General features: G+C 42.6%; 3 protein-coding genes across 5 annotated transcripts; all 3 read right to left on the reverse strand.

Annotated features, from left to right (window-relative positions):
* Positions 1-18645: 18645 nt before the first annotated feature.
* Positions 18646-35721, reverse strand: man1b1a (mannosidase, alpha, class 1B, member 1a). 3 transcript variants are annotated; one of them, XM_076284799.1, is made up of 14 exons: positions 35369-35721; positions 34644-34752; positions 33662-33770; positions 33119-33300; positions 32487-32659; positions 31245-31360; positions 30570-30761; positions 30255-30403; positions 29625-29813; positions 28694-28884; positions 23530-23650; positions 22623-22817; positions 22059-22190; positions 18646-21195 (listed from the first exon to the last, which is right to left on the reverse strand). In XM_076284799.1, exons 2-14 carry the CDS (start codon positions 34746-34748, stop codon positions 20989-20991), a joined length of 2061 nt encoding a protein of 686 aa, XP_076140914.1. In that variant the 5' UTR covers positions 34749-34752; positions 35369-35721; the 3' UTR covers positions 18646-20988. The 3 variants fall into 3 exon arrangements, with proteins under 3 accessions (XP_076140914.1, XP_076140913.1, XP_076140915.1); XM_076284798.1 differs by having other exon boundaries at positions 30570-30764; XM_076284800.1 differs by lacking the exons at positions 33119-33300; positions 33662-33770; positions 34644-34752; positions 35369-35721 and adding an exon at positions 32851-33093 and having other exon boundaries at positions 30570-30764.
* A 19336-nt stretch (positions 35722-55057) lies between these two features.
* On the reverse strand, positions 55058-79527 carry LOC143123410 (uncharacterized). Its single transcript, XM_076284802.1, has 45 exons — positions 79431-79527; positions 79063-79116; positions 78804-78911; positions 78611-78664; positions 78471-78524; positions 78013-78057; positions 76292-76337; positions 73015-73059; positions 71958-72011; positions 71031-71084; positions 70723-70776; positions 70549-70602; positions 69456-69509; positions 68769-68813; positions 68236-68280; positions 67885-67992; positions 67621-67674; positions 67462-67515; positions 67111-67164; positions 66689-66796; positions 66474-66527; positions 66187-66294; positions 65824-65877; positions 65589-65642; positions 65324-65377; positions 65108-65161; positions 64837-64944; positions 64546-64599; positions 64288-64341; positions 63662-63715; positions 63394-63447; positions 63253-63306; positions 62775-62828; positions 62469-62522; positions 62328-62381; positions 61892-61945; positions 61646-61699; positions 60681-60698; positions 60514-60567; positions 60123-60185; positions 59717-59882; positions 58956-59065; positions 58266-58343; positions 57595-57777; positions 55058-57271 (listed from the first exon to the last, which is right to left on the reverse strand). Exons 2-45 carry the CDS (start codon positions 79098-79100, stop codon positions 57116-57118), a joined length of 2982 nt encoding a protein of 993 aa, XP_076140917.1. The 5' UTR covers positions 79101-79116; positions 79431-79527; the 3' UTR covers positions 55058-57115.
* Positions 79528-79992: 465 nt separating this feature from the next.
* LOC143122664 (uncharacterized) lies at positions 79993-106807 on the reverse strand. Its single transcript, XM_076283445.1, has 18 exons — positions 106586-106807; positions 101835-102458; positions 99286-99330; positions 92395-92514; positions 90078-90116; positions 89106-89159; positions 88910-88963; positions 86034-86141; positions 85662-85715; positions 85015-85068; positions 84646-84690; positions 84327-84380; positions 83533-83577; positions 82988-83041; positions 81025-81069; positions 80873-80926; positions 80333-80386; positions 79993-80085 (listed from the first exon to the last, which is right to left on the reverse strand). The coding sequence occupies exons 1-18, from the start codon at positions 106673-106675 to the stop codon at positions 79993-79995; spliced, it is 1686 nt and encodes a 561-aa protein (XP_076139560.1). The 5' UTR covers positions 106676-106807.
* Between the last annotated feature and the right edge of the window lie 37372 nt (positions 106808-144179).

Genomic DNA, 144179 nt, shown 5'->3' on the forward strand with positions numbered 1-144179 from the left:
TTTTATTCCTTTGAGACACCAAGTTGCAACCGTGAACAGACGCCCCATGTCGGTTGTCTCTCCGTTGGCTTTCCACTACTATCAACTGAACAGCGCTTCGAAGTCTAGATCTAAACCTTGGCTGCGCAGGAAATGACGTAACGACATGTCGCTCTTGAGTTGCCTAGTAACCAACAACATGTTCACGTACAGCGTGGACTCACTCAGGCTTCATTCAATGGCTATTTTTGGGTTGACTTACTACATGTAGGTAGCGCAGTACAGGCATTCCTTAAAATATTTTTGAAAGGGCACACACTCCAGCCAGTCAGTGTCTCGTTCAGGCTACAATGCTGCCCAGAGCAAGTGCATTCATGCTCTTAAAACAGAATGACCTTTATCAGAAATTGTTGCAAAATATTTTATGCATTCCAGGCCACATATGGGTATTGAAAAAGATTTATCTGTTGTTCAACATTTCATCACTATTATTTATTGATGAAGAATCCATTTCTATCTTTTGCCATCTTGAAATTATGCAATGGTCCATTTTGCAATCCTTTGGCTTTACCTTATTAAATCATAACCGGAAATGTAGTTAGAATTGGACCTGCTATAAAATGTGGTTGCCTGATGGTATAGGCCTATATGTAAGTAAGCAAATTAAATGAAAGTGATTAAGAAATTCAAATCAGTTTGCATATTCAAGTCAACTTGCATGTATGCATGTAAGTGGTCAATTGTCACCATTGAAAGTTTGTTCTTCACATTTAGGTGGCAGGGTACACAATGAAAATGTTTTCCTTTGGGTAGGGGTGTGGGTTATTTGTAATGCATGTTTTTCTGCTTACATTAGATATCAGCAGTCACATTCAGACTAGACACAGCAGTGGCTTATAATCAAGCTTGGATTAGGTCCTTCTGAAAATGCTCCATCTCTGCTGAGTTTGACTGGCAGCACCTGAAATAATGAGCATAGGGCTCTGCCACCGGCCAACCAGCCATTCAGGGGTCCAGGTTATCGCTCGCGAATCTGCAGGATTCCCAAGGTGTCTGATGGATCACAGTCTACCAAAAGCTCATTTGAAAGGAGATAATGAGGAATTTAGTCATTTTGTCTGAGCTGTCAGGATGCTGGCGATTGTGTGTGTGTGTGTGTGTGTGTGTGTGTGTGTGTGTGTGTGTGTGTGTGTGTGTGTGTGTGTGTGTGTGTGTGTGTGTGTGTGTGTGTTTGTAAAGGGGAGGGAGCAGGTGGGGAAGTGTGTGTGTGTGTGGGGGGGGGGGGGGTGGCTGGTGATGATTGATGTTGGTAATTAAGAGACGGAGGATTTGATGGCAGATAGCAAAAGCAAACAAAAATAGGCCATACAACTAAAAGATAAACACACACACACACACACACACACACAAGGAGCAGAGGTAATTAACACTTCTGCTATCAGCACAGCTAATAGTTGTGGCTATCTGTCTAGTTTTAGCTTCCGCCACATAGAGCTGCACATTGCCGTGAGTGTGGTGCATGTCAAATAGCCTACAGAGTGCAACCTTCCCGGATGCTCAGCCAATTTGACAAGAAAATGGGTTTTACGGTGCTCTATGTTCATGAGTGACAGAGGTATGGAGGTAAGTAATGAGTCTGTGTGAGAGAGTGTATGTGTGTGTGTTTGTGTGGACAGAGAGAGCGAGAAAGCACACACACAGACACACACAGACACACACACACACATACACACACACACACTTGGATGGATAAGCTGGGACTGAGATAGACTTGGGAAATGAGGGAAGATATGCTGCAGCCCAGACACATGAGAATAATCTTGACCACCGCCGTCTCATTATTCTAATCACCCAGTGCTGAGAAAAAGAGACTAAAGTCAAGTGCTTTATGTAATAGGCTTAGCCAATGATGACTCACCTGGAATCATCAGTTTTGCACAGTTGCAAAGTGTCCTCTCTCTCTCACACACACACACACACACACACACACACACACACACACACACACAAATGACTGAGTAATATAAGTAGCAGTAGAGTGAAATAGGGACACCCTATACACAATCACAGGTCAGAGGCCATGGTTTTAGCCTTTGAATCTTTCATTCGATCACATTAGATGGTTACAAACTAGATGTACCGCAGAGCGGTACAAAATATGACCGCCTCCCAGTCCAGCACATTTTTTCCAGAAAAATAAATCACGCTGAAAGGCCTATATGATTCGAACTGTCTCACTAAATTGCATTATCCACACTCAGTTCTCACTGGTATCTGCTAGACAACAAGTACCAAAACATGATTAGTTCATAGATTTCACATGTAAAATTAATTTTATACAACCCAACCCCCATCTTGCATGTTTATAATTCTGAGAAATTCTTGAATTGTGTGCATGTGTGCGTGTACACGTTTATGTTTATGTGTGTGGGTGTGTGTGTGTGTGCGTGCATGCATGCGTACATATGTGTACTGTGTGGGTATGTGTCATACGTATGATTACTGTGAATGTATGTGTGTGCGTGTGTATCTGTTTATGCACATGTGTGCACATGGAATGGGTTAACATGACCCCTGGAGGCAAACATACGGAAAAAATTGGTCATCCTAGGCCCTACGGTTCTCAAGATATTCACAGAAAGCTGTGTCTGCCCTACCCTCCTTTCGGGGGGTCCAGTACAGCTGGGGGGCTACAGATCAAGATACAGATATTGTAAGGCCCCCCATGAACGAAAGTTCACAAAACTTGGCATGCATTCGGAGGGTGTCATAATGATCCTACACTTTCAATTTCGTGCAGTTTTGAACATGTCAGCCAGAGATATTGTGATGAAAACACCTAATTTTTTGCTTTTTAATTTTTAACTAGGTGGCGCTATACATGAAATAAGTGGTAATGGGATGGGTTGACATGCCCCCTTAAGACCAACATACAAAAAAAAGGTGGACCTCCTAGGCCCTACGGTTCTCGAGATATTCACAGAAAACTGTCTCCGGCCACCTACAGGCCAGTTACATAAATTAATTTATTGTGTGGCCCCCCATGAACGGAATTCCACGAAACTTGGCGTGCATTCAGAGGGTATCATAATGATCCTACACTTCCAATTTCGTGCAGTTTTGACTATGTTAGGTCACAGATACCTGCGATTTCAACACCTCATTTTTACTTTTTTGTGTTTAACTAGGTGGCGCTATACATGAAATGAGTGGTTATGGAATGGGTTGACATGGCCCCTTGAGATCAACATACAGTACAAAAAAAATGGTCCTCCTAAACCTTACGGTTCTCGAGATATTCACAGAAAACTGTGTCTGCCCTACCCTCCTTTCGGGGGGTGCAGTCCAGCAGGGGGCTACAGATCAAAACGAAAAACGATGGTTCCATGCTATCCATATGGGGTTACATGCCCACCAAGTTTCGTCTACCGCGGTCTTTCAGTGTCCCGGGAATCCTTGACGGAAATTTGGACATGCGAAAAAAAAAAAAAAAAATCTGACTAAGCCTATATGACCGCCGCTTCGCTGCGCGGCGGTCATAATTACATAATAGAACAGAATAGAAGAAAGCCTACATAAAGTACATTGGTTGCATTGTTTCCTTATTCCAAGTATTAGTCTAAAATGATGAAACTATTGAATTTTTACACATCAACACATTCCTGGCACCAATATAAATGAGCTATCTTCCCCCCAGTATCTATTCTAAGGAGTAATTTTATGTATTAGTCAGGCATGTTGTTATGGTCATTTAAAACAGACCATTACATTTGGATTATGAAGGAAGCTACTATGCACCTGCATGAATATGTGTGGTTTAGGACACAATATGAGCAGTCGTGCATAATCAGCAAACTACACATACTGCCGGGAGAACAAACACTGAGGAGCTTTTAAAAGTTGAGCGAAATCAGGTGGTGACCTCAAATCAGGATTGAACGGTCAAAAACTTGGTTTCCTACATTCAGTGGTATTAATGCTGAACATCCACCTGAGGAATTCTGAACACTCAACACGGAAGTTGTCACTGCTAAAAGTTTCATGACGCCTACCTGAAGGTTCAGTCTGAGTGAACATCTTCTGGTCTTCTGGTACTGCAGAAATTCTACAGCTATTCTAACTGGTCCTGTGGCAGGAATCCACTTTATGTTGCATTTGGCTGAGGGGAGAGAGAGAGAGAGAGAGAGAGACAGAGAGAGAGAGAGAACATGTCGTCAAATGAGTTGACTGCGTCCCATGGCACCTCACTTCCCTTCCCCACTCGAGCCCTGGCTCGGATGCCAATTACCATCTTCGTCATCAAGTCCCACAAAAGCACTACCTTAAACTCGTCGCCCTGTCCTCAGACAACCCCAGCCTAACTCCACATCTCCCTGTCCTAATTCTGCCAGATAATGGAGCAGGTCTGTGGTTAAATGTCACTCTGCCCCCCCATCCCCCGAATCATCTCTGGGGATGGAGGTCCAGCCAGGGTGATATCCATCAGCTTGTTTTAATTCATGCTCTGGGACATACTTAATGAGGTGCTCACAAAAGCCAACATTAATCATACGTTTTGCTACACGACGAGGTAATATTGCGCACAAATATTCATTAAAAGCCCAAGTACATGCACTGCAGCATGATGGGAAATTTCATAAAGGCTATCTAATAGATGGAGGAGTTACACTGCACAGTGTATGTCAATTAGACATACAGTATACACAATGTAAGCATAGCTTACCTGTAAATCAATGATAAAGTTTACCATAAGAAAGATTATGTCCTTTCATAGCCGTAAGGTAAAAACATGGAAAACAACCAGGTGTTTCAACAGTTTGTACTTCATCAAGCAGGGTCTATTTTGTGGTTTGCTGATTTCACTGCACAAAATAAACATAGCCATTTTACTCTGTCATGAGTTCCAGGATCTTGTTAGAGGGCAAATAAACAGCTTGAAAGTTTGCAGTGACTGCACCGAATTCTCTTCAGGCCCAAACAAAAACTCCCTCTCTCCCATCTTGCTCTTGCCTGCTGTCACAGATTGTGAACCAGGAGGGGAGTGGGATTAGACTCCTCGCAGGTTGAGGCTGGCTCATACCAAGTAGTGTCAGCTGGAAAAGAGAGTCGCAAAAAAGGCAACATTCCCAGTTCCCAAATCCACTCCAATCAAAGCTAGAATCAAAGCTACAACATTCAAAACGTCACCTCCATGTTCAGGCCCTCGATTTTACAGTACGCTCTGCTTCCTTATGACAATTATTCAGCTGCACCCACGGATGGAGGGGGCAAATTTAAACAAGCCAATGAATAGGATCTGAGGACTGTGACTAAACATATTATGCTCCCTCTTGATGGGTTTAAAAACCATGTCCACTAAGCCATGTTGAGTGAGGCTTTGACTGAGTTGAGCTCACTCCGAGGCAACCTAATGGTTTAGAAAACAGAGGGACTGACAGGTGTCCCCTTAGAGGCAAATATACTTCCACATTTAGTCAAAGAGATCTTTGAAACACAGCCAACAGGTTGAGAGACCCCACCACACTGGAGCAACTCATAAGCCTCCATGTAAATGCCTGTAAGTGACTTGACATCACATTTTGACGGAAAACAGGATATACAGTCTGTCCAACCAGCCAGTGGCTACACTAGACAAATCTCGCATGACCGACAGGATTTGAGCAGAGCTTTGACCTGCATTCCGAGCTGCCCGTACCTACAGAGGATTGATGTGTGTCCAATTGATTAGAAAGCAGCAGGTCAAGAAGTTAGGACAATTCTCAATAGTCTTGTCATCCTGTCATAGCAGCTGGACAAAAACTGACCCAACTGATCTCAGTGGCGGGACAAATCTGTTGGTTCCAACAGCAGTGGTGTTTTGGGAGACTGCGGCCCTCCTGCTCTGTGAGGGACTGGGCATGTGTGCCGCTGTTTCAGGGCTGGTCAGAGGGAGATTAGACAAGGGGAACAGCAGCGGAGCTGGCCCACTCCGGCACCTTCAGATCTCTGCCAACAGCAAAGCTCTACAAACCCTCAATCGCCTGACTCCTGAGTCTCATCACACCATGTGAGAGAAAAAGGGGACAAAAACAAATTGGAGCAGTGATGCTTTGACCATTTCTCATGATGAAGCATGCGAGATGATAACCGTTTAAATATGTATGCCTCCATCCTCCAAAGGAGTTATCACATAAACACAATGGCTTCGTGTTTGAATGAAAAGACTTTTTGAATTTTGGGTGTTTTTACTTGTAGATGTGGTCATAACAAAATGTCAGCTTACACCTGAGACTTTGCAAGACAGACCAATCAGAGGACCAAAACCTACAAAGGTTTGTGTTATGTTTCAACAGTCAAAATGCTGGGGTTCATCATCTTGGATGGGCTTGTTATAATTTGACAAATAGCCAAGGATTAAAGTAGGAAACAATCGTGCAGGTTTCATTTCAATTCCAACGTCGGGGGAGCTGGTGCGTTGTCATAGATCACAGTCATGCAGAAAATTGCCTGTGTTGGAGGCACAGATGCGTGGACAGTGAGCAGATTCACCCCCCAGCCCCGACAGCCCGATCTCCTGACACGACGCTCCCCACTTACACTGTGACAGCCCACTCACCCATCTCTACTTTCGGTACCGCAGCAAGGCTGTCAAAGACGTCTCTGCTCTATCAAACACACATTATTCTCTTGTGCAATCCATTCCTTTCTCCAAAAACGATGAAATCACAAGAGGTTAGCAATAAAACCAAATGAAATAGCAGAATGTCTCCAAAGAGAATTCATGTCGTTGACTACCAGAACAGATCAGAATGATCTGGCCTTCGTCATTTGCCCAAAATTATAAAAGTATAATTTGTTCATTAATAAATAGATAGATAGATAGATAGATAGATAGATAGATAGATAGATAGATAGATAAATAAATAATAAAAAATACATATTTTGTTCATAAGTAGGTTTTTGATGCTCCTAAAGCAGGACCTAGATGTAATGAAGGACTGACCTCTTCCACATAAGGATTTTTCCTCACAGCGCATTGCAGTATTGAGCTACAATACTGTACATCCCTCTCAGTCAATGAATCACTTTGTCTTGCATGCTGTCATTGATCTTTAAAAATGTTGGTAAGAAAAAACAGCAGATTGATGGACCACTCACAAGCCTCTGTCGCTCTTCTCATACCTCAAAGCACCACTTAGATGACAACTGCATTTTTCTCCTCAAAATGTATAGTCCACACTAATTAAATTTAAATTTCTGTCATCTTCTCATTCTCATGCCTGTGTATGAAACCTGATTATATTTATCTGGGGGAAAAGGAGACTTGGAAGGCAGTGACACAGTAGCTCTTTCTTTAATGCATTAATTAAGTGGAAAAAGAGCAACATTCTTCTGGGTCTCTGACATTCTGCTGAATTCCAAATTTTGTGCAGAACTGACAAGCAAATTTTAAATGGCGAGAGCTCCTCTGGGGGAGAGCTGCAGTAGATAATGGGAGAATATGATTTTTAAGAGGTCAACCATCACTTAAAAAACAGCTGCTGACTCATTATCCGTGCAATGGAAATGCTCCCCTCAATGGAGAGGGTGGAAGCTTGTTTGAGTTCCACTATGTCATTATAGCACAGTAGCTCTAAGTGTCCTATGTAGGCTTGATTCTTGGGGAGAACATGAAATGATAAAAGGTGGAGATCACTTTGACTACAGTACTTCAGAGAGAGATTGAATTTCTCTCTGGGATGTTATACAGTGCAGTAATACCACACCCTCCTAGGAGGAACCTGACAGTGGCTTAGCTGTAATGACATGTACCAGCTCAAGCTTCTGGTGCCTCCCTGTGGCCACTCAATCTTACCAGGCTTGGCTAGAATGCAGCCTACAGTATATCTCACAATGTAATTTAACTTAACATGTGTGTTATTCATCAGATTTTAACATATAAATCTTTGGTTTAGGGTTAAGGGTCACCTTCTACTGATTGACATTTTTTCCTGCATTACTACCACATTAGAGTCAGTCTTGCATTAAATAAGCAATGCGAATTCCTTTATCGCTGCAAATGAATGCCTACACAAATTGAATTAATGACTTCACTATCTCGTAAATAGTAAAACTAGGTATTTTTTATCCTCAAGTGAACACATTAATCTTCTGTATTTCATGACAGTCTAATATCATGTTAAAGCAAACCTGAACTATGGTAAAAGCTAGAAGCCTTTGTCAGAAGGTTATATCAAAAGGGGGAAAACATGTCCACCACAACTCTCACAAGCCATATTTCACCACCTCCATCCCAGGTTATTTGGCAGACGGTATAAGAGCACCCTTGCCAGCTGATATAAGGACATCTGTCCACAAGCCATACTGAACACACACAAACACAAACACAATATTCACATTCTAAATTATTGAAAACCTACAACCACCTACCTACAGTACCCAACACAACAGCTGTCTCTTACTGTTTACAGGTTCAGGCTGCACTGTCATATCCCACTACCTACTCTCCTTACAGAAAATAACTGCAACAGCTTACCTCAAGTGCTTGCCGGTTTCTGAGAATCAAAACTGCAGTTTTGGAGGAATAATTTGTCGCTTATATGCAAGATATGCAATATTTCAGACATGAAAAAACTACATTGCACTGCGAAGTACTGGACTTATCTGCAGATATGCAACTATTTGGAAATGAAAATGTTATTGTGCTGCTTTGTAGGCTACTTCGTAAAAAAACTGCAATCGGCTAGAAAAGCAGGCTTTGTTCCATACATGCAGTTATTTTCTGTAAGGACTGTAGTTTAGATTTCTTTAGATATAACATATTTGTATTCCAGACTTTAAACAACTTTTTTGTAATATTAGCCTAATATTTAAATATTCCTACCTACAGGAATTGGCTCTGTAGGCTAAAGTAGAGATACCTCTAAGAATGTCACGTTCCTCTAAAAGTGGAAAGTCTAGTGGAGGATGTGCAGGTTCCTTGAGATCTACAGTAGCATCGTTTACTGCTTCGTCTTAGTCAGCGTCTTCAAAGCAAAAAATCATCAACAAGAAGAAATCAAAAACAGACATTATTCTCTTCCGCTCTCTCACCCTCACCACAAAGGAGTTTTGTGGTCCCTGTGACAAGGCCTGATGCCCAAAAGATGGGAGGCTGTTCCTCCAGTTCCGAAGAACGGACAGGAGCTGTCCAGCCCATTGGTGCTGAAGGGGTTTGGGAATAAGGTATGGCATGTGGAATTGCTAGATGGTTAGAGATATGTAAAAGTTATGGTCAAATTAAATAAGTTCAGGGGGTGCCCAGAGAAGACACCAATCCACTGTGCCAATCAATACATTAAATATATCAAATCAAGGGTTGCAGTTTTGTAAGTTTGCTGCTGACCATTCAATGATTTCTGGTACATTCCAAGAGAAACTAGCAGTACCATCTAGCTGAAGCCTAAACAGGTTTTGCTCAGATATTTAATAAAATATTTGGACAGTAACTTCACTTAGTTTTGTCAGTCCATGTGCAACACACAGATAGCCTACAAACACACAGGTAGAAGCATACTGTACACACACACAGGGCCGGCGGGCTATTTGGGTGCCCCGAGCAGAATTGCTTTGCGGTTAATAAAGATGAGACTAAAATTTCGTTAAGCTATTGGAAATTATGTTGCATCTTTATCCAGTAGCCATATTTCAAACTTGAACACTACAGTGAATACTTCTAATGAAAAGGGGATAATGGTATTCCAGATACCTGAGCCTTTGATGCAAAAAAAGGTCCAGAGTAGACTTTTACAAAAAGTAGGCTTCAGGTGCGACTCAACACACCTAGAAATAGTTTTCAATAGCCTAGCACTGTCGTGTGCTGGCTGCTAGTAAGCTACATGACGACCGAAACCGCCCTAATAGATTGGATTTAATGTTTACGTACATGTTATAAGATAGAATGCGTAACTGGTATACATTTGAATCACATAATTCCAACACCAATTAAAAAGTGTTTTCCGGCATGTCTCAGGCCAAAATGACTTCCGAAATAGCTAACCTAGGAGATATGACGTCAGCTTGAATTGCCATGGAGATTTCTACGTATTACAATGAGGCATTCTAGAACTGACAAAGTAGAACGTTCAATAAGTTCAGTAAAACGCCGTCTTTCATTTGTATTCACTTTGATTTCAGACTGCGATCGTTACTGCATGGTGAGAGCCCTACTCAACACGAATAATATTTTCCACCCATTGTTCTGGATGAAATTCAATTTGTAGCTACATCAACATTTAGAGTATGTTTTTCAACAAAGTCATTATAGAATTCAGGCTTTTATGAACTGCCTCGTTAGGAAGATAAATAACTCTGCGTTTTCTGCGTCTAAAGTGTGATGCTAGCCTATGTAATGTAATGTAATGTAATGTGTAATGTAACTAAGTAGGCTTCTATCTTCTAGCTACCATTTTCACAAAGCTATGGATCATCAAACTGCGTTCTACATAGAGAACATTCAACATGACAATATTGTCAACCGTGGACCAAACACTGGGATTTTTGGGTAAGGCCTACCCAGCAGCCTTACCAATGATTCCTCAGCAAATTCTTAGTTGTGTTATCCACTAAAGTATAACCATGTTTATTGTAAATGTGTCCATTATGCATTAACACTATCATGATATCTTTCCTTACAGGGACTCACCTGTATCTTTAAAGATGCAGGTTAAGACTGGTCAGTCTCCAGTCTTCATTCACAGTGGTTTCATTGAGATCAGTCATCATGCCCCTCAGGTACGATAACCGCATTACTGAGTCAACATCCTGACAAATTTTAGCTCTCATACTTAGCCAAAGACAACCATGCTAGTAGGCCTATCAATTTCAGTGGGAAAACAAAACATGAAAGCGACTTATGTGACATCGTGAAAGACATATTTGGAATGGAGTGCATTTTTTATGTACAGTAATGCCAGATTAGACACGGTGTATGTGCATCTGAGCCTTTCAGCATAGTCAATCAGTATTCATATTTTCATTGTATCTGTTACAACAGACTGGATCTGAGGCAGACTTGGTTTCTCCACATATGGACGAAGCCAGTCTTCAGTCCTCTGGTGAATCAGGTAATTGCAGTGACATTCGCATAAACTACAGTATGAATTTCCAAATGTAAAGTCAGAGTACAAGCTTTCAAGTAACATTACTCTAGCCCAGTGTGGACTGGAGAGCATCGTGTTAATGACCTACATCAGTTTAATCTCTCTAATAATGATCACAATTTAGCACTCTTCAGGGAGGGTGAATTGTTTAACTCTTATTCCATATCGCAATAATGTTCCCTTAGGCACAAACATGCCAGAATTCATCCACGACCAGTCCAGAAGGGATCAGTTCATCCAGGGAACTGAGAGTCCCATTCAGGTGTACTCTGTCAACCCAAAGGTCAACTCCTCCCCCATGGACAGTGAGTCATTTGCTGCGGTCCAAAACCTGGCGAATGAGTAAGTGTCCATTCTCATGCAAATATTCAGCTTGTCAAATTTCTCCCATCCTCACATGTACTTACCTACCTGTGTGTCCTAATCTGACAAAATGTAATACAAGACATACCTGTTTGTTTTTTTTTGTACAGCAACTTTTTCAGCAGCCTCACTGGTTCCATCAAGAGGCTTGCTGTAGTGCAGCATTTCTTCATGGCTTGTCAGCGCTTGAGGAACCTCGGTAATGGATGTGCAAGTTTGAGAGTCCCCATCATCAGCCGTCAGCTTGCCAGGGCTGCAGTCTCCACCGGCATTCAAAGTTGTGGCCACATCAAGCAGACAGGCACCTCAGGATGTGCTGACCTGACCACAGCCATTGATGCCATGGAGACTGTCATGGAACGGATGGTCCTGAATCTAGATGATGCTGCCACCATCAGGGTGAAGATGGAGCAACTGCTGGCCAGTGGAGCTTTGAGGCCACTGACAGAGATGTTTGTGAATCGCCTTCGGCACATCCTTTCACAGTATGACTCAGCTGAGTCTGCTCAAAAGCCTTGCACGCCAATGTTGGGATCCACTTTCCTTCAAGAGAAGTATGTTTATGCCATAGTTGAGAGGACTTTGAAGCCTCTCCTTGGCCAGCTAATGGATGGCATCCTGGCACAGTTAAATGAAGCTTCTGAGGAGGGCACACCTTCTTCAACACCCAGATCTCATGCTGACCTTCATGGGGGTGACTTTAGTCTTTTGACCACTATGATGACTCAAGAGATCATGAACAAATTGTCTGGCACGCCCAGGGACTGCTCGGGCTACAGTCCATCCACCATAGACCATTCCTCCATGATGATCAGTGCATCTGTGGAGAACTGCAAAGCCACTGCCTGCACAGAGGGAGAAGACACACCCACTGTGAGTGCTGAGGGAACCCATTACCATTCCCTGGTCAGTACAGTGTTGGTCCAGGTAATGAGAAGGATTGAACCCACCAGCGAGGACATGGCTGACTTCACAGCCTTCCACAGCGACCTCACTGAAAGGATCCTCTCAGGGTTTTGCTCTGCATCAGGCCTTTCGGGATACGAGGCTTATCCAGCTGTCAGGATTCAGAAGCTGTGCAATAATGTCTACATGGAACTTCTAAAGAACTTTCGCACCAAAGCCATGCTTCATGGGCTTCTGGTTTATCGGCAGCCTGTGCTGGGCACAGTCCTGACCAAGTCCTTGGTGAGGGAGCTTCTCCAGATGAGCCAGGAGGAAATGGATATTGAGGGGCCACAAGGAAGCCAGAGCTTCAGCTTCCTCCACAGACTTAAACCCAGTGGAACACTTCTGGAAGCCTTCAAGTCCCTCATCATCAAGGTAGGCTACAAAAGCTTTTATAGTTCTTAACAAGTGCCAGTATGTACATACTAGAATATTCTGTCTACATGTCATTCAAGTTTCGTATTGGTCACTAATTATGTCATCAAATTCCCATTAGGATGCCCGGTGTGCAAGCAAAGTTCACCCCATGTCATCAGAAGTCACGGATGCTGTCACCTCCTGTTGTAAAAATTAGGGTAATTGTCTAGAAGATTGTCTGGTTAAAGATTTTAAGATCTCTATGGTTTAAATTATATCTTGATTCATAATCGAATGACTGAAAATTTGATATGAAATGCCCTGTTCCTCCTATGTACTACAGGTCAGACTTCCTCAGAGACACCAGAGGAAAATCCCACTGCATCCTCCGCATATGAGGGAGAATCCCAGAACCCAAATGTTTTCTTAAAGATGCTGAAGACCATCACAGTCTTGAACAAGTCCCGTGGGACTCTCACTTCAGCATAGAAACTCTTACATCAAGATTTTGACAGGAGTCACCTATCATCATTGGGCTATGGACATGTTTATTATGTATATTACTATTATATATATTATGTATCAATAAATATTTTTGTAAATATTTTCATGCTGTGTGTTGATCCAGTGTGTCACATCATACACTCACTCACTATAGTAAGTACAGTACAGAGTATGTTTACATGAGTCATTAGATGAATAGACAACAGACCAATGATTAATCAATGCGACATCTCCATGTATAATTGTATTAAGGATACAAGGATACAAGGTCTCCAAGTTACTATGATATTTCAAATGCGGTCAATGTAAAGGGGTGGTCTGTATATATTTAAATTTTTCAATTTTATTGTGCTTATAGAGCGGCAAAACATTACACAGAAGGCCCATGGGTAACAGGGGCGAGGAAAAACTCCCTAGAATTGGAGATACATATAGGAGGAAACCTCGAGCATATCCACGACTCAAGGGCCTGACCCATCTGCCTAGGGTCAAATACAGGACAGTAGTTCTGTATACATCACAAATGCATATGATAGTCAGGTGTAGAGAATAGGACATGGTGTTTAAAGCACCTGAGGTGAAAGTTACAAGAGGTGGGATGATTACGTATCCGGTATGATAATGGATTAATCCTGATTTAGTGACAGAAAGTTCAAATAGTCCAGCGTTGGAATTGTCCAAGGGAAAGGAGTTGTCAAGGGGCATGTGGTGGGTCGGCAGACGGGCCAGGAATCCAGGCAGAGTTGTCATAGGCAGGGGATGGGTCGCTAGGCTGTACGGGCCAGGAATCCAGATAGGGGGACAGTAATAGGGCAGTCAAGGATGGGACTTCAGATGAGATGGGTGAGAGGAGGGACAAGCACACGGATGGCTGATGACTGGTGATGATATACCTCACAAGTGAGGTACAGTAAGGGGGAAGAAAGAGAGATGTAGAGTGGGTTAGTATTACTGAAAATCAAAATGGTTAATGTCAATAAGTAATCAGTAGTACTATATATTGTTACAGTATACCATAGTGAGAATAGGCAAGAGAGGGAGAGTTGAGAGAGAGAGAGAAGGGGAGAGAGGAGAGGGGGGGGGTTTATGGCGTGGCACATGAAAAGTCCATGACAGCACTATGCTATAGCAGCATAACTAAGGCATGGTGAGGGGTAGTCGACACCAGCGCAGGTATGGTCAGTGACCACCATCGCACGCACGACTGGGGTGCCAGTCACACGAGGACTCAGCAGGGTGGTCCATTCCAAAAATCCCTGAGGTGGGTGAAGTTCCACATCGGTATATGTATTTCTGAAGATGTATTGTAGCGTAATGAGACAAGCAGAAGAGATGGATGTTCAACCTGAGAGTGTGTGTTTATTACCCACAGAGTGCACACACACAAATGTGGGTGGTTAGGGTGGGGGGTGGGGGGGTTGTTCCTCTGAAGGTGAAAAGTCTGGTGAAGGATGTGCAGGTTTCCTTGAGATCTAGCATCGTTTACTGCTTCATCTTAGTCAGCGTCTTCAAAGCAAAAAAACATCAACAAGAAGAAATCAAAAACAGACATTATTCTCTTCCGCTCTCTCACCCTCACCACAAAGGAGTTTTGTGGTCCCTGTGACAAGGCCTGATGCCCAAAAGATGGGAGGCTGTTCCTCCAGTTCCGAAGAATGGACAGGAGCTGTCCAGCCCATTGGTGCTGAAGTGGTTTGGGAATAAGGTATGGCATGTGGAATTGCTAGATGGTTAGAGATATGTAACATTTGATTGTAGTATCAATTACTACCACTGCATTGTAGCTTGAATGTTATTACATTTTTGTAAGTCACTTTGAATAAAAGCATCTACCTGAGCCTTTGATGCAAAAAAAGGTCCAGAGTAGACTTTTACAAAAACCATGATCACTACTTTGATATGGAGATTTGTTGTTCATGAAGTTTTCATGGCCAGGGGGGAAAAAAGTCTCTCTATCTTTGCTTTGATGGAACAGAGACGCTTGCCAGTTGGTAACAACTGAAATAGTTCATCACAAGGGTGGTAAACATCTTTTGTAATTCCATTGACCCTAGTTTTGCACCATCTTGTTTAGGTGTTCTGTAATGTTGGTAATGTTGTCATGGTGTTAGCGCTCCCCCTCACTCTGTGTAGGGCCATTCTGTCTAGGAAGTTGCTGTTTCCATACCAGGTCGTGTTGTTTCCAATTGTGTGTTGAACATCTTTTTGCAGATCAGCGGAGATCTTTCATTTCCTCAGCTTTCTCAGGTTGTTTAAGCGCTGTCTTGCCTTCTTTAGGGTGGAGATATGAGCGGTCCAAGACAGACCCTCAGAGATCTGAACTCCCAGGTATTTATAGTTGCTCACTCTCTCAACTGGGCTCCCAGTATAAAGTAGCAAGCCTACAATGTATTCTTTTAGGAATGAAAAACTCAGAATGCAGTGCCTATTTTAGAGATCGGTTTTATTGTAGGTCTAAATCAACACCTGAACTAGGCTTTGTTTATTGATTAGCAAACTGTATAACCGATTGGCCTGAGCTATTAATACTTGGGAAAATATCCTTTGAACAGACATCAGGAACCACGATCAGTGAGGAACAGGAGTTACCTCCACTTACTTTACTCCTAATTTGCTGTGCTGTGCAAACAGTCATTTCAGGGTCTCCGATGATGCTTCCGTAATGCGCGATGGCTGCATTTTGATGGGTGCAAGACGGCGGGGCTTGGATTTAAACATGGAAACAATTTCATCATAGATTGCTTTCAGGAGCTTCTGGGAAATTAAGTTGCCTTAATTTATTTAGAGAGTGAATAAACGTATGAAACAGAGAAGTATCGTCATGTAATCCATTGATTTCAACAATGTAATTATTCTAAATACCAACTATTTAAATTGTAACTGTAACGGGCTAGTTGAATGGCCTACTCCAGAACTAGCTGTTGTGAAATTGTTGGGAATTTAATTGATTAACACATCACATAAACTGTTATTGAGTGTTGTTGATACACTGAACTTGTGCCCTCGGAACCAAATCTGACAGCTTTGGAGTTTTGGAAGTAGGCTGCAGGCAGGCAGCTGGTGGATACATAACTGACATGCGTAAGGTAATGGTTAGGTAAAAGCAACGACCGAAATGCAATGTTGAAACACGTGTATGAAACGTATTAAATATGCAAACACAGATCCGGTATAAACACTGACCCCCCCCCCCCCCCCCCCCCCCCCAAAAAAAAAAATCTCCCGTTTTTGGAAAGCTAAATGTTGACAGGTATGAATGCCGGTACATGTATTCCGTTACTCCCCAACACTGGCACATTTGCATGTAATTCATCAGTATTCAATTGTGGAGTCGGCCTAAATACAATAGTCAGGATAGTAAATACATACATTTTATGGACAAGTTAACGTCATTTAACCTTACAAGGACTTCAGTTTTTAGAGGTCAAGTTAAATTATGCAAGGACAGTTCTGATAATGCAAGTTTGTTAAGGGTGGCAGTAAATTTGCAGGGCTTCCATCTATTGAAATTCAGGTAGGCTTTTATTCTGCAGATAGAAGAGCATGGCTGATTGCATCAGCATGGAACACTGTTGTATAAAGGATGGATGTAGATGTGGTTCAGTACATCAAACAAATACAAAACGACCTCGAATAGGGCTTACATGTCCTGTACAGAGATTAAAGTGTCTCTGGCCCCTCATCTACCATTCCATACAGCACGCACTCACATATACACCTGTCAGTCTATCAGCAGGCAGTCTGCAGACGGGAGCTGCTGCACATGAGGAATCATAATCTAACTTGTTGCTATGGGTACCTCACATTTTCACACCCTCTGAAGTGTAAAAAAACAGGTATAGAGAGCAGAGTAACTAGACACTGCGGTGTAAACTTTTACTAGGACTACAAGGCCTCCAGGTCACCTTGGTATTCCTTCACTCTCAGTACATCTGCATAAAGGCTGCTTATATCTAGGATGCTACATTTGATCAGCGCTTGTGTGTTGGCAGTTCTGAAGCGGTCATTTGCACGGAAATCGAATATCAGTAAGTGGCAGGTTTCTATACGTTTTTCCATTATCCATCACTAGACTATGGCTAGACTGCCAGAGATTTGTCAAAAGAATATTGCTGCTAAAAAGTTTGTCAAATGCATGAGTAAGTAAAATTAACAAGGGAAAAATCAGTGGAGGAGACAAAGATGAGACCAATCATTAAAGTGCGGCAATTAGAGTAACTTGTTGTAAACATAAACACTGATAAAACATTACGATCTACATTAGTCATGGAACAAAGGGATGCAGTTCTGAAAATGTGCCACTAACCTCAGTAGACAGATCCAATAAATTATATCTGGTTCATTGTATGAGAAACTGCAATGCCATCTCACTGAAGATGTTTCATCAAATACTTTTGACAGTACATAAACTTTCCACTCAATTTTTGTCAGTGTGCAACACACACACACACACACACAGTATAGGCAGCTTGATGAATGATCTTTATGTAGTGCAGGAAGCCAGAACAGAACACTCCCATCTAAAGGAGTCTGACACATCTGCTCTTTAAGGCTCTGGCTCACAGTTTGACATCTCACTCAGCAATTGAATCACCACTGAAAAAAATGTTGAAAAAAAAATGTTGAAACTAGGCATAGCCTGTCAATCACACAACTATTGTGTGGATTCAGGCTTTTGGTGTGGCAAAACACAAAGTCAACAAATGAAGACAAAACCAGCTGAGCGAAGAGCTATGAAGAGGCAATCAGTTCCAGACAGTAGCAGCAGACTTCAGATCAGATCCAGCTCCAACCTCACGCCCCACCAACAGAAGAAAAGTATACTCATTACCACTGGCAGTGCTACCCAGACATGACCATTCTCAGACTGGCAAAGCGGGCACGGTCCACCGGAGTCCTTTACTCACCAAGACAAAACCAACAGATGAATTATTGATGATTCAATTATATATGAATACATAAAATCGGTATATTGGCAGTAATGCAGGCCTCATTCTGTACATCATTATTGGAGATCATTGTCCAAATGATATGTGGAGCATTTCCACCAAACAGTGTGGGAGAGAGACTCTCATAATGTCATACCGTAAAACTGACTGATAGTGTGATGCCTTTGACTGATTACATGATTTGGCACCGAGCGGTTGGTCTCTAAATGACAACACGTAAACAAGCTGATTCACAAACATAGTGCTTTGTAACAGCCTTCAGACTCCCAAATCATGTCACACTACGGCTGGAAAAAAACAAACATTTGGAAATTAAAGGTTTGATTTTTAAAGTTGGGTTTGTATCAAAAAAGGGTGCCTTTCCAAAACGTCTGTAAGACATAACTGTAACAGCAATTCCTAAAACATAAGACAAATCATCAATAATTATTTAACATTTTTTATTAAATATTTTCTTAAGTTCACTTTGTTCTCTGTTTGCAGTCTTGTTTCACCCTGGCGGTGGTCTTGGAAAACAAAAAAGTGGCCGAAAGGCATAAAGTAATCAGCTGAAACGGTGGTTGTCTGCGTGAGAAGATCAACATGTCAATGCAGTAAATCTTTGAAACCACATGACTTCAGCACTTTAAAGCCAAAGCCTTATGCTTGCTGTGGGGGAAAAAAAGACAAAAAAAAGCATATTTAGAGGACATCTGTGGGTGAAGCAAGCATGCAAGATTGATCTAAATGAAGAGCTCCGGCAAGAGGAGGCATACAAAAGACTGTGTGTCAGTCTGATCCCACTATATTCACAACGACTCCCCATGAATTATTTACATCACATAAACATTTCCAGATAACAGTTTCCTGTTAAGAATTCAAGCAAAGAAATAAATCAATACCTAAAAAGTGCAAAAGGGCAACATGGCTGTGGGAAGTGTTTTGAACAAGATCCACACTGTGTACATACATTTTTTACAGCATCAAGTAACATGTTATGGACTTCCATTTGCCGTAAGGACGAGTGGCATTGGCAGGTAAATCACTGTGTGTGCGAGTTGCCAGCTGGCATAAACTAAGGCTGCACTGTGCCAACCTGTGTCCCTTTGCCACACCCAGCCTAAAACGAGAGGTTAACGCCACAAAGAAGGGCTCTAGAAATATACGCACACAAGAAGTGCATCAGTTGAGACAATGCCTTCGCTTTAAAAGGCAGCAAATCCGCAAGGTATGATTCTTTAAACCACATTGTGCAATGTGTTTGGTTGTTTTTCCTGTAGTTAAGAGGTGGGCTGGTGGCTTTGAAAATTTGGTCTGTAATTGGAGCTGCTGAGGCAGAAAAAGAGTTTCTTTACAGAGAGTATTTTTCCACTTCAGCAAATCAAATGGAGTCAAATTGCTGAATAGCAGGAATCGAAAACAAATTTGACCTGCACGCCTTGAGACAAGTGCATGGTGCAAAACTTTGTCTGCGCCTGTGAGCGGCATAGAGACATAAATCCATTGGGCTTCAGAGCCCATCGTGCATTACATCTGACAGAACACAGATTCAATGTTTCTCTGTGTTACAGCAGAGCAGCTGAATGTCAACAAAGTGCAAGTCATAAATAAACACAAACAAAAACAAAACGACACTAAAGCATAACAGCAGGGAGAGAGTGCATGTGACATTCACTGTACAAGATTTTGATATATTAAAAAATAATAAAAACTTTATCAAAATAAATAGATGTTTGTTTAGCATGGCCCCACTCGAATCAGGATATAACTCAAATGGACACATTAGTGTTAGAAACAATCTGGATGCTCCGCATCTAGAACACACAGTAACTGTGATCCATTTTTATGAAATATTTGTCCTTGCACAGTTATGTTTGTGCTTTTCCCTTCAAACACAAAAACAATTCAGTTTTTCAGAGAAAAAAAACATTCCATTCATTTTCTTAAATGTACATTTGTCCTTCCTCTGGACCCAATTTGAGGTCATTTAGAAGGATGTGTTTTTTGATGGTCATGGACATCCTCTTGGATAAGACACATTGTATACAAAAAATGACAAATGATGGTAGTGCCAAGCACCTAATCACAGTGTATGAATACACAATCCCTCCCTAGCCACTCCACTCAGGTGTCACTGACTCAACAGATGTTTTATCTGTTAGGGGAATCACAGATGTCTGTGAAAATAACAATGTTTCACGTGACTAGTGTCCTCAAAGGATGCTTCTTATCAGGTTGGCAGATTATCCATAGTCTGGGGTTCTGTCTTCCAACATGGAAGAAACGTTGACTAAAGCACGCTGTTGGTTTGGTATTCCTCCGACATGGCAAACCGCAGAGAAATGAAAGAGAAGACTGTTTTTCGCTCCAGAGCACGAATTTTCCCGTTCTTGGTTCAAAGTGTTTGATCTGTATCTTACAGCTATAGGCTCAGAGTCTGGAATTTTCACTGACCTCCATCAACAAGAGTCAGAGAGTCAGAGAGTCAGAGAGTCAGATAGATAGATAGATAGATAGATAGATAGATAGATAGATAGAGAGAAATGAGAGAGAGAGATATATAATGTCCTCACGTGAACTTTCATCCCTTCACTGCATTTTCTCAGCAGCATCCTCCTCACCTAACTGACAAAAAGGCACACTCACTGATGGCAGTCAACTTCCACCAAGCTGGTCCTAGTGGAGTTTGACACTCGCAGTCAACATGAGCTGTGTCCAATGGGGGTTAGAAGAGGAGAGGAGGAGGAGGGCTGATCCTGTTGCGCTGCCCGACCTGGTTTCTGGTCCTTTCAGGAGGCTACGGGCCAGAGAGGCAGCGGGTGCGCCTCCGTGTTGAACACGTACTTGTCCAGGCTGACAAGCTGCTCATCGTCGGAGAAGAGCAGGAAGAGGTATTTCAGCGTCTCGCCCAGGAAGAAGCTCTCCATCTTGTCCCTGGGCCCTGGGCTCACCGGGTCGCGGACGTTCGAGATGGAGCTGTAGCCCCCTGTGGGCACCTGTCAGAGAGAGAGAGACGGGGGAGACAGAGTAAGGGTGGGGGTCAAAAAAGACTGGGTGAGTATCTCCATCTAGGCCAAATTAAGAGTGGCAGTGAGGAAAAACATTGTGTGTGCACAAATGTATGTGTATAAATGACGCGCACGCGCACACGCACACGCACACGCACACACACACACACACGAATATGATACAGAATGCAGACAGATGAACAGAGCCAGAGACATCAGACCATCTCCAAAGGGAGATTAAGAATAAAGGCACAAAGGCGTAGAGCTGAACGTTTTAAATAGCCTTAAAAGGCCTTCCCCAATTTCATTTTAGTTGCTGGACAATTAGAACTTGATTATCTTTTTCACCACGCTGCGATGACTCAACTATTTCACATTAAATTGCTAAATTGAACAGCGGCAGCCCGTACGAGAGCAGCAGGACAGTAACTGCTGCTTAAATGGCCCTCTCTACGGGTGGCTGTGAAAGCTCATGTATACTTAATTACTGGACCAGAGTAATTTCACTCCCATCTACCTACATACACTATGGCTATGTCTCAAACCGCCTACTTGCACACTTATATTTAGTTTAGTATATATCGGTAATGCAGATATTGGGACAATACTAACCATTCGAAAAGTGGGCATAATGCAAGTAAGCGCTCAGTGCACACTAGCAGTGTGTTGACGGAAGTATGCGGTTTGAGACACAGCCCATCACTTGGAAGGACACTTACATAGTTGGGCTGTATCTGCATAGTGCGTACTTTATTGCCAACTTGCATACTTTCCTTCCTCTAGCACTTAACTGAGTGCTCATCCTGCAGCACTGGTATACGAGAGTGTTGCGTAACCGGTTGTGTACTCACTCTGGTGTACTTGTTGAAGCTCTGCAGGATCTCCCAGCCCCAGTCCCTGTACTTGGAGTCGTGGGTGTACCTGTACAGGTAGAAGAGGCTCTCGACCGTCTCTGGCCGCAGGAGATTGTGTCTGTCCGCGGGCTAACACACAAAAGTGGGAGAGCAGAATAAGGCCCAGGAAAATCCTTTTACTCAAAATCACCTTGTATATTGAGGTTGATATGGATTTCCAGTTTGGTAGTCTGTAGTTGCTCACTGCTATTGGCATTGTGCACATAAAAGGGAGAACATTTTCTTAATCTTATCAGATGCAGACACAGAAGAAACAAACGGTTTCACTATTATTTGTCTTATCAGGCAACTGTTATCAGACGCTTGACTTTGCTGTGCTCAACTCCCTGGCCTGTGGGATCTTTTCTGGTCTTACATGCTCAGAAAGAATGGTTCTTTTTAGGATCCTTGTAAATTTGAGGACTATACACTGAACCTTTTCTTGAAGAACCCTTAAATCATAAGATCAGACCCTCCAGGGTTCCCTATACGGTTCTAAGATAGACCCTTGGCGGAGCGCACCTTGACGTCCACGTCGCGTCCGTTGCGGGGCTGCAGATTGAAGTGGGCGATCTCGGGGCTCAGGCCCGTCTCCATCTGGACGTACATCTGGTGGCAGGTGTCCATCAGCTCGAGGGCCAGCTCCATGTGCTCTGCGGGCAGGCCGTTGTGGGCGCCCAGCGCCAGCGTGCCCGGCAGGAAACACACCAGGTGGTCCTGGCCGAGGGGGACAGAGGAGAGGAGAGTCAGGTCAGGTTGGGTCAAGTAGTTTTTAAATCCACAGGAGTTACACCAAGGTGCTTTACAAGTTGAATAAAGCGCTTTAGAAAGTGCTTTACAAGTTGAATACATTTACAAGTGAACAAGAGGAAGATGAAACAGAAAGAAAACTAAGCAAAAATAAACGAAACACACAAATCCCTTACATTTTTAATGTTTTAAGAAGCGAGATAAATATACAGAACATTAATTAAAAGTGAGACTAAGAGGATGAAAGAGTTACTGTTTGCATTTTCAATGTGTGAGTCAGAATGAGGCAGACAATGCAAGACAAAGAAATAGGAATCCAATGAATATGAGGGAAGAGATTAGAGGAGGACCAGAAACAGTCCAGAACAGAGGGAATAAAACAAGACAGAAACATTGTGTGCGTGTGTGTATGTGTGTGTCTGTCTGTGGGAGGGAAGGGACGACCCTTTCAACTTCTCCACCTGTCACAATGACCTTTTCCCTGCTATTGTCCCCCAGCTCATCCACAGACTACCATCAGCACTGCCGCCCCACATCGGAGTCACCCTCCAAGACGTTTAATTGGTCGCTTACTTTTGACATGCCATCAGACAACACCGAAGCTGCTGGAGAAACCTCCGTAAGCTTTAAGTAAATGTCAATAAAAGACCAGTGGTTCTTTATTGGTAGTCCCTCATACCATTTTGGGGTTGAGGCGGCCGTGAGACAGCTCCCCCACAAATGTCAGCAGGCTGGGCTGAGTCTTCTTCAGTAGGTTCTTCCTCACGCCCTCAATCGCCTGAAGGTAGTCCTCCAACAGGCTGTAGAACACACACACACACACACACACACACACACACACACACACACACACACACACACACACACACACACACACACACACACACACACACACACACACACACACACACACACACACACACACACACACACACACACTTCAATATATATTTAAAATTGTGTTATATTTCATTCAATACAAAGCAACACTGTGGTCAATCTCTGATGTAGGCATTGGCTGGTGGCATTGGCTGTTCTGGGTGTCATGTTATTTTAGTCAAACACACATCCAAGAATAAATTAAAATCAATACAGCCAAGTTCATTATATTGTCATCATGAATCATGATCAGAAATATTGCATCTCTTTAGGAAACTCTGAGGAGTCTGGATCTACAGCAGTAATGTTTTTGAATTAAGTGCTGGGGCACACTGTATACTGTCACTGATAAATGTCATAGTAATGTAGGAATATGAGAGAATTAACACCCCCACAAGCCCTTCCTGGAAAGGCAACCCCATTAGCAGCACAGAGCACCACAGGGACCACACTTAGAGCGATTGTTGTTAGCCTTCACTGACACACACATAAATGTACTAAAGCGAATTCTCCTAATGTATGTGGCAGCCTGGGCATGCTGGAAGGGAGCGCTTCTGATGTAGAATAAAAATACAGTCAATGAGTGCCTGTTCTTTGTGCTCTCTCCGCCTATACGGCAAACAACCACTTTATGGAGCCTATACGTTGACTGCACGGTTGGATGATGGGAGGGTTTAAGTATGGTAGAACTCCACCACCTGGAGGTCAATACTGGCAAATGCAGCAGGGATCCACTGCAGCTGTGTTTCCTTCCACAAGAACTGGAGTTAAGGTCAACTTCAGAAATTCAGTACATACATAAATGAATCAATAAAGTCCATCTCACTCGACTCTCCACTCAAACCACTGGTCCAGTCCAGTGCTGTCCTGTCCCATCTTCTTCAGTGAGAGCGGTGGCAGCTGCACACGGCGTCTCTGAATTATTTAGGGCCCTGCCTCCTCCGCAGACAGTCAGGGGAACAGTCGACTGCCAGCCCCAGTCCAGCACAGACACAGTCTGGACAACACACACACGCTCGTCCATTTCCCTGACCTCATCATATGGTCAAAGATGAGGTTGCAGATTCTGTATCGATACAGGCAGAGCCAGTGTGTGCATCAGATGCAGTGAGACATGCAGCATATGCACGGTCATCATTTGTTGCCAGTCAGCTCGTAACATTACTGAAAGCAATAAACTGCTCGAGTTGTTACAGAGCATGTCATTGTTTTCAGAAATTAATTAGCATGGGGGCTTGATGTCAGCAGCACAAGTCTGGGGAATATTTTCAGAGCTTGAGTGTGAGGACAGCTCACATAAGTACAAAGTTGGATTTGACATCTTATAACCTTTGAGGCCTATAACCGTCTGCAGCCTCATGTATCTGTCTGCAAGACCTTAATGTCTGTTTGGCTGGCTGAACTGCTCTGCCGACAAAGGCCTGCAAAGAGTAAGTCTGGACTCAATCAATAAATCATCACAGCCTCTGTCTGCAGAGGACAGACCAACTTCAAACTGTTCTCTGACCTTATTTGTGCATGGCCACATGGCTTAAACGATTCACTCCTGGGTCGTCTTAACTATAATCCTCTGCTAATAGTAAGGCCGTCCTGTATCTGACTCGGTTAAAGCAGACATTTCATCACATTGGGGGGGGGGGGGGGGGATTAATCCGGGACGACGCCGCTGGATGAGGGCCAGTGCCGTTGGCAGACACACCTGCTTAAGGCCTGGTTAAGATTAGTCCCCCCGTGGGCAGACAGGTGGGGTATACTACGAATCTGGATTAGTTGGTTAGCGAGGTATGTTGCGCTCAAAGCCAGGGTTCATCGCTAGATCACCAAGGTATCTTATGCGGTCAACCAAACCTGGTCGGGAGGAGGTTATGTGCTTAAAGTGAAGTTATAGCTCAAACCGTGTAATCTACCGCCCACTGACCAATCAATTGTCTTAAAAACGAAGTTCTCTCACGTGTAGGATTCTGTCATATATCTTACAGGTGGAGCTCCGCCTCTACTAACATTTTGGATCTCGAATGCGCTTTAATAGTGCTATGCGTGCAAATATACCACTATGGACGTGCATACCATACAACAACTGATGACAATTGATTTATTTGATGTTATAGGTTAGACACAAAAAATGACCGCAGTGTAGATTAAGCTATCGCTCATGAATGCGGAAGTAATTGTTTTTAAATAGAGGCGGTCTTGTGCGTCTCCACGTTTCTCGATTGGCCAACGTCATCCCAACACCGAGAACGCGCACAGATCTGAGCTGAAAGCCTAGTTTGACAAATATATCACATAACTGCTGTCGTAGTATCACTTAACATATACCCCTGAGTCAAGGCTTTGTGAAGCCTTGATATGTCTACATAGCCTAGATATGTCTAACGTGCTTCGTAGTATACCCCAAGGGTCGAAGCTGGAGCAAAGACTCGACATGTAAACAGAGTCATTTGTGTAACACCTCCAACCTCCATGGTGTAGTCTAGTTAGCTGTAGTGGATATACTGTGATGTAGTAGTTAGCTGTAGTGGGTATACTGTGATGTGATACTCGCTAACATGGGAATCTCCGGTTCTGCTCTCTCCTGGTTTGAATCCTACCTCACAGGACGCTCGTTTAACGTATCATGGCTTGGTCAGCTATCTGCACCTCACCATCTCACCACAGGGGTCCCCCAGGGCTCAGTACTGGGCCCCCTTCTCTTTGCTATCTACACCACCTCCTTGGGACAGATTATCCGTTCGCATGGCTTCTCATACCACTGCTATGCAGACGACACACAGCTCTATCTGTCCTTTCCACCTGATGACCCCTTGGTTTCAGCACGGATCTCGGATTGCCTCTCAGACATAGCTACATGGATGAAGGCACACCACCTCCAGCTGAACCTCTCAAAGACTGAACTGCTGGTCCTCCCAGCTAAACCTACCATACACCACGACATCAACATCAAATTTGACTCTCTGTCTGTTTCACCTACCAGGACTGCAAGAAATCTAGGAGTTGTTCTCGACAACCAACTAAACTTCTCAGATCATGTTGCCTCAGTCGCCCGGTCATGCCGTTTCGCACTCTACAATATACGGAAAATCAGGACTTACTTAACTCAAGATGCCACCCAACTTCTGGTTCAGGCAATAGTCATCTCACGACTCGACTACTGCAACGCCCTCCTGACAGGTCTCCCAGCCTGCGCAGTGAAACCACTTCAGATGATCCAGAACGCGGCAGCGCGCCTGGTCTACAACCAACCCAAGAGGGCACATGTTACCCCGCTACTCATCCAGCTACACTGGCTACCTATGGCGGCCCGCATCAAATTCAAGGCTCTAACGCTTGCCTACAAAGTAGTCTCCGGTTCTGCTCCCACCTACTTGAATGCCTTCATACAGACATACGCTACCTCCAGACCGCTGCGCTCCTCAGACGAACGACGTCTAGCTCTACCTCCGGTACGCTCAGGCCAATCAAAACTTTTCTCATCTGTTGTTCCTCGCTGGTGGAACACACTGCCAGTTCCTACAAGGGCAGGGACATCCCTCTCCATTTTCAAAAAACTCCTGAAGACCCAGCTCTTTAGAGAACATCTCCTCTCATAGCAACACTTACAACAAGTCTTGCTGATCCTAGCACTCACCAGCCGTCTTAAACTGACACGTAACTGTTAAAAACAGCACTCACTGATGCACTTATTCTTACTGTACTCTAATGTTTTTTTAAATTGTCCTAATATTGTTGAGAATTGCTCTAAACTTAAACTGTTTACCATGTTGTTAGTCGCTTTGGCTAAAAATGCGTCAGCCAAATGTAATGTAATGTAATGTAATGTAATGTAGTAGTTAGCTGTATAGGGTATACTGTGATGTAGTAGTTAGCTGTAGTGGATATACTGTGATGTAGTAGTTAGCTCAAGTGGATATACTGTGATATAGTAGTTAGCTGTAGTAGTTAGCTGTGGTGGATATACTGTGATGTAGTAGTTAACTGTAGTGGATATACTGTGATGTAGTAGTTAGTTGTAGTGGGTATACTGTGATGTAGTAGTTAACTGTAGTGGATATACTGTGATGTAGTAGTTAGTTGTAGTGGGTATACTGTGATGTAGTAGTTAGTGGATATACTGTGATGTAGTAGTTAGCTGTAGTGGGTATACTGTGATGTACTAGTTAGCTGTAGTAGATATACTGTGATGTACTTGTTAGCTGTAGTGGGTATACTGTGATGTAGTAGTTAGTGGATATACTGTGATGTAGTAGTTAGCTGTAGTGGGTATACTGTGATGTACTAGTTAGCTGTAGTGGATATACTGTGATGTACTGTAGTAGTTAGCTGTAGTGAGTATACTGTGATCAACCTCAAATGTTAATATTAAGTGGGTATACTGCGTAGTCCTGCGTATCACATAGACTACACTGTTGCCTCCAACTGTGTCAGTCAGAGAGAGAGGGGAGAGAGAGAGAGAGGGGAGAGAGAGAGAGAGAGAGGAGAGAGAGAGAGAGAGGGGAGAGAGAGAAAGAGAGAGAGAAGAGAGAGAGAGAGAGAGGAGAGAGAGAAGAGAGAGAGAGAGAGAGAGAGAGGAGAGAGGAGAGAGAGAGAGAAGAGAGAGAGAGAGAGAGAGAGAGAGAGAGAGAGACTGAAATCTAGGACCGGTCACTGACTTCAAAACACCCCTGGAGACGCCACAAAGAACAATCCTGCTGAACGCAATTCAACTCAGAAACAAGCACACCTATAATCTTTTTCTACAGTTATTCAACAATTCATTTTGTTAAGCAGATCAATATTTCTTCTGCTATTATTCTAAGCTTTGTTTTTTGTAATGATTGCACATAATATACTGGCCCCTCTAGTCCACAGGAATACACACTGCTTTGCACCCTCTATGCCAATAAAATTACTCACACAAAAAAACAGAATCTCACAGCCATAGCAATGCCCCCCCCCTCTCCCCACACACACACACACACACTTACGCTGTCTCGGTCTTGCCTCCCTGCAGCCACTGCTTGAGCAGGTACTCGTAGTAGCTGTCGGCGCGGGCGCCCAGCGTGTAGACGCCGCGGTGGGTGAACTTTCCGCTGTTGGTGTTGATGAACATGGGCACCAGGCCGTCATGCTTGCCCTCCAGCCGGTGCACTCGGCTCATGACCTCGTCCACCACCGTCTGCCCGTCAGAAACAGAGAGGGCAGAGGCAAACTATGAGTCTGAACTTATACAGTAGTGAGTTTTTGGAGAGAAAACCAGTCTTGGATAACAGGGGATCGAAAGAACACAACTCTTTTAACATGGTTATATTATTTACTTTCTTATATATTTCCGAGAAATGTTCAAAGAAAGTCCCTGCTTTACGTACAAGAAACTTAACTAGATTCTCAGTTACAACTTCACGGCATAGGACATTTGAATGCCACAATTGTGTTCATCTAAATGCTTTTGCTGTTATCAGTACAGGGTGGGAAATAGATTGGATTCACCACAAGGGGTTGGAGATATGTCTGTGTGGGTGTGTGGTGCGGGAACACATTCACAATGCACCTTGACACTCAAATAATCTAATTTAAAATACAAAATTGGTTTTCAAGCCACTCCTTTGTATATGAAACCTATTAACTGCACTGCCAAACTCTAGAGACAGTGGAATGGTTCCACCGCTTTTTAACAGGTAATTGATTTTAGACTACATAGTGAGTAGTCTGGAGCCTGGCAAAGAGAGCAAGGCTGCTTTGGGGTTTTAACAAACAACATAACAGTATACTGACAATGATGTCTCTCACTTTACTGAGTAGCACAAATGGATTAGCAAATAGAGTCTGCAAAAAAATTAACTTGGAAAAGGAAAGGAAAGGAAAAAGCAAAAAAAAAAAAACGGAAGACAGAGGTGAGGGCACTCCTAGTGGGCATACCTGGTACTGTGGGTCGTTAGTGAGACGGCTGAGCTCGCGGAACTCCAGCTGGATGCTGGTTACCTCGGCAACGGTGCTGTCGGTGGTCCAGCGGGGTGGGCGGGCGGTGCCTTTGCCAATGTTTACATCCGAGAAGGGGATTTTAGATGGGGTTTTGAAGGCAGGCATAAGCCTGGCTCCGATGTCTTTCTGCAGAAGAGCAGAGGAGCAGCGTTAAGAAGGGAGGGATCTTTCCAGAACATTTACATCCACATGTAATCATGTGGCAGACACTCATCCACAGCAACTTCAAAACAGTGGAACAGCAGGAGCATGCTATCTCAAAGGGGTTCAAGGACAGCTTCTGATGAGACAGGTAAGGCAGAGTGAAATGAATGCACCCGACTTCACCCTGGGCCTGGCTGATAAGACTTAGAAACAAAAGATCGGGGATTTGGCAAAACATACCATTTCTACATAGGACAATACAGCACAACCTCAATATGAGGAAGAATAATTATGGGTCTGCTCATATAGAAGTACCTCTCTGCTTCTGGCTATACTTCACAATCTACTGTGTGTGTGTGTGTGTGTGTGTGTGTGTGTGTGTGTGTGTGTGTGTGTGTGTGTGTGCGCATGTGTCCAACTCACAGCCTTGTCCAGGAACAGCTCGTCTCCGGTCAAGTGGTAGGTGCTGAGCAGACCTCCCAGGATGCGGATGGTGGTCTCAAAGAGATTCACGTCCACGTTCTTGTTGAATGACAACTCATCTTTCACCCAGATCCTCGCCTCCTCAAACTCTGACCGTGAGATAAAAGAGATGATCATGGGAGAGACATTCATATAATAGTCATTATTTCTAGAAGAATCCCTGCACCAGCCTGTAAAGCATGCAACATTTCAGATCCCTTATATTGGATACCTATTCTACGACAATCAATGGTCAGGTCAGGTGAGGCTCCTTACCTTCTTTGAGCCCCAGGATCCACATAGTGTCCAGGGCGTCGATGATGCTGAGGCCCAGGCCGAACCACTCCCCGTAGGTCTTGGTGATGGGCTTCAGCTCATCGTGGCCCCAGGCAAACTCCTTATAGCCCTTCCACGCGTGCCTGAAGGCCTCCCGCACTGCCTCCACACGGTCCTCTGGAGAGACCGACGCTGCTGGTGCACGCACACGCAAACAGACACACACACACACACACACACACACAATACGATAACGATCATGGTTAGTGTTAGATCAATGCTACATGTCTCACAGGGATGATCAGCAAGCTAACATGCGGCAAGTACAGACATGAGGTAACACAGTCTGTTCAAACAGTCCACAGACTAAAAAAGTCAGATTATAAGAATAATGGAGCACAGGGTGACAAATTATCAGTGTAGCATTTTGTTATGCATATAGAGCATGGCATGTTCCCTCCATGAATGTACCAAATCTTATCTGGTTGAATAATAATATAACTACTACAATCAGTCTTTTTCACAAGAGGTCTGGGTGGGTTTTCTGGCGGGTGGGTGGGTTTTCTGGCGGGTCTGAATCTTCCATGGAAACAGATGAATTGGAACAGCCTTCAGCCTGTTGCTCTGTGTGTCTTGGTGTGTTGAGTGTGGTTGTTGTGGAGTGCTGGAGGTCACCTGGGGCCAGTGGTGCTGCTTCCCCAGGCTTGGCTGGCCCAGCTGCTCCTTCCTTTTCCTGCACTGAGGGTGGGGGGTCTGTGGACTGCTCGGCCTCGATCACGGTCCCTCTCCAGCTGACAACACACACACACACACACACACACACACACACACACACACACACACACACACGGCTCATATTTTACAAGATGTGATTTAACTAATGTGCACCCAATACACGTTCACTCTAACAGTTACACACTCACCCATGCACACACACCTCATTTGCAGCATTAGTGATAAACATTTAAGAGCAGGAGAAGAAACAACCGTAGCTCAGAAAAGAGAATTGCCAGGCAGAGCCAGCACCCATTTTAAAAGGAGAGTCATTTTGGCGGAGTTTCAACAGGTCCCGAGAGAAGTCCGAGTTCTTTAAGATCGATTTGGCTTTGTAGACACCCTTCTAACTGAAGCAGTCCATTACTCACTCTGTAATGGCTCCTAAAGCAGCTTTTACATGGCGAAATCGCCATAATTCCTAAGAATAAAACAGACACTGGCATATGCCTTTAACAATGTCATAATGGTTGAAAGATATGGCTGTGCACTTCAAGCAGACCATTAATGAAAATGGAAGTCTATCCATTCAATACATCAGATCTTAACATTGTTCAAGAAGACAGATTTCAGAATTCATCCTCATAAATTCTGTGATTCTTATTGGCCTGAGGAAATGGCCCCTTAAAGTGGTTTTTAAAATGAGCATTTTAGGCTTTCTTAATGTTATCTCTGGTTACCAAGCATTTGTAAAATGATTGTCCTTATACTCTATCTAGTTAGAAAAGATGCATCTAAATAAACACTTACATCAGATTACATCAACATGAGCAAGAAGAAATCATGATAAATTAACTCAAAATATGTGATACCACAAGCCTGTCTTCACACAACTGTTAAGACTAAAATAATTCTCTGAATGACACAGGGGAGAGGACCTCTTGCTAAGCTGTATCTACTGTAAGTGCAAATCCACGAGTTATAGTTTCATTTCTATTTCAAAACAAATAAACCAGGAACAAACCAGTGTAGTCACAAAATCTGATGTCAACCATGATATCACATCTTGCCTGACTGGTTGTTAAATAAACAACTGTCCAAAGGAATTCATTTGAACTATTACATCATACAGTTACTACTTGAGGATTGTGAGAATTACCAGTAATCCCTCTGGTAAGTGCTTGGTGAAAAGTCCCAACACACCTGATAAGAGCCTTCTCCCCTTTCTGTTCTTCCTCCTTCTCTCCTTTTTGTTCCTCCTCGCGTGCTCCCTCATTCTTCTCTGAGGGTTCTTGTTTCTCCTTCACCTGAGTGTCCGATGTATTGCCTCGCTTCTGGAGAACAGGTGGACCTCGTTTGTTTGGAGCAGGTTTCTTCTGTTAAGAGTGGAGGCCAAGGGGGTCAGTACATCACAAATAAATGCAGAATGATGGCATGTCCTACACACACATGGAAGCTAGACATGGCCAAGAACGGATTTCAGGTAAAGGTAACATTTCAAAGTGTAACTTTGAGTGTTGATAAAAGGGGCATCTATTTTGAGCAATGTTGCTAAGCACCACATTACCTGTTTCATGCATTGTGATTTGGATGATCATGATCTGCCTACTGATTTCCAGAAGAAAAAAAAATAAAGTTGCCCAATATCAATGGCAATATGCCTGAACAACAACAAAAAGCCCATTTGGTCAACCAAAATAAGAAGGCCCTCAATCAATCATTTGTTTAAATATCTGGATCAACTCTTCATTATGAATGTTTTCATAACATAATTAGCCCAATACCCATCACAAGCAAACTGAAAATAGAATTAGAAGAGAGAGAGTGATGCTGACCATTTCTGGTGGTTTAGGAAGGATGGGGAGGTTTGGCCTCTGCAGCTCGGGGATGATCTCCTGGGGCGCTGCCTCTGGGACATGGTCAGGGTTGACTTTTGGCATGGCCCCGGGCGGGATGGGCCGGACCCCTTTGATGTCCTCGGCATCCCAGTCGTCCTCTGCAGAGCGGTCAGACAGCCCTGCAGTCAAGAGAGGCCACAGATATAAACAAATCAGACAGAGACCTAGACGGTAGAGTACAGTCAGCAGGTCTAGTCTAGACACACTCTATTAGGTATCAGCTGGCCGGCTAAATTTGGAATGAACCAATCAGGTGACTCCAGGAAGTGGTTTGGATGATGACAAAGAGGACATAACCAACTAGAAGAGGTTGTTAGAGGACACATTTGTGAAAAACTCAAAAGAATGTTTTTGTAGGCCTTCATCATAGGATTAAAAAAAAAAATTTTGGGACATCTTCACAGGCTGCAGGATTTGGCAAATGTCCTGTCCCCTTGTTGGGAGATGATGTGTCCTGCTCTGTGTGTTTGGAGGCCTTACCTCTCCAGTGCTGACTCAGGCTGGGATACGAGATGATGCCACAGGCCAGCAACAGCGCCAGCAGGAAGAGAATCAGACTGCGCTGCATCCGGGAGAGTTGTTTCCATTTCTAAACACACACACACACACACACACACACACACACAGGGAGAAGAATTGTTAAAACGGTCACATTGCCTGTAAACCATTACATATTTGGATGTGCTGTACTAGATTATGTATACAACTGAACAAGCAAGGTTCAATTACACACAGGATATCTGTGTGCAGTTTGAGACGATAAATATGAACTGCTATATCAAGTTCAGAATGACAACACAAAAGCAGGGGCCCACTGCTGTACAATAGTATAGCTGAACCTTTATGTAACCTTCATAGTGTAAGGTGCATCTCAGATGTCCCTTATCCAAGAACTGTGTTTTACAACTGCATGCCATCACTACTGTACAACTCACCTCGCTAAGTGAAATGGCCAAGGCCTATAGTAACTAATTCAACTGAATGTCTCTTAGGTTAATATCTCCTAAGACTGGAGTATCATTGAAAGTGGGGCTTACTGAATCTTTTGGACAACAAAACAATCCTTCTGATCAGTTACTGAACAGTCAGCACATGCATGTAGGACTGATACAGCATTTAAACGGCTGACTTCTGAGAAAGAAAGATTTGCGCTTGAAATCTCTGCAAGCCTTGAGCTGTTTTTTAAAGCTCAGCTGTCAGCCAAACCTTCTTCCAACTAGGGTTTTGACCTCTCCAAGCTCACAAACAGCACAAAAGGTCGTCTGCCATTGGCCTATTGCTATTTCAAGCTAGAAGACGGCCCAAGAACAAATTAAAAACAAAGCACTCTTGGGAACAGAACTACTAATGCCACACAAATCCGAATGCTGCTAGTGCTTAACAAATCACCCACATTAGTCGTGATATTCGTTCCGTTCATAATATACTGTACTTCCACTTTGTATTCAACATCAACTCTTACCCTCCAGCAGGACTGCCTCCTCCATTGTTTCCCGTTGGTATAGTTATGGCTGTACTGGTCACGCAAGGTCAGCGCGACGTAGTCCTTTCGCATAGGAGAGTACATCACTCTGGCAAAGCATGGTTATTCAGAAGACAAACAAATAGCAATGAGCGGTGAAAATATAAGCATGCATTGTCTATTTAATGGTCGTTGCATATAACTGAGAAAAACATGAAGGAAACCGTGCTTCAGTAAAGTTCCTACATGTCCAGAAACTCTGAGCAGATAGATACAAAGTCACAGTCCCTCTGGGTGAGGACGACAAGAGAACGAAGTCACAGGGCAGGTTTTCAGTCAGGGTATGGGCACTCATTTTCAAAATTTGTTTTGAGAAGAGAAGTTGTACTAGGCAAGACAGGTAGTGTCAGTGAGCAACGACTAGCACAAACTGCTAGGTTGTAATGAAGTGCTCTCCATGCCTAATATTAGAATAAATGTGAACCCAGTACTGCCATTGAACTCAAATGAACACGCCAGCTGCGCATCATGAAATAAGCAATGACTAGTATGGAAGAATGGTACATCAAACAGTTACATTGTACCTACACAAATACACACAGAATCTCGATGCACATTACAAACTGGCAACACTGACTGTGAAATTAGGCAAACATATTTTGAAAGTGAGTGTTAGCTAGCTGTCTGCTATCATTAGCTTGTAAGCTAGCTACTCGTTGACCTACCTTTTTTTTTGTCCCAGTCAACACCTCAGGATCGCGGCAACATTATGGTATTTCAATGACAGCCTATTATCAACTGACCAGGGTTTTCCTGAAACTAGACCGGATTAGTGATAAACAACCTCCCAGGCTTGCTAGCTGCACACTCATCAACAACACACACCTCGTGTGATAGCTTGCTTTGCTGACGTTTAGCCTACGTTACTTTATCACAATAATCAAAATATCAGCTTTTGCAAGATTTCCTCTGGCTAATTTAAAGGCTGAACGTAGTGAAACAGCCCATATATGCCTAGAAAGTCATTAATTCAACAATCGAGCATTGCAGCTAGATGATGGGCTAAGCGAATGACAGATCTTTCCCAACCACATGACAATTTGGATCAGCTGATGTCACTAGTAATCTTGCGTCGCTACTTGAATGTACACGTGGGCGTGTTGGTACGAAACTGACACAGACAACCACTTGCCTATGCCTTTCGCACCCTAAAGCAATATCAGGAAACAGCACTATATTTAGGACCCGAGCACTTGGGTGCGAAGCCCGATATCGTTTCTGTAGATTTACAGTGCATTTATCCGGTGAGCTGGTGGCTTTTGCTACTTCTTTTTATTATTAGCCTATTGTTCAAGGACTGGACGTGAACAGCGTAACGTAGACACTTGGTTCAGTTTTTCTGCTATGTATTTTTCATTTTTGTACATTTGAATTTTTTTGAGAAATTAATTTAAAAACTAAGAAATGTCTCCCATAAACTTAAAATGGGCCATTGTGACATCATACTAGGCTCTGACTCTGCAACAACTTAAAGGTACACTTCGCAGGATTTTCACCTTAAAGCTGCAGTTGGCAAGTCTGAGTGTCTGACAGATTGAGGGGACTTAGCCAAAATGTTTAATGTTTACAACTCTCATGCCCCTCCAACTACTACCACCGAGCACCCTCTCATCGAGTTGGTGCGTACGGCCGGCTGTGAGTCGAGCAACTGCCCCTCCATTCCAGCCAATCACAGCACGAGTAGCTCCCACAAAGCAATCGCGAAGTGGCCAATGACAGTGCTGCTCGCTACCACGATATGCAACCGCAAAAGCAACAGCGAACGATGAGCCAATCAGAGAGACTTTACCATTGGCGACGTAATTTCCTCAGCCATTGTAGCGGGGTTTTTAATTCATTCAGCGCATCTCAGGTACGTTAAACCACAATTTACCTGACGGTCTATCTGTGGAAAATTGAGGACATCGACTGCTTTGGTAAGTGTTTTTTGTTTTCCATGTCAGTATTTGACGTTCACTAAGGTTTATGTTAGCGAAGGACTAATTTACTGAATAATCGCTAACCCCCTCATTTAGTTCAACGTTATCGACTGCAAGTACTAACATTAATGTTACCTTCCCCCACTTGGAAATGACCAGCTGATATCTGCTTTATTTCTAAAGCTTTTACTGAATGGAAAATTATAATTACGTTTTTGGCAATAATACTAACGTTAACATCAAAAGCCACATAGGCTGCAAGTTAGCTTTGAATGATTGTTACATTAGCTTGTAGTTATCCTAAGACGTAGGCTAAGTTAACGTTAACATTGTTATCTAACCTTATCGGTAGACTATATTTTATTTTTAATCGATGTAATTTTGTGTTGGACCTTTGTAACTATATTATAACATCAGGCTGTTGATATGTATGGGAGTCTCAGCACAGTGTCATTTTATTCTGACTCTGTAAAAGGTTATCCCTCCCTTCCCCAAATCCCAGGTAAAACCCCATCTAAACTTTAGCACAAATACATGTAGATTTATGTAGAGAATTAAAGCACAATTGACTAAAACAACTTTTTATGTCTTTAGGAACTATGGCCAGTGCCACATTCTTACAGGCCTATCTGGTGGATACATGGCCTTGCCAGGTGGAACAGGGGCATGGCTGCGGAGGGGAGAGTGGAGCCCCACTCCTACAGTGGCCTTCTACGGCATGCTGCCAACCATTTGTATCACCAGACTGGCAGTGCACTGGAGGACTACAAACACACACTGGCTGCATTGGAGACAGAGGAGGTGTCTGTGGCTGATGAGGGCTATTTTGAGCCTGAGGCAGAGGAGTTAGAGGACTTTACTGTCCCCATCCTGGAACCTCCCCCACTCGCTGGTTCCACTGGCACGGCTGCTTCACTTTGCACGGGTTCTGCGAATGTAGCACCTGCCGCACCACTCACCAGTGTGTCCCGGTGCCTGCCACACCACCATCCAGCTGCCTGAAGTGAACATGGCAACACTGGCACAATGGTGAGTAAATCAATAAATATCTGTACAACCTAGGTAGCAACAACAGCTTTATTTGTGGAATATATCTCTTTTTCAAAACTGCCCTTTTGTTGTTGTCATTTTTAGTACAACAAGAGAGAGTATAAGACATACTTATATTCAATTATCACTAATTAAAAAGTGACAGGTGGGCGGGACTTCCGGTTAATGAAGGTCAAAGGTCTTTGATTTCCGGTGAGGGCGGGACATCCGGTCTTTGAACTAGTCATCAATTGAGTCTGACAGGTTGTTTGAATGTGGCGGGTTGCTTTTGGTAGGAGTCATGTGTCTGGGGAGGGGGCTGTGTGTGTGTGTGTGTGTGTGTGCATGGGTGTATGTGTGTGTGTGTGTGTGTGTGTGTGTGTGTGTGTGTGGTGTGTTTGTGTGTGTGTGTGTGTGTGTGTGTGTGTGTGTGTGTGTGTGTGAGGGTGTGTGTGTGTGAGGGTGTGTGTGTGTGTGCAAGGGTGGGGACGGTACACGGATGTGCTGGTAATGGGGGAGCGTGTGTCCAGGGGCGGGGGGTGTACAGGGTGTACAGGGGTGTGTGTGTGTGTGTGTGTGTGTGTGGGTGTGTGTGTCCAGGGTGGGGGGCGGTACACGGATGTGTTGGTAATGGGTGAGCGTGTGTCCAGGGTGGGGGTGTACCGGGATGTGTGTGTGTCTGTGTGTGTGTGTCTGTGTGTGTGTGTGTGTGTGTGTGTGTGTGTGGGTGTGTGTGTCCAGGGGTGGGGGCGGTACACGGATGTGTTGGTAATGGGCGAGCGTGTGTCCAGGGTGGGGGTGTACACGAATGTGTTGGTCATGGCTGTGGGGTGTCCTGTAGGGGGATGTCATGGGAGTGTCATGCGCGAGCAATAGCGATAGCGCAACAGCGGCGCTGTTAGGGAGAATAAAAGCGGTGTAAAAGTATGGGTAAAGATAGCAAAGTAAAAATGGCTAGTTTATCAACTCCTGAAAATGCGGGTCCTAGTAGCGAGCGGCTAAGTGTGGCCCCTAAGAGAAAACATTAAGAGAAATCATTAAGAAAAGACACAAGAGAAAGCTATAGGCATCCGTATAGGCATCTGTTGAGTATGGATGCCTTTGAATTTGGCGGGGGTGCTTTTGGTAGGAGTCATGTGTCTGGGGGAGGGGGCTGTCTGTGTATGCGTGTGCATGTGTATGTGTGTCTGAGAGAGGGGGCGAGAGAGAGAGGAGGGGGTTTGTATGACTGTGTGTATGCTTAAAGTTTTAGTGATATGAACCTGAATAAAAGAATCAAGGAGGTGATGATGCCAAGAGCCTAAAAAGGTTTCAGCCATGTGTCTGTGAACTAAAATAAAACATAAATCCTACATTTAAGCTGAACTTTAAGGTTCAGGGTCATGCATGTCTAATGTCATGGCTCCAGGGCCCTGAGGGAGTAGGTTGTGTGTGTATGTGTGTGTGTGCTTGCATGCTTGAGAGTGAGAAAGAGAAAGGTTGGAATGTTTAGTTATGTTTATGTTTTTAGGATGATTAAACTGAATGTGAATGAACTGAATGATCTGATCATGTCCAGAACCTTCTTTCATATTTCTGTGAACTAGAATGAAAAATAAATCATAAATGTAATGTTCTGGGGTAAGCGTGTCTAACGTCATGGCTCCAGGGCCCTGAAGGGTAGGTCGCAAGTGTGTGTGTGTGTGTGTGCGTGTGTGTGTGTGTGTGAGAGAGAGAGGGGGAGAGAAAAGAGAGAGAGGGGCTATGTATAGGTACTTTATGCTGAAGGATGGGTGTCTGTGTGTGTGTTTATGAATGAAGATTGGGGAGGGGAGACTTGCTGTACTGTAGGAACGTGGTGGAGCTATTGATCAATCTAATTATCCATCCAATGATCTGTAGACCGGTCACTGGAATTCATTTAACACGCATATTGTAACTTCATGTGGACTTTGCACTCAGACCACCTCCTTTTTAAGTTTGTGAGGTTAATGAATATTTTTTTACTGTTTTATCATTAATAAATAAAGAGAGGGCGGGGTATACCAAATGAGAATGAATGAATGAATGAATGGCTATAACCCTATTACCTCAACCTGTTCTTGCACTGAAATAGTTTTTTATTTTACCTTGTCTACATTACACTTTACTCTCCTATTTGTCTATATTATTTATGCTTACTCTTGCACTGTTGCACTGTTGGACTAATGTTGGACTACTTTTTGCACCTTCACCATGACACTCACTCTCTTGAGCACCTTGCCAGGCACACATAACTAAGGACTATGGTTGGACTACTGTTTGCACCTTCACCATGACACTCACTCCCTTTAGCACCTCACCAGTCCTGGCCCTGTCACTACAAGCGTCTTATGCTTGATCACCCTCAAGCACATTGGACTTTCTTAATTTAACTTATATAGTGTATTTAGTATTTAGTTTTGTTAGTTTTCTTATCTGTCTTATCTTCTACTGTCTTTATTGTACAGTGGAGTTTAGTTATATGTTTATACTTATACTTATGTTTACCATTGTGCTGTAAGTGCATGTTGTGTGTTATGTCTGTATGCTACTGAGACCCTTGAATTTCCCCTTGAGGGTCAATAATGTATCTATCTATCTATCTAGAAATTCCATTATATCAACAAAAGAGGCACCAAAGGCAAGTAAGTTGAGGGTTTACCTGTACTGGGTCAGATTATATTAGTGTTATATGCAGATTTTGTCATAGTCAGATGGTGTCTCTAATAGGATATCATGAAATAAACTAAAAGTAAAATTTTATAATCAATAATAACATTTAGGAGTTGGGAATGAGTGAAATAATTAAGAATTTCCAGTTTCATCCGCACACTTCCTTCTGCTTCACACCCAATATATCCTTTTCAATATATCCTTTCCTTTTTCATGGCATGGAGGGTTTTTTTCCCCCACAGTAGGTATATCTAGCTATATCTATTGCATGAACACTAGCATCAAAAATATTCCACAGTTAGCGAAACCTTAAACTCAAGGAGCAAAACATCAGCACATATTTGCACTAGCCTACTATAACCACATTGTTAGCTTCGCTAAAAAATGGGATTTACTTCATTTTAAATCCCATGAAAATAAAGTTTATAGTATATAGGCCTACTGAGGATAGACATTCAGGCAAACAAAGTTGTAATAGGGAGTATTGTGCACTTAGCATAGAGGGCAGCGTCTCTCAGGCAGAAAACCAGTCTTGCTATTTGGCTGAAAAGTATAGAAAAGCCTTGAAAAGTATTTACTACGGCAAGGTAAAATATACGTTTTTCCGAGACAAAATAGACAAAGACAAAACTGTCTTGAAGCCTTGACAAACCACATGAATAGGTCAGGCCTCAGCATTCACCTATTCACTTCCATTATACTGTATGTCGTGGAACAAAACTTCTCAACAAACTTCTTCTCAAAGCATATAAGACACAATCCTGCATCAAATTCTACTGTTCTCTTAGCATAACTGTCTTTATAAAAACCTATGTATTCTGGCAAAAGGCTCATGGGAACACCATGAAACGGCAACACCAAAACTTGCCATATGATCAATTGCTTACCTGGTTCAGCACTTACACATGATTCTGTCAGATAAATTCATTGAGGAGGTAAAATATATCAGTTCAACGTAATACCATGGATCACTAACTGCGACAAACCCTGTTTTCCTTTTTTCACAGTAGTAAAAAACAATTAGGTAAATGGAATGCTCAATTGGAACGACTAGCTGAATGCCATACATTGGTGTTTCATTCCAAACTAGACTGTATTATGTAATGTTATATGACTTTTCCTTTTTTACAGCATTCACACTTTTTGCAAAACGCTACAAACATTGATTTACAAAACACTAAACATATCTCTCTACTCTGTGATGTAGAAATCACATATTTTCCAAAATTCTTCCAAAATACTACCACCAGAACCCAATTGATCAAACACAATGATAAGGTGAAAAGACTCCTAGCTGCATAACTGTCAACTCAACAATCAGGCCTAAACACAGGGCAACAGTGGAGCCCTAGTCAGCAACAGAAAATTAAGGCAATATAGCACTGAGGAAGAGATAACTGTAGGCACATGTGAAGAAAGACAAGGACCACATGTATTTATCAGATGAGATTTGAGCAACATTGCTTATGAAGATTGGGTCGAGCCACGTAACATATAGCTTTCTATCTTTTTTGTTTGACCCAACTACCAAACACTGCTCTTTTTACCAACATAGTATTTCCAGAATTTCTGAATTTCCAGATCAAATTTGGAACTGGATTGATGTATTTGGTGTACTTCACCATGTGAAGAGAAAAAAGTCTGCAATGTAGAGGCGGGGTCTTATGCGGCATGTTTGGGCAGTATATTCTCTATGTATACGTACTTTAAATTATCCTCTAATCCTTTGCAAAAATATTAGGTTACTATAGCATTAGTTATAGATTACTATTAGGTTACTATTAGGCATACTGCAGGGGTGTAAAATGGAGGACGCAAATGCAGACACCGAGATGGGAAATAGATATAAGGTTAGAATGTTAAGGTTAGTCTGCAGCACAAAGCGGTAGGTAAATCTCGGTAGTCAGGTTCAATACAGAGGAAACAGAGGCAAGACAAAAATAAGAATCAATAAGAATCCAAAAATTCAAGAGTTTTTGAAAAGAGACGTGACGCGGAACGACAGAAAATAAGTCAGAAAAGACCCAGAAACAAGACAGTGTGTGACAGAGATAGTCAGGGTGATTGAGTAACTTAGAACAGGGATGCAGGACTCAATCAACAGAACTCCAGGAAGTGCAGTAACAGGACACAACATGGCGTGGACAGAGGGGCCTAGCACACATGACCAACACGGCATGACAAGGAACAGGAAACATAGAAACTGGACCAGACTGTGACTCATACACTATATCCTAGGGGTAAACATTTTTACATAGGTACATTAGGGTGTAACTGGTTCAAACATTATCAGATCATATGATGGCTGGATGGATGGATGTGTTATGACAATGTGATATGTGATATGGTTTTAAAAGATCTGAGGTGTAGTGTTTTTTTTTTTTTTTATAGAAAAATAAAAAAATTAAAAATAAAAATTGAGGGAATTGCCAGCAATTGAATATGTTGCAACTATTGAGGTTTAAACTTGGAAAAGTACAGATTTTTGTAAAATGCTGCGACATTTAGAAATTCAATTAGGGGTAGGACACTTACCGGTAGTTACATTTCTAACCATCTGGTCCTGGATCTTATAAAGTCTCCTTTAGCCAAATCCCAATAAAAGTTCATCATCAAGTTTGTAAGCTGATATTTCCAACTTTTCTTCTTCACTCATCTCTTTTGTCGGCTCATTTATTGTCTTTAGTAGTTTCATCTCTAACTGTTTGTTTCTTCTCATTAGGCTATTGGTCATGGATATTGCATTGACATTATTGTTTATTACTTTTTTCCTTTACATAGTCTTAACCACATTTTAAAGTCATTTTCATCAGTAAGTCGCTTTGGACACAATCCATAATTGTTTTTTGGTGGCATTACAAGGGCAAAATATCTGGTCATATCCTTAACAAAAAACAACCTTTTTTTAAAAAGTAAAATGCATCGTTCAGCGGTCAAAGTGTATGAGTAGATGCTTACTTTATTCTGAGGAGGAGTTCAAGGGTGGCTAAAGTATAAAAAGAAAGGATCCCTCACCTTTTAATTAAAAAGGTCTGTTTCTAACTCCTCCTTCTCCTACTTTGCTCTGAAGAAATAAAATGCAGGAAAACCAATGTGATTCAGTAGGTATACTGTGTAAATATGATACAGAAGTACTGTACTGCCCGTGGCACGGAGGAAGGTGGTTCATGTCCCAATGCATATTAAATCCCTTTTAGAGGGCATTTAGAGGTCCCTTAATAGGTCAAAAAAGCTGACACACAATGTTGTGAGACACCGACTCATTTTTGGAGAAAAGTTGATCATTGTTCATCCTTAGTCATTAATGTTATACATCATAGATTTAGGGAGATATTAGACTCTCATCCGTCGAAATGGCTGATTTAGCGGGGGATTGTATGTCAGCGGAACTTGTACATAGAACATGGTGGGGTAATCAAGGATTCTTGTTATGCTTTTATGAAAAATGGATACAATTGGTAGCCTAATCTTTTCAAAACGTTGTGCGTTAAGCTCATAGGCTTAAATAACAATTATTATTAAAGTTTATTTAGGCAGGGACAGATACAGAAGTATGTAGATAGTTTAAAAATTTAACGCATGTATCAAAGTCCCACTATACAACCAACCGCTCCGCATTTTCATTTCATTCTTGAAAAGTCAGAATCTTTTGAAACAGGCGAGAACATGAACAGCTAGTCAAGAAGGGCATAATAATAGGTGAAACAACATAGTTTAGTTACCCCGAAATAGTAGTCTAAATAGCATGTTAGGCCTAACATAGACCTCTACAGGCAACATCTTTAGGTGGCAACTTCTTTAGTTGATTACTTATGTTGAGACAATTTTGTTTTGTATCACAAGTTTTCTGAAAATGTAAGTTCATACAAACACTATTCCAATAGCAATAAAACTATTTGTTTTGGGGTGTTTGGGGACTGTGTCTTACCTAGATGTGTAACTGTACCCGTTGTGTTTCATTGGACGATAACATTTTAGGGCGGGTGTGGTAACATAAGCATATATACTAGCTATATAAACTAGTTTGGCTATGTAGTTAATAGCTCTCAAAGACTTACCGACATGGCTGAAACACATGTACCTAGCCCACCCGTCTCCAAGAAAAGAGTTACGCTCATGCCGGTTAGCAACAGGATCGGAAACTTTCTGGGTAAACCGAGTGATGCAGTGGAATACCAATGGCTCCTGAGCGATGGTCGCAGAGGAGGCTATGTTTTTGACAAAGATGATTGCAGTGTGAAACTATATGCTATGGCATCGCAGGATTTGGTGTTTTCAGATGACATGCCACACATCTCATTTTGTGACACCGATTGGATAATGTTTAGGGACATTTGGAGCGATATTGAGCTACCTATGGACACCACCTACACAGCGGCATGGAATAGCGCGCTCTATACCCAGCGCTACCATATTTATGCTCACTGTCCAAAGAACTTCATTCACCTGTCTAGTGATGTTTACAGAAAACCATCATATGTTTCTGATGAAAATAAATTCGCAGATACACCTAAAGTGAGGTATCTATGGAAAGACCTGCATGTTCTAAGTAATGTTTTCAAAAAGGTTGATAGATTGTTCAAACGGAGTGCTGATTTGGAAAGGTACCGAGGTGCCCTGACGTGTCTATCCAAGACCTGTCAAGCTGATCTGGATCTGGCCAAACAATGTGAATTGGTACCTCTGGAATCAACGCCCCTAGCTCATGAAACTTAAAAAAGTGGTGTTCATCTTTTTTTTCATTTTTTTGTTCATCTTTTTTTTGCTGTAAAGACTCCGCCCTTTTTCTTGTTCTTTTATTATTAATAGTATTATCATGTCATTTTATTGCCTTTTTTCTCTGATTGCTTGTTTAATGGATTGAGTGTTTTATTGTTGTAAGGTGACCTTGAGTGTTGAGAAAGGTACCCGTAAATAAAATCCATTATTATTAATAATATTATATTAGTTTTCCATTTATAAGAAACAACTTAGCGATAGATCTTCATTCATCCCATTTGAGATTCAGGTGTTTAAGTAAAAAAAAATGCCTAGTATATATGCTTATGTTACCACACCCGCCCTAAAATGTTATCGTCCAATGAAACACAACGGGTACAGTTACACATCTAGGTAAGACACAGTCCCCAAACACCCCAAAACAAATAGTTTTATTGCTATTGTAATAGTGTTTGTATGAACTTACATTTTCAGAAAACTTGTGATACAAAACAAAATTGTCTCAACATAAGTAATCAACTAAAGAAGTTGCCACCTAAAGATGTTGCCTGTAGAGGTCTATGTTAGGCCTAACATGCTATTTAGACTACTATTTCGGGGTAACTAAACTATGTTGTTTCACCTATTATTATGCCCTTCTTGACTAGCTGTTCATGTTCTCGCCTGTTTCAAAAGATTCTGACTTTTCAAGAATGAAATGAAAATGCGGAGCGGTTGGTTGTATAGTGGGACTTTGATACATGCGTTAAATTTTTAAACTATCTACATACTTCTGTATCTGTCCCTGCCTAAATAAACTTTAATAATAATTGTTATTTAAGCCTATGAGCTTAACGCACAACGTTTTGAAAAGATTAGGCTACCAATTGTATCCATTTTTCATAAAAGCATAACAAGAATCCTTGATTACCCCACCATGTTCTATGTACAAGTTCCGCTGACATACAATCCCCCGCTAAATCAGCCATTTCGACGGATGAGAGTCTAATATCTCCCTAAATCTATGATGTATAACATTAATGACTAAGGATGAACAATGATCAACTTTTCTCCAAAAATGAGTCGGTGTCTCACAACATTGTGTGTCAGCTTTTTTGACCTATTAAGGGACCTCTAAATGCCCTCTAAAAGGGATTTAATATGCATTGGGACATGAACCACCTTCCTCCGTGCCACGGGCAGTACAGTACTTCTGTATCATATTTACACAGTATACCTACTGAATCACATTGGTTTTCCTGCATTTTATTTCTTCAGAGCAAAGTAGGAGAAGGAGGAGTTAGAAACAGACCTTTTTAATTAAAAGGTGAGGGATCCTTTCTTTTTATACTTTAGCCACCCTTGAACTCCTCCTCAGAATAAAGTAAGCATCTACTCATACACTTTGACCGCTGAACGATGCATTTTACTTTTTAAAAAAAGGTTGTTTTTTGTTAAGGATATGACCAGATATTTTGCCCTTGTAATGCCACCAAAAAACAATTATGGATTGTGTCCAAAGCGACTTACTGATGAAAATGACTTTAAAATGTGGTTAAGACTATGTAAAGGAAAAAAGTAATAAACAATAATGTCAATGCAATATCCATGACCAATAGCCTAATGAGAAGAAACAAACAGTTAGAGATGAAACTACTAAAGACAATAAATGAGCCGACAAAAGAGATGAGTGAAGAAGAAAAGTTGGAAATATCAGCTTACAAACTTGATGATGAACTTTTATTGGGATTTGGCTAAAGGAGACTTTATAAGATCCAGGACCAGATGGTTAGAAATGTAACTACCGGTAAGTGTCCTACCCCTAATTGAATTTCTAAATGTCGCAGCATTTTACAAAAATCTGTACTTTTCCAAGTTTAAACCTCAATAGTTGCAACATATTCAATTGCTGGCAATTCCCTCAATTTTTATTTTTAATTTTTTTATTTTTCTATAAAAAAAAAAAAAAACACTACACCTCAGATCTTTTAAAACCATATCACATATCACATTGTCATAACACATCCATCCATCCAGCCATCATATGATCTGATAATGTTTGAACCAGTTACACCCTAATGTACCTATGTAAAAATGTTTACCCCTAGGATATAGTGTATGAGTCACAGTCTGGTCCAGTTTCTATGTTTCCTGTTCCTTGTCATGCCGTGTTGGTCATGTGTGCTAGGCCCCTCTGTCCACGCCATGTTGTGTCCTGTTACTGCACTTCCTGGAGTTCTGTTGATTGAGTCCTGCATCCCTGTTCTAAGTTACTCAATCACCCTGACTATCTCTGTCACACACTGTCTTGTTTCTGGGTCTTTTCTGACTTATTTTCTGTCGTTCCGCGTCACGTCTCTTTTCAAAAACTCTTGAATTTTTGGATTCTTATTGATTCTTATTTTTGTCTTGCCTCTGTTTCCTCTGTATTGAACCTGACTACCGAGATTTACCTACCGCTTTGTGCTGCAGACTAACCTTAACATTCTAACCTTATATCTATTTCCCATCTCGGTGTCTGCATTTGCGTCCTCCATTTTACACCCCTGCAGTATGCCTAATAGTAACCTAATAGTAATCTATAACTAATGCTATAGTAACCTAATATTTTTGCAAAGGATTAGAGGATAATTTAAAGTACGTATACATAGAGAATATACTGCCCAAACATGCCGCATAAGACCCCGCCTCTACATTGCAGACTTTTTTCTCTTCACATGGTGAAGTACACCAAATACATCAATCCAGTTCCAAATTTGATCTGGAAATTCAGAAATTCTGGAAATACTATGTTGGTAAAAAGAGCAGTGTTTGGTAGTTGGGTCAAACAAAAAAGATAGAAAGCTATATGTTACGTGGCTCGACCCAATCTTCATAAGCAATGTTGCTCAAATCTCATCTGATAAATACATGTGGTCCTTGTCTTTCTTCACATGTGCCTACAGTTATCTCTTCCTCAGTGCTATATTGCCTTAATTTTCTGTTGCTGACTAGGGCTCCACTGTTGCCCTGTGTTTAGGCCTGATTGTTGAGTTGACAGTTATGCAGCTAGGAGTCTTTTCACCTTATCATTGTGTTTGATCAATTGGGTTCTGGTGGTAGTATTTTGGAAGAATTTTGGAAAATATGTGATTTCTACATCACAGAGTAGAGAGATATGTTTAGTGTTTTGTAAATCAATGTTTGTAGCGTTTTGCAAAAAGTGTGAATGCTGTAAAAAAGGAAAAGTCATATAACATTACATAATACAGTCTAGTTTGGAATGAAACACCAATGTATGGCATTCAGCTAGTCGTTCCAATTGAGCATTCCATTTACCTAATTGTTTTTTACTACTGTGAAAAAAGGAAAACAGGGTTTGTCGCAGTTAGTGATCCATGGTATTACGTTGAACTGATATATTTTACCTCCTCAATGAATTTATCTGACAGAATCATGTGTAAGTGCTGAACCAGGTAAGCAATTGATCATATGGCAAGTTTTGGTGTTGCCGTTTCATGGTGTTCCCATGAGCCTTTTGCCAGAATACATAGGTTTTTATAAAGACAGTTATGCTAAGAGAACAGTAGAATTTGATGCAGGATTGTGTCTTATATGCTTTGAGAAGAAGTTTGTTGAGAAGTTTTGTTCCACGACATACAGTATAATGGAAGTGAATAGGTGAATGCTGAGGCCTGACCTATTCATGTGGTTTGTCAAGGCTTCAAGACAGTTTTGTCTTTGTCTATTTTGTCTCGGAAAAACGTATATTTTACCTTGCCGTAGTAAATACTTTTCAAGGCTTTTCTATACTTTTCAGCCAAATAGCAAGACTGGTTTTCTGCCTGAGAGACGCTGCCCTCTATGCTAAGTGCACAATACTCCCTATTACAACTTTGTTTGCCTGAATGTCTATCCTCAGTAGGCCTATATACTATAAACTTTATTTTCATGGGATTTAAAATGAAGTAAATCCCATTTTTTAGCGAAGCTAACAATGTGGTTATAGTAGGCTAGTGCAAATATGTGCTGATGTTTTGCTCCTTGAGTTTAAGGTTTCGCTAACTGTGGAATATTTTTGATGCTAGTGTTCATGCAATAGATATAGCTAGATATACCTACTGTGGGGGAAAAAAACCCTCCATGCCATGAAAAAGGAAAGGATATATTGAAAAGGATATATTGGGTGTGAAGCAGAAGGAAGTGTGCGGATGAAACTGGAAATTCTTAATTATTTCACTCATTCCCAACTCCTAAATGTTATTATTGATTATAAAATTTTACTTTTAGTTTATTTCATGATATCCTATTAGAGACACCATCTGACTATGACAAAATCTGCATATAACACTAATATAATCTGACCCAGTACAGGTAAACCCTCAACTTACTTGCCTTTGGTGCCTCTTTTGTTGATATAATGGAATTTCTAGATAGATAGATAGATACATTATTGACCCTCAAGGGGAAATTCAAGGGTCTCAGTAGCATACAGACATAACACACAACATGCACTTACAGCACAATGGTAAACATAAGTATAAGTATAAACATATAACTAAACTCCACTGTACAATAAAGACAGTAGAAGATAAGACAGATAAGAAAACTAACAAAACTAAATACTAAATACACTATATAAGTTAAATTAAGAAAGTCCAATGTGCTTGAGGGTGATCAAGCATAAGACGCTTGTAGTGACAGGGCCAGGACTGGTGAGGTGCTAAAGGGAGTGAGTGTCATGGTGAAGGTGCAAACAGTAGTCCAACCATAGTCCTTAGTTATGTGTGCCTGGCAAGGTGCTCAAGAGAGTGAGTGTCATGGTGAAGGTGCAAAAAGTAGTCCAACATTAGTCCAACAGTGCAACAGTGCAAGAGTAAGCATAAATAATATAGACAAATAGGAGAGTAAAGTGTAATGTAGACAAGGTAAAATAAAAAACTATTTCAGTGCAAGAACAGGTTGAGGTAATAGGGTTATAGCCATTCATTCATTCATTCATTCTCATTTGGTATACCCCGCCCTCTCTTTATTTATTAATGATAAAACAGTAAAAAAATATTCATTAACCTCACAAACTTAAAAAGGAGGTGGTCTGAGTGCAAAGTCCACATGAAGTTACAATATGCGTGTTAAATGAATTCCAGTGACCGGTCTACAGATCATTGGATGGATAATTAGATTGATCAATAGCTCCACCACGTTCCTACAGTACAGCAAGTCTCCCCTCCCCAATCTTCATTCATAAACACACACACAGACACCCATCCTTCAGCATAAAGTACCTATACATAGCCCCTCTCTCTCTTTTCTCTCCCCCTCTCTCTCTCACACACACACACACACGCACACACACACACACACACTTGCGACCTACCCTTCAGGGCCCTGGAGCCATGACGTTAGACACGCTTACCCCAGAACATTACATTTATGATTTATTTTTCATTCTAGTTCACAGAAATATGAAAGAAGGTTCTGGACATGATCAGATCATTCAGTTCATTCACATTCAGTTTAATCATCCTAAAAACATAAACATAACTAAACATTCCAACCTTTCTCTTTCTCACTCTCAAGCATGCAAGCACACACACACATACACACACAACCTACTCCCTCAGGGCCCTGGAGCCATGACATTAGACATGCATGACCCTGAACCTTAAAGTTCAGCTTAAATGTAGGATTTATGTTTTATTTTAGTTCACAGACACATGGCTGAAACCTTTTTAGGCTCTTGGCATCATCACCTCCTTGATTCTTTTATTCAGGTTCATATCACTAAAACTTTAAGCATACACACAGTCATACAAACCCCCTCCTCTCTCTCTCGCCCCCTCTCTCAGACACACATACACATGCACACGCATACACAGACAGCCCCCTCCCCCAGACACATGACTCCTACCAAAAGCACCCCCGCCAAATTCAAAGGCATCCATACTCAACAGATGCCTATACGGATGCCTATAGCTTTCTCTTGTGTCTTTTCTTAATGATTTCTCTTAATGTTTTCTCTTAGGGGCCACACTTAGCCGCTCGCTACTAGGACCCGCATTTTCAGGAGTTGATAAACTAGCCATTTTTACTTTGCTATCTTTACCCATACTTTTACACCGCTTTTATTCTCCCTAACAGCGCCGCTCATAATTGCTCGCGCATGACACTCCCATGACATCCCCCTACAGGACACCCCACAGTCATGACCAACACATCCGTGTACCGCCCCCACCCTGGACACACGCTCGCCCATTACCAACACATCCGTGTACCGCCCCCACCCCTGGACACACACACCCACACACACACACACACACACACACACACACAGACACACACACACAGACACACACACATCCCGGTACACCCCCACCCTGGACACACGCTCACCCATTACCAACACATCCGTGTACCGCCCCCCACCCTGGACACACACACCCACACACACACACACACACACACACACCCCTGTACACCCTGTACACCCCCCGCCCCTGGACACACGCTCCCCCATTACCAGCACATCCGTGTACCGTCCCCACCCTTGCACACACACACACACCCTCACACACACACACCCTCACACACACACACACACACACACACACACACACACACACAAACACACCACACACACACACACACACACACACACACACACACACATACACCCATGCACACACACACACACACACACACAGCCCCCTCCCCAGACACATGACTCCTACCAAAAGCAACCCGCCACATTCAAACAACCTGTCAGACTCAATTGATGACTAGTTCAAAGACCGGATGTCCCGCCCTCACCGGAAATCAAAGACCTTTGACCTTCATTAACCGGAAGTCCCGCCCACCTGTCACTTTTTAATTAGTGATAATTGAATATAAGTATGTCTTATACTCTCTAACAAGCGTAGCCGAAGTCAGGAGACTGAGATGCTGCAACAAGCCTGTCCTGAGGCTCCAATCGCAGGACCTGTGCAGCAGCAGTCTACACCCCAGAAAGAGGCTCTGTCCATCGTGGTTGTGGTGGACAACCCACATGTCTTTCCTCTGCCAGCATGGCCAGGCTGAGAAGACGGCTGACATTTGGGGAGACAGACCAACCTGCCGCAACACCCTTTTGGCTACAGCGTCCTGTGAGCAGCACAACATTCACCTCCCTTCAGCGCCCTTCAGCCAGCGCAACATTCACCTCCCTGCAATGTCCTTCAGCCACCGCCATCCTCACCTCAGTGCAGCGCCCTTCAGCCACCGCCACCCTCACCTCAGTGCAGCGCCCTTCAGCCACCGCCACCCTCACCTCAGTGCAGCGCCCTTCAGCCACCGCCATGCTCACATCCCTGCAGTGCCCTTCAGCCACCACCTCGCGAGGTCCAAGCCAGAGGCTGATCCTGCCAGCCGGTCTTGTGCAAAGGGATGGGAGGGGGAAGAGGAGCAAAGTGAGAAATGATGCTTTTGCACTGTTGTATATAGTAATTTAAATAAATACATTATTTTGGTATGAAGGCCCCCCTCTATGTAATTCAATATTCAACTGTATTTTTCTCTGACATATGGTAAAGTAATTGATAAGGACTTCTGTCATAATTCACCACAAGTCTGGAGCCATTGGTGTACCATTTACTGTAGAAAAGGTAGGTATTTATGAAACTTCAAAGGCTAAATCATCTAACTGACCCTGCTTATATGTGGGACGGCGCTTTAGGGGGCGCTTTTGGACACTTTTTGGGGACAAACCTCGACACATGAGGGCTAGCTTTGGCGCTTGTCAGTGCGCATCAGACTGCACCAGACTGTGATTGACAGTCAGATCTCACACAGCCCTGCTCTGATTGGACCAGAAGAACCGGGAGCTGTGGATTTTTGCAAAACAAATAGCAGGCTCTAGGTTGAGGTAGAAGTGCGGGTTTTTTTCTAAAACCGGCTGATTTATGTTCTGTCGGAACATAGTGTCGATTTCAGTGAATATGATCAAAAAAATCTTGCCAACTGCAGCTTTAATATAAACTTTACAAAGCCAAATTGATGGTACACAAACTTATGATAGGGAAATCGTTCACCTAGCATAGCCATACAGCATAGACATAGCGAGTCGCTAAAGAGAGAACCAGCCATGCAACTTCAAGAACAGCAGCCGGAAAACATTTTGCAAGAATCATGAAACATTACCTTGTCAGTATAGCTCTTGGAGATATTTTTTGCCTTCACCTTCACAACAAAAGCATTTTCATTGTGTACAGGGGGAACAAGCCACGAGAAGTAGGCTATTGACAACGGGTTCTATAATGTGACTCTAGGGGAGCTTTACAGTCGCCTGTAAATACCTGAAAAAAATACCAGAACCTGCAAAGTTTACATTTAAAAGGAACTTAGGACTTAGACTTTTCTCTTCTCTTTCCATCCTTTCAACTGGATCTCTCGCTTTATCTGTCCCACTTTTTCTCACTTCTTCACTTTCTTTACTTCATCTCTCCTTTGCTCTCTGTCTCCAATTAAAATTTGTAATCTATTTTTAAAATAAAAATCCTTGCATATTGGGGAAATCCGGAGGTTTTTCACATAGATCTTCGTTTCTTGAGGTCACCAAGTACTGTCGGTACAGAAAAAACCCGAAAACAATAGGTTTTACCTAGCTCTAGCTTTTGGAGCCAGCAGCTAAAACAGCCAGGCAGCTTCAGCGCTACACTCGGGGGGCATGTTCCTTATCCCCCATGTTCATGCCCTCAGAGTGTAGCGCTGTAGCTGCCTTGCTACTTTGGCTACTGGCTGCAGCAACTCAAGCTAGGTAAAACCAATTATTTTTGGGACTTTTCTGTCTCTCTCCATTGGACCAGGAATATCAATACAAGGCACCTTCCATCCAACTTTCTCTCTTTCCATCCACGTCAAACCATTCATCCACCCATTAAACTATCTATCTATCAACATCCATTAAACTAGGCACATCCATGACAAAAAGTCTTGGAATTTGGCACACACATCAGTATCCCCAGTCACTACTCTGGCCCTGAGTGTGGTCCAGGGACTCTCTAGTGCCCCCTTATGTGACTGATCCAGTGGTTGGCATAGAGTTTCAGCTCTCCCCAAGACAAACAACCTTTGTATTTACACTGCATTAGCTATGCCCAACAGGGGAGGCAACAAGTGATGTAATTGTGATTTTGTGCGTTGTGACACCTGATCATTTTTTAAACATTTCTCCTAGACGATTGATCCCATGTCAAGATGATGTTGATTAACAGGAAATGTGTGAGAAATTTGCCATGCATTGCTTTATTGGGCCTATGTTAATTTGGGCCTATGTCAACTTGGGTATGCATTATTGCAGCCTACACATTTGTGGTGTAACGTATAAAACTTGAAAAATTTGTGCATTTGATACACACACACACACACCACAAGCGAGTGCATTGTTGGATTCAGAAATGTCACAGGTCGTGGAACCGTGGGTGCTTGGGCCCATCATCTAGATTACAGCTCAATTTATGTTTGGTATTCGGCAGACGCTTTTGTCCAAGCGAAATCACACTAGGTAATTACACAGTATGCTGTGGATTTTGGAGATCTCATGGAAAACACCTTTGGACCTGAATTTCATGTTTTTGCAGCATGTGTCACATAACATCTTGTTGAAAAAATAGTATCCCTTTGCAGTTTTGTATGCATTGCCATGTGGTGCATTTAAACTGCTATTTGAGTGTAAACTAACCGCATAGGAAAGCAAAACATGAAATGAGATTTCATCTGTTTGTCCTAAGGAGCTTAGCAAAGAGCTTGAATTGGAGAAGTTGAATTGGACTTGTGTAAAGAAGTAGGCCTCCTTGACTCAGTCCAAGTCAAATTAAAGTTCAATTTACAATCTCAATCTATTCTTATCTCGCCTTATTTCTAAGGGTACCTTAATAAAATCAGATGAGATCTCAATAAGAGCTGATTTATGTCTCGTGAAACAAAGATAAGACATTCGAGATATGACATTTTCTTTTGGGCAGGTTTACGTCACAAAAGTAAAGTACTAAAGAGTCTCCTTTTAAAACTGATGACCAGCATATCATTTATTTTTCCGTGTATAAGTTAAGACACTGTCACCTCAAATTACAATATGTATACAAAGTACATTGAAAACAGCAAGTCTTTTCCTTTTACTGCAAAAAGGGTAGCACCAATAATATGTCTCAGGCAGGCCAACCACAGCAACAAACCCAACTCTTGCTTTGCACAGGAGAGGGAGGAGTCTTCATAGTGTATAACATTGGACAACAGTGTCACTTTTATTAGTGCATCCTAACCTTTAGGTACAATGAAATTATTAATTATTATGTTATTAAAACGAAATAAAGAATTTCCTATCAACCTGAGTAGCAATGGTGTTGTTCTGTTGGATGCTCTCAAGTAATGATACTGCTTGGTTAAAAAAGCAAAAACAGAAACAAATTTAAGTTGTACAGTATATAACTTTTTCCACCTCAGGAAGAAAATATAAATTGTAGTGGTTTGATGTGGTATAGACACGTGTAGGCGCACAGGTAACACATTATTAGGGAACAAATCTACAAATATCATCACCAAACATTAGCCTGGAAGTAAATAATATTAACATAGGCTACCCTGCACAGTGAAACCAAATACATTAAGCAGGACATATGCTGATGCTGGAAGTGCTCCCTGAGACTGATGGTACCTGAACTGGTGTGATTTAATGATACAGAGTGGTCATCATGCATGTGGTCATGACGAAAAAATTAAGCATGGTCATGTTGTCTTGGCCCTAATATGTGTCTGCAGCAATATCTTTAGGTGAGAGGCATCTTACAAAGGTGAATCTGAAACAACCCCAAAAGAACACTTTCTAGCACCATATGTTGTTGTTGTTAGTAATGTTGATTTTTGTTACATTCCCGTTCTGATAAGAATAGAAATCTACAGAATAGTAAAGGGGTACAGTAACTTTGTGACTTCTTGTTTACCAAATGTAGGCTACATTTAATTTATGGTACTCTACTGTAGGTACACACAGGTAATTTATAGTACACTATGATACATGCAGTAGGATCTCAACTAAATCCAGTTAACAATAAAGCTGTGAACTTAAGTATCAGCCTAACATTGAACCAGACAGCTGACTTAAGGATTATAAATTACATATTCATTGTATCTGCAGTGGGCCTATGTCAAGTCAGTTATAAAGTCAGGCTTTCGTTGTATACTACATTATTTTCTTTTCCTTTAAGCCAACATACCCACCCAAATCGTTGAATCTCATGTTCCTGGTGAAGCCATCTTTGATAACTTAAGTCAAAGCCCTTGGGATCTGAGTTCAGGTTCGTTCACCCTTTCTTTGGGTCAACCCTGTCTTTTCCCCAAATTAACACTACTACTTTTTGGCCATGGTTTTAGATATACAAGGTATTCATTTTGCAATGAACTTTTGCAAACTGGATTAAAAAAAGACTAGTCCATTGTATTTTAGAATATTTGGACTGACTACAGTATATACAAGGATGTGTTCCATAGCTAACATGTTAATTATAATTTAGCATATTAACCATTGGGAGTAAAATTTAACAAAGTAATTGGATGAACCCTTCTTTTAAGGCCCAATGCCATGAATAATTATGACAGTGAGCTACAGTGATTAAAATGCTAGACTTCTATCTTTCATTTTGGTCCAATTCTTCTGGTATAGGTAATGTGAGATAATTTCGGGGAAGTCTGTAGCATACATATTGCTACTTATAAGCAGGATAAAGAGAAAGATCCTGGGAATAACAAATTAAATCAAATAATATAAATTATTCATTGAAGTATAAAAAGTCTCTGTAAACAAACAAACTGACCAGAAAAAAATGCTATACACAGGATGAGCTTGCATCCGAAGGCCTACAAATGTATTCCCTCATGGTGAGTTGACATCAGGAAACAATCATGAGGGCAAGTCCACTGGAGCCACATTAGAGGAGAGAGAGAGAGAGAGAGAGAAAGGGCACACAGGGCATCCCTGCACTCCTCTCCAACTCCATCTTCCCTCCGGCTCCTGTCTGTGCAGATTGGAGATGGCCTGGGCGGTGTCATGGAGACCCCCCTCCGCGGCGGTCAGTCACGTGGTCTCTAGCTGAAGCACACGGGGCCTATGGTGAAGCCAAACTGCTGCGTGAGGTCACCACCATGTGAGGACACGGCCACGTCTCGGAGAGGAAGGAGCTCCAGGTCCTCCTCGAACTGCAGCACCGTCTCCCGTGGGCTGGGGTCCTCTTCCAAAGCAGGCTGATCCAACAAAAAGACAGACAAATGCAAAATGCAAGACATTAGTTCTTTCTATCACTCATGTTCTCGTGTTGTGAGCTGAACAGATAACAGATCCCACATGCAAACTCCCTGTTTTAAAATGTTTTTTTATGTATCATTATTCTCACTAAAGTGGCAAAATATATGTTATCCTTTCCACTACTTTTTCAATCATGACTTCAGTGTAGATTGCTCCATCTATCTATGCTTCCATGCATGTATGAGACAAGTGAGAAACAGGAGGCAAGAGTGAAACAGGAGTCAAATATTATAAAATAAGACACAACAGCAAAGGTGCATACCACACAGTCTTGTATAGCTGCAAGGTAACTCTGTTTCGGGGAGTCCGTCATGAACCTCGCCTCGCGGCTAGTGTTGCTCAGCCGGTGGCCAGGCTGGCAGGAGAACGTCACCCTCTGCTCCACCCAGCGGCTCTGCAGGCGCAGGAAACGCATCTGGACCACACTGGCAGCTGGGTACTCAATCTGGTAGAGCAGGGAACGTTCAGGCCACAGAGGAGACAGTAGAGCAGGGAGGGTTGAGGCCACACAGGAATAGAGAGTGTTTTATGTATTCATGAGGCTTCAACTGCAATTTTCTGGTTCACTGTGAGGCACTGACACAGTGAAGCAACAGACCCATAGTCTGTGAATAATTATGCAGCTACTACTGGCACTGACATATGTCTTGTTCTATCCAAATGCATATGCACAAGACAAGAGCACAGTTGTCACCTAATTCTCTGGGGTTCAGATCCCAGTAAAGATTCATAAATGTGGTCTATTTCTTACACCATGATATACAAAAAGGTGAATCTGTGTCATTTTTTTAAACTTATCAATTCATAAAGCTCTGTACATGCCCTGACAACAGTCATTCCATGTGAAATGTTTGCGGAGAAAACATTTAGATTCCCTAAATTCCCATTCCCTAGAGCATATCCAGGTGCAGAGAGTGGAACTGCTGTATCTACCTGAAAGCCTCTGGATAGAGAACTTAGCCACTGGAAAGAGTTTTGCTCAGCGTCTTGCAGCCAGGCTTTCATGGGCAGCTGGTGGGAGGAGGGGAAGGGAAGAAAAGATGGAAGAGTTACTGGAAGGTCTTGTGCATTTTCTGCAGGATTCTAAAATTCCCTTTCATAAATCTAAAGCTGCACTTGGTCATTGCCATAACAGGTCTGTTTTTTTTTCACGAGTGTTACTTTCTAATATTACTATCTGTAAAGTTTTTGTAGTGATCTCACAAGTCAGGCATGCAGCTTTGGCTCCTCTGCCGCTTGTTTAACACTGGCACACGATTTGAGACACTGATACAGGATGGCAACTGGCACAGGCTTTTATACACAAGCACAACATTGCAGACAGGTGTATGCACACACACAAACCACATTAGGAGCATAAATCACAGACTCATAAATCACCGCTAACACTAGCCTGACACTGCAACTGGGTTGTCTTACAACCATGCCCAACATATGGGTTAGCCATCAATGGCATGCAGTGAGCGTGTTGAATATGTGTGTGTTTTGTGTTCAAGCATTATGTAATTGTAGCTGTAATGTGGGAATGTGATCATGAGCAATTGTATGTTAATGTTAATGTTGCTAATAAGATTGTCCTGTGATATTGCCTTGTTTAATAGTCCCTAATCACTGCTTTGTTACCTGAGAGTCTCTGGGATGCAAACAGGTCTCAGCTCCCCAGTCAGAGAAGTTGCAGTAGGCTAGAAGAGCATCCCCTGAGCTGCCCTGGTTGGGGTCAATGTAGTAGAATCCTGCAACCACAACGTTTTAAACTGAATTTCAGTTCTTTGATGTCTTTGGTACAAGAAATGTGCACTGTAAATAGGAGTACTGCTGTTTAATATCTGTATATGTATGCTTAGCATTTACACACACTTATCACCCGGAGAGAAGAAATACTCTTTTCTGATTGGCTGGTGTGGTGGCTATTAATTCTGAATAATGGAACACCTATGAAGTAGATCTGGTAAAAAAGGTTTAATCACCGTTCCATATCAATGCTTATGAATGGTAACTATAACAACCATAGTAGTATGACGGTTGAGCCTGGAAGCAGGCTTTGCAACAATGGAATCAACTGTAAACAATTTAACTGTACACGTTATGGCTGTTATAGGGCCAAAGAAAGTTGTACAACAAACTGTACAAGTTGGCTTCTTTTTTAACGGAACCGCTTGTTTCCTTTGCGTGCTATAAAGGAATGACTATTGCCTATAGTGGCAACCGGGTGTTAAGCGGGATAACGGCCTTTGAGGTGTCCTGCGCGTCGGGGAGTTCTTTGCCTCTCGCCCTAGTCCACTAATTCTGTATAACAGGACACCTCGGCGGCCGTTATCCCTTACATGGTGTCTGTGAGTACAAAAGCAGCAGGATTTGAGGGTTTTATACGTGTGTGTTCTGACCGTCAGTGAAGTTGGGATGGCAGAGCCACAGCTCTAGGCAGGTGGTGGCTGGCCGCTCCTTTGTGCCATCAGGCGGGTCCAGCAGCAGTCTAAGGTCCCTCTGCAGCGTGTCCAGCAGAGTCTGGAGGACCGGGTAATTGGGCTTGTCTGAAGCAAACATCATGTCCTTTTGAGGGGAAAAGCAGCCATGGTCAGCCAAGGGTCCTTGCATGCCTTGTTTAATTATCTTAGCTCAGATATTCTGACAAATGCAATGAGCTATACACAATGCGTCTGCCTCTCATGTAAGCATACGAAGGCCCAGAATTGCAACCTTCTTTCACATGAACAATGATTTATCATTTGATTGATATCTGCAAGATGTAGATGTCATTTTTGAGCTGTGAAAATGAGTTGCAGACCTCACCTTGATCTGAGTCAATGTGTAGTTCAAAGGGAGTCCAGGAGGGCCTGGTGGACCAGGTGGCCCCTAAAACACACACACACACAGGAAGAACGCAATTATCAGTTGTGATTGTGGATATCAGAGATTTAATGCCTTTAGTAGTGGCTGGAAAGTCATGATGTCTGAGATAAATGTACTATTGGTTTCAGAGCTTTCTCTTTTTACTCCTTTGGATTAAGGGAAATTTGTTGAACAACTTGTTCTGGACAGCTGTACTACTAATAGTCTACAAAGGGCCAATGTAAACAGTGTATCTGCGCTGTAGAGCATGGTATTTCACATCTTTATTATGACACAACTGGCCAGCGTGGTCCCTGTTGGGTGATGCCGTCATAATGTTTTCATTACTCACTGGAAGACCACTCGGTCCAGGTTTCCCTTGAGGACCATCAAAGCCTTTGGGGCCCTGAGAATGAAGAGATAACACAACTGTTGGACTTGAATCTCCCTGGATAATGTACAGCATTCATTAAAGTAGCATAATTATTGACACACAGTAATACCTTCTCTTAAACATACCTTTTCTCCAAACAAACCCTTGGAACAGAAGGAAGGAATGAAGGGAAAAGAGCAAGAACAAAGAAAGTTAAGTTAAATTAATCAGACTGAGACAAAATAGTAATACTTTTTATTTTAATAGACTATGTTGCTGCACAATAAAAAGAAAAGTGATTGCTTTGATCATGTAAATCTTTTTGTGGCCTGGTTCATTAAGCAAGCATTAGCCCCACTGTCCCCAAATCCCCTCTGGCTTTTTAAAAGACAGGGACATATTGTAGCTCTCCTCTGGTAATCTTCACTGTTCTGTAGGCATGAGAGCACCACAAAGCCATTTAGTAAATGAACTGATGGCCAAGTAACTTTTTTACAGAGGTTGCCATCAACACACATAAACATAAAATCATTTCAGTAATTAAATGCTGCCACTGAAGGCATAAGAGGGACATCTGCGTAAGAGGCCTTGCTAATGATGTGTGCAGTACAGTGTGATGTCCTTAATAAAACTAATGGAACTTCATTATGTTTTACTTTTTATCTTCTTAACATTCATGAACAGAACCCATAAGAACACTTGCTTTGTAACATTCAATATCTGTTCCAATTATGACAACTACCATGATTCACTAAGTATATGCAAAACTCCAGATCATTACCAGGGTAAAAACTTCTACTATCTGATTACACTGATCAGAAATTTTAAAGGGATTTTCTACATGGAAGGGAACTTCTTAGAGGTTAACTTTTTTCCATCTCTAAAGCTTCCAAGACAGTAACAGTAAGTGTGACTTTGCTGTTACTTTTCCATTCTGAATTGGCTTCCATGCCAGCAAAGATCATAAAAAGTAATGATGGAACTCAGTGGAATTTTACGGCAATATACTATTGCCAGATTATATTCAGACCTTGAGCCTGGACAAGGATATAACAAAGAGTTTTTCATGCTCTGTGACTCAAGCATTTGACAGCCACAAAAAATCACTTACAGGAAGTCCAGGCATCCCTGGTGTACCTCTTGGTCCCGGAGGTCCAATATTACCCTGATAAGAAAATTTTTCGTTGTGAGAAAGGGGTGAAACACTGCTGTTCTGGAGACACTTAAATATTGAATGGGTTTTAGTGACGATTTGCTTCTGTAAAGGTGCCCTTATTACATCATATCAGCTGATCATTTAACAATTAAAAAATATATAGCTTGTTAGAGGATGCTACTTGGTACTGAGCTTGGTTACCTGATCCCCTTTTGGTCCTGGTGGGCCAGGTGGACCAATTGGACCCTGGATCCCCTGAAACAATAAAACTACTTTAAGACTGGATTCATAAATGTGACACAGAAAAAACAAGACTTTGTTCAACGAGGAATGGTATGATTGACAGATATAAGGAGATTAAATTTCTAGTGCTATAGGTAGGGGATTTCACACAGCGGTCAATCAACAACCAAGCCTATTTACTGTCAAAAACAAAATCACTAACAAATCAACCTTTGTGGGCAACAAAACATCACCAACAGAACACCCTTCAAGAGCATTTCAAAAATAAAAAATAAAATTACATGATGATTAAAATCTGCTTTCTAGTCTGCTCTAAAACATGCAAACCCCATTGGGTTGTGATTTATATTTATATTTATATTTATAGGTACATCATTCAGGATGCTAAACGTACCTTTATTCCATCTCTTCCTGGTCGACCAGTTGGGCCCATGTCTCCTTTCTCCCCCTGTGGAGAGGTACCCCTGCATTAAGGACAAACACACTAAATGCAATAACATCATGCAAAGGATGAGGATGAGGGCTCTGACTGTACCTCAGCTGCCTTTGGGCCTTCCTCTCCCTTCTCTCCTCGTAGGCCAGGAGCTCCCTGTCACAATGGCAGAAAGACAGGAAGACAATTAAACAAGATGTACAGGTATATTTACCCAGAAGCATGCTATCAGTGCAATGCTACAGCATTAGCATTAGCTTTCTTACTTCAGGCCTACTTCATATCAAGTGTACTTATTACACTGTGCTAAGGTAAGAAGCATCTTATAATATATAGATGAACCCACAAGATGAATGTGAATGGGATATTGAGAAAGTGAACCCCACCAAATTGTTAGTGTTTACTCACAATGGTCCCGCTCCATCCTTGAGGTCCAACTGATCCTCTCTCTCCCAATTCTCCCTGCAGAAGTGGTGACGACAGAAATTAGAAAAGACTTATCAAGGCTTACGTAAAAAAAGTAGCATATACTGGTCCTCTGATGTTGGTCAGTTGCTAAGATTTTGCACATGGAGAAAACTTGATCACTTTTGAACAACGAGGAAACAGGAAAGGTCTCCAAATGAAACAAGGAAACTCAAACTGAAATTGATATTTGAAATCTCAACATCCAAATAGCAGATTAGTCCAGATGGCTTAGCCTTGTCTGGACTCTCACTAACCCTGTGCATGTAATTAATTAAAATGTATGCACATCTTACCCATCTTATATCCTCTTATATCTGAAAACTAGAGAGGAAGATGTCCTCATTTTGAAATACTGTGGAAGCATGAACAATTATCTAAAATAGAGAGCAAAAGTGGATGTAATATGCTTAACACTTACCTTTTCTCCTCGCACTCCCCTTAAGCCCCTTAAACCAGCTTTGCCTCGTTTCCCCTGAAGGACAGAAAAACATCAAGAGCTGAAGATTTAATCTACTACATAAAATGCTAAAGATAACTGTGAAATATTTAGACTTCTTACCGTCCTTCCTATAGAACCAGTCTTCCCAGGTGGTCCAGGAAGGCCATCTTCTCCCTACAAATCAAAAACAAACCCTAATCAGTGAGCCAAGACTGTCTCGCTGTATTGAACTTTAGCCATGCTCCCGTGAACCGGAGAGGTTCCCATGACTGGGAGGTTTGAGCAGAAAGATTAAGAACAGTCTCCGTGTTTGATCTCAGACTGACATGAAGGAGGAAGAAAAAGTTGGAGCAGACAGCACAGACATGTTGAACAGTATGACCTTTACCTTTTCTCCTTTCTGTCCGTGTCGTCCTGCTGATCCCGGTTTACCCATAGGGCCCTAGGGGAGTGACAACACCATCAGGAACCACGAAGGCGTGGGAGGGATGGTTTAGTTTAAATTGGAGAGGTAAATGCGCGGTGCAACACAGGGAATTATAACGAGTACACAGCACCTGCCTTGACTATAAAGCAGAGGCCCCAAAGAGATCCACAGGGCCGCTCTGGTGGATTTTAGATTAGGGCTTAAACCTTGAGTAAACACCTCTGAACCACTGCATAAAATACGAGGCCAAGGGTTTATAATTAACCTCCATGGGAGTTCAAAATAGTGATTCAGCCTGTCAACTTCACAGGAGGGATGTAAGATTATGTATGCTTTGAGTGCAGCTTCTCACTCTGTAAACAGAGCTATGTTATAGGCTTTGTCTAGATTCATACATGTAATTTTAAGGGCTGACTATCCACTGCATTTTAGTCAGATGATTTAGATACAACTACAGGTGCAAACAGGTCAGTATAACATTTTCACAAACAGATGTTCTTGAATGATATGATCATGGTGTTGGTTCCCATGCTGCTTGTGTGCTGATTGCCTGCCTTGCCTTTCTGTCTTCCCTTAGCAGTACTTACTGAAGCTCCAGGCTCTCCTGCTGTTCCCCGGGCTCCTGGTTCTCCTGGGAATCCCTGTACAAACCAGACAGAAGAAGGAGAATAGGAGTGGGGTTAGAGCCTGGTACATGAAGACACTCTCATTTCATCAATTCAACTTAATAACCTGAAACGTTCTGTATGGCAAGAATATAAACCCTCTCTTTTTCTATCTCATGCATAAATATTTGATTATCATGCGAAAAGAGGGCGCAATACAGCCGTGGCCCTTCTAAGTACCTGTATGCCTGGTAGTGCTGGTGGGCCCTGAATACCTTGCAGACCCTCTGGACCCTGATGTAAAAAGAATAATCAGAATAATCAGACAAGCTTTTCAGTTGTGTAGACTCACGTCAATTACTTCAGCAACCCATCACACCAGATCTTCACAGAGCCCTCATTTTGCAATATACCAAAAATATAGAAAAGTTTTTTTCTACAATAGTGCATTTTTTTCCATAGTGCATCATCAAAGTCGGAATGGCTTCAGTACTGTTCAGTCATTCACCCATTTGCAGACTGTGGGCTTACCTGTTCCCCTTCCTCTCCAGGTGGTCCTGGATCTCCTTTGTCCCCAACAGGCCCTGGGGGACCAATAGGCCCCAAATCTCCCTGAGGTCCAGGGGGTCCTGTTTTACCCTACAGGACACATCCTAGTGTTACTGCTCTTGTTCACATTCACTGGTATGCTAAGAAATAAAGGTACTTAAAGCTGTTTCTGAAAAATTCCATTAAACAATAAACATTGGACTTGGGTCTATCTAATCAGGAGAATTGCTTCATAAGTTGTAGGATGTCTGACCTCAGGCCCTGGTTTCCCACGGTCACCTCTCACCCCTGCTGGTCCTGCTACTCCCTACAAAAGAACACAATAACACCCTGCATTACTCACACAATACTATAATGACTGTCACTCATTTAAATCAGTATCTGAATGAACACAAAAGAGTGTACAAAAAGGATAGATTAATCACATACAAACAGGCAACCACAAAGTGTCAATCATCTGAACCCATACCTTAGGTCCTGGATCTCCAGGAGGACCAATATCACCACCGTCACCAGATTCACCCTGTATAGGTTAATCAGTATTATGATTTCTATCCACGGATTTTCTAAAGCTACAGTATGCACACAGCGATGACCACAGGAAAACGCAAATATAACATAATTTCAATATAACCTGAACTACTCTGGATAAGAAATAACGTCTCATTTCTGAACATTATAGAAGGCGATACAGTTTCAGTCAAAGTATATTTATATTAAACAGAAGCAGCAACCTTTGGTCCTGGGGGTCCGTCAGGCCCTACAAGTCCACGAAGACCTGGAAAGCCCTGGAGAGAAGACGCACAAGAAACACCTGAGACGCTGAACCGCTGAACTTCATACATTCACATTTGTACACATTACCCTCATTAGTCAACTCTAAGTGGGGGCAATGGAATGTCATACCCCGATATTGTGTGGCAACAAAACATGGGGACATTGTTTTGATTATAATAATCATGCACCTACCGATAGGCCTCTGAGTCCTGCTGGACCAAGTCCACCCATCACACCTGGTTCTCCCTGAAAAAACAAAAACAAAAAACAATGCATCAGATGCAATACTGATCCAACTACACTACATGACCTCCCATGTTTATGTGCAGGTGGAATCTATTGATTATTCTGTACACTCTCTAGTATCACATACATCATTTATGAGGGCTTTAGCACTAATAGTACATGTGCGTATCATCCAGACAGTCATTAAAATATGTCTGGTCAGGAGGATATCTTAACCATGAAATAAATGTCTCAAAAGCACGCTGTATCAAGGTATACTGTAGTGCTGTAGAGTAGCTATAAAAACATTCTTCATTTGAGTACTCTTACCAGGAGGCCGATGTGACCCTTATCGCCAGGCAGTCCCTTGTCTCCTCTCTCCCCTGAGTCACCCCAGGGCCCCTCTATCCCAGTGAATCCCAGTGGTCCAACCTTACCCTGCAGAGGGACAGAGACGACACACACACTTACCACAACCACCACAGTGAAGCTAACATGATGCAGTTAGTTCACATAATGTAAAACACAGACATTATCCTCTCATTGGTTTACTGTTCTATAACTCATGGTGGATACTACCAATATACCCTGTAGTTTCCCAGCATTTGCAAACTGACCTTTTCTCCTTTAGGGCCTGGGTCACCTGCTTCACCAGGGCTGCCCACATCTCCCTGTGAGATGATACAAGGATGAAAGGATGTGAAAGTGTTTGTTACACGAACAGCCACTATCTTGAACCTGCATATATATAAATATATATATATATAAATAATATATAACATTGCATGTGTGTATGATTTCATACTCTGTGCAGATAAGACAGGGCACTCACCTCTTTGCCATCAGGTCCTGGAGGTCCAGGCAGTCCCTTATCACCAACAGCTCCCACAGCCCCTTTGATGCTAGGGGTGCCATGCCTTCCACAAGGCCCTTTGTCACCCTAGGGGCAACGCAGTACAGTATTAGCCAAAAAATGTTTCCATGGAGCGTTGCTAGGGTGTAAGGCTGAGTGTAAGGCATACAAAATTAGAAATGAGAATGTTTATAAAGACAATTTCAAAACTCTTGTTATGTCACATTCAATTAAATATAACCTGTTTAAGTTTGCTAAATGTTAAGTTTACTTGATACAAATGAAGCATAATGTTGCACTAAATTACACACCTTAATAGCGCCTTGCTTAAAAAATAGCCATAAAAAAAAGATTTAGAAAACAAAGGCTTTGACATAAAATGCAGGATAAAGTTAAAACACCTGATCGCCTTTTCTTCCTGGTGGACCTTCCACTCCTGTAGGACCGGGATTGCCCTAAGGGAACAGCAGAGAGAGAGCGCTTACCATCCTCCTCTGTGGCGAGATGATATGAATAGTTATGTGAGCATTTTTATCTGGAGTAAAACCCTGTGACTGACTGCTTTGGCAACTTGTGTTGCTGTACATTTTTTCTGCCATTTCTTGTTAGAAGAAGAGCATACTGATGCAACTTTGGCCTCGATGACATTACAAAGTGCTACTATCCCATTATGTTCTGACTTCTCAATAACAAACAAACAAACAGAAAAAACACTCACTGACACATTCACATGAAATAATGATCAAACCCACCCGTGGCCCTTCCAATCCACCAGGACCTTCTTCACCAGGGGGTCCCACAAATCCCTGTGACATTGCAAATGACAGAGAGGTGAGTAGCCAGTTGGAGATTTGCAGTTTATGAACTTGTGTAAAGGGTTTACTGGAGGACAACCTTGTTAGTGTACTCACCATCTCCCCTCTCTCCCCGGCTGATCCTATCAACCCATCAGCCCCAGTCAGTCCCTAAAGGATGGAGGGTGGAGGTTGGAGGATGACGTTTTACGTTTTACAGAGGTGACAAACATCGGTACCATATAGAACCTTTCACTGCACATCATTAATTTGGGTTAATTAACGATTTTGGAGGAACGCAGGATTTTTCATTTAGATGTTGACATACTGTATGTGGCTAGCATTTTTGGTCTTTGAGGACCTTGTGCTTAATCTACTTACTATAACTCCTGGTTGTCCGTCAGGCCCAGGGGGTCCTGGTGGCCCTATGCTTCCCCGGGGTCCAGGTTTGCCTGTTGGACCCTGTGAGCCCTTGTGTCCTGGAAGTCCCTGGAAAAAATACAAAAGTAAGACCTCAAATACTCGATGCCTTATTGCCTCCATTGAAGGGTTATTTTCTGGCCGTATGGTCAATGCAGAATGATAAAAACTTAATTAATTTTTTCTCTGGTACGTCAAAAGGTCTTGTGTTTGCACTAGACTATCTTATCTGTTCTTCTTTACAAAACTAGGCAACAGGTGACATGGTGACATTCACATTTGTGAGACACTCTGATATTTCGGAATACTCACTTGTGGGCCCTGTTCTCCCTTGGATCCATCGGCACCTTGACGACCCTAGTGACGGGTAAAAACAACAAGCCATCTAAGGACACAAGTTTATGGCGAGATCGCCGTTAAATTAACCCATACATAGTAGTGAATTGCAGCAATTACTTGCAGCACATCAGCACAGATCTGACAGATGCACTCTGTTCATTACAGCGTGACAGATATATGTCAATTCAAACGAATAAACTTGAAAAATAAATCGGACCCTCAAAAGACCAAATGCAAGCAAAAAGCTTGCAGTAACAAGTCAACTCACAACTATTTCTCCCAATTCCCTGTGTATTGTCTGGAACAACATACCTCATTGATTACTGTAGATATGTAGTGCACCTTTATATAGTAATGCTAATTAGTAGTGGAACATGGACAAAACATTAACGCCAATGGTCCTTATGCAGGGCTAATGGTTCCTGTCCGACTGCAATTTGAGGAACTGGATTCACAGGAACGAATGATGATGCACTATGAAATACCTCCACTTATCTCCATATTACCTGAGGTCCTTGAAGGCCTGGCTCCCCGGCTGTTCCTGGTGGGCCCTGCAGAAAATAGGCAGAGCTATAAACATCATGAATAAATAAAATAGCAATATGCACTGTTGACAAAGAGACTAAACCTGGCTGCTTGAGGTAACACTGAATCAGCTACCTACTGATGGAGGTGCAAACAGTGGAGGTTAAATAGAGGAGAATGTACATTTGGGTGACGTTAATCATTAAAGAGAGAGAGACCAGTATTAAACCCTATTTCTTCCATTGGATTTTCATAATTTGCAATAGATCCAAACAGTTGACGTGTGAGGGAGAAGACTATATTAATCTCTTTGGGAGCGAGCCGCAAGTCTCTTTGAGGGAAATGCTCTCAATATTGCAGCACTCTCTCTTGGCATTGGTGCAGATCCCTGTGTTTCTGTGCAGGATTAGAAGTCTGGCTGGTGCAGATTTAAAGCTCTGCCACTGTCTGCCATCCAGGGATTTACAGACTGACAGACAGGCACAATACAAACTGAATGGGGAAGTAGTTGTGCTCCCCTCGTGACAGCAAAGGGAATTGAACAATAAACACATAAACTGTCAACACATCCCACAAATCTAACCATGAATATCTTGAATATCATTGATGTACATTCTAGGAGAGCCAGTAATTAACAGACACACACACACACACACACACACACTTACTGGAGGGCCACGCATCCCAATGGGTCCAGGAAGTCCTCTTACACCAGGTTCACCCTTTAATGGACGGCAAATCAAATCAAATCAGCACAGTGCACAGACATGCTTCACTACTGTGACAGGTCACAATACATACTATGTCCTGATAAATTCTCTACTTTATTTCTGTGTGTCTTTGGATAGGGTGGTTGGGGGAGACTTCATACATTTCTTCCCCCAGTAACTATGTTTGTATTGAACCTGCATATTTTTCACTGTAGTTTGCATCCCTTTGCTGAATGGTAAATCAAATGCTACCACCTTCCTCCTTTGATGGAATGGGACCCAGTGGCCACTGTGGCTTTCTCTTCTTTATGGCCCACTCAAGCCAAGGAGCATATTTGCTTTTAACAGCGTGTACATGTCTAGGCATCATGGCTGTAGTGCGCATCCTGCATCTGCTTGATGCGTCGGTTATGCACACTCTTAAAATTTGCAATGTCCTTGATTGCAAGGTCTGCCCTTTAGCAGAGTCCTCCAGTAACATGCGTATTGCGGAGGCAAGGTTTTGTTCAAAACGCTATCAGTTGTGTACGTCAACGTCAACAAAAAGCAAGTGTATCCCCGCCCTAAAGGTACACCCATGACACCCATTCATCCTGCCCCAACCAAGGAGTAGGTATTACTAAAATAACAAAGGGGGATTCATCCACTATGCTGCTCCCCACAAGCAAACTTTACTTATCAGTCTTGTAACCACCTAGCCGAGGCAAAAGCATTGCTCTCTGCATTCAGCTGCTGGACCCAGCTATAATGAGTTTGTGACCTTTTTATGCTGTGCGCTAACTCAAACTTTTTCAAACGATGCTGGAACTCTTTGGAATAACAAATGGCCGCGGCTGATAAATAATACCAATTGCTACAGCTCTCCGACACTGAGAAAGTGACCAGCAAACGATTCCTCCAGCTGAATGCACAAGAGAGATTTGGTGGCATAATGAGTTTTCTCCAGCTTACTTGCCAGTAGGCTGTTGTAACAAAACTGTATTCTGTTCTATTAGCAAACTATCAAAATGTAGTGTTGCTGAAAATGATAAAAGACATATGATATATTTACCATTTCTCCCATGGGTCCCGAGTTACCCCGCATGCCTATATTCCCTGGAAAACCCTAAAGAGAGAAGGGGCATAAAGAATTACACAAAGACAGAGGCACACATGAATGTGAGTGCTGCCACACAAATATCAGTGATGATGTAGTAAGAACGGAGTCTGTAGGACAATCACTTACATACATGCCTACAGGGCCCTGGGGTCCCTCTGCACCTGGCTTTCCTGTTAAACCCTTTACACACATAAACACACACACACACACACACACACACACACACACACACACAGACACAAACACACACACACACACACACACACACACACACACACACACACACACACAAACAAACAAACATACTTCAATGCTTTTATGTTGATCTTAACATAGGGGAAGAATTTACCGATCAAAAACATTGATAGAAGTATGTTGCCTCATATTCCAACACCAGATAAGGCATAAAGTGCCGTATAGCTGTCCCAACTCACCCTGTCTCCTGCTGGCCCTGGATTGCCTCTGGGTCCGTCATTGCCAGGAGGACCCTAAGGAGACAGCAACCATATCTGTACTATTACAAAATATTCAGTGTAATAAAGTGAGACATTTAAACAGCTTACCTCATGGCAAAAATAAACCGATTAAATTTGTAGAGTTTAGAAAGTAGAGTAGAGTAGAGTAGAGTAGAGCACTGTTCTGTTTTTTTTTTTTTTTAACCAATGTATTTTACAGCACATGGCATGGAGAACTAAATACAAATCAGGAATCATGCTCTGGATATTCTGTTCTGCAAGCAGGTCACATATCTGCTAACCTACAGACATCACAAGGAAGAAAACTTCAGTCTCTATCTCCTAACAAGTTCAGGACAGAAACAATGCAGTTTAATTCTTTAGGACTTTAGGAGCACAAAGTCGATAGAATGAAAAGAATGAGAAAGGGGGCTGAATTTAAAAATAGAGTAAAACAGACAGTGTGTGCATGCTTTTGATTGTGTGTGTGTGTGTGTGTGTGTGTGTGTGTGTGTGTGTGTCTGTGTACAATATGCACAATAGAAAGAGGAGATGGCAGCAAGACTTCAATTAATTTTTCTCAGCTCTTAATCACCCTATTCTAACTGTGGTAATTATCTGATACACTTACTACAACAGAGAGAGGCCAGCAAGGCAAGATTTTGTACTGTTTGGTTACACGTAACTTGGATAGTCTGCCCATAGAGACTTCCAAGTTTAGTATGTAAAATTGTTGCTGAACAATTACTGAACATCACGTTAACCACCTTCAATTGAAGATAACAGTGTCAACAGACATTATTAATCTGAACATTAGTAGTGTGTGGGTGGACTTTCCAAGTAAAGTGTGACCCTACTTGGGTATGAGCATGCTTGCTATTGTGTGCCTTTGAGTGTGACACTAACCGGTGGTCCGGGCGGCCCATCTTGACCAGGCTTTCCTGCAACACCTTGAAGTCCCTGGAATAAAAAGAGGACAGAAAGAGAAAGATGAAGGTGAGATAGAGGGAAAAGCAACCAGAAGAATAGAGGGACGGAGGGAGAGAGCGAGAGACAGAGATTGGGAGAAAGTAGAGAAGGAGACAGCTAACTAATTACAGACTTCCACAGTCTTGGAGAAAGACTGGAGCAGACTGTGCAACTAATCAGCTCGCTGATAAGACTATGCATTTGTTCTCCTAATCCAGGACGGAAACAGCCTAAATCCCACTATCTACGTCTCACACACGACACATACCATCTTAAAAAGTGTGTGTGTGTGTGTGTGTGTGCTCCTGCTCCTGCTAATGGACAAGACAGGAAAAGGCTAGACTAACTAGCTTGCGATTGTGTGTGTATGTGTTTCTAAAATGTGTGTGTTAATGCTTGGCCTTTTCAACTTTTATGCAGTCAATATTGCAACATGTTTGATCCCTTCAGGGGGTGAACGCAGTCTTGTTAAACCTGGCTGGCGTCTGTTGTCGCAGCCGTATAACAGACCATAAAATGCATATTCCATATCCTGTAAAAGTCTGCTCAGCTGTTTACATTTAGAACAGTACGCCAGTATGCTCCTTTATAGCAGTGGTATCACACTAAAGCCTTCCTCGTCCTAGAAGCAGAGTTCAGAGGTACTCTTTAATCTGAGGGGATAACTATGTCCTCATATAAAAAAGCCCAGATTTATTAACATTCTGCACACATTACGTCATGCTCAACCAGTGCCGTGGTTTAGAGGTGAGGTTTCTTTGGGTTACTTGGCTGCATTCTGACCGGCCATCTTTAACCTTATCTCAGCCTCAGTAGGCCTGGACATGAAGTAGCACACAGTGACTGATGCATTTTGCTCACAAAGCTAGCGGGCAAGGCAAAAGCTGAGGCAAATCACAATGTCAATCACAGGACAGTATGGACACAGATAAGAAATGCCAAATACTATTTAAACAGGATGCAAGTAAACATATGTTTGTTTACTCATACCTACCGGGAGACCTTTATGACCAGCTGGGCCGGATGCCCCCTGAGGACCCTGAGAGAGAGAGAAAAAGAGCGAGAAAAACAGAGCACAAGAATGCACTACTGTCACCATCCAACCATCCATACATTATCAAAGCTTATTCAAACCTACTGTAACTGTGGTCCCTACAGACCAGTGTCACCAGTTTTAATTAACAATTAATGAAGCTGTCTTTTCGTCATGAATGAATAAACTGCACAACTGACACCATAATTTACAACGTACACTTAAAAAAAATCTACGCAGTGGATCAAAGGAATATCTGTCTGCCCCCTGCTGAATGATAGTGGAATGACAGAAGCTGCATGCAGTGTACAACTTTGGGAGAAGGCATCACAGTTCATCTTTATATTGGAATACTAAAGATTAAACTACAGGCAGACATGAACAAGAACTTGATGCTGTTTACCACTGTCTTTAACTATAATGTACTAATGACAAACTGAATATCTGCTATTGGATATATAGTTAGGTCCATAAGTATTTGGACAGTGACACAATTGTTTTGTGGTTTTATCACTGTACACCTCCACAATGGGTTTGAAGAGAAAATGAAAGATTTTTCAAGGGGATCAACAAATATATTGCATAAACAGCTTATATATATTGCCACTCGATTGTTGAGGCTCAGAAGTAATTGGACAATGTGGATCATTATAGAAATGACATCTAATGCATGGAGAAAAATATTTTGCAGTCAATGAGTCTGGAATCCATAGACAGCATCAAATGCTGAGTTTCCTCTTGTGAGATGCTTATCCAGGTCTTAACTGCAGCTGCCTTCAGTTGCTGCTTCTTTGAGGGTTCAGTTTTGCATTCAGTAAGTGGAAAACATGCTTAATTGGGTTAAGGTCAGATCACCGACTTGGTCATTCAAGAATATTCCATTTCTTTGCCTTGAGCAACTCTTAGGTTGCTTTTCTAGTCTAGTATGTTTTGTGTCATCATCCATTGGAACCGTGAAGCACCATCCCATAACCCATAACTTACACCACTATGCCACTTGCATACTTAGCTCAAACAGAACTACCTCAGCCATTTATTGGCCTGACTTTTTGTTCACTATTATATTGACTGTCTACTGTATGCACAATTGCACAATTTTCAACCCATTTTTTGCTGCTCTTATTTCTTCACTGTATGTGCCTTCTTATTTACTTTTTACTTTTTATATTGTTTACTTGAATGTTATGTTTTGTCTGTGGACCTGATTGGTAAAATGTCTTGTCTCCACCGTGGGATAGTGGGAAACGTAATTTCGATCTCTTTGTATGTCTTGACATGTGAAGAAATTGACAATAAAGCAGACTTTGACTTTGATCAGTTTTGCAGCATCTGGCTGAATCTGGGCAGCCCATCTATGTATCGCCATCATCACATGTATAGACACATCAGAATTCATCCTGCTACTTCTATCAGCAGTCACATCATCAATAAACAAGTGACTCTGTTCCTTCGGCAGCTATACATGCCAATGTACAACACTACTGTACCTCCACTACATTTAAAAGATGATGTGGCACTGTGACGTTCCTAAATGTGACCGCACATATTTAATGCCCGAACGGCACAGACTATGGACTATGCCGTCTTATACACGCGCACATACACACAAATAAATGCAGACACATTAAGCAACGTCACTCGCGTCAAGAACATGGAAATAACACTAAACACAAAGACTATTTATTATGCGTAACATTTATTTCGTACAGGTTGGTGCAACTTCTGTGTAAATGTTTGCGTGTTATGTTAACAGTGGACTTTTAATTGGGTTCCGGAGGGAACTGGCCACGTTCAAGTGGGAAGCGCCAAGGGGAGGAGCAGGGCAATCCTGATCAAGTTGCTCTGTATTTTTGTCCCTATATGTACCGCTTTGAATGTGTTTATTATGTGATGTTTATTTGAGTATGTTATTAGTTTATAGAGGAATATTATCATTTTGTCTCAGAGTCTGTCTTGTGAATTATGTGTTAATTGTTTGTTGTGTGTTCACCTGTAATTAAGAATGGTGCTGGTCACCTGTATATATGTTCACCTCTGTCAGTCTTAGTCAGGGCTAGTCTAGTCCAGTCCTGTGTGTTTGATGTGTAGGCCTAGTGACTGAGATAGTTAAACAGAACTATTTATTTCATATTTACTTTTTCTTGCCTAGCCATTTAAAACTATTCATTTTTGCTTAGTATATTCCCTTAATCACCTGTACTTGCTTGCTTTGATTTGGTAAGCCTTAAATTAAATCAACATTTTTCACTACATCGCTGCTGTTCCTCTGACTCTGTGGCCAAAACCCAAAAAGAAGACGAAACTCAAAACAGTTCCGTCACAGGCACACTTTGGATCATGAGCCTTTTCTTTTGTTCTCTTCTATCTCGTCCCATCATTCTGGTATAAATTAATCATAGTTTATTCTATCCAAAGAATCTTGTTCTGGAACTGGACAGACTTTTTTATATGTTTATGTTTAATTTGGCCTCCCTGTTCTTGAGTAATACTAATGGATCGCACCTTGTTGTCAACCCTCTGAAGTCATATTCATACAGTGTCTTGTAACATTGATAATTATATGCCAACCTGATCCAGAGTGTCTTTGGCTAGACATTGTGAACAGGCTTTTCTTCACCAAGGAAAGAATTCTGCTGTTCTGTCCACATTGCTGAGATCATCAGTGCATTTCTTCTATTTAAGAATGAGCCAAATTGTTGATTTCATCACTCCTAAAGTGATAGATATGGTTGTTTTTTATTTCAGCCTAATTAGGGCAAATGCTTGGAATGAACTCCAGACCTTTTATCTGCTTAATTTGTCACGGAATAATGAGGAAATGGGTCACAATGAACCCAGTCAACTGTCCAATTACATTTGGATTTATGGCTGTACTTCCTAAATGGTTGAAGCAATATTTTTGTTCAAACCTTGAAATTAAAGCTGAACATCTACACTTCAAGTACATCTTGATAGCTATCCTTCAGATCCATTGTGGTGGTGTACAGAGGTAATATGACAAAAAATAGTGTCACTGTCTTATTGACTTATGGACCCAACTATGTACCTACTGACTGTCTTTTCACACAGGTTTACTCAAGGTCAAAGCCCACAAATGTGTACAGATGTCTGTTTGGGTCTATGTGCATGATACTTTATATTAAATGCAACTCTTATGTATTTCAGGAGTGGACATCACACAAATCAAACAGAGCAAGCAGTAATCATGTATTAGAATATAGAATGGGAACCTGTGTACCAGGCTTTCCTTCAGCTCCCTGGAGTCCTGTGGCACCAGGCATACCCTGCAACACATTCACACAACACACTCAAAAACTATTGCCACCACTCTTCTTCACCAGGACACTTACCCTTTAGCCAATGAACTGTTGCCCACATGGTTTAGACTTGGAATGGGTCATATCCAACCTAACTGGATATAACTTGCATGGTACAATACCTATTAATATAATGATAATACTAATGCTTTATTATGGGGTGACCTCCTAAGGGGAATTCTATGTTGTTAGAAAGCATAAAAACACATTTAAGTGATTGTCTTCCAAAACCCACTTGTTTATTAATGGGCAGTCTTGGTTTGGAAACGTGATTCTATGAGACGACTATGAGCCATTCAGAACTCTTCCCTTCGTGACATCAAAAAGGGAAATTTGTTGAATAAAACCACCTACATTTTCAAGACCAAGTCTCCCCTCATGACTGGACAAAGAAAGTTCTTACAAAAGCTACAAAGCTTTTATCCTGCAAACTCAAGACCTGTTTCCAAACTGTTGAAGCAAAGCCATTGTGCAATAAAGGTGTGTTTGTAAAGGAACAGGGACACAAACTGGGCGCTTTGAACAGGACTCTTCTACCTGGTTGAAAACAGTATTTTGGCTAGAGTATGACATACATGTTTTTAATAAAACCTAAAGAAACAATTCAATTATTGTAGAAAAAGGGGTAAAATATGTGACCTTTAACAGAATACTCTTAATGCAGTCAACATTACATATACTGAGGACCAATACAAAAATGTTTAAGAGGCTGTATTGTTTTCTTTAGGTATTTTTTTGGTTATATATTCTGTTCAGCTCCTCATTTATTGTCTGCCTTCTTCTTCCGTTGGTATTGTTACATTCTCTCCACTCACTGATTTTTCTCTCCACTTCACTGATTTTTTCTGTGAAGATGTTTTGGAAACTCATTATTTTACTCTCCCTTCTACACTACTCTCTCCACACACACACACACACACACACACACACACACACACACACACACACACACACACACACACACGCACGCACGCACACACGCGCACACACAGACACACAACCTTTCTGGCAGGTCTTACAAAAATACAGTTTCACCAACGGAACTGATCCATAAAACATGAGCTAGCCTTGATTGTCACCACAGACGTTTCATGCTTAATGAGGAGACAGTGGAAAAACGCATGCACACTGCTTTTCCTCCTCCGTCCGTGTCTCGAAGTTTATCAGAATAAAGCAGCATATTACGCTCCACTCCCACTGACCGTAGCTCACCTATCAGACACAAGGATACTCTGTTCCCAAGGGGGTGTCAACAGGGACACAGCACACTGCTTGTTATGCACACTCAGAGGCCAGGGTATGAATACATTAGAGCTAATCCTTCACTGCCATGACTACACTGCGGCCTTTTTGTTCCTGCTTATTGGTTTAAATGAACAGTAGCTCGTATAGATCGTTTGTCTTCCTCTAAAGAGGCGCGTGCGTGACAGCGCTGGGATGCAAGCGGGCATCATTAGGGCAGCCTTCTGTTTCACTGAGCCAGTTTCTTTTACAAGCTCAACAATGAGATGGCAACTTCATTTTACATTATTTGCGAAAAGGGTATGGGAGAGCAAGAGTGAGAGCAATAGAGATAGGGAGAATGGGAGAGAAAAAAAAGAAAGAAAGAAAGACAGATGAGGGGGATCAATTCGGTACTTACCGGTTGACCAGGCATGCCAGCATGACCTCTCTGACCAGCACGACCCTAGAAACAGAGGTTACCGTTATCCAAGCTGTCATCTGATGCCATAATTGGTCAAACTCACTGCCACACTCATTTTCATATGTACTTAATCTTATTTCACTTTTTGGGGGGCAACCTACAGTATATGGTTATATGTGTCGTGCTATACAAACATTTAAACGATCACTGTCTGTAACCACTGTTCTATGCACAGCAATGATAGAAAAATTGACTGGCGCTACCAGGACTAAATTATTTAAGGACAATTTAGTGATTGACAAAGTGAAGTTAGAAGAATTTGAGCCAGTAAAGACACATGTCAGTCTAGACATTTTCTATATGATTGTGTGTGGATGTGTCCGTTCATTAGTATGCACACATAAAAAGCAAGCATGTTTCAGAAGGTATCATCAGTTCAAAAAACATGTTTTTACCCTCGGTCCTCTGGGTCCAGGTTTTCCTTTCCTTCCTTCTGGGCCCTTGCCCCCCTTCACCAAAACACACAAATTACTCATTTGAATTACTGCTGCAAACGTCAAACCTTTATAATGAAAAGATAATTTGTCTGTCTGACCTTTGGTCCCAGTCTGCCCAGCTTGCCCTGAAGCCCAGACTCTCCATCTTCACCCTGTGTGAAAATGGCAAAATGCCAAAATGATGAGTGGTTTGTTTTTCTCACTTCCATCAGAATCCGAATCTAACATGTACATATTCTTACTTAACTCATAATAGAGAAAGAATTATAGTGTTCTACCACTGCTCTGTACCTGAATTCCTTTCGGACCCAACTGGCCTTTCTGTCCAGGGAACCCCTGTGAACCAGTGGGGCCTTGCTCGCCCTGAGGGCCCGAAACCCCTGGAGCCCCTTGGACACCCTGAACATGAAGAAGAGGAGAGGGAGGAAGGCCATGAGATCCGTGTTCACAGTAAAACAAAAGATCTCCTCTCTCCTTAGATGACAGGTGCTTTCCCAAATACAGTCCATCAGTTAGGGCCTGCATATATGAAGGTTCATGTTCATCTTACCTTCCCTCCTTTGGGTCCAAGATCTCCCTTGTCTCCATCAGGTCCTCTTCTACCCTACATAACAAACAATACTTGACTTTTCAAATGGCATGAGAATATTTAACATTGACATACTGTTGAAACTGTTAGAATGGCAGGATAACCCTACCCTGTTAGTACCAGATGCCAGATGGATAGCATGCCAAAGGGGTAAAAGTTTACATAACAGCAGTAAAAACTACTAATATGGGTTTGCTTTGCACTTAATTCTTAAAAGAGAGCATTGCTTTACATGTGTCCCCACATTTTCTTACTCTGATTACTGAACCCACATTCTTGGTGTAACCACAGTCACGGCATGCACAAACTGCTTAGTTGGGCCAACTCACCACTATACCAGGGAAACCCATTGGACCTTGTGTTCCTAATGGCCCCTAAAATCAAACAGAAATAAAATGTCATGGTTTAATTGATGTTATGTCTGATTCATTCTGAACGCTCCACACTTGCTGACAATCCCTTAATGTGAGTCACTGGAGTGTGCACTTGACATTTCTGTAAGACACCTTCCCTTCAACAGGCAATGGAGGTCAGGGAAGAGAAGGGAATCTCAGACCAGTGAATATGCCTGGTCTTACTCAAGGCTAGGAGCACATATTTTTGCAAACCTGTATGTCTTTGTAGACTTAAACTATGTAGTAAAACTTCACTGTGATGATAAAAATTCAACCATAATTCTTGCATCAACAGTATCCCTCAGGTGTCCGCAGTACTGTACCAACTGAGAGTGTGACCAGAGTGTGATCAGCCTGTCTACTACACAAGAAGTAGAGTGATGATAACGGCCGCCTTTACCTAATCTGCAGCGCAGAGGCCACTGATAGATGATTTATGAGTAATTAAGGATGAGGCAGATGGCTGATCACATCCATCAAGCAAAAAAAAAAAAAACTACAGACGCCTGAGGGGTTCCAGCTGGCCGTCAGACAGCGTGGCCATCAAACATAAAACCGCATGGAGGAGATTTATGTTGGAAACACTCAGCTGAAAGATGGAGAGAAGATACGGGACCTACTGTGTCAGACTTCACTGGCTGACCAAGTGACACTGAGTCACATTACAGATCCAGCATCCGTGATAAGAGCAGTGTCAGATTCCATCTGTGCACATGAAAGCCTCGCTGATGATCAAAGCCTGACGTCAGTGCTCTGAGCTGAGGGAGAGCAATGGTCTGCAGGCAACCACAAAGCAGAATGGAACGACAGATGGCTGTACTGGACTGTGCACTCACCATCGGTCCCTCAAAGCCAACCTCTCCACGAGGGCCCAAAGGTCCCATAGGGCCCTATAGAGAAAGGGATAGAGAGACACACAGAAGGAGAACAAGAGAATCATGAATTTTGCAGACATAATAGAATGCAGTAACTGAGCTAATATCAACGTTACATCATGATAGAAACAGCTTTTAGACTTACTGGATCTCCTTTAGGACCAGGTGGTCCTTCCAAACCAGGCAATCCCTGTCAGTGTACAGCCATAAAAACAAAAACACAGGTGATTGATTACCCATACAGCCACAGAGCAACTGGTCTGAAAATATGTGTCCCGTGTATCAAAACTAAATGCCCCCTAAACTCATAAGCAGTCTACACCAGGCACGTACTGTAACTGAAGCGTTCTAGAACACTGGTCTAATTTTATCAAATGTACTGTACTGTATGTGCCGCTATCACGTCTGGTGTATCCTGTTCCATTTAATACAGTGGAAGCTCATTGTTGAAGCCTCGTGTCACCTGCCTCTCAGGTGCTTTGATAGAGAAGTGACACTCACCTGTGGGCCCCTGGTTCCGGGAGGCCCCCTTGGCCCCTCCAGGCCCGGTGGACCCTGCAAGCATCACACAGAAATGAGAAATACTCCAGCCATACAATCAGAAAATATTGCATTTGCGCTTGCTGATGGTCAGTGTGTTGTTAACTGTGTACCTGAGGTCCCAGAGCACCAGGGGCTCCTGCAGGTCCCTTATCGCCCTACAAAACCACAGTGGAGGTGAGAATACTTCAGTTCAATCAGACATACTATACTCTACAGTCATTTACTTATAGTTTATATAAGATAAGATAAGATAAGATAAGATAAGACTTTATTGATCCCACAGCTGGGAAATTTACTTGTCACAACAGCCCAGTAGTATATGAATAAAAGAGTAAGAACATGTTATATAATAACATTCTCACCCAGTATTATCTTTACAATCTTTAAATCAAAGAAGGTTTAATTATTCAGATAGACCTCTGGTGGTCATTGTGAAATATCAAAGCTAAACAGCTAAATAAATAGATTGAGTATTACATGTGAGGGTTACAGGTACACTACCATTATTGAACAGTGAACAGGTGCAACTGGGAAGGGGGAAGAACAGACTAGGACTAAGGTAAAATAAATCTGGCAAGAAATTCTGCACATAGATGGATAGATGATGATGGATGATGGGTGATGAGGTGCCAGACAAATGAAGGAATAGATGGACATTTACTGTAAATGAGGAACTAAAGAGATGGAAGATGTTACCAAGGAGACCAGGGGCCTCATGTACATTTGGTACCTTTGGATTTCATACTAAAACATTGCGTACGTGCAAACCTGAAAAGTAGCTTACGCACCAAAAAATCCTGATGTATGAAACTGTGCTTATGCAGCATTCCACGCAGCTTTTCTTTGTACATCCCAATTAACGTGAAATTAAGCGCACATGCACAAGCATTACACTCCACCCTCTCTCCTCCCTCAATCACACTCATTTTAATATGCTAACTAGAAGGCCACTCGAGAGCGCAGACCTCCGCGAAGACAAAATGGCCTATCCCGCAATATTAATAACAATGAAAACTCATCTGTGGATCCATTCATACTCGAACCTGCTCCAAAGTTTGATAATTGAAATCGTCAAATTAATAAAAAAAAGTTTATCTCCAGCGAATGCGAGGTAGAAGCGTTTATCCGACGAAATGGCAAGAATCTTACGTCTTTATCATCTGTAATTAATAACAAAAAAAAAAAAAACACTAGTGGCAGAGCGTAGCAGTGGCTAGCTATAGGGTCAGAGACCGTGGTAGAATTATTGGTCAGTCTGCAAGTAGGTGACAGGGTTCGCATAACTGGGTTTCATGCATTTGAACCATTACAACACAACTGCATTAATTAAAAAAAACATTACATCAATCGTGTCCAAGTAGGCTACCACGCATGGCGCACTTGAGGTGGAATAAACAAAGTTGATCCAGGCCACATCGCCACAACATTACGATTTCTGGATCATATCCCTATATTTGCACACAAGTGTGACAACAATAATGCGAATGCTTACTCGAGGAAAGTCAAAGTATCCTATGCAGTCAATCACACTAAGGGAAATAGCTTATATCCGCGCTTATTACTTGAATTTCCCCTTGGGGATCAATAAAGTATCTATCTATCTATCTATCTATCTTATTAGTCAGCCTTTCTATTCTATCTATATGTGTAGGCTAAAGGTTTCACATTCCCTTTTAATTCGTATCCTCTAATAAGTCTATAGTTGTCATTATAGATAGGTTGTTGCATAACTTAGTAGAATTTGAACATGTTGCATGCCCATTTATATAGAAACATAGGCCTACTTTCGAAGTGTTATAATTTTTAATAACCCACGTTTCACAATATACTGTGCAAATAAAGGCCTAGACTCGCGATCAACTAATGTTGTTGCGCTGCATTGCCTAAGTGTCGCCAACTGACGATACACATTGGAAATGTGCGTACGCCAGACATGAAGTTTGCGTGGAGGACCGCACATTCTCACGTTCAAGTCATTCTTCGTACATCCGGACGTGAGCGTGCGAAGTGGCGCACGCAGCATTTTTGTGCGGATGCAAGCTTTGTACATGAGGCCCCAGGTGTTTGCCTCACCTGTGATCCATTGGCTCCCTGAGCTCCAACTACCCCAGTCATGCCAGGAGCACCCTGAACACACACACACACACACAGAGAAAGAGACGGAGAGAGAGAGAGAGAGAGCAAGAAATTGGAGTCGGACAACACCTCAAAGGTAATCTTAATCCCCTTGAGATACCAAATGTAACAACTTCTAAATAATATTTATATGGACCCTTTCAAGAGAGTTCCATTATCAGCATCATAGTTGGCCCCACAAGACTTCCTTTTTAACATTCCATATGTTATCTTAATGCAGAGGAAGTAGATTGGGGCCCAAATAGAATGTTCAAGCATTGTTTTTGTTTACCTTGTTGAAAGGGTCCATAGGTAATACAATAAACAAAAGGGTTGATACACTTCAAAACATCTTCATAAACTCAAGCCCAAGTGAGTTCAGCTTCCATTTTGGAGTAATTTTCTTAATCCATAAAAAATAGCTACCAGAACAGTATACATTCAGTGAATGGGAATGCTTTTCTGCAGTATTATAAAACTAACAGAAGTGTTCCTCAACTTACTGGGGGTCCTGGGGGACCGGGTGGTCCCTCTAAGCCATCCTCTCCCTGTAGAAGCACGTCCGCACACACATACAGACAAACACACACACAGACACAGACACACACACATACACAAATAGGGATAAACACATTAGGCAAAGAGCGCAGCCGTTTTGTATCAAGTTTATTGCGCTGCTTTGTCTTCATGCACACATTCGCTGTACTGAAAGTCATTAGGGGCCATGAGACAAAGCAGGAAATATCTGAGCGATTGGGTACACGCGTTCACCTCCAAAACAGCTGTAGCATCAGCTGTTAATTGCTGCGCTGGCCCAGCCCCGGTCTCTTTGACACAGACCTGGTTCTCGCTCGCAGAACCTTAAGGTCCCGCAGAACCTTAAGTGAACTTAAAGTGAGCTAATGGGAGCCAGAGAGCTCTTCCTTCAACTCAACCATTTCCATCCTGCTTCTATTAGAATAGATAGGGATAAATAGATAGCTTCAGGTTTGCTTCATCTAATAATAAGTCATCTGAGGAAGATGTGCTCAGAGAAGTACTTCACGCCAATATTTTCAGAAATGTGCTCAGAGTCAGGCTAGCACATTTATTTCTTCCACTATTTTATTTTTTTCACATACGAATTTTATATCACACTGCTGACCAGTCTTACAGTCTTATCAGAATCTGATCAGGAAAAGCAACCAGCATCATTCTCACAGGACTGGGACTGATTGCAGCAAACAGGCCACTTGCCTCCTGCTTCCTGGGTTTGATACTCTAGAAGCCATTTGTTTTACAGTACATCACCACTCACATCTGGTCCCAGTGACCCCTGAGGTCCCTCCATTCCTCTGATACCCTGTGGCCCCTGGAAACAATCAGAGGGAGAGAGAGAGAGAGAGAGAGAGAGAGAGAGAGAGAGAGAGAGAAAGAAAGAGAAAAGGGGTTTCAACTTGTCATAGAAGTATGTCCACATCTCTTACAAAGTGAAAAGGCATGGACAATTATGTGTTTGAAATTCATAGCTGAAAATCTGCGGTGGTTTGCTTTAATACACTGATACTTTACTCACACCCACACATGGTGGCCACACACACACACACACACACACACACACACACAACAATACTTACAGGTGGTCCTACAGGGCCAGCTTGGCCATGAGCTCCCTTGGATCCCTAAGAGATGAATAATTCAAATGAAAAATTTTGTCAGCATCAGAGTCTGACACATGTAATCAGTCAGAAATGTCAATGTGCATGACCAGAAGATATCAGCAAATTCTGCCTATCACCACTAGATGTCCATACAGTCTAATATATGACAGATGATGTACAGCCTACTGACCACAGCATCTTTACGGGTCTGACATTACAGAGACAAAATGCTGTTAGATAGATAGATAGATAGATAGATAGATAGATAGATAGATATATGGATAGATAGATAGATAGATACTTTATTGAAATTCAATAAATGAAATTCAAATGAATGAAGCATACTTTCTCTCCAGGCTCTCCATCCTCTCCGCCTGGACCAGGAGACCCTATCAAGCCCTGTGAGAAAATACAATACACACTGACCATTGCACAACACAGCAGGGGAGTACGCTCTGTCTGGTCTTAGCATCCTTCATTGGAAAACACACAGTGCATTTAGTGCATTTAAAATGTGGTAGTATACTTAGAACAAGATTAGATTATTTCATTCTATTCAGAAAACAAACAAAACTAATACTGGCAATTAGGGGCCCATAAACAACTGTAACAATAGGAGACAGATGGCATCAAAGTCATTAAATGTTGCTGGGTGGCTGAAACTATGAAATAAAGTCTCTTTTGGTGGAACACATGTGAGAATTAAAGACACGTGTTGTGACAGTAACGGCAATTGATGAATCACCATTAATGGACAAAAAAGAACAAAAACATGAAAAGGATTTAATCAGTTTTAAAAAAAAATCAAAAGGATCAAATCACTTGTGCTTCTGTATGACTAAGTCAAGGCTCTGAGTCAAGGTGTATCACACTGCCCCCTAGCAGCAGCGTGTGGAACTGCAATTAAATACTGGCGAGACAATGACATAAGAGCAAAGAATCCCCCCAGAATGTAAACAACAATCAGACACATCTCCCACTGGTCTCCTTACCTCATCTCCCTTCTCCCCAGGTGACCCTGGTTCCCCTCTGTAGCCCAAAGGACCCTGGGAAATGAGAGCAGGCGCCAGGACGTCAACACACACCAGTCTCCCGCCTGACAGATCTAATGCCTGCTGCAGCTCTACCCCACAGTTTATGATCCAAAAACTTTGCTCCAACTTGTCTGATACTAATGCTCTAAGCAACTCCAATGGGCCATGAAGTTGTGGTGTCAGGTATGCATTGTTAAAGAGAATAAGCAGAAGCTTTCAGTATAGTTATTGTTCTGGCAATCAATGCTTTGGTGCGTCAAGCATATGGAATGTCTTTCAGAAGGGATAAACAATGTGTTGCCCTAGGTGAATGATGACGTTTGCCCTCACCTGTGGTCCAGGTGGACCAGGAGCCCCTTGATGTCCATCCTGTCCATTCTCTCCGTCCTTCCCATTGGTGCCCGCTCTCCCTCGCATGCCCTTTGGTCCTCGGTCACCCTGACAACAAACACAACACTCACATCAGTCTACTTCCTCAGGCCATCTCAAAATATCTACTTGTTACATAAACAAAATGATTCAGCATTCAGGTCCACTGAATCAAAAGTGGAAAGAAATCTCTGGCAACCATATATTTTGAATGATTACTCAATTCAGAAGGCATTGATACTAAACATCTGGCTATGGAGAGATGGGGAGAGAGAGAGGAAAAGGAGCTGCAGAGGAACATCTGTGGGCATCTATCTATAAGTTGTTGTGCTGGAGAGAGACTGATATCGTCCAGGTCTGTAGATGATGGATGTGAGTTGAATGGGGTCCAGAGTAAACAACAGGGGCTTTTGCGCAATGTAATTTATTGCAGGAGATCCAGACTCTGGTACACAAGCAAGAGTCTGATTGGTTCTGTGCCACTGACTCATTTCTTCTCATCATCGAAAAAGATAGCTCTAAAATAGCACTTAAATGGCATTCTTAAGCTCTAAAATGACACAATAAGAGGTCAGTCAAGATTATTTTCTGCTGTGATTCATTTCTCCTCAATAGAGTTATGGGATCTTCAAAAAATGTCAAAAGACTCATCTGTTTACCTTGCATCTGACTGATTCATTTTGACAGAGTCGTGGTTTGTGGTATGTTTATGGTTATTGTATTGTTATTATTCCGGTAAATTCTATTAAGTCTATTACTGATACTCATATTTTATTTTATTTAGGCTATATGTCTTTACTTTTACAATTACAAAGCATCTGCTAAGAACTATAAACAGACATAAGTGTTTGCTGAGATGCTGCATTGCCCTGGTGTACAGTATATCTTAAACCTAAAAAGAATAAGTGAACTACCACAAACCAAACATGCACAAAAACAACTAAAAGTAGGCATATATACAGCTCTGGAAAAAATGAAGAGACCACTGCACATTTTTCTAATGTCATCCTATGGTTGCTGAGTGACATTCAAATGAGTTGACGGTCATATTAAAAATTAAGAGACCACTGCAAATTTCAATATGACCGTAAACTCATTCAAATGTCACTCAGGCATCATAAAATGACAAATCTGACTATTTCATGGAAAATATATGTTCTTTTTGAATTTGATACCAGCAACATGTTTCAAAAAAGTTGAGACAGGGAATGTTTACCACTGTGTGGCTTCACTCTTCATTTAACAAAATTCTGTAAATGTTTAGGAACTGAGAGCTGAGACCAGTTGCTAGAGTTATGAGAATGAAATGTTGTCCCATTCCTGCCCGATATAGGATTTTAGTTGCTCAACAGTATGGGGTATTCTTAGTCATCTTTGTCATTACATGATGCGCCTGGATTGACAGGTCTGGATTGCAGACAAGCCATTTTAGCACCTGGACTCTTCCTCTATGGAAAAATACTGTTTAAACATGTGCAGAATGTATTTTGGCATTGTTTTCCTGAAATAGTCAAGGTCTTCCCTGGAAAAGACATTGCCTGGATGGTAGTATATGTTGCTCAAAACCTGTATACATCATTGTGAATTGATTGTGCCTTGTCAGATGTGCAAGATACCCATCCTTCTTTTGTTTTCTTTATCATTTCAACTTTTTGTTGCCCCATCCCATTTTTTTTTAAACATGTTGCTGGTATTAAATTCAAAATGAACATACATTTTCCATGAAATAATCAAATTTGCCATTTTCAACATTTGATATCTTGTCTGTGTCCTTTTTGCAGCTAAATAAGAGTTTACAAGATTGACAGATTATTACGGTATATTTTGTTTTTATTCACATTTTACACAACGTCCCAACTTTTTCTGATTTGGAATTGTATATATAGATCTTCTTGCTACTAAACAATTAAGTGGTAAATACGTAAGGGATAATGGATGACAATGATAATGGTGTTTGTTAGCTGAAAAATAATGCACATTCGAAGTGGTAATGTGGCCCTGACGCGCAGTGGAAAAATAATTGACACTCTAAACACCACATCACAATAGGAAATTCAACCGAACAGTGGTATAAGCCAGGATAATTAAGGGTGAGTGTCAAAATGTTACAGTTTTTAAAACTGATCTGAAAATACAAACACACACATCTATCTTCTCTCCCCCTGGATCGCCTGTGCAAACCTCTCACAAAATGAGGAGAATGAGGTAACATATTTTCATACTTCTGCGGTGACTGAGACTTAGTGTGCACTACAGGACGAGTTTATAAAAAGCTCAAGTCGCCTTTGCGCCATAAAGTTCCACCACATCGCATTAAGAGCTCAGTGTCAACACACTTTATTAGCTGGTTCAAATGAGGTCCCAAAGAGAAGGGAAAAAAGCAGCATGCCTTAGTCCATAGTCACATGTGCCAACATTAGGTCAAGATACTGACTCTAGTTTCAGTATTTCAATACATTTCTGGGTGTGATCAATGACATGAACTCACTTAATATTCTATCCATCCACTGCTGATTGCACAAGGCACAAAATGCACTGAAAAGTCACTTTACATATTATGTTCTGGAATTCAGATTGTCTGCTAGATAGTTTGTCTTAATGTGGCAACACTATTTTGTAGCCTTAAACCAAATACTGCAATTCAACCCAAGGGTATGGTCACAAAATCAAGCTAATGAGAAAAATGTGGGATAAAAGCATTATTTTGTGAACAGCACATTAAAAGAAGTCATTCAGGCTAGATACAGTGTATTGATTAATCAGACAAATACATGATGCATGGTCTCACTTTCTCTTTTCTATAATCCCCCTCCAAATAAAATGATTATTCTCATTACCATGTCACCTTTGATTCCTGGCTGACCTCTTTCACCAGGCTCCCCTGGGGGTCCCTGGATAGAGAAGACAATATACAGCATGAAATGATTGATGAATCAAACTCATTAAAAGCCATGAGGGTAGAAGACAGAATGGAGAGACTGAATTTAAATGAAAAAAGGGTCAGGGACGAGATCATGAGGTGGTCACACTCACCAGAGGCCCAGGCTTTCCCATCTCCCCCTCTGGTCCTACAGCACCCTGCTCTCTCTAAAAGCTCACAGAGAAGAGAGCACCATCAGATATATCATCATTTACACACACACACACACACACACACACACACACACACACACACACACACACACACACACACACACACACACACACACACACACACACACACACACACACACGCACACCTGCGTACATCCTGCGTACTAAACCTCAGCCCTAAACTGACTTCTTGTGCTTGTGTTGGGTGCTGGCTGTCTTTTACTGAACTGTCAAGCTTGGCATCTGGAGCCCTTCCTCCTTATCTCTTCTGCTGCCCAGACTTGACTTCTGCAGCCGAGAGGTCGGTCAACTGTCAGCCTGACAGAGAAAAGGAGTCATATTGGGTGGCTGTGCCTGTGCAATGCCTGTAATCAACATATTGGACTGCACTCAGGTTTTTGACAGGTTCTTTTCTTGTTTGTTAACCTTGAAGACCTTTTCTCAGCAGATCTCCTCCAACACTGCCACTCTCAGGCAACGGTTCTCCACCCCTGATGGGCAGTGGAGAAGCTAACAGACAGACTGTTTGCATCAGCCAGAGGGCTGCAGATAAATGTATGGGCTACTGAGCTACAGTGGCCTTCTAAATCTACTCTGTACAATGCCTCTCCACAGCGACAAAGGACAACATTGCACGGCTTACCAGAAGTGTTTTATTTAAGGCCCCCAATAACATCTAGTAGAAGAGAGGCATTTTTTATTGGATTTCCATATTATTTTCAATTCACTTGTTGTCTATTCTATATACGTTCTGTAAAACATTTGCTCCTGACATAAAGAAACCAGGTATTATTATTGTAATAAAGGAAATCTACATATAAAAACAAAACACACACACACACACACACTCAGAGAGAGAGAGAGAGAGAGAGAGAGATAAAAAGCCAGTCATACATGCATAGAGGTACTTACGGGCCAGCCTGCACTCAGTAACTGGAAGAGGGAACTTTGCTGCAGGAAGAGAGAACAGGCATGATGTCATTCCACATCCTCATAAAGGCCAGTCATTCATCACTGAGACTAATGAAGGATAATTACTTCAATCCTGCCCCATGAGGACTGCTGTCTGTCTGTTTTCAGCTGGAGGACACCAACAATCATTAGATAAGTGCATGATGTTAGTCTAATTTATGACTAATGTCTGCAAAGCTATGTCCTGTGCCCATACGATCAGATACTTTAAATTATGTTTATGGCTTTGACGTCTTAGTGCAAGAGGGTGACAGGGACTGATGATGTTGATGACTTGTCTTTCGTACATCTCAACCCTGGCTGAGCTATTCAGCTTTGGTTTCAGTAGTGGCAGAGAGACACATACATCTCTAATAAGAAAAAGTAGATGGTCCTCCTTTATTACCACCACTTAGAAAGCAACATAGGATGCAACAACTCTTGATTAGCAAGTAGATATTACTTTTATGCTGGAGAGGCACAAAGACCATCAACTATCCATCTTGTTCTCCTCTACTGTGTGTGTGTGTGTGTGTGTGTGTGTGTGTGTGTGTGTGTGTGTGTGTGTGTGTGTGTGTGTGTGTGTGTGTGGGTGTGTGTGGGTGTGTGTGTGTGTGTGTGTGAGAGAGAGAGAGAGAGAGAGAGAGAGAGAGAATCAATTCACAGAGAGGGGTGTAGAAAGCAGCAAAGCCACATTAGGGGTGTGTAGAAGTAGGGGTCTATGAACGCACATCTGCATGAATCTCAGCAGAGCCTCATAATCATACGAGAGAACAGCAGCACCTGCTGGGCAACACTGACAGCAACAACATGTGTGGGAGACATGGCACAAACAGTGTGTGTGTGAGCAAGGTTTCTAGAAATCACCCCATGCAACTATTAGCTTTGACCCTCGACAACCCAATCAGCCAATCAGTTCATCAGTTCACAAGACCCTCTAGTGAATAACCATGTCAGATTTGATGAAAATCCTTCAATCTGTTCTGAAGGAGATATCATGCAAACACTATAAGGCATGGAACCATGTACAGACACATGCACAGATGGAAAACTGTGCACCTGAAACCCAGACAAAGGCATTAGGTAACCAGAACCAACCAAATTCTCCCAGAGTCAAATTTCCCTAAACACTCTACCATATTTTAATTAAAAATTTGAAGATTTAATTAGAAAAGAAACTAAAATCTGTGGTACAACCACTTATTATTATTTTACATTGCATGGCATGCCATTTGGTTTGAATGCTGTCTCTGGAACCTCAAATAATTCCCCATCCACCATATGGCCTCTCCTCTGAAACATCACTTAAAAGTGAAGGACAGGAACTATAAAATATGTTCAGGATATACAGCTCATGTACAGCACACCATCCACCCACCCACCCACACACACATGCATACACCCACGTACACACCCATGAGCACACACACGCACACACTCACACAAACTCTCCATTTTGATAATCTCAACTAACACACAGGCCTATTCTTGCCTTTCATGAAGATCAAAAGTGGATGTGCAAGGGCAGTGGGAAGCTGTTTTCAATGATTTGCCAATGCATTGTCTACTTTGCTCCTTAGACGTTGAACATAAACATGGAGAACATAATATGCAATAGTTTGAAGAAGAATGTGCCAGGGAAGGAGAAAAAGAAAGAGAGGGGAAGAAAAGAGACAAAACATACATCAAAGAAAGAGAGAGAGAGAGAGAGAGAGAGAGAGAGTGAGCACAAGGCAGGGAAAGAGAGAGAAATAGAGAGGGAGGGGAGATGATAGTTGCTCTGATGGATGGGACTTCTGTTGACTCTGAGAAGTACTATTTTCTGCTGGGGAGGAACACTCTGACTGGCTTATGGATCCAACCTCTGACCCCGTGAGGCCAGAGGGTAGGATCTGATGACCTTAGAGTTCTCCACCCGATTGAGACAGGAGAGCCCTCAGCCCATGAATCAGTTCAAAGCTACTGGATTCCAATAGCCCATTACTTAATACCAGACAGACAGACAGTTGTCGTGGAGTGTAAATGGCCTCTGGGAAAGGCAGTCGCCCTTGAGCACTGAGCAAGCAGCTGTCTCACCCTAATCGATCTCTACCAACAGGTTGACTGAAAACCATCAGCCTGTTTCAGTTTCACGGGTATTGTAGCTTACTGCTACAGTCCAACTCATATTATGTCCTAGTTGTTTACCTATGTATAGTAATGTTTCCTAATTGAATGCTATTGCAAGATTTTATCAGGAACAGAGCCCATGCAGGGTAAAAGGGAAAGGGACACTTACCCGAAATGCGGCCCAGTCCTCCTCGGTGTTCCTCCACAGGTAAAAGGTGGGCAGGCCCGGAGGCCCAAGGGGTCCAGGATGGCCTTGTCGCCCCCGTCGCCCCTCTGGTCCCAGAGCACCCTGTGGATATGCCATGCAGCGTGTTACAAAACTGAATCCCAAGTCCCTGAATCTGCATCAGTTTAATCTTGAGTAGACAGTGTTTCATTGACCTTATATACAAAAAAAAGGTAATATGTATTGACGTGTCTGTAAATGGAAAAATGGGGTTAAGGGCAGACGCATACTCTGGGTAAAAAATGAAACTGAATTGTCAATTAGCAATACAGACACCATATGCATTCTTGTACATATCACTGCATTAACCCATTTACTCCTAAAATGCCTGCTAAAAACGCCTATAGAATCCTATGGCATTCTAGACTAAATAACCTTATTTCCTGAGGGTTTTCTGAAAACATACTAAAAATTGTCAACGTCTACCAAAATGTAATATCTAAGCCTCTGTAGCACCTAGAAACATGAAATAAAAAGCATGCTGCGCTACGCAGCATCCAGCGGGAGAGTCAATGTTGTGCTATGCAGCATCCGGCGGGAGATAGAATGTTGCGTCATGCAGCATCCAGCGCGAATGCGTTAACAACAGTAATTAAATAAACACATTAGTAATAAAAAAATTGTAACATTTATGACCCCAGTTGTATGCAAATGTGTATAGCTACTGGATTGCTTGCTGTCATCCCAGTAGCCTGTGCTTTGACAGATGTAAGCTCAGAGGCAGGTACGGCTCAGCCTCCGAGTCTAAACAGGCAAGGAGGACAGCACTGAGGTCAGCAGAGGTCAACAAAGGTCACACAGGGGGTTCAGCACTCCAGAGCAGAAGCATTTGAACTTTCCTGTGGAACACTTGAGTCTTCATTCACTATGACAATAGGGGCTAGGGGGTGGTGGGTAGAGACTCTAGGCCTTTTCACACAGAGATCACGCTAAATTTGCGGGAAGAGGGGACGTCTTTTTGCCGTCTTTTTGTGTCTGAAAGTGAGGTGAAAATTGGCCGGCCTGCTGATCTGTTCACATGATGCGGCATTTTGGGGAGCCAGGAGGCAGGATCAGCTATAGTAAATTAAATTGTGACGTGCAACAGGGGGCGTGTAGAGTGATAGTCGTAGGCCTTATGTGCGTGGGCCTTTAAATACAGCAGGTGTGTGATTTCAAAAACCATGGCGGGAGAACCTCCTGCACTTTGGTCAGCTTGCATTTGCTTTGCTGTTGCTGTTAGAATGTTAAATTCTTGCGATAGATGTCTTCATCTTCATCTATCGGAAATCGCGACATAAGCATATTGGTTTCTTTTTTCTTTTCTTTCTTGTTCGCGTGTTGGGTAGTGAAGCGATAATGCATTTAAAGCAGAGTATCATGTGAGCCAGAGCCGATATGGTCAGAACTGCTGCTCTGTAAAGGTATTTCTGTCCCACCCAAATTTGCTGAACTACTTGCGAAGTAGCCTATTCATCACAGACATCACATGTATCACACAAAAGAGCTTTTTCTCAGCCTTTAAACGATGTTAGTAGTTAGTTGTTGTGGTAAACGGTTCGCGAGAAAAGTAGCCTAACTTTATTTAATCATATTTTTTGCGCCCGTCTCCCTACCCATTCATCTTGGTGGAATACTTCACGAACTTTCCCTCAACACATGACAAAGCATATATCAGAATAAACAGCAGACCTTACCGAACATAAAGGTGTAAAGCTTTCCCCTGCACAGTTAGCCATTCCAGAGTAATCCGGTTTTAAATTTGCAGCGATGTCTTTATGCATGTCTCCAACTTTGCGGTTCCTAATGTGTTTAAATTGTTCAATAAGTCTACATGATTTTATAACAGGCCAAATACAAAATAAATGTTACAAATATCGCCTAGATATCTGTAAGCATTACAATCAGAGGATATACATAGGGCAGACAGACGCTCATGAGTTCATGCTTTGTTTTATCGCTGGATTTTAGTATAGCCTATTATGGCAACTGATTGCATTCCAAGCTACAGTCAACTCTAGCAGGCATTGAATGACTGGAGACTTTGTGAATGTATAGATTGACATAATGTGCTGTCTCTGCTATTGCTGCTTTTGATCAGTTAGATTTATTTGCAATCTCATGTGGTGGGCTGGACATAGCATTGAAATGCCCGCCCAGATTCCCCTTTCCGCCTTGACCCATTCACACTGGTGGCGGAACGAAAAAACTCGGCAAAATGTCTAGGGGGCTTGGTAGTAACTTTGGCGAGACACTTTGAACTTGAACTTCTATTGTGAACTTTATTTTGGCTTTCTTATAGTAAAGCATAAAGTATATTCAGGGTTCCTATATCTTCTTAATCTCACTCATCAAATCAAAATCTTTCTAGGACTTTTCAGGCACAATTCTCTTAAGTTCAAAGAACAAACAGCATATTTTTAGAGCTGACATCAAAGAAAAAAACAAACAAAAATGTCACTTTTGTATGAACTTCAGGTAAAAATGAAAAATAAATAACTTATGTCTTTAAAAAAAAAAAAGATCTGCTGCATCGTAGGGATAACATTTTGGTCATGTGGTATGAGCATTTCTAGGGCTTACTACTCCCCAGGTCACCATCTCACTCTCACACACAGGCCACCTATGTCCAGCAGCTACACTCTAATATGCCAGTACTAATATGCCAGTCATAGTTGAAACTGAAAAGATGTCTGTTCATCTTCAAAAGAAGCTGGTTTTCAAAGTTGCCAGAATTCAGTGCCTGGGAGTTTCAGGCCCAAGACCGGCCCACGTTTTCCATAGTGGTGGAAATTGGATAAATGAAGCAACATTTCAGCTCTTACTATCCTGTAGTTTTTATTAGTACCATGGTTCAACAAATGTGTAAAGGTTATATAATAATTCACTTCAACTGAGAAGTTAACAAAAAATATTCCACTATTCCACAAGTTAACAAAAACAGAAAGAAAGAAAGAAAGAAAGCCTTTGAAATGTAGCCTATCCCACGCTTCCACAAAGAGGCATATTGAACTAATGTTTTTTGCATGGGTAGGCTATATTATTGTTTGGCGATTTAAACTACTTCTTTACTACACCCTCTTCTTAGCAAACAAGGCATATAGGTTTATCATGTAGGGTAATTGCTCTTTCTTACATTAAATAACTTTTAATTTCTCCTCTCTACTTGTCCCTGTAGTCATGGCCTCCTCATCACTAATTTCGTTCTTATAATTTTCAGTGGTCGACTGGTTGATCTGCTGCTCAGTCTCTCCTTCCTGACGCTTGTGTCTACTGAAGGGCCGGCTCGGCTATTCGTATCTGAGATAAAGGTGTTTGAGTCGTGACTCACTCGGATCTTTCACCCGTGTCTTTAAATTAACCCATGAGTCGCGAGTCTCTAGTATCATTAACTCGGATCAGTTGAGTCCTACTACAATTCAATCTAAAACGATAAACAGCGCCACACACAAACCTCTTGCAACATTAGCTAGCCTCCTAGCCCTAGCCATCGTAGCTGCCAAAAATGTAACAATTTCGTAGGCAACCACAACTCCACAAATCAACTCAAGCGACTGAGTGAGCAGGCAGTCCGAGACAACTGGTTAACTTCCCGCAGAGTCGGAGACATTGCAGACTCACAGACCATGGGACTCAGATTGGAGCGGCTGAGTAGCAATCCGGGTTAGTCGGATCAGCCGGCCGGTTAGGCTACGTTGAGTACCAGTCAGTCGAATCAGCCGGCTACGTTGTCATGAGTGGATCTGCGAGAGCGAGTAGCTCCTCCTCCACAACAAAAGACATTTCTTTCACTTCTGAAATAACATTCAATGTTCTGCATGTAGCCTAGACATAATTAGATTTGGTGTATAGATGTAGCATATTAAAATGCAATTAGGTCGTGCAGACAGTCCGAACTGCACGCTCATGGAGCTGCTTGAGTAGCCTATCTACCCGGGTCAGTCGAATCAGCCGGGCGGGCCGGTTAGGTTGTTATGAGTGGATCTTTAGAGTAACTCCTCGTCAAGGTGAAAAACAAATCCACAACAAAAGCCATGCTTTCACTTCTGAAATAGCATATGTTCTGCACGCATAGCCTACTTTAAAATGCAATTAGGTGGCGAAGACAGTCCGAAACATTGCAAGCTCTGTATGGAGAGTAGGCTAGCCAGTCGGATCAGCCAAGCGGGCCGGTTACGTTGTTGTTATGAGTGCAAGTCAGCCGAATCAGCCGGCTACGTTGTCATGAGTGGATCTTTAGAGGAGCGAGTAACTCCTCGTCAAGGTTAAAAGAAAATCCACAACAAAAGCCATGCTTTCACTTCTGAAATAACATATATTCTGCACGCATAGCCTACTTTAAAATGCAATTAGGTCGCGAAGACAGTCCGAAACATTGCAAGCTCTGTATGGAGTTGCTTGAGTAGGCTAGCCTACCTGGGTCATTTGGATCAGCCGGGCGGACCGGTTACATTATGTTGTTATGAGTGCGAGTCAGTCGAATCAGCCGGCTACATTGTCATGAGTGGATCTGTAGACGAGCAAGTAGCCTAGCCTAGTTTCTACTCGTGTCAAGGTGATAATAATAATAGGCCTAATGAGAATAGTAGTAGTAGTAGTACTAGTAGTAGTAATAATAATAATAACAATAATAATAATTTATTCACTGCAGGGCATGTCTACGTTCCTGTTTCTATGTCTACATTGAAAGTCAATTGCTTAGGCTAGGTTAAGACAATAAATAAACAGTCTGGCTCAAACTGCTTTCTTTCCCGTGAGTGGGTGGAGGTTTTGATGCTATTATATTAGGCTATTTTATATTATATTATATTATATTATATTATATTATATTATATTATATTAGGCTACCTAACATGATATATATATATATATATATATATATATATATATATATATATATATATATATATATATATATATATATATATATATATATATGTATAGCTATGATTAATAGGCTAATAATATTAGTTGCCTAGTATCACCTGCCTATAATACCTATTAGAATAGATTCCTAGTAGCCTACTATTAGTATATAGTAGTGGTAATAAACATTGTAGCAGAGTAGCATTAGACCTAGGCAAATTTTCTATTGTTAACAAAACAACAACAAATAATTAATTATTATAATATAGGCTACCCTCTCTGTCAATAAGATCAAAGTTTCTGAACATGAGCACCAAAAAGATGAACAATGTGTGGATGCACTTTGACCAGGAGAGCAAAACTTTTAGGCTAAATGCAAGTACTGCAAAAACCTGGTTTCAAATCATGGAGGATCCACATCCAACATGAGAAGGCATTTAACGAAATGAAGCACCCCACTGCACTGCTTGAACGTAGGACTGAATTTCTTTGCGATTTAGCAATACTGACTCAAGTGACTCAAGGGACTCGTTCAACCCGGATCAGTTTAGTGAGTGACTCAGAATAACCCGGATCCTTAAAAGGAATCGAGTTTGACAGGCCTAATCTGAGAAAACTTTTTGGAAAAGACAGGCTATATGGACCCAACCAACTCTTTTTGGGAGGGGAGAACTCCCTGACGTAGGCTACAACCCATGCAGAGGCATTGCATTGGTGTCATGCACAGAATGCAGAACGTGACCTACTTTAAGAAAAGATAGACTAATGTGACAAATGTCAATATTTTTTTCCTAGACCAAATACGGCCACGGGTGTATGACGTTATCTTCCACTACCCTGTTCACCGAGTTCACCACTATCATCGGGGTGGTCGTCTATGATAACGGGAGGTCCTCCAGTAGGTGCTCGTGCTTCCATGGCGGTTTCAGTTGTGCGTCCTCCTCATTTAGCATCAAAAAAGCGCTGAAATAGAGCGCGCAGCGTGCGGAGCGTGCGTAATGCAATCTAGGAGCAGTGATTCGCCAAATCTCCCTTATTGCAGTCGCACACATTTCTTCTAATTTTATGTTTTAGTAACGAGTAACGAAGATGCTTAGTGAAAATATAACGGAGTAAAAGTATACATTTTATCTAGGAAATGTAGTGGAGTAAAAATGAAAGTTGACATACATTTAAATAGCAAAGTAAAGTATTTGTACTCCGTTACATTACAACACTGGTAGAGCATACCTGTCAACACTCCCGTTTTTCCTGGGTTTCTCCCGTATTTCAAGGTCATCTCCCAGAACCCTCCCGTTTTGTTATTTCTCCCGGAAAACTCCCGTAATTTGCATGGCCATCAAACCTCATTTTAAAATCATTGATGCATTCAGGTTGCCAGATTGTGTATGAAATACACCCTACACATACACGATCACTTAGTTTCAATTTCAACCGTTTTGGCTAAAACCTGGAAACCCAAAACCCAAATAAGGAAGCGGGTGTCACCTGCGTAAACAAGCGGGCTAGATGAATGGCCTACTCCAGGAACTAGCTGTTGTGAAATTGTTGGGAATTTAATTGATTTACACATCACATAAACTGTTATTGAGTGTTGTTAATACACTGAACTTGTGCCCTCGGAACCAAATCTGACAGCAAGCAGCTTTGGAGTTTTGGAAGTAGGCTGGTGGATACATAACTGGCATGCGTACGGCAATGGTAAGGTAAAAGCAACGACCGAAATGCAGTGTTGAAACACGTGTATGAAACGTATTAAATATGCAAACACTGATCCGGTATAAACACTGACACCCCCCCGCCCCCCCCCCCCCGAAAAAAAATCTCCCGTTTTTGGAAAGCTAAATGTGGACAGGTATGTGGTAGAGACAAGTCTGTAAACCCACAGAAGGTCAAAGTGACCCTCACTGTTTACAAGCAGAGGTTGCTTTGCTGTAAATCTGGGCCTGAAAATGGTTGTTAAGTTGTTAAAAGGTGAACGATGCTTACCCTGCTGCCCTTGAAGCCGGGATAGCCTTGAGGTCCTGGAAATCCCTGCAGATTGACAGATAAGGAGAGAAATCACACATTACAATCAATAATTCTTCATCTGTATTCAATTCAGTTGGTTTCATTGTCTGAGTCTGAACAACTCTTTCTCAAATACTCAAAATGGAACAGAATATTCTCTTTTCCATTTTATATTCCTTGTCACTATTGGGTATTCAACTTAAAGCCACTGCTATGCTTACAACATTTTGGAAAATTCAGCCAAAGTCATAATGCTAATGGTGCTGTAAATCTGGGTCCTTCATGTAATGTGCTTGTCTTAAACATGCAGTTCTTGTAAACTGGCTTGGGGTAATCAAGCTGTGCTTCCCTTTTTAAAGCTTTTAAAGTGATAATATGCGATATTGCATGCAAGAAGACATGGCTGCTCGAGAAATATGATATTGAGCCATAAAATTAACTGTCATTCATTTGACAGCTGATGTATTTCTTTTATACATTAAAGTGGTGCTATGACTGGAGGAACCAGAATCAACCTGTAGTCTTGGCAGGCAGACAGAAAACTATGCTTCTGAATCATGCGAGTTTAGTTATATACAGTTATATACAGCACACTTTCAACCATTCAAAAGTTTACAAATATTTCCTTGTTTGTGAAAGAAAATCACACTATTGTTTTTATATTCAAATAACAAAAACTGATTAGATATTACATGTCTAACTTGGAATGAAAAATCTATGGGAAGGGTTGATTTTCTGCCCCCAGCACACCTGTGTTTTAATGGTACATATGTTAGTAAATCCTAAATGATCATTATTCAAATTTATTCATCATTATTTCACTCTCTTGCAATTGCATTTCTGGGTAAGCCTAAGTATATTGTGCAGCTAACGTCATTCATGTGAGAACTACTTGCATGCCTGCAACATCAGCACTTGTGGAATTAATTATGGACTAAAAAAGATTTCAGAACTAAGATGTTTTTCTTCAGAAACGCATCAGTCTATTACTCTTCTAAGAAATTAGGGGTAGTTTATGCCAAAAAACTGGCACAAAACGGAACTCTACACACCAGCTCTACGCCAGCATATAATAGGAGTCAGGAGTCCCCAGTGCACCACTGTGCAGGTGGTTAAGAAAATCAGAATCTTTAGTCCGAGAAACAGATGCTTTACAGGTCCTCTGCTGGCAGCTTTCTTATAGAATACCCGTAAGAGTGCTAGAATGCTCCCCTTCTGCTAGTTAACTGAGATTGGCCAGTGGGAGGAAAAGGCTAAAATGGGCAAAAGGGAAACAGCTGCTAGTAGGAAGATGAGTAAAAAAGTGTTGTAGACAGACACATCTGTCAGACACAAGTTGAGGTGAGATGATAAAAAAAAAAATCACAAAGCATAGAACAAATAAAAAGATGTTGGAATCATGTTTGGCATCCTCCCTCAAGTGCAGACGAGGACATCTATTGGTCTGGTTGGTGATGGCAACATGTTATTTGTTAAGAGAAAAAAAGAAGTCTTTAACAAGTAAGATTAAAACTCAACATGACTCCATCACCATGGTTTGTCCTGCGGATGGCAGCTCACTAGAGTCAGTTCGCTCCTAAATCATGACAGACTCCCAAAGCAATGATCCAAATCATGCCCACTAAAAGACCTAAGAAGCAGTGAAGCTGTGAGCACAAACTGTAACACACACACATTTCACCTGTTTCAGTCCTTCTCCAGTGGAGAAAGGTGGGGGGCAGCATAGATTGTGTGTGTGTGTGTGTGTGTGTGTGTGTGTGGGGGGGGTCTTTACAGGACAGAGCCCACTGCAGCTCTGCGCCCGTTGCCTGCCTGCCTGCAGATGTGCCATCTGGTGACTATTCTGGCTCTGAGAGGAGAGGCCTGGCAACCTAAGGAAAGCAGGTTCCTCATTGGCTGATCCAAACAAATGCAGTACAAGTTTAGCTAGATGAGCTCAAAGCTAGAAGTAAACAATGGATCATGCAATGGGAATGCTTTTTTCCCCTCTTAACTTTAAGCTGGTGTGAAATACAGGCAGCCCTCATAGACTTCAAAACACTGATCATTTTATTAATCAGCTAATGAGGGATGGTCTTCCTGGTCCATGATAACAAATAGGATTGGCTGACAAATAGGCAATTTTGTGGGACGTGCTAATGTTTGTGTGCAATGTGGATGTGAGCTCAGCGTGTCATCATGGATCAGGCATTAATTACGAATTTCCCCCCACTAAACTGACAACAGATCCCACCACTGTTCATGTTCTTTTTTTGCCAGAAGAAAAAATATTTACAGAAGATGTCACAAAGACTATGTCATCAAGAGGCATCAGAACAACCATGGTAAATCAAACAAGATGGCAATAAACAAAAGAACATCTCGTAACAATACTGGAGGTCAAGCTCAATGGAACATTCTGACTTTGCTTTGAAGTCTCAATAAACAGTAGCTCAGAATAATTAACTTAAAACTAATTATGAACAATAAACGTGTGTGATATAAAGGAAAGACTATTGAGAAACTAAGAACCTTGAAAAAAGACTCACTTCTTCTCCTGGGGGGCCCATGTATCCTTTCGGACCTCTCTGCAGCCTGAACTTCCTTCCGTCTGACATGGTCACCAGGTCTCCTTCCCTGGATATAACATGGACCCTCCCAGGGTTCTCTCTGGAGCCGTTATGCTTGGACGTGCCAGCACCCTCAATGATCCTCCCAGTGGAAGGGACAGTGCTAGGCTTGGTCTTAGGTGTTTGACCAGGCTTTGAAACCTGCGTGAAGTCCGGTGGGTCTATGTCCTCCTTTAGTCGATTAGCATCCGCATCCTCGGGTCCTGGGCGAGTCCTTCCATTGGGGAAGACCACAGTGGGTTTCTTCTTTGTTGTGTCCAAGTCAATTATATTATCCACCGGCTTTCCAGACGTGCTTCCCCCTTCTACTTTCTTCTTATCCGTGGTGATGTTCTCATCCAGACGTTTGGAAGACTGATCCGGCTTGCCCTCGCGGCTGCCCTTAGGCTTGCGTCGGGGTGGTTTCGTGGGTCTCAGTACGTCCACCAGGTCAGTGTCCTCGTCCACCTCGAACACGTCCCCACGACCCACCAAACTGGGCTGCCTGGGATTGGTGGACACCGTGCCATCACCACGCAAGGCCTCTGCACGCCGGAAGGCATTCTGAGAGAATGGAAAAGAGAAGAGAGGAATTTGCTTAAAATTGGTTCAGCTTCACTGACATGCCAGGTTGGAAATCAATTCATCTGAAAATGAAATGGTGTTTTCCCTTCAACCTAACATTTTAATCATGAGAGACAGCGATACAGACTTCTTTGCACTGGCTGGAAATAAGAGTTGCATCGTCTGAGTCAAATATGCCATGTACACCCACACTATATATATATATATATACAGAGAGAGAGAGATAGAGCAGAAAATCCTGAAATTAGCTGTGTAAATCAACCTGAAAGGATGTTCTGTACAGACTCTGCCATGTTTTGGCTCTGTCTCCTTCACTGACCATTTAAACTGATCCTTTTGACAGCATTTTGATGGGAAGCAGATGAGTATGTCAGAATGAGGTTCTGACAGAGCAAACAGCTCTCCTAGCCTTGGATTCATCATGTTGTTATCAGTTATCATGGAAAAAGAGAGCATCCCATTAAAAAGCTGGACAGGATAGAATGTTTTAGCAGTGGGTGGTCTATTTACTGTAACAGTGATGGTAATTGATACGATTAAAACATAAAAGAAGAAATCTTATCAAAAGGGATTAAAACTCCCCATATGGGTGAAAATCAGTGGTGGATTATGGTGTTAGTCATTTTGTGAATATGACATTGTGTGTGTACTGTATATGACCCCACTGGAATTGCCTAAATGGGTTGCAGATATTCAGGACTGACTAGTGCAGTCCATGGTTAACGTAATGGAACAGCCAATGATATACAGTGAGAGATACACTGAGACCTAGAAACTTCTTTCCATTAGGTGGCCACCACAAAAAAACTGTGTCTTTTACAGACCACACCAAAGACCTGAGTAGACTCTGCTGTAATGTCAAATTCCAAATGTAGACACTGAACTGAATGATTTTCACACAGCTTCCAGGTCCTCCGATTGTCTACTGTAATTTATACAGATTAAGGTTTAAATGTGTGGAGATCATCTGTGTAGATCCAGATGAGCTATTTAATAGTCTATCTAGTCTTCAAACAGAATGAAAAATAATCAAAGTAATGTCCACTCTGAAGTATTACAAATGTATACAAACTTTCCATATAAGGTGAGATGGTTTAAAAAATAAAAAAAGTTTTGCGAGCCAATGTCAGCACCATGTGTAAAACACCAGTAGCCATGTTTAATATTTTCCTGCTGGATGAACTCCATCATGTTTGTCAAACATGGCTGACACAAGCTGACATTGGTCAAATTTGCTTGGAAGCCACACTAAACATCCATCAGTATTGACAAGTGGAGGTCCACGGTGGCACAGAGTATAATTGGGGTCTGGCTAATGGATCCCCGGAATGTGCTTCTGGGGAGGACAGTGAAGAATGCAGTGGGAAGGCCCTCCATGTGCCCTGTCAGTAGAAAGCCATCATGTCAAATGGCCTCCAGTGCAAAGAGCCAAGACACAACATCATGTTTTCACTCAAGCTCACTCTCTCTCTCTCTCTCTCTCTCTCTTTCTCTCTCTCTCTCACACACACACACACACACACTCACCTGTATTAGAATTAAAGAATAAATGCAAGTCCATGTTCACACAGCTACTTTCAAATACTTTCAAATACACACATGCATGCACAATCACACACACACACACACTGCAAGAAAGAACCACCACACTCACGAACACACATAAAATGCACAGGCTTTAAAAGGCGGCGACCATAAGTCCGTAAATCTATCTTCAAGACACAGGTATGTATTAGGGCAATTTCAAACTGGCTGTGTCTTGCCAGCGGAAGTAACCAAAACATGTTTTTGAACTACATTGTTGGACACATGAGATGCAGTTCATTTTCACAGTGAAAGCCTACAATTAATTCTGATCACAATGCAGACTTGATAAATCATGTGTTTCCGCATTAAAAGTGTGTAAAGACTTGCTAAAGATTTGTAAAGACATGCTCATTTGTGCATTTATACTGTCTATGAGCATGCATTCAAAACATTTTACATTCTGTTAGAAACATGGTCAATAGGGGGTTTGGGGAAATCAAAACACAACACAGGGATACATTCTTGTTTGACAGGATGGGTTGTGATTTTTTCCTACACCATTGTGGAGAATCATTGGTGGAGAGAGCTGGCATAGTCATGGCAGAGTGGAACTCAAAAGGATGAGTAAGTCAGCATGTGTGGCCAGGACAAGATCTGACTATGCCATGAACACACACACACACACACACACACACACACACCAGACCAAACTCTCCCATGCTCTGTACTCAGCAGGGCTTGTCAGGAACGTGTTGCCATGATTCTGTTTACTCCCATCCAGACACATGTAGACTCATGAAGGGGGATGTTGGGAGACAGCGGACAAAATAACCGCTGCATGGCCGCTCCCACAAAGGCAGTCCATTTTATTGGGGGTTTTCCATGACACAGAATGCCTGAAGCATGTGCACAGCCAGTGGACTGTCACTGGTCATGCCGCCGTGATGGTTTTCCTGGATGTTTGTGCACGTGCAAGAGGCCATTGGTAAATTTGGTCTGAAATGGACTATTTCACATGATGAGAATGTGAAACTCCGTCTGTATGCGAGGTCTGAGCACAGCAACAAAGCGCATGCCAAGGAAATCTGGTCATTTCACTAAGCCGGTACAAAACTGGATGACAAAACTGTTTGACTCGTCTTTGGCCGACGGCATGACTTTCGACCATACAGGGGCATTTGAAAAAGGAAAACAAAACATGGATCCACAAGTGTCAAACCCTGACATTATCCCGTAAATATGAATTATTTCTAGCAGATTTAAAATACTGCTTAGATCAACCCATTTCCCCTTGGATGACAAAGTTGGAGATCAAAGAGTATAGTAAGCTGATTAATGGATGCTGTCAGGATATACTTTCAGATGAAATTTGTCTTTGAGAAGACAATCCTAAAGAATGACGAACCAATAAACTTTTGAGATTCAACAACACATTTGCAACATAGCACTTTAAAACATAAACAACAATTTAGGTCAGACAAAAAACTATCAATCGCCTCCTTAACCGAAACCAAAACCACAGTGACCCTCATCTGCTCTCAAATGCAAAACCACAAATAGGCTCCACAGGGAAACTGGGGTAATTATGGACACATGTACCGGTACACACAGGCTAACAGCACATCCATGCATACGCCAAAAAACATACAGTACACACATCCCCATGCCAGTTATTAGCTCAGCACACTCATAATTGTTGTTCACCCTTATCCATTTTCATTTCCTTTTTTAGCAGACACTTGTATCCAAAGCGACTTCTATATGTCAATTATATTACAAGGGCCATTATCCCGGAGCAACTCGGGGGTAAGTGTCTTGCTCAAGGGCACAAGAGTGGCAGCTGAGAAATGAACCCACAACTTTTCAGGCTACTGCATGCTAGCCCAGTTTCTTTAGCCACTACGTTACCACGGCCCCTAAGACAATTTAATTAAGACAATGCATAGAAAACAAATTTGATATTGTAAAACTTCTTACATGTTTGTCCTGCTATGATGCCTTATTTTATGATGGATTGGGATATGGTGATTTTGTTAATAACATATCCAAATTCAATACATAAAAAAAGGAGCCTGGAGGATATATTTCAAAATGCCATACATCAAGTTACATAGTTATCTGATCCCTTATGTCTGTAGCTCTGATACCACAAGATAATGCAGGCTAAGACACATCCTAACTCCGGTATCCTGTAGCACAGCACATATAGAAACCTCACATCAGATATCACATTTCCGACAGCAGTTTGGCAAATGTACAAACGCTACTTCTAGACTCACTGTATCATGATGATAGACTCATGAAAACCAGTTTGAAACTGAATCTATACTCATGCCATTTTGTCCCTACAGTGCCTAAGGAGAACTCAATAGCTCTAGTGATGGAATGGGTCAGAGTAAAAATGTGTGCAACAAGAATATGATACATTTTACAAGGGGAACAATGCGGCATTATTAAGACATGGCTAGACTGACACAGCATAGGTGAGTTAAAACCTTAAACAAGTACCGACAACAGTGATGAGAGTTTCTGTTTTCATGCAGTTCTGTGGGAGATGTGACCAGGGGATGTAATCTTACCTTTCTGAGCTTCCTCCGCCCTGCTGTGCAACAACCCCGTAAGTCCAGTAACAGGAAGGCCAGTAGCCACACACAGCAGTAGTACCGCATGACCACACAGACACACAAACACACGGGCACGCACACACACTCACACCACGCTCGCTGTGCAGTGCACTGACTCAGGATTCTCACACCATGAGGCTTTCTATAACGTCCACACACTCAATCACAGATACAAGAACCCACATGTGCACGCACAGACTTACATACATGCGCTGTGGTTCTTAGAGGAGACACCTGTTTGCTGCTGTGGCCTCGGGGATAGAGGGGTTGGGTCAGTGTCAAAGACAACCCACAGAGGGAGGCAAACAGACCTGGATTCTACAAATATGATGGGATAGGTGTGTATGTGTGTGGTTGAGGGGGGTGGGGGGGTTGTGTCTATTTATCTGTGTCCATTCAGAGGACACTGTTGGAACAGTGGAAACTGTTGGAAAGTAAGTCAATCAAATAGATGTGTTCTCTGGTTGTGCGTGTATGTATGCAGTCTTTGAGCATTTTTATCTAGTGAGCCACAATGTTCTGATCTGTCTCACATATGTGACCAGAGATTGTGGTTGTAGTCAAACTTCCTATATAGGCTTAATAGCCTTGCAGCAATTCACAGAAATGCCTGTAGTTATGGCTTTAATTACGCTGGTAGCTGGCAAAAAGACTTCTCTCTTACAGGAAATGAAGAGTCTATATTTAATTAATTTAATTACTTTGTGTGAATGAACACTTGAATAAAGCATTCAGATGAAAATGTCCCTTTTGCCAGAGCCAAAAAAACAAAACAAAAAACTTGAATAGCAGTTCCATTAAAACACAGAAGTGCACGACATTTGACCCTTTTATCTACAACTAATGGGAAACAGACTGTGTGTGCTGCTCAAAAACAGTCAACACTGAACTCTGACAAACAGTGATCAAGAAGGCACCCCTGTCTCTAGATCCCTCACAAATTGTTTTGCTACACAAGAACATGGACCTACACCGGACAAAATCAAAGAGCATCATGGGAGATTAACAACCGGGGCCATCCCAGCGACGGTAAGCATTACCTCATGTCTTCAGCAGTGACACAAAACCGACGGCAACAGTGACGGGTTGGGGACTTTCGAGGCAAGCGGGCTGATTCTAAGTGCTTCGTCAAATCTGAAGTGCAATAGACACAGATTCCCAGGGACGTGGGGGTCCTCTCTGAAATAGCCCTTGACAGCAGTCCCTGCTTTCTGAAGAGGATAATTGTTTCCAGAACTCCAAGACAAGACCGCAAGGAATGAGGGGAACCTTAAGCTCATGAAGCTGGCTGAGCGGCACAAAGACCATCCATCAATCTGCCAAGTGTCAGGCACATCTTCCGGGAAAGTGTTAGGGGTTAGGTGAAAAGAAGGGAAAGAGAATGAGAGAGAGAGAGAGAGATAGAGAACAGAGGAAGAGAGAAGGAGGGTGAGACAGCTTTTACTTTTTTTGTTTTTGTTTTTACTTTCCCTCAGTCCTGGTTCCTGTCTCAAATGAATTTGTATCTCATTGTATATCCATGTACACCCACTATTCTTCACTATTCATAGATGGTCTGCCCTGAAAAGTCTCTCACTCTTAACTCTTTCTCTCTCACCCCCACCCTTCTTTCTCTTTATTATCATACAGTACTGTATGTGTGATTTATGTGGAGATCTGAGGCCTCTCCTCTAAATTACAGCCGCTGAGAGTATAATTATCAGTGTAACTGCTCTGGGGCCAGGGGCACTGAAAACAGCAGGCTCCAGTGGCAGTGGACCAGACGCAGGAGGGCTGGGAGGTACAGATCCTATGATATGAACGCGGAACTACATGGATCCACAAGGACTCTAATAGTAGAGTATCTGGGAGGCCAAAAAGTTAGACATAAGGGGATGATAAGGCCAGTCTAACACACTGGTTTTACATGGCTGGATTGACTTTGAGATTAACTTTATCTTCTGATAGCTTGAAGAGTCTAACTCCAGCTAATTGTAAGCCTAAACCTTTTTAACTGTTAAAGTAGAATGGAGTGGAGATTAATCGTACAGCTTGTTATAGAGAATAGTACAGTAAGAAATACTGGTAGTGAACTACCACTACAAAGCCACACAGCTAACAAAACTTCTTTCTTTCACTGATATTCAGGGGACTTTTTTTGGACACATTTCTCTTAAATATCCTCTGGCACTTGCTCTTCTCACACAAGCTTTGGTAGACCGAATAGTTTTTGTGGAAACAAAGGGTCTCGGAAGTTGTCTTTAGGCTATAAGTTTCATCAGAAGGAAATCCCAAAGAAAACTTTTTTGTTTGTTGAAAGAGAGAGTGTGAGAGAGAGAAAGAGAGAGACAGAGAGAAAGTGAAAACTACCACTTTCCTGCTTAATATAAAATGCCGGAGTCCAATAGATGTTTTGCCCCAACTTGATCTTGCTGCTCTCTTACTTGCCTGTAATTTTGCTAAGCAAACATTGGTGCCACAGGGCGGGTGGGGGGGTGTATTGACTCACACCCAGGGAACAGAACCAAAGTGCTACAAACTACAAAGTGGACGTGCACAGAGCCTTGGCTCCTATTGTGAGGTAATAATTCCATCACCAAGGGTAACGCCGAGGCCCGAGCCAGGCGCTCCTCTGACCAAGATCAATGTTTGAACTTGAAGGTGATAGCAGGCCCTGGCCCAAAAATGACAGGAAGCTCAACGTTTCAGACAAACACCCCTACGCTTAACCTGACCTGCATGAGCGATAAGACTTTCCAGCACACAGGGCTTTATTGTAGCAACTGTGGGCTTGGTTGATGTTCCATTCTTCAAACTACAGTAAATGTGTTTAACCCTTGACAGGTTCGGTATGATTTACAACTGCAGAAAGAACCTTGTAAAACAAAGAAAGTTTCTCCACTTCATCTGAAATATATGATATATTATTTGCTAAAATATGTATGTGCATGCTTTCTATGTCCAACTGTCTTTGTGTGCATGCTCCCACATGTATGTGCATTTGTGATGTAATGATAATATATAACATTGTCATAGGTGTGGTGAGCATCAAGCCAATCTCTCATCACTGTGGTACATATGAGTGTGGGGAAAGGCACCCTTGCGTATATTAGAGACCTGATGACATTGCCAAAATGATTTACGGAGCTCTTTTCAATGCAAACCCAGGGTCTAGACACACACTCAAATATTCCGCTTAGAAACCAAGAGAGGGGGCAGCATTTCACTTCTTGTATTAATGTCTGGCGGATCACCAAGGGGTTATAATAACTTTATAGACCCAGGGCAATAGCTATTGGGTGTAGCAGTCTATACAAGCATCCATGGCTTTCATCCAAACTGACTTTGTTTTGCAGCGGTATAGATAAGGAGACAACTAGTACTCAGTCAATAATATTTTTACAAACAGCAAAAATTTAACTTTAATGAGGGAAACAGAACACTGGCTCTAAGAATAAAGACAATAAAGAAAATGCCTAGAGGTCCAAAAGCAGAACAGGCACATGTGTGGAAATTGGTCTACTTCCCAACCATGCTAGCATACACATGAGGATTACTGTAGTTTCAACTTAAAATGGCATAGAATTAAGCAAATCCATTCTTGCACTTAACAGTACTTCCATCTGGTGAGTCCATTAAAATTAATTTACACACAAGGACAATTAAGCTAGTTATAGTATTATTGCAATTTATGGAAATGTCTGCTAAAATACTTGAGGTTAGTGAGTGAATATGAGTGAGCATGTTTACAAGGCTATGGCCTTTATGACCTTATTTCAGCTGCTGGGGTGAAGACTGGTCAGTTACAGGGGTTAAGTAAAGGGCACCTTGGGGTCATGGAGAGGATACAACATCCACCTGTGGCACCCTGAGGCCAAGCTCAGGTCTGAAGAAAGGTACATTTCCACATTCACATTCAACACATGCACTCACTCACACAGACATACACAAACAGACAAACACAAACAAAGAGAGAGAGAGAGAGAGAGATAATAGATAATAATAGAGAGAGGGATAAAGAGTGCCATCCCCCTGTTAAACATGCTTCACCTATTAAAAAAACTGCATCTGATTGGTGCCACTGTGCAAAAAGCTCAACACAAGCACTGATTGGTTTAGTCAGGTCTAGCTGAGCAAAAACAGCAGGAAAATTCATCGCTAAAAATGCCGGCTGAGCGAAAACTCCATTTGACAGCATCCGCATTACACACTCCAAACACATGATGTCTCTGTCTAAACATATAGCCTTTGCAGACTTGGATAGGTTATGGATGTAGCGGATGTAAACAGCAACCATGTGTATCATGGCCAGCTGTGTCCATCCTTCACCAGACATCTCCACATAGCCTCAGGGTCCTAATGACTTGACACGACCTGCTGGATGGATTGGTTTGTTATGCACATGTCAGGACAGGCCGAGTCATATTAAACATGCACAAACAATAATTGGTAACGGATTTAGGAATCTGAGTTTGAGATTGATTACTTGTTGAGTCAGGGATGTTTGGTGAACAATTGTTCTCCCATACTGATGATGATATGGTTAACCACAATTGGTCGGTCAGCTTCAATTGAATATTTTCCAAGGAGGAGATCTTCCTCAAGAATACTAAGAAAAAAACGTTCTGTTTATAATTGGTCCCTTGGGGTAGAGGGGGGAGAATATGCAGATTTTTGTCTTCTATGTCATATTATTGTTTTCATGACAGACTTAGCTCCAGGACAAGACAGAGACGACCAGACAACAGACATGATCCCTCTGTCTAAACACGCAAAGCACAGCATTAAAAACTTCCAATTGGACAAATTTACGACATTATCAACCTCTTGATATTGACAGGACTCGAGTATCTTAATGGAAGTTAAAAGGGCAACTAGTTGGAAAGTTCTACTTCAAGGGGCTTAGCTTGAAGACCATACAGTTGTTGAACCATTAAACCTTCAGAGAGTTTGAGTGAACCATTGAACATATACAGTTGACCTCTGCTCTTAAAACTGTTGAGCAGCCTACACCAAAGTGCTGAGTTGGAGGATTACTAGACCTGGGTCATGTAAACGTTTGCGCCTACAGGCACCTTAGTGAAGAGATGAAACTTGTTCCTTAGATGTGCAGTGTCAGCCACAAAAGACCTAATGCAATGTAATAAGAAACAGGTGAGTGTTTGCGTGTGTGACTGTGTGTGACGGTGTGTGTGCTTTTACATGTGTGTATACACAAGCACAATGTCATGTAAGGTAGAGGATAGACCAACACGGTAGAGCATTTCCTGTCTAGAGGAAACCCCCATTTCTCAACACACACACACACACACACCCTGGCTAGAGCCATCTGGGGCACGTATGGGTTCTGCTACTCCTCACTGACACAACCGGATTTCTGCTGGGTAAGGAAAAGTAGAGACAAAGAACACCCTCACTTCAGGGGCATGACGTCTGTTTTGGTGTTTATGGCTTGTATCTGAATGAGCAGTTCTTTTATTTCTCTCCATGGTTTACTTCCTCTCTCTGCTGCCAGTGAGTAAAACAGATAAAACAAAGAAGAGGTGGAGTTGCATTGGTGGCACGCAACAGGAACACAAATCCCTAAACCATATCCAAAGTTGCTCTATCCCAATCCAACTTCGCTCTACATTCCCTCATCTTCAGTAGACTAGATTTCATTTTGTTTTATTGTTGCTGGCAAGTCCTTTCAAGTCCACTAACATTAGGTGAAAACTGAAGAAATCCCTAGTCCACCAACTGATGTATACATGGACACAATACTGAAGATCTCTAAAGAGTTATGAGGAATATGTTGACTTTGACATGACTATCAATACATTGTTCTATGAAAACAAAACAGATCAGTAGACATTATAAGCAAGGATTATTTGCTGATGTGGAGCCACATATTTAGCTAAATGGTGTTCCTGACTATAGGTCCATTCTTAACCACCTACAATTGCATTTAGTCATTTAGCAAACATGCTAGTTCAAAGTGACAACTAAGAAAGAGGGGGAACATGAAGATTTATGAGCATATCCACCATGGAATTAAAACTTTGACCTTGGCAATGCCAGCCTGAAACCAGTCTAACCCTGTGGTAGGAAACCTTCTTGACCCTTGTTTCCTTTGAAGAAACCGCGTCAAAGGCAGGAAACCTGATTCCTGCTCCTTGGAATCAGGAACGCCTGATTAATCACCCAACTAACACCGCTGTATCAAAGTGTTAACTTAAGGTAAAACAACAAAAACACTTTTCGTCACTCAACATTGCTCTAATACATCAGTCCTGCACTGACACCATGAAGAATGAGGTGTTGAGAAGGGGGCTTCCGCTGGTGCCATGGAAACCTGCAGTGGGAGCCTTTCTTACATTGAGATTTCCTGACCTGGGAATTCTATTTCCTGGAAACAACATTTCTCTATTGATACACCTGGGATGTGTTACCTTTAAGCATATTTAAATCAAGCGACCTTGGTGAGCAACTGCTGTGTTTGATGAAAGCAACAAATGCTCAGGGAATTTTCTACTCTGTTTTTAAAACCTCCTACAGACATGCCACTGCAAAGCAGTAAAAGCAGTTCTATATTTATATACAATATCTTTGAAGTGAACATATGAAGCAGTGGTCTGCATTAAGTGGATGTGGGTCCGTCTGGCCTACTCACAATGAGTGCACGATTACTGAAGGAGTCCTTGGAAGTCTCTAGAAGGTCCTCCAGGTCATTTGAGGACAGCAATAGGTCCTGAATAGAGAGAAGTGTAGAAGAAGGAAGAGAAACCAGACCATGAATGTGCCATAAGTGCTAGTGAGCATAACCAATAATCAATGGCAGCAGAGTGTGCCAACCATCCTGCTTCAGTGGATATTCTTGCGGTATCGATCACATCTGCGAGGCTCGTTAGTGGAAATAGCATGCCGATGCGGTCTTAACTCACAGAGACTACAAGTCTGTTCGTGCCCCTTTTTGTATGTCACAATGACTTAGTAGCATAATCCCCTTTGCATGGTCCAAGTACAGTACTCAATCCATGCATATTTGTTGTGCAAAATACACTTTAATTCAGGTCGAGCACGAAACCTATTTACACGGCATTCCTGAAATCCATTGCAACTGAAGGGTATCAGGATGGTGTTGACAGCACACAAAGTTACTCAACCACTGTGAGTGTGTGTGTGTGTATTTAGGGGTATGAGAGTCCATGGTGGTAGACGTACCTCGAGGGGTTGCTGGTCCTGAGTCTGGGGTGAGCGGGGTGGCTTGGGGGCGGTGGCGTGGCAGCGGGGTGGGTAGAGGATGCAGTGCTCCCTCGCCGCATCAGCGTCACCCATCAGGAACATCAGCTGCTTGACATCACCCTGTGGGCGGAGAACACACACACACATTCTAGTGGGCACTCGGGTCATGCCAGGAGACATGAAGACAGAAACAGTGCATGGAAAAAAGCTGAAGGAATGAAATGAAACATGAGAACTGTGAGGGAATTCAGTAATATAATATCCAATCATCTGAGTGCTTGTACACGTGGTGGTGTGCATTTGTGTGTGTGTGTGCGCGTGTGACTGTGTGTGACTCTTTGTATGTGTGTACATGGATGTCTGACTGGGTCTGAATATTATGTGTGTTACAGTTTTCAGCACATCACCTACCATTGAGAAGGGTGCATGAAGGGGCCTCTAGGCTTAGATGCATTTGTTCAGACCTACGACATAAGCTGTTGATCTCTTTACTGCTCCACCACACACACACACATGAACTGGCAGGAGAGGAGAGTATAGGCACAGTATGTTTGTCTCTGTGTGTGTGTGTGTGTGTGTATGTTGGTGGAGTTATGAGGTCACTCTGTGACTTCATGCTGTATTGGCTGTCCTGTAGTGTGACCTTATCAAGCTGCGCCTGCGTGACGCCTGGATACCCATCTTCTGCTCGACAACGCCCCATCTGACTCCGATTCTCACCATTGACATGTGGCAGGGGTGGTGGCAGCTCTCCCAGCACTCAGTAAACTCTATTTGGCTATCGTGCCTCTGATTTATCATCCTTTATCATCACTGGGACGTTTACATACATGGAGTTCTTTATCGGACACTTTAAGCCAAGTTTACATACAGTACCGTGACATCATGCCTTTTATGATTAGCAGAGATTCGTGGGAAGTGAACCCATGACCGAGGCGTTCCCTGTCTGCCATGCTTCGCCAGCTGAGTTATAGGGGCTGTCAGTACCCAGTCACAGCTACACGCCCTCATGAGGGACAACATACCTCCCTATAAGCCCCTAACTAGTGTGCCGTATCAGCTGCTTTCAACAGGAGCTCTTCATCTGCTATTTTGATCTGGGACTTTTGAAGGTGTGGGGCTCAGAATGGTGTTGAGAATGACATTGTGTTTTGGCAGAACATGAACAACGTTGGCAGACAAGCTGAGAACAGAAAGATGTAATGCAAGTGATGACTAAATTTCAAAAAGTGAGGGCAAACAAAAGAATGGCTTGTTACACTTAAGCAGGTACACATGTATCCTTCTTGCCTCTGTTCTACAATCTTTGCTTATAACCACTATTTGATTGGGTCGTAGGGTGGCCATCCGTCCGGATTGCAATTTCCGGAGTCCGGTTTTTGAGCTCTCTGTCCGGACAGAGAGAGTGTGTCCTCCTTTTTGGACATTTGTCCGGATTTTTGTCATGAGTGCTCATCTGTCCGCATTTCATGAGCACATACAGTAGGCTACGCCTCATTTCTACCTTACTGTCTATGATTTCTACTCATCTCTGTTACGTGTCATCATTTCTGACCCTCCGCCACCACCGTAGCATGGGACATCACAAAACCACCGATTTCCTTTTCGCGAAGCAGTCAATGCGACAACTCCCCTCGTGATTGAATGAATGAACACCGTGTGAGCCTAAGTTGCATTATGGCGAAACGAAAGACGTCTTTCAACTCTCCGTGGCTCTCACAGGCAGGCACAAAGAGAATGCCAGATCTGCCGGGAAATCCTCTGTGGCATCGTTTTTGCTCCAGCAACAACCACAGCTGCAGTCGAGCTCACTAAATTATTAAAGGGAAACTTGGCAGGATTTCCCCCTCTGCTGGATAAATTGTGCATTATGCTATTTCAAACTGTGGGAAAAGGTAACGATAAAGCACATGGGTTTGTTTACAAGCTAGCGAACGGTTAGCATAAGTTTGGTAGAACTATGTGGATGTTACAAGGTAAGGTACGGCAAAAGTAAAACGAGTTTCTTGTTTCTCACTTCTCTTTCCGGGACGGTAGTCTCAATGTTGCAAGGTTGGTTTTCCGCCTGGGGGACGCTAGGCGCAGACCATTTTCACCGAAACAGGTCATTTAACCATCCAAATGATTTCTAAACGGGTTTATTACGTTGAAATAGTTGCCAAGTTCCTCTTTAAGTGACTAAAAAGTTATTGGGTTAAAAAGGTGGGTTTGTTGACTAATGTGGAAAAAAAAAAACACACACACAAAAATAATGTTATTATGTTATTATAATAACTAAGTATGGGAATGTTGGAAATACCTGACTAATGTAAAAAAACCAACAACAAATGTTACTATAGAATTCATATTCTCTGTTAACCTCATGTGAATAGCATATCATAAACCTCATGTGAATAGCATGAATAGCATGTTAACTTCATGTGAATAGCCTATCATAACATTTTCAAACCTATTCAAATAGGCTGGGTTGTGACCTTTGGCCAGATGTGAAGTAATGGCCCAGCAAGGTGATTCTGTCAACTGCAGAGAGGACCTTCATGCCATTCAGGCCAGAGAGGATATACTGTACAACCTGCTGAACCAGCAAGTAAGAATGCAAATAGCAGAGATCTTTAACTGCAAACTCATGCACTCAGTTAGCTTCTGGTGTGAATAGCATTGAAAACAAACTGCTAATTCATGCCCACAGTTTTTCAACCTTTTTCGAAACTTTTCAAAGAGGCTGGGTTGCAGCTTATGGCTAGATGTGGCAAGAAATGGCCCAACAAGATGGTCTTGTTCTCTGCAGAGAAGATCTCTGTGATATTCAGCCTGCTGAACCAGCGAGTAAGAACAAACATAGTATAGACCTTGAAATGCTAGTTAATGCCCTCAGTTAAAACCTCTTATGAAAATAGCATACACCATAAGCTGCTAAATCATGACCAGTCAATTCAAGTCAACCTTTTTCAAACCTTATCTAAAAGGCTGGGTTGTGGCCAGATGTGGCAAGAAATGACCCATGAAGATGGCCCTGCCCTCTAAAGAATGCTCATCATGAACTAAGTAATGAATATGACACAAATGAATGATTACAATGTATGTCCTATACTTTTCTCCACAGATGGAACAGCCAACAGCCACAGCCAAGAAACGGGCTACCATTCTTGTGGTATAGTGCCTCCTGCCCATTAAGTGGCACTATGCCACCTACATGTATGTTATTCAATAGAATACGTATGTACGAAGTAGAGAGAGAACCATGCGTGAAGAAGTTGAGTAAAGAAAGTTATAGATCACCTCTGCCTGCGACTGCTTTGATTCTACTACATACACAACAATTCTTCTTCAATTGTTCTGCCCTCAACTGCCCTCATTCAGCTGAATTTAACATTATCATTGTTATTAAAATTCTACATCAAATACATTTTGCATACTTCAATAGATGAAGCTGCCTTTTTTTGTACATGGAGTGTGTGTGTGTGTGTGTGTGTCTGTCTGTCTGTCTGTCTGTCTGTGTGTGTGTGTGTGTGTGTGCCTGAGTCTGCCATCAGTGCTACAACAGTCAGTTTCAAATCTGATAGTTACAGTTAATATATTTAACTTTAAAACTTAAAATGACCCTTTCTGCTGTCTCTTATGCTTTTATAAGTTTTTGGACACAGCAGCATCTGTACAGTATGGGCTCTGGCTCTCTTAGTTGTGCCACAAGATCATAATTATCCACCTCCTCCTGTCCCCTTCTAATCCCCATCATACCTTACAGAACTCCATACTTCCTTGGCACTTTTATGCTGGGAGGGTGAGGGTGATGGCTAGCAGGCCGTGCCCCTGGTCCCCCCCTCAGGGGCAGGGATCATGTGCTCTCCATCACCCCCGTCCTCCTGGGAAGGCCTCTGGATTCAATTAGCCACTCGCTGCAGTGTGTCCGCTCTGCCCCTGAGAAACTGCAGCGTCTGAGGAGCGTTCAACCTTTCACAAGTAATTTAGAGGTGCTGAAAAATGTGCTCCACTGGCAAGGGCTTGTCAGCAGGTCCAGCACACAACAAATAAAAGATACATAGGCTACTGTAGATAGATAGATAAGATAGATATGGACTATATATGTATGGGCTAGATAAATAGATAGATAGATACAGAGAGAGAGACAGAGAGATTTAAACTGCACTTCTTAAAAACACTAAACCGAAGAGAGACATGATTTGGAACTGCCTAGGGTGTTGCTTTACTGCTTTTTTTTAACACATAAACAAGATTCGCCTCTGAAGATTCTCTCTCTGTTACCTAATTCCCATTAAATGACACAACACAAGCCCGACCTTGCCAGAAAGTGCTTCAACATATGAAACTGCTGCAGCTCTATTTGTCCGTTATTACTTTGGTTGCTAGTGGCCGGCTGTACCGGGACCTTCTCTGTCCCCGATGGAGAATCCATCTTTAGCTGGGGATGAATGCAAAGGCAGATGTTGACCCTGTAACCCCTTCCCTTCCCTCAGCCACCTCTCCTCAGCTCTAGTGGCGCTCAGTTCACAGATGGTTAAAGGTTTGTCCAGCGTGAACACGATCCCGGCACTAGGGGAAGGCAGGTCAGTGGGGACAGGCCTGGCCATGTCTTCATGTGTCAAGTGTTGAGATGATAAATGCTGGGGCTCTGCTCAGAGTCCCTAAACAGCAGAAGGGGGCCGAGATGGACGTCTGTGTATATGCTCTCAGTTTAGTTATATTTAGTTTACATTGCAAAGCAAAGTGATCTCCAGACCTTTGCTGTAAATTTTTTCCTCTAACTTAATGTCAAATGCAGCGTGACTGACAGAAATTGGGACAGCTTAACAGAACTGACAGAGACCCACGGAGAAGTGAAATGTAAACTGTCAACTTGAAGAATGTGGTTTTCTTGTAACTTATTAAAACATCATGGATGCATGTTTATATCTGTATATGCAACTGCAGGAGACAAATCAACAACTCAAAAAAGGGGCAAAGCGAGCTGGCTTAGAAAGATGTGAAGAATGGAGATCTGTGGAGAAAGAGTCAAGAGACTGTCTTCTACCTCAAAGGGTGTCTCGAAGCCCTCGATGAGGCCTCCGGTCATCAGTAGGCCGTCTGTGCTGATGCCCAGTCCGCGGTAGGTCCAGTCTACGCTCTCCACCTTCACACAGTCCACATATAGCGTCAGTCGGCCTGACGACACACTCAGGGCAACGCGGTGCCACTGGCCATCAGACAGAATGGACACAGGGAACCTCAGGGAGGAAGAGAGAAAGAGATAGTAAGAGAGAGAGAGAGAGAAAAGAAAAAGGAGAGATGTAACAGGCTTTAAGGAACAGGATTCTGGATGAAATGTATTTGCAATGAAAGATGATAAATCGCACTGAAGGCCAGGAAAATGATTCCCCTAACATAGGTGTTCGCTGAGGTAAGATGCCCTTTAAGGAATCACTGACTGCTGTTGTTTTAGTGTGTGTTCAAATCAATTTTCCCTTATTACACCTCAAAGGCATAAAAGACCTTCAGAGATTCCATTATATATATTATTCTATTAAAGTGTTCTCCTTTATAGATATTAATATTTAATTGAGTATTCTGGACATGCTCATTTCCAAATCAGTGTAGAGATAATTGCACCCAAACAAGCAGTCACCTTGGGCAACAACGATACATGTTTTCTTTTAAACGTAATAAGTGTAATGCTTGGACAGCAACTGGAATCACGTTGACTTCTGGCTCATATCCTTCACAAGGTCCCATTTACGAATCCATAAAATAAACACAAGGACCACAACACAGTTGGTGCAGCGTTGCACGGCAACTCCCCCAGATGTGAGTGGACAGTCAGGTAATAAGCAACGATTCCCAATCAGTCCCAACAGTCAGCCCCAGACAAAACGTCAAACAAGACGGATTTAATAAGCCCCCAATTCGGGCAACAACGTTAAGCCTGGAAAGCTTCCTACGCTCCTGGGGAAAGCCCCTCCGAGGGTCCAGGCCAGGCATGCAGCGGTGGAAACCTGCACAGCTTTATGGTGGAACCCTCCTCCACAGGATCATGCGTTTAATAGTCTTTTTATATGAGAGGAGAAAGGGATGAATCTGGTTTTATCATTACCCAGGTTGTTGCAAACCAAATGTTTTTAGGCGTGCTCGCAGAAGTTACAGTATATTGTTTCAAATGAGCGGGCTGTATTTGAAAAGGTCAGGGTTAAGGGGAGATGCTGGTGCGTTTCCATTGTTATTTCTAAATGTTTATAAGTGTGAGGTAACCTTAGGGAATCTGGCAGGAGAGCAGCCATTGCATGCACTGATAATGTATATTAAATTGGATTTGTGTTAGAAGTGGCCAAGAACCATCTAATGCTGTATGGCCACGGTGGAAAGATAGTTAGACACACCCAGCCAATCAGTGTTACTGCTGAGTGGAAATTAGAAGAGAATCCTAATAGAATGCAGAACACACACAAACATACACACTCACTCAGACACACAATTAAGCACACAAAATGCAAACGTTTGCTCTTAAAGTCAGCTGTGTCACGCTAATCACTGACAGAGCACAAACTTCCGGGTAATATTATGTGACCTTCAGTGATCCAGACACACACACACACACACATGCACAGAAAGAGAAAGAGACAAGACAGACAGATGGACGTGCACACACACACACACACACACACACACAGAGAGAGAAGTCTACTCACTCATAGTGTCTCTGCTGGGTGCCGATGAAGGTGAAGGCGTGCTGGCTGACGCGGATCTGCAGCAGGATGTGGTTGTTTGGACTGAGGAAGGACAGCAAGCTGCGGTCCCCACGCTGGGAGCTCCGCAGCTGCAGGAGCAAGCTGAACTCATCCAGGAACCTGCAGCGCACGCGAGCACATAAACCACACTGTGTTGACATGCAATACTCATATTTTCTTGTCTGACATTACACTGCCAGGCACATTAAGCAAGGTAGTGGCCTTAGATATTTTATGGATTTAACTATGGTTATCCACAAGTCTTATGAGAAGTTGTGTAGGAGATTAAAAATATGCTTGCACTTCATGCATGTCTTTGATATTCTCGTGTGTGTGTGTGCGTGCGTGGGTCTTGTCCTTGTGTCCAAAGATGTGTTTCTTACCCGTCCCCAAAAACCTGGCGCATGGGCAATGAGAGTGTAGAGTACTGGCCGATGTGCAGCACTGGGCAGCGTGGGCCCTCCACAGACACAGACGCATTGCAGCTCTCAGCCACTGGCCAAAGCTCCTCTAGGAGGTCCACCTCTTCTGTAAGTGTACACACACACACACACACACACACACACACACACGCACGCGCACACACACACGCACGCGCACACACACACACACAAACATACAGGTGTGAAGTCAGTGTGGCGGCACCGTGGTCACCTTGGCGGCACCGTCATATCCAACATACATAGACCACAGACAGACAAACATTTGCACCATGTCTGTACCCATTTACAGTAATAGCATGCTCAGAAGAGCTCAGAGGCTCACCGACGACCTGTTCAAAAATGGCACCACATTTTAAACACAGCGTCCTTTGAAGAATGTACATAATACTGTTCCACTCCATCTGGTTGTCACATTATAAGTGCGGGCCTAACACTATAGGCGAAGGAATGTAAGGATTCTCCAAAGATAATAGCTAGCTGTTGTGTGAACCTGTGTGAGTTATGGGCATGTGTGGCTTTTTGTGTTTGGACAACGTTTTACATGTATTTGCCAGTGATGTAATGTTTCAGCACATGGAGGTTTCAGCATCCTTCATGTGAACCGTACATTTTACACCAGTGTTTCCTATGGGGGGCCTCCAACACAAGGCAGCCACGCAGAGCAGGAAAAACCACGGGCTCTTAATCAAAGAGCACTTCTTCAGCGCCGTGTCATGATGTTTTCATTTCCGTGAGGCACAAACAGACTGTGGGACCGTGTGTTTTGGTGAGCAGAGGTATGGCATGAAAGGAGAAACAGGACTGTTTAAAGCATTTAGTGAATTTTTAATGGGCAATCAAACATGCACCGCGGGCATGTACCACACTGCTCTGCAGACTTGCAGTCTGATCATTTCCTGATGGCACAACAGGCCTGTTCCATACAAAGATCACTTTGTATGTATGTATGTGTGTGTGTATGTGCATGTGCGTGTGTGTGTGTGCTCTTGTGAGTCATTGTCCATTGTATCAGTGATGTTCATTAGATAGGAGTACTTATACTGTACATAGTAGGCCTTGTGTGTGTGTGTGTGTGTGTATGTGTGTGTGCATTGAAGTATGAGTGTGTACAGTATGTGGTCCAATCTCTTCCCTGAGTTGTGTGAAGGCTGCCACACATGGCACAGGGGGTGATAAACACGGAGGATATGAGCACATTACTACACGCAGCTCAGCCTAAACGACCCAGAGGACAGATAGAGACAGCCAAACACAAAACACACCTGGGCACACACATGGGCAAATGCACCACACACACACACACACACACACACACACACACACACAGAGTTTTAACTGCTACCTTAGTGGCCAGGTGCCCTAAATCTATAGGGAGCCACGCAAAGCTAACTGCATTTAGTCAGGACAGTGAAATTAGATGAGGACCAGCTGTTGCATCTCAGACTGTGCAGCCAGGACAGTAAAAGCTGTCACTGAAGACTTCAACGGCATTTATGACATTGGGGGCGCTCAGCAGACGTTGATCCTCTGTGATTTTCTTTACAGTGAATGGACAGTATGTGTGTCATTAGTGCTTGCGTCTACTTGGAAATGAACCTTCAGACATGTGACTGCCAACAGTGCACAGCACTTCAAATACACATCAATCCCCACAAGTTAAGCTATGTCTTGGCCTACACCAAAAACACAAGTCCAAGAGTATAAAAGGCACATAAAGCATGCATCTCAACAAACAACAAACTTATAAAGATGTCTGCAGCTGGCTGTGTTTGATGGGGGCATTGAAAGAGGCCCCGAAAAAACGGAGTTTCACATGAACATGCATGAAATATAAACGTGTCATTACGTCACACAGTCTGTCCTTGTTCTCTGTCTGGCATTTTGATAGCGCCAATTACGACACTTCAGTGAGTTGGAGTATGTCGAAAATGAACCACTTGTGTACTATTCCAATCATTTCATTTCCAGACAAATGTGAAAAAAGTCTTAAGCGGTAATAGGCTAACCAGTCGGGGGCAATCATAAGGCGAATCAATTAAATGACCGGCTCCCTCATTTGAAATTGTCAGCCTATGGGCTGGCGGCCATGTTAACTAAGGATTCTCCTGTCAGAGGCTCTACATGCAGCGCAGTGATTTATACAGGCAGCTTGTCTCGGTTCCAGTGAACTAGACCCCAGCTGCCAACCATTTTCCATACAAATGTATTTTAATTGGTCCTACAGGATTAACAATGTCTTTCTCAGCTTTCAAATGGGAAAGAAGGGGGGACATTTCCCTAGTGTGTGCGCAGCATAGAGTAGAACAGTGTTGTTTTATGTATGAGCTGCTAGTGACATGACAGAATGTAAATTATACATGTGCATCTTATTGAGTACTCAGTTGTAAACTAACAACACTTCTGTTGGACAGTTTTGTCTCTCTCTCACGCACAATCTTGTACATGCACTCACAGACAGACAGACACAGACACACACAGACACAGACAGAGAGAGAGAGAGAGAGAGAGAGGGAGAACATGGAACACTCACACATGTTCCAGATTGGAGATCTTGGACAAATCTTGTGTTGTGGTTGACCAACATTCCAACATTCCAAACACCACACTGATGGGCTATGGTGGGGTACATATCACCGCAGGCATGTAGAGTGTAAAGATAGGTTCTTCACAACTTTGAAACTTGTAGAGATTTTATATCAAGGAGTTAATATTACTGAGCACATCCACAGCATATTTCAAAACTAGCAATGCAGGACATGTGTGTACAAACATATGATGCATGTACTGTATATTAATGTGTTTACGGAAAACCTACAAAGTACACCCAAACACTTTCATCCTAACCCAAAGAAACATTCATGTTTCATGTCCATTCAAATGTATGAGCATTCACATACGCAAGTCCTGATGTATTTCAACATCAGAAGTGTGCATGCACATACATACGCACACACTTACGCACACTCACACGCGGACACATCAAAGGCTCTCTCAAAGTCCTGATCAGGCCCATATGTGGCTCATGCTTGTGGATGCTGTCATCGGAGATTAAACCAGAATAGAGGCAAGCCATCTGAGAACAGATTACCCAGACTTTAGACTCCCCTTCCCACAGATCTGTGGGTAAAATTCACAGCAGGCTCACAGGATGATGCCATCAGCAGCCAGCTGCCCAGCCTCTCACAGGCCCTGTGGTCTGCTCAGTAATTAGCAGTGCACGCAAAAAAAAGAGCACTTGTAATGTTTTACAAGACTTTAGGGACTCAAATCGCATGTCAGGAGAGATCTCATCCCTGTTTCCAAGAAAGTGAAAAAGAAGTTCAAGGAGGGATGAGAAGAGACAGTGTGTGTCTGTATGTGTGTGTGTGTGTGTGTGTAAACTTGTGTGATAGTATAGGGGTATGTGTGCAAAGAGGGTGAAGCAAGAGATTAAAGGCAAGGGGAAGCAAAAAGTTAAACAGAGCTCACCTTTGACCCCTCTGGAAGGAGGTGCGATTGTGGCGGTGGTGGTGGAGCACAGGGTTAATGATGTCATTACCACTCAAACAAACAGGCACATGTGGTCTCTCCTGCAGAGGAAACTCGATTCTGGCCGTAAGGGTCCTGCCATCTCAGCCACTGATGCTTGAGCAGGACATGAGGAAGGGATTTCTACTGAAATACTGTGTCATTTACTTTGGCTGCCCTTGCCCGCTATTTTGTAACAGTCAGGGGAAAGTAGAAGTTGGCAAGGTCTGTCACACGAAACCACATCCAGGCAAAGTGCACGGCACATGATCTTGTCATACTGTAGATGAGGGTTTTGCTGAAACCCTCATCTACAGTATGAGCAAATGCGTCTGCAATGTCTTATTGTACTGTACAGCCAAGAGATGAGATTTTGTGGGAATCACATTCATAGTAACCAGCTGTTCTTTGGAAGTGGTAAATGAAAGCAACCTTAATATGCATTAGTGAAGAGGAACTGGCAAAAGCAGATGTGACAATTTATCTAAGGGGCTAAAACATTTTTTACAGCAAAACCTCAGTAACAAGCTTGGGAGATTAATCAGTTAAAGAAGAAGTATGATACACACACTGTGTTAAATATGCACAGCAGAGGCTAATTACTGTATAGAGACACTCAATTGTAAGAACCAGTTTAAAAAACATATGCTCTGGAAACAACAAAAACCAAAACTGCGCAATCCCCAAAACCATAGCACCTCCATTGGCTCAGCTCAGCGTCATTTCTGCGTCTATGCTCCCCATTCAAAGTCTCATAGCGTGACGCCGCGTGAAGCGGAGCGTTGTGTTGAGGGCGACCGCAGCTTCATCCTCAGCCCTGTGGGGATGCTGGTGCCTGGTGCCCTCGCATCTCCTGCCTCCCAGAAGAGTCTCAGTGGGAGGTGGGGGGGGGGGGGGGGGGGCGGCAGGCGAGCGGGCGGGCAGGCAGCCTGGGAGAGCGGCGCTGTGGCCAAAGTGAACATTCTTGTCAGACAGCTCATGTCTGTGAGTGTGAGCGTTCTCCTTCCTGCTGGGGCTTCATACAGCACACTTGAGATGCAGCAGGGGGCTCTGGAGCTTCTCTGGCAGACACAGGGACAGGAGGCTGTCAAGCTCTACTAACAGCTCAGGTCCAGGACAAGGAGGAGAAGCAGAAAGCAAAACAAACCAAAAACAAACAATAGCGACAGACAAAACAACTCTGCAATCATACTTGTGACGTACAGTAAGAGGCATATTTCCAATACACACTAAATCTCTCTGTCAGAGAAACACTGCTTACAACTTGTCTCTGATGTTTTCAGCTTGAATCTTTCATACCTGCAGCCCCACCTTCTGGTACAGTGCTGCTGGGTCTAATCTGTTCACATGTTCTACATGTTCTCTCTGGCATGTTAGAACACTGCCAAGAACAGAATGCAATTGTTGTGAGGGTACATATTTACCCCAGCATGCAAAAGTTGTGAGGGTAAGAAACCAAAAAGATTGAAAAACTGTGGAGAGAAGCACAATGCCTGACAGAGGAAGCAACCAAAGAACAGACACTTGCTGATCACAGCCTTGCTGAGCATGCAATCTGAACAGACTGCCGTAAATACCTGAACTCTAGTCTATGCCCAAGAAGATGGCCATGGCTAATTCAAAACAGGACCCCTGTAACAAAGAAAGGGGGAAAGACAGAAACACAAACAAACTGCCACGGTAGGCATGCAAATGGGAATTTCCATTAAAACACCCCAGATAAACCAAAACAACCACGTTAAAAAGCCTGTGGAAAGGAAACCAACAGAGTCCTTTAAACCTTGAAAAAGACACTTCGGTTTCGGTGTGTGTGTGTTTGTCTGTCTGAGAAGTGGGAGGTGGGGGGGGGGGTCACTCTAACAGTTACTTAGCGTTCTCATCAGACAAAAGAGGTCTCTAGTGTCCTAAGCCCAAACAGTGCGAACAGCAGAGGCTCTGTGCAGGCCTTTCTGTAGTGGTTGAAGCCAATGGATTAGGGCAGGCAGGCAGGGCTTTTCCTCCCGTCTCCCGTCTACAGCATGCCAGATGTTGGTTCTGCTTGCTCACCCCTCTAGAGGAGGTGCAGATGCATGACACGGGCACTCAGGCATCATGCTTATAGCTCACAGATGAGCCAGTGATCGGCTCCGCCAGACTTTAAAAGCCTGTACAGAACATCCGTCTTTTAACCATCACGTTTGGTGCTCTGTACACAAGCGGGCTTGTCAAGACTGGTGATAGGTGTTGACTGTTGTGCTGTTTAATCCTTTGAGGGCTTGATAAGTAACTCTGCTAAGTTAGGTCAGTTTAAAGGCTTTTAAATCAGGCAGGTTTGAAAGATCAGCACTAATACAATTTCATGCACAAACCAGACAAGGATGAATAAGGATCTGTCAATGCTATGTGCATACACACACCTGCATGCACTCCACTCACATATGCGCACACGCACATACACACACACACACACACACACACACACACACACACACACACACACACTTTTGACCTGTTCTTGTCCTTTGATGCTACAAAGACTTTGAACCCTTTCTTCCATCTTACTCAGGCATGTGGCACATGCAACTTTTCAATTGTCCTTTCTCCAGGATTGATGGGCTGTGAAAACAAGGTTTATGGACCTCTGAACTGGTCCTAGCAAAGAGAGGCACAGGTACAGTCAGACCAAACAGCAGAAGGATGCTGGGGCTAGCCACAGACTGGCAGAAGAGCTGGGATATGCTACCCACTTTAAGAAGACTACAATACACAAACATAAGATGCTCTAAGAAATCCGAAGTAACTTTGGGAAACTTGATGAATATTCTATTTTTAAAGCAATGCAAACATTATTAATTCATTTTGTATTATTCTCTCCTATTTCATAGGGGTGTGAGGGGTGTCTAAGTGTCCCATATACCAAGGTATTAGATGCTTCAGCATAACCATAGCAAGAGTAGGAATCTATAAGCTACACAAATATATGTATATATACTCTTAGCTTTAAAACCAGTGACTGAGTGGATTACTCACAGACTGAAAAACAGTACAATTAACTTCAGTTCAGGCTTTGCCATTTTGTACCAGGAACCACATTATACGTAGCCCCAGACAACCATGCACGTACATACTCTCATGAAGAAAGATACGCATGTAAGAGGATTTGGATCAACATTAATCTTTAACAAGCCTCGTAAATCTCGCTGAACTAAACTCACAAAACCTTCCAAAGTAGCTTGTGAGAAACATGCATTGCAATTGGGTATAGGGGAAGTGCTCCCTGATTAACGTGGGGATTTTTTCCCAGTTTCTCTCTAGAACCCAAAACTATTTTTCTCTTTAAAGCGGAAACATATGAGACAGACTCTCCACACACACACATCTACTGTCCATATATGCTGACTGCGCCAGCAGTCACAGTATTGCCAGCGTGAATGAGAGTGCAAGCAATTAAAGTGTGAAATTGCTAATGGTTTAAAACTGCTTGAGAGTGAGATTACACCCAAGATAAGTCTGTGTTGAGAAGTTCAGCAGCAGTTCAACACAGATAGAACATACATAGATTGTCCCTCTCACACAAACACAACATCAGGAGACATTGTGAAGTGCCAGAAACAGTACTATTCACTTTGGTCCCTCTCACCTAAGAGCACAATGATTAAATATAGAGGAAACATTTAGCTGATGGTGTGCATAAAACACTTTCTGCATTATAAAAGAATGCATCAAAATACATGTGCTGACAGTCAGTAATTGTTGGGTATAATTAAATAAGAATCAGTCCCTGCCTTCACAGCCTGAAATGCATTACAGTAATGTTGCCAGCAGTTAAGTCTATGACTCTTTAATTTTATTATTTTAATAGTATAATTATAATTATATTTATAATGTCAGTGTGTGATGATGCCGCTCTAGGCAGCACATCACACCTTTATATCAAACCTTTATTATTTTGATAAGTAATCTGTGGTGTCAATCTTCTGTTGTTTACAGTAATTACCGGTATTATTGTTTGTGTAGGTGGTCACTGTTTGATGCCTTCCTTTGGCGTGTGTGGAATACCGCTTTAATATTGTGATCAAGTTCAAGTAGTTTACTGTTATGTACTTATAAAAGGAATTATAAGTGTGTGTGTATGGAGGTGGGGGGGGTTGGGTGGATGGTGTGTGTGTGGGAGGTGTGGGGGGGTGTTGGTGTGTATGGGGGGTAATGGGGTGTATGGGGGAGGTGGGTGTACCTGTGTTTGTGTGAGCGTGTATGTGTGTGTGTGGAGAGGGGGTTAATGGTGCGTGTTGGGGGGGGGTCTATGCTTTGGGGTTCAGGTACAGTATCTCTGGGTTCCTTTTGTATGATTTAGAAGTCCACCAGAGAGTGGGGCGGTGTGCCAATCTTTGCTGGTTTGATGACATTGACTTCTCTGGTGTCGGCGGAAGTATTTGAGTGAACGGCCATTTACAGAACGGACTGTTTCGTGTGTAGGCTATGTTTAGCTATCGTATTTGTATCTATGTTAAAGGGAAACTTGGCAGGATTTCCCCCTCTGCTGGAGAAATTGTGCATTATGCTATTTCAAACTGTGGGAAGTAACGATAAAACACATGGATTTGTTTCCAAGCTAGCGAACGGTTAGCATAGGTTTGGCAGAACTATGTGGATGTTACAAGGTAAGAAACATGATTTAAAACGAGTTTCTTGTTTCTCACTTCTCTTTCCGGGATGGTAGTCTCAATATTGCAAGGTTGGTTTTCCGCCTGGGGACGCTAGGCTCAGCGGGGAAAGTCACCATTTTCACCGGAACAGGTCATTTAACCATCCAAATGATTTCTAAACGGGTTTATTACGTTGAAATAGTTGCCAAGTTCCCCTTTAAGTGTTTGTATCTGTTTGAAAGTGTTTCACTTTATTCACGTCAGGTGCGAATGTTGAGACAGGAACTGTGGATTATATATCTATAATCTTTTTGATGACATTGTAAATATACAGCACCCTTGGGCCCTCTTACCTGGTGCCTCTCGGCTACCATACAACACTTTTTTTGTTTTTGTATAATTGCATTATTATAATTGCATTATTATTCCATTCTGATTGTGAAGATATGCAGCCGATGAGACAATTGCTTTAGCCTTGGGAGAAAAAGAAAATCCCCAAAAGGAGAAAAAAATCCCCACAACTTCACCTCGAATGCAGCTCAATTTCACAAGCACAAAACCGCCACCTTGGCAAGGTCCAGTAAAAAGCTTTGGCTCTGTCAAGCCCAGGTGCTACAGGGATTTCAGACTCTTAATGAGGTAACAGCCATGTCAGATGCTGGGGCTCAGTGGGGCAGGCAAGCAGGCAATGCTCACGTCAGACCCAGCCGGCGCAGTCAGACTGCGAGCTGGCCCTGGCCCAGGCCGGCTCAGACACCCAGCCCAGAGCAGAGTGGCCACAGCTGGGTGGTCTGCTGAGGATTGCGACAGCGCTGGCAGGGGTCCGTCGTTGCCCACTCAGAGGCCAACAAGCACATGACTGTGTTATAGGATGTGCGAGAATCATGAGATATGAAGGCCGTGGGCCATCAATTAAAAAATGAGAACAACTAAATTGTGTTTGGGTGAGCTGGCCAAACCACAAAGAACATTTAAAGTGTTAACAACGTAACAACACAAACGAGGAGCCAACAATGCCTTATGAGACTACACAAATCACAACATGTAAAATTATGATTCATCCACAGTAAAAAAGACTTGATGAGCGTTCATCTGAATGACAATGTACAAAAGAAGGTCAAAAAAGCCTCTCTTGTTTAGTCATACAAAAGAGAGCTCTTTAATTGAGAGATAGCAATTGTCTGACCGATCTCCTGTCATTAACATAGAAACTCACTATCGCAGTGTGTGCTGGAGCTCGCCTCTAAAGGGGACTGAACAAGAAGACAAGTAATGAAAACCCTTTAATATCCCTGTAGCTGATAACCTCCTTTTGGCATGTGTGCCCTTGCCCCTCTTGATGGAGGGTGAAGGGCAGTCTGCCAGGGGTGCTGAAAGGCTGCCACTGCTCCAGGAGGTGCAGGCCTTAACTGCCCTGTGCACGCCATTCATCCGCCATACCAGACGAATCTAATCGAGCCGGGCAGCTCTGGCCGCTGGCTGCGGCGGACCTTGTAAACTCTGTGCCCAGCTGAGATGGTAGATTATTGGAAAAACCCTGTCATAGAGCTGCAGCATGATGGGTGCGCTTTATTGTTGAGGGGATGAAAATAAGGTTCTTATCTTTTTTTTGCCTCTTGCGTTTAAGGTTTTGGAACGAAATGTGTATCTGTATTCGCTCATTTCCCCCTCAAGTTACTGTTGACGTCTTTTCATGGTTGTGTGAGTTCTTAGACCACATAGATGTTCTTTTGCATTAACTGCTCAATTTCAATGTATGAATACCAGGGAAACCTGATTATTTCCCTCCCTGCCATAAATATTTCATATTAGTAGTAAGGGGCGGATGACAGGAGGGCTAACTTTCTCCGCTTTCCATTCGATAGGCATCAGAGGGGCCTGCTGAGAGCCTCTCAGAGCTCTACTTACAGTACAGCTAAGAGCTGACATATATTCACATATACCTGACAAAGCCTCATAGCAGGACCAGGGAAGTCAAAATGAGCACTGTAGGGAAAAGTGAGGCTAATAGACAGTTAAATTCATGGCACTGGTTTAAATCAAACTGGGTCAAACCAAGTTATGCCTCTCACAATTTATTTGACGATAATGGCCCGAGCAAAGTGCGGCACAGTTGTTATTCTACAGTGCTAAAAGTCAGTCATCTACGTCTCCTATGGCTCATACTGTAATTGCACTCGGTCATGCCGGGCAGGATTCATGGGGTCCACCTGGCAGGTGGTCATTTTAATGCTCCCATTTGGAAACTCCATCCCGCTTCACTGAGGACTTTGCACTGTGTGTGATCCTTGTCTCTGGTAACACGGCACATAAAGGGTCCTCTATCACCTCTGATTGGCCAGCACGAGGCCCATCTGGACCGCACAACTGTCGAGAAACCCGCTCAATTCTCAGAGCTTGATCCTTGCACCCGTCGCTGGTGCGACATCCTCTTCCAGTCCCTTGACGAGATGACTGATTTCCCTGGGACAGGGCTGCACAGCTATTAGGACATTAGCTTGTTGCCCTCCCCCACCTCCTCTCTCCTCTGGATCCCCTCCAGAGGTGCCCTAATCAGGGGGAAATGGAGCAGGCTGTTCAGCCGACCCTCTCTGGGGATCACGTTACCGTAATGGAGGGTGGGCGGGTGGATGAGTCTGGACGGGCCTGCGGATACTGCAATTACTCCACCGCAATTACGTGGGCCCTGCCCAGGGACGCAAGGGGGATGATTAAAGACTTCCACTTTCCCCTCCTCTCGAGTGACTGGACACGAGGCGTGGTTACCTAGAGACGGGCCATGCACTGAGGCTATATCCACTTAAGCATCTACAACTGCTCTGCCTGGAAGTTCTCAATATTCCTATTAAAGCCTGGGAGATTCCAAAGATGATAGGTGTGCAAAAATGAAAACCTGGCTTAAATGGTGCAGCCTAAGAAGCCTATGTGCATTAGAGGCATTGAGGTTATATGCATCTCAGATATCACCTGTGATAGATGCTGTCATCAGGCATGGGCTATACAGTAGAGGTTTGAGTTTGATGACAGATTCCATACACAGTGTGATTGGCTTATATTTTAGGCACAGTGCCTGCACCTTATCTCTGATGACAGCACTGGCTTGGGTTTCAGAGCATGTGATAGGTACTGTATTATGTAATAAAAGGGAAAAGTGAGTTAGCATGCCTGCCTTTACTTAAAAACTGGCACAGGGTTTTGAAGTCAACCCAATCACTGTTATAAATGGCATTACCCAATACACCTAGCAAAACATGCAAATGATGCATTGAAATAGCCGAGGCCTAGCAGTGTGCTGTATTTAACATTATATGGATGAGTTGAAGGATCATTTTTTAAAAGTCTGTGTCAGTGAGAAAACACTGGCTTGTTCACTGCTCCGTTCTACTGCTAGAGAACATGTACTGTAGCAGGAGCTCCACAGATGTAAAATGACTTGTCCTGTGATTGTATTGGGAATCCCCCTAGTTGTAGTAATTATCTAGCCTGTTCAGAGCACTGGCTCGTGGCTTGGCAGAACTACACAAATCCGGTCCCTTTCTTTAAAGGTGGTAGGGGGGGTGACCATTTTAAAACACTTCCTCATCTGGAACAAGAGGAAGAGCAGGAAAGCACAAGGGGAGTTGGATAATGAGTCCTAAGAGGATCTGAGAGGGAGCAAAGGAGGGGCAGAGGGAGGAGAAGAAAAGGGAAGGAGAGACATGGAAGACGGAAACAGAGAGGGCGGAAAATAGACAGACTGAAAAACCAAAAAATGACAGGAAAATAGCAAAAAAAAGGGTATGCACTGTCTAAGGACAGTGCAGTTTTTTTTCTCTCTGTCTCACTTCTCGACTTTGTATGACACTGTTTCTGGAAAAGCTATTACATGGCAATCGGCTTGCTGTTCTGGTCAGATGAGAACACTTCTGCTGTCAACACTCGGCCCCATCCACTTTAGTTCCCCACCCACCAGGCACTTGTGTCCACTACACCTGGACTCTCTACACTTAGTCTTCACCAAACAGGTCACCACAGGACATTACTCTTTCCCCGTCTCTGCAATCATCAAATTCACACATGCGCTTCTACGTAAATACACCAGTCCTTAAAGGAGAAATCCGGCAACTTTTCACATAGATCTCCGTTTCTCGAGGTCACAGAGTACTGTTGGTATGAAAAAAACAACAACAACAAAAACAATTGGTTTTACCTAGCTGAAGTTGCTACAGCCAGCAGCTAATGCAGCCAGGCAGCTACAGCGCTACACTCTGGGGGCATGTCCATGAGCTCCCATGTACATGTCCCCAGAGTGTACCGCTAGCTGCCTGGATTAATTAACTGATGGCTGTAGCAACTCAAGCTTGGTAAAACCGATTGTTTTCGGGGTTTTTTTCCGTACTGACAGTACTCGGTTACCTCGAGAAAAACTCGCCAGATTTCTCTTTAAATATCTGGATATGCTCTAGTATCATGCATCCACGTAGCAGCAGCGTCAGGGTTTTGCAGTCAGAGAGTTTACCATTACGAAGTGCAAGTACCACTGACCACAGTGTTTAAGTGCACTTGGGCGGAACAGCCGCAGCACAGCTTGGTCTGTGGTTCTCAAGTGGTCTGCGTGTCAAATGAAAGGCTTTGCACAAACATTTGTGTAGAACAAAATGCAATTCAATGAGTCACCAGGCTTTTATTGGTCAGTGCCATTTTAACTGCAGCAGAATGAGCTGCAGACATCTTAAGGGAGGGTTTTCTGACACTACAAAACTAAGTGGGTGAAATACTGTTTCTGTGGAATAGCCGAGCACTGATGTAAAGCCTTAGAAGAATGATTTATAAATGACATCTTCAACATTTTATATTTGGTGTTAGACTCCTCTGTATATTCCCATCTGAAATGCATTTGTGTTGTGCCTGTAATATTAAACTGGCAGCAGGAGTCCTTGTGCACCATCATGAATCATAATCCCTTATAAGGCCAACAGATATCAAAGCAACACAGAAATTCTTCAAACCCTTAAAACACAGTAGATATATGTATACAGGCCACAAGACAAAGGGCCTAAATGAAGCCACTGAAATGATATTACGTCACCATCAGTGCTCTGAGGATACTGAAGTAAAGAAGGGGGGTGCGGTCTTGACAAGCCATGGGTCGTTTGAGAACATAACTGAACCCCTGCAGTAGTCTGAATCCCTACAAAAAACAGTTTTGCTCTGACCTTAGGCACTTACCCATGACCAATAAAGTTTGTAGCGGACGACTACTCCTTTTAAAAGGGTGGTCTTCAATTTAACATGGCTCATTAAGAACGGCTAACCTGACAGGTATGGGGGGTGCAAACACAACACAATTAATAGCCACAACAGGCCATATTTTCACAAATGAAATGGTTTATATTTATTTAGGTCTAATTAGCAGAGGCCTGAGTGTGAGGTGGACATCCCTCCACTGCTTCAGCTTCTTCTGTCACTAGGGGCTCTTCCAGGAATATGCAATACAGTCTCTCCACACACACACAAACTGAAAGAAACCAGTACCAGTAACTGTCACCACATACAGACACACACTCACATACGAGAGTCCACTTAATCCCCTCAAACATTTTTTCATTTCCCCTTGGCGCGAAGAATAATATTTGAGCACGACAGTGTGACCCTGGGCGGCAGAAACCCGAGCCCGCTGCACTCGGCTCCCTGCACTCAGGCATGCGCCGCCATTCAAGCCGCCTCATCCCGTGTGGGCGCCGGGCCGGAGTGGACGGCCCTCAATACCTGGCAGAGGCTTCGGGCAAACACGGGGGGAAACTACCCCACAGTCCGATGACATGTGAAGAGAGAAAGCTCTCTTTTGACTTCGCCTTCCCCCCCTCTAACGGGATTCCACCCCCACTCCCTTTCTGTCTTTGCTGCAGTAGGCTAAAGGAAGTCTGGCAGTGAACCAGTCATCACTTGCCCTCGACAGAACACAGTTGGATATTTATCAGAGAGAAAGAGAGAGAGCGAGAGAGAGAGAGAGAGAGAGAGAGAGAGAGAGAAAGAAAGAGAGAGAGAGAACACGGGGAAGGCCATGGAAATAGAGGGGGAGGAGAGGAACGCCTGACATTTCTGCTTGGCTTACCTGCACTTGTGAATGTGGTTAATTTGACATCTTCATGGGCATTTGGCTCAGGGCACTCCCGCACAATGCAAGCATGTCACTGGCCTGTCATTCATTCATCTTTGATTACAGTCGACTCTGTAGAATGGGGTGTGGTGTTGTGCCAGCACCTACTCACGGGTGGTCAGGCTCCATTCAGACATGCTGGGGGCCATTATCCTCTGTCCTTATAAAAGACAGTTTGACAACAGAAAAGGAAGACTACTTACGCAAGTTTTCCTTCAAAAGTCCAAACAAATATGCACAGCTGATTAACACACACATGTATAAAATGTCAAAATAAGATAACTAAGGAATAATTAGTTACATGTCGATATTTCCACTTTCAGAGACAATTTAAGCTACTCTTTCTTGGTCTTGTGCAACAGCCAACTGTATACAGCCTCACCAAACACCCAAAGGGCTTGAATCCTAACGCAAGCAATAAAGACATTTTGGGACTGCTGTGCTATTAGAGCCCTCCTGTTATGCAACTCATTTGATGTGTAGATACCCCGTGGGGTGGATTATTACGTGACTTAACACTGGGGTGGATCCTCACATCTGTGCTGATACTGTGTCTTTGCATGTGTATTCATGTCTCTATCAAGACAACCACCATCATGCACGGACACACACACACACACACACACGCACACACACACACATGCACACACACACAATTAATTACACACAACTTTTACAAAGTAACACATGAGGGGAAAAGCTTGGAGGCATTGCAAAAACAAACACTGATAAATGTGGTTTGACAGATGTGGATGAGGGTTGGTGTTGAAGTAAATGTGTGAGTGTGTGTGTGTGTGTGTGCTTGCATTTGCTGAGACTGGAAGGATGCATGGCATAAAAGGAAAGAGCTGAAAAAACCATGCAGTGCTTTTCTGGCAAGATCCCCCTGTGTCTGGCAAGTGTGTGTGTATGTGTCTGTGTGTGAGAATGTATGTCTATGAGAGTGCAGAAGGATGCGTGTCAATGTACGAGCGTGTGTTTGTTCCAATTGGCCCTCCCTTTAACTCCTGTTCAACATATGAGGAGAGAAAGAGAGCCGTCACCATCTGGACAGAATGTGTGTGTGTTTGTGTCGGTTGACTGTGAGTGTGTGTACGTGTGTGTGTGTGTGTGTGTGTGAGAGAGAGAGGGTGAAAGAGAGCAAGACACCAAAGGCTTTTGGAATGCTCCCCTCATAAAACGCACTCAGTGTCACGCATCCAATGAAACACCAGAAAAAAAGAGGGTCCCTCTAATAGTAGCCCATGAAAGCACCATGGAACCTCTCACCAACGCTTATCTCAGTCAATCGTGTCAACGTCTCACGTTTTGCTCAGTCTCCCTTCTCCGCCGTCTCTCTTTGTTCTGCCCTCCACCACCTCTGTGGATGACCCCTGTCTCCCCATCTGCATGCAAGTCTCCAACGAAGTGAAGTCATGCTCCAGAGGCGCGGCGACTAAGATTTACATCCCCGTCATACGTGGTGCCGAATGGGGCAGGATGGGGGGGACACTGACCCTGACTGGAGCCCAGCTGTGTTGGGAGGGTGCTGGACAGGCGACTGGTCAGAGAAGAGGCCATCCTGGGGGGTGTGGGTGAGATGGATACCCGATCCTGGAGCATCCAGAACGTTTTAGAGCCACACTGGACATACCAAGAAGAATCCGAGTGCCAAAGTGAATATAGGGAGGAGGAGTGAGGTTTACTCAAGAACAAGCTGAGACCTCACCAGCCCTGGTCACTCCGCTTCTCTTCCCTGCCCAAACATCTGATACAGGTGCTCCCAAAGAATACAAATATCTGCTCGAAATCGGAGAGGATCTTATCTGACTGTGGATACAAACTAGAGGGATGAACTGAGCTCTTCAGTGGAATCTCTTGGATAACAACCTCCCCAGACTTCCCTGATGAGGAAGAACAGGGGTGAAGGACATTCTCTATAGCTGCTGTGGGGCAGGGGGAGGGAAACAATGGCCTCTTAATGACCTGCTTTTCTTTCGTCTCTGCGCTGCGCCTGTCAAACAAATCATCATAAAACGCCAGGGTTTGCACCTGAATGTACACACACACACACACACACACACACACACACACACACACACACACACACACACACACACACACACACACACACACACACACACACACACACACACACACACACACACACACACACACACACACACACAAAGCTAAGAGGGCTGTGGAATGGAGGAGACAGATGGAGTAAAAGCCCTTGGGCCCAAGCTGTCTGTCACAGCAGTGAGGAAACCAGATGAGGACTGATGGAGTGTGTGTGTGTGTTGTGCAGGGGTTATGTTAGGTAGGAGGTAACAGGAAAGGTGGAACTGAGGGTGGAGGGTGGAAGGTGGAGGATCGTGGAAATCAATGCTGGTGTGCCCGCATGATGTAGGTGGCAGTGCCAGTAAAGCCGTGTGTGTGTGTGTGTGTGTGTGTGTGTGTGTGTGTGTGTGTACAGTATGTGTGTGTGTGTGTGTGTATGTGTAGTAGGAATGCATATGCTTTTGGGAAGGCACTGACACTAGTAACATGGGTGTTCTAGCCTTGATGAGAAAAACAGCAGCATGGATGCTGAGCAGACACCAGAGAAGAGTGAGCAGAGGTGCATGTCAAAGAGTCATGTTCGAGGGGACACCAGCTGGTCATGATCAAAGGAATGAGAGCAAAAGCAGATAAAAAGAACATCAAGCAAAAGCGTGAAATGTGAGACAGAAAGTGCAAGCAAAAATATTACCAGTGATATGAGAATGAAGAGAGAAAACAATGAGATTCCAATTGGAACACCAGACAGATAGTGTCTTGGCTTCAGCCTTCAAGGAATGAAAATGAAGGAAGTTTGAGGGAAACCTCAAAATCAAAAGCAATTTAGTTTTACCACATGCTGGCTGATTTCTGGCTGTTCAGTTGTACAGTGTGGTATGACTTCATCTGTGCCAAACCACAGCTTAAAACAACATTTCTGATATGAAATTCCTTTATCACAGTCCATTACCTTGGGCCTTTGTTCTGTTTCACCATCATTACCAGTGTTGCATGAGGGAAATTACACTTTGTTTTGGAATGTGAAGGACACAGAGAATGTATGAGCTGAAACTAAAACCCACGTGTTTCTTTGTGTGTGTGTGTAATGAGTATGTGTCTTCGTGTGTGTGTGTGTGTGTGTGTGTGTGTGTGTGTGTGTGTGTGTGTGTGTGTGTGTTTATGAGAGAGAGAGACGTTGAGAAAGAGAAGAGAGAGAGAGAAGGCAACTGCACTTTTAACCATAGCCTGCCTGGTTTTAGTCCATACATTATTCACCTTTAATATCATACCACAGTGTTATTCTTCTCTGAAACATGGTATTAGCCCTGGCCCCTTTCCAGGCATATTTCATCTTGTCAGCATGCCTTGGAGGAAAACAGGCTTTCAGTGAGCAACCTCGAGCCTTAACTTCCATAACATCCAAAAACATGCTCTCTCAGATCCCAAGACCTAGAACGCACCTCTCTCTCCTTCTCCCTGAAGAGCAGTCCCTGTTTCATTGAGGTCATGTCCCTCCATATAAAGATGCCATTTAAGGGGCCACAGTACACTCAAGTAGCACGGGCAGAGCCGTTCAAAGACTTGTAAAAATAGTTTAACAAGGGTTTCTCCCTGCAAACTGTCACAAAACTGACCCTCCACCACAACCAACCCCCCAACCCCCCGGCTACTACCACCTCAAGCGGGCCTGTTCCCGAGTCAAACACTATGTAGCACCTCAGAGACCAAATAAAAGCTCAGACACTGACAGGAAGGCTACGCTGTTCTGGGGGGCCTTGGGGCTGAAACTGTGACAAGAGTGCCAGCACCCATGAGCAACAGCCAAAAAAGCTGGGGCTTTTTTTTTAAGCCTCGGCTGTTTGTACAAATAGACACATTACACACCTCTGCTACCTTTTTTCTGACTTATCCCTCCAGCTGTTACATTAAGTTAGAGCCATGACATCATTGCTCAAATCCCAACGTGCCAACGAAAAGTAACCACGTATAGGGATCAATTAGGGAAACAACCCACACTTCAAATATACAAGTAACAACTGCAAAAACACTTGGAGCTTGTTTTCTGGGAAAGCTGAACATAAAATACCTTGTGGGTGAGATGAGGAAGAAATTTTCAGTGCTGACAAAACCTTAATTGAGCTTTAAAAGGTGGTTTAATGGTTTGCTGAGTGTAGGTTGCGGTTTTAAGGGTAATTTCTCGATGTGTGTGTGTGTTTTAAATCCTCTGCAAGCTTTTCAGATTATCTGTTTTTAATGTGTACCACAGCTCATGCTTATAATTCATTGGATGTTGTAAGTCTTCTACTTTGTTTCAATACCATGTTCGGCATGTCAAGTGTTTGATGAATGATGGTCAAAAACACTTGTTTCGCAGCTCTGTTGAGGATATTTACACTTGTCAGTCTTCTAAATGCCAGTCATTTGACCCATGTTTGGACAAACACTTGCTCCAAAAGAGATCATCACAAACAGAATTCTTTAGGCATGTGCATCTGTCTTCACTCTTACAGTCTCCATAGGGAGTAAACTGTTTACAGCATGTTTGAGGGCACTTCACTAAGACATTTAAGTGGGGTGGAGGTTGAATATGGTGGGGTTTGTATAATATAAACTTCATCACACACGTTTATGTGTTGACCTTAGTTTTAGATTCTCCATTCAGCTACAGAAAAGTTTGCAGTTTCCTTTCTGGGCATTGGGCAGGACCACACACCGGTGCTCAATAGGACAGAGTAAGTCCATTTCAGTTACTGCACACTCCATAAGAATAGTAAAGGATTCTAAAAATGGGCCACTAACAGACGGAGCGGAGCAAGCAACAGTGGACCAACTTGTGGGATCTTTTAGCCCACTATTGAGTTTAAGTTCTCTTAATTTCTCTTAATTATCTACGAGGAGCGAGCACTGTAAGGACTGTTTAAAATAAATGTAGATGTTGATAAAAATGTCTCCACACCATCTATAAAAGACAATTATAGCTGGCTGTTTTTACAGCAAGCACAAGAGAAACATTCACAGATTTATATAGATGACAGTAAGAGAGGTGTCATCAGCATGCATCCACAGGTGTCACTGATAAGACAATCTGTTGGGGTCCCCACCACATGAAGCCTGTTCAGCAGGGATTCCGTATCTCCCCAATTCCTCCGTGAATGTGAAATACGAGCAGGTTAAGGGAGAATAAGCTGGATCAGTAACACTCTCGGAAAGTTAACAAGTCTTCAGGGAATGGAATGAATCCCAGTCCAGCTTTTCACTATCATTCAAGATCAGAGTTGGCCTTTGCTAGTTAGGAGCCGAGGGCGAGATCCTGGATGTGCTTTCTGTCAATCAGTCACTCAGTGCCTTAACCATTAGCAGTCACCTTATTTGCCTTAATCCAAGGGCTGGCTCTCTTGATGAGGTGTTGACAGAAATCCTTATTTGGGTTTTGGGAACAGGACTTGCCATAACTGGTCTAGACTGTATAGTTGTCTCTGCTGCTAGAATATGTGGAATAGGAAGTGAGGTCTGCTTTCTACATCAGCAGAGGTGATCTAATGTGATCTAAGGAGGTTAGAGGATAATTATGCTCTCACAGAGAGTCATTTATTGGCAAGCACAGTGACAGTGAAGAGACAGGTGGTTTGTTTGTGTGTGTGTGTGTGTGTGTGTGTGTGTGTGTGTCCATGTCCAAATGGATTAGGTCATCTCAAGGTAGATCCAGCATAATGATCAGTTCTGGGGTAATTTACAAGGTGAGTTTTTGCAGTCAGTTAGAATTATGTCTTGTTAGGTATCCGTTGCTGTGAAACAAGATAGGTGTTTCGGTGATGCCATAGCTAATGACAACCTATAAAAGTCCCATAAACACATTCATAAAAGATATAATCTCGGGTTTAAGCCACAATCACACAAAAGAACACAGCCTTGATCAGGTTCAAAGAGAAAAAGGAGTTGGTTTCCTGGATGCACTAAACTTAGCAAACAAAATACAGCATATAAAATACAGATCACACATAAGTACACAGCAATTGGGACTTGGGAGAAAAAAGGTTAGCTCATCTGATGGGTCTTAAATTGCTCCAGATGACCCTATCTGGCCATTGCTTTGGCAGACTGAGAAGAAAAAGCTAGCACAGATGTATTAAGCTATGCAGTCAGGATTGCCCAGCGTGTACCACATAAACCGCTGTGTAACCTCACATGTAAACAGAATTTCATCCTCTACATTTTCTGCCTTGGATGTCCATATGCAAACATTTTTCCCTTTTTCCGATTTCCTGTCACTGTGGAGCGGCTCGCTGCGCTAACGGGTCTTGTGGGCCCATCTGCTCGACATTCCCATGTGGTCATTAAAGCAACTGCAAATGAATTTATAGTCAAAATGTTCAGTGGACTCCTGTCCTTCATTAACGTGGCCTGCATTGCATATTGTATAATATAAGAACTTAGCTGATTATAGTTCTTGGGTCTACTTCACACAATGCATGGCACAGTATGTGCACATAAACAGCACATACATGAGTTAGTATGTACAATGTAATGTTTTCCAGTGCTATTCCTGCATTGGGGGATGAAACACTAGACCATTAGGATTGGCATTGGCTTCCAGCAATTGTACTGCCTTTCCATGCATGTCTAATCTATATATCATCAATTCTCATCTGGTCAACATTTTAGCCAAAACAACTTGATACTGATATAAAATGATTGACAACACTGACATTAAGGGATGCATTTCATCTGAAGCCTGTAGTCTCTGTGAACTGAGCCAACAATCATTGCCTTGCATTGCTTCACCACTTCATCTACAGGTGGTAGAAAGACTATGCTTGGCTAAAGACTATTTCCAACAGTCTCTGGCGTATTCTAATACAGTCAGAAGAATGGGAATCTTGAGACCAGATGATAAGCAGAAACACCTAATTGCCCTCAATGCACATTGCATCACCTTCAATGGGGAGTTTGTCCACTGTTGCATAATAACTGCTCAATTCTCTCGTTGCGAATCAGCCCTGTCCAATACAAACATCTCACATGTCTCTTAACTAAACTCCAGAGACAGACAGATCCTAAATCACCCTATCAGATAGGAGTTGGAATGTCTATATCTTGGTATGTGTGTTTCAATGTACCATACAGTAAATGGCGACGTGTTTCTGGCATTGGCAAGTATGTCTGCACTTCTATTGTAAAATCTTGAAATTGTGTCAGCGCCAAGAGGAGGGATGTTGTGGGGTGAGGCAGAGTGAGAAAAACAGAAAACAAATTTGGCTTTTCCCCCTACATGTAGCTAGCAGCTGCCAGCTCTCTGCCGTGTCATGATGATAATGGCTGGCATAACACTGGCCCAGGTGAGATCCCTTCATTAATCTTCATTCAGTGGCCAGAACTGACTTCAGGATCATCTCTCACACACACACACACACACACACACAGGCATACAGTACAAGGAAACCTTACACATTCAAAAACACAATGGATTCACTCATATTCAAATACAGGAAACTAGAGAGATTTTCTCTCTGGTGTAAACTAACATATAAACATTTTGGGGAAAAACACTAGCCTAGAAATCTAGACGCACCCTAGCGGCGGCAAATTAATTTGCTCAGCCTGTACGTCTAGTATCGAACCATAGGAATTTCTATTGGCTTAACACCGTGGATGTTCTCCAATCACAGCGCTCTATTTCGTTAGAGAGTCTTAAGGCGGGCTTAACAGGATAACGACATCCTGCGACGGTGAACAACAAGGAAGGTGGCTATGGCGAACGAAGAGCGGTTGTTTGAATCGGCGTTGGCGTCAACTTTGGAGGAGTTGGACTTGTGCTTTTCTTTGAAAGTAGAGCAACACAATGCACTTAAGTCATTCCTTTCGAAGAAGGATGTATTTGCCGTTTTGCCGACCGAATACGGATATGGTCGTAGCGCTGGCCTATTGCATGCCTAGGCAGTTTGAAAGACAATTCTCTGCCCGCCCCTTGGATTAAGCAGGTGAATGATTCGATTCCAGACTATACATTTCAATGATATAGGATGGCCCGCCAGGCTAGAAAAGCACCACTTAGTCACACAACCTAGAGAATGGTTAAGATAAGCACACACACACACACACACACACACACACACACACACACACACACACACACACACACACACACACACACACACACACACACACACACACACATACACACACACACAAACACACACACACACACACACACACACACACACACACACACACACATTTCATCACTGATCAATTGAATGAAGCTCAGAGACAGGAAAACCTTAGCCACAGTAGCTTGGCAAGTGTTTGTGAATGTGCCACAAATTGGAGAGAAAGTACACAATATTTTGAAATGGTGTGGAGATGGGGTGGTATGACATAAAGAAAACAATTACAAGACAAAATAAACTTTTGATAAACAAATTACTATTTAAAGAATGCCAATGCTAGTTCATCACTCCTTGTGCCACAAAGTCTTGTTCTTTGGCAGACTCCAGTTCTCCCTCAAGTTAATTTCAAATCAAAGAGTTCATGGTTTTCCCTTTGTTGCAATAATAAACCTACTACATTCATCAAGACTCTCATATTTTAGTATGCAGTTTCCTTGAAAAAAATCCCAACTTGCTTATTTCCATCGTCTGGAGAGGGGTAGGGGAACTTTAGGCTAGGAATGGCAGATGGTGCTGATTGGGATCAGGGAGTTGGGGTGGGATAGCGGTGTTTGGGATCAGGGAGTTGGGGTGGGAGAGTGGTGCTTGGGATCAGCGAGAAGGGCTCATTGGGACCAGGGAGAGCATGGCAATGTGCCAGCCCACCTACAGCTCCAGGGCACGCTGATGTACTCAGGGAGTTCATAATGGCGACTGTGAATGGCATGTTTGAGCTCGGTCACTGACT

The sequence above is a fragment of the Alosa pseudoharengus genome, unplaced genomic scaffold, assembly GCF_046254945.1.
Source record: "Alosa pseudoharengus isolate Yale_2024_CS ecotype anadromous, Long Island Sound unplaced genomic scaffold, YU_APseudo_1.1 YU_APseudo_1.1_scf_14, whole genome shotgun sequence".
In the NCBI taxonomy this organism is placed as follows: Eukaryota; Metazoa; Chordata; class Actinopteri; order Clupeiformes; family Clupeidae; genus Alosa; species Alosa pseudoharengus.

Coding starts and splice junctions, on each gene's coding strand:
- man1b1a (XM_076284798.1), bottom strand. CDS start 34,748: ATGTACTCTCCTATGCGAAAGGACTACGTCGCGCTGACCTTGCGTGAC. Junction 30,765..31,244: donor AGCAGCACCACTGGCCCCAG/GTGACCTCCAGC, acceptor TGCGTGCACCAG/CAGCGTCGGTCTCTCCAGAG. Junction 23,651..28,693: donor GGAGGCAAGACCGAGACAGC/GTAAGTGTGTGT, acceptor TGTGTTCTACAG/CCTGTTGGAGGACTACCTTC.
- LOC143123410 (XM_076284802.1), bottom strand. CDS start 79,100: ATGGAGACAAGGGAGATCTTGGACCCAAAGGAGGGAAG. Junction 69,510..70,548: donor CGGGACCCATGGGAGAAATG/GTAAATATATCA, acceptor CGTCCATTAAAG/GGTGAACCTGGTGTAAGAGG. Junction 57,778..58,265: donor CTCTATCCAGAGGCTTTCAG/GTAGATACAGCA, acceptor CTGCTCTACCAG/ATTGAGTACCCAGCTGCCAG.
- LOC143122664 (XM_076283445.1), bottom strand. CDS start 106,675: ATGCGGTACTACTGCTGTGTGTGGCTACTGGCCTTCCTGTTACTGGAC. Junction 90,117..92,394: donor AGGACTGGGCCGCATTTCGG/GTAAGTGTCCCT, acceptor CTCTTCCTGCAG/CAAAGTTCCCTCTTCCAGTT. Junction 88,964..89,105: donor TGGGAAAGCCTGGGCCTCTG/GTGAGTGTGACC, acceptor TTCTCTATCCAG/GGACCCCCAGGGGAGCCTGG.